Source organism: Hyaena hyaena, unplaced genomic scaffold (genome assembly GCF_003009895.1).
Source record: "Hyaena hyaena isolate Hyena2069 unplaced genomic scaffold, ASM300989v1 scaffold_1468, whole genome shotgun sequence".
Taxonomy (NCBI): Eukaryota; Metazoa; Chordata; class Mammalia; order Carnivora; family Hyaenidae; genus Hyaena; species Hyaena hyaena.
The window spans coordinates 21,165-165,343 of record NW_024082099.1 but is presented as its reverse complement, the minus strand read 5'-3'; positions in this window follow the sequence as shown (position 1 = coordinate 165,343).

Genomic DNA, 144,179 nt, shown 5'->3' with positions numbered 1-144,179 from the left:
TCCGACTTTGGCTCAGGTCATAATCTCACAGTTCATGGGTTAGAGCCCCGCATCGGGCTCTGTGCTGAGAGCTCAGAGCCTGGAGCCTGCTTTGGATTCTGTGTCTCCCTCTCTCTCTGCCCCTCCCCCACTCATGCCCTGTTTCTCTCTGTCTCAATAATAAATAAAAACATTCAAAAAAAATCCAATTGTACACACTAACTGTGTGATCTAACATGAGTTACCGAACTGTGCCTCAGGGGCCTTGTCTGTAAAATGGGGTTGATAACAGCACCTAGTTCATTGCTTTGAAACGAGGGTTAAGTACAGTGATTCATGTGGAATGCTTAGATCACTGCCCGGTACATAGTTAACTGCAAACTTCAGTGAAGTCTGACGTGCACACACAATTGTGTGTGTGTGCGTGCGTGCGTGCGTGTGTGTTTCACTTTGAAGAAGTCACGGAAAGGGCTGAATCCCACATCTAGAATGATCTGTCATGGAATGGGGACAGCGCGCATAAGACAGTGAAGCAATCCCTGGCTTGCCTTAATTCAGTAGAAACAAGACACCAAAGCCACAGTTGACCAAGAAAGGTCCCATGAGTTTGTAGAAATAGCACGAGGATATTTTGGACTTTACACAATCAGGGGACATGTATTCTACTCCCTCCTTCAACAATCCTTGGCATTGATTGGTTTTAGTTTATAGACAAAGATGCAGCTACAAAGAGAGAAGTTAAATAATGTGCCCAAATTTATCTCGTTTATCATTAAAACTCCTCATTTTATACTTGAGGAAGATGAGAGCCAGAGAGATTAAGAGTAAAACAGCTAGTGTGTGGCAGTTGAGTTCGTAAGCTAGAAGTTAGTCTGACTTTTAATTCCAAACATCTGCCACTGTACCGTGCTTCATCCTCCTGAACAAAACACTTATGGTTACCGACCCCCACAAACCAAATATTCGAGGGGTCAATATTGAACACTATGAAAGGCATGAGGCTGGTGGTAGGCTGCTTAACACAGACAAGAGAGAAAGGGAAGGGAGGGAGGCAACCTTCATTTCTAGCCTACAGAACTTTCCCAAGAGCAGTCAGCTAAACAACCGAGAAATTGAAAAAGATGTAAAATATATATTTATTTCTTCATTTTGTGAGGAACAGAGATCTATAGAACCAAAGTGTCCAAAATAACCAGCCAGCCAGATGACATTGCACTTTTATTTTCATTTATTTATTTTTGGCTAGACAGGAGACACACACAGACACACACATGATTTTTCATTAAAACTCAAGAGAGGGCTATGTGTTGGATATAACAAAAATTGCCTGCTAGGTTTGCATATGAGAAATTATGCCTCATTAGCTCACCTCAGAGACTCCTTCATGAATTATGAGGACATGTTTCTTGGGGTATTAGAGCAATAAGGCCATTGGTTACAGAGGAATTATACAGTGTGCACTGGTCAATTTCCTGTTCCACAACATTCTTTAATGCAGATATTAGGTCCGAAAGACTGAGTTTCTTGACTGTAGATTGTAGGCCCTGAGTATATTTTTATTGCCTGACTGAATGAATGAGCCAATGAATCTTACACATCTTGCATACAGAATCTTGAAGGAAATACTGTCTATTATTTTAGATACATATATAAAATACTTAGAGGCCTTGATTCAGAAATATGACTCAAGAACTAACATGAATATGAACCCTGCAATAGCTTTAAGAACATTTGGCAGTTTTCCATCATAAGAACATCTTATCTTCAGTTTATGTCTTGAGAATGAAAAATATTTCCACGTACTTTATGGAATCCAACAGTCATAGGGACTGATATGCAATAATGCAATGAAGCTGGAACTCATTTTACCAAGTCATCACTTTGGGGTTATCTATCATTAAATCACTCCAGACTGAAGATGTGCAAAAGAAGAGCGAATTACTTAGATCAGGTCACCGAGTCAAAACTTAGCAGAAGATTGACCAGGATAGCCAACCAATTGAGATAAGTCTAGAGCCAAATGTGGCTTTTGCTCTGAATTTATGAAAGTAGGCTAGGTCAATACAGACTCCAAAGTCATCAATTCATTGAATAATAAATCAGGAAAATAGGATGCTTTGTTGAAATACTAAGATATGTCAAAATATGAGTTCCACAGAGACATAGGCCACCATTAGTGGCAAAAGGTCACTGTGATTGAAGGCAGGCGAATAGGAGGCAAGATCATGGTTCCACCTCCTACTGGCTACGTGACCTCAGGCTAAACCCTTTCTCCCTCATTTCTTCCATCGGAAAAACTGGGACTGCTTCCCAAACGCATCCCAGAGGTTCTTATCATGTTTCTATCATGCTCTGCTTTACCATTTGACAAAGTGAAGAAAACAGTCAGTAGTACATGAATTTGGAACCTTTCAGAAAAGGGTTTGTACCCCCAATTCAAGGTATGATGGAGTCTATCATTGCAAAGAATATGTACAGCGTGCAAATCTTATTTGAGAAAGGGGTCAGTGGATCACTATAGAAAATGAGCCTTCAACATGTATGAATATTTTTCATTTAAAAAATCCATTACGTTTTTCCTCTTCCACACCAAAGCAACAAAACAATTTTAACTCTATGCCCATATGACTTACATAGGAGGCATCCAGCATAGTGTCAACTGATCTCATTAACATCTAATGAAAGGCAGATATTAGCCAAGGTTTATTGTAGCCATATGAGGCAAACAGGATAAACACTAAAGAAACTGCTCAAATGTTTATTTAGAAATATAATTTACAGGGGCGCCTGGGTGGCTCAGTCAGTTAAGCATACAACTTGGGCCCAGGTCATGATATCATGGCCTGTGGGGATTTTTGTTTTGTTTTGTTTTACTTATTTCTGAGAGAGAGACACACACACACAGCTTGAGCAGGGGAGGGTCAGAGAGAGAGGGAGATACAGAATCGGAAGCAGGCTCCAGGCTCTGAGCTAGCTGTCAGCACAGAGCCCGACGCGGGGCCCGAACCCACGAACCACGAGATCATGACCTGAGCCGAAGTCAGACACTCAACCGACTGTCGCCCATCATGGTCTGTGGGTTTGATCCCCGTGTCAGGCTCTGTACTGACAGCTGAGAGCCTGGAGCCTACTTTGAATTCTGTGTCTCCTCTCTCTGCCCCTCCCCTGCTCTTGCTCTTTTTCGCTTTCAAAAATAAAAATAAACATTGAAAAATTAAAAAAAAAAACATAGTACCTCATTTTCTAACCTCTGCCTTGTTCATCTCCTTTTCAAGTTTTGTTTTGTTTTCCCAATTAAATACCCAAAACCAATTCCTATATGCTACAGTTGGAAATAAACATAAATCAGCCCCAGGAACTGTATAAAAATTAGATTTCTTACATATTCATTGCTCTCATTCAGTTTAGACATTTGGTGTCACTATGCAAAATGTGTTTAATGTTGGTAGTTTTGATGATTTTTCTATTTACATGTCAATTAATCAGATACCACAATATGAAACGATAGATAATTATGTAATTAGGTAGCATATAAGTTGTGGACCTTATATGTGGATGTATCTAATTTAAGGCCTCTGGTTTCTAACAAGGACACCAGATGCTCTGTCTCTTGGCCATCTGGCTCTCTGAGGAAATCCTCTTTTTCTCCACTTCTTCTCTCAGAGTGCAACTCTTATTATATTAAACTACAAAGACTGATACCTCATAGCTTTGCTAACTTATACAAGTTACCACTATGGCAGGATTATCAAGTAAAAATGCTAATGTAATATCTTTATATACACCAAGGAATAATGTGCAGAATATACCCAGATTCTTTCTTTTAGTGATGACTCTATTATAATTCACAATAAAATTTTGTCCATATGTAAGTATTCAATTACAATGGCAGCAGAGAAGGAGAGACCCAGGGAGATCTATTTCAACCCCTTCATTTTCTTAGTCAATAAACTATGGCCTGGAGGTACAACTGGTCTTCTATTTTTTAGTGCACCTTCCATTGCTTTTTGCCACGGCACATTAAAGAGGAAAATACTCAACAAACAATTGGCAAGAATAAGAGTTTTTCAAAGAAACGTTATTAATCTTCCAAATATGAGAAGAAAGGAGCACTCGCTAACACAAGAAGTTCTCTCCACTTTGACAAATCACTGTTTGAGGCCCTCCTTCTAATGCCCTGCCACAGCCCATCAAGAATGTTGGTTTGGAGAAGCAAGTAGGAAGAGCTGGAAGCGAATTAGTTCTTCCAGTGAAACTCATGAAACAGTGAGAGAGAGCTGTGCACTGCGAAAACATTTCATAGATGTGACATCCAGAAGTCAAATCCATGCTGTTCTGAAAAGAGGAGGCAACCAACCCCATACGGCTTTCTGTTCCAAGTCAGTTGGCCTGGGCTGCAGTCATGCCAACTCCACATCGGTGTCCCAAATCACCAGTTCTAGAACAAGAGAAAAGCTGTGGCTGGCTGTGGGTCACTATAAATAATCAAGAGAGAAATGAACATAGACGATTTTACAGATATGAAAAGTTAGAGGTGAGGGGAAATTCCGCGGAGGGAATATCCGGTCTAAAACTAATTGTTTAGCCCTAAGTTGTTGGCAGCGCTCTTGAGTTCTGTTAACTTCAGTAAATTTTATGTGCCTTTGGCACAATCACAGCTGCTACCCTGTTGATGATTACAGTTGCTGTGAGTGATGTTAGCCCATAGCCACCATGTTAAACTGCCTGAATATGGCTGTCATTTTTTGACAACAGAGATTTCATTACAAAGCAAGGAAGAGAACAAAGATTTTGCTCTATCTGGCTTAGTAGTTAGAAAGATCATCCCCCCGAATGCTGAGAACGGAATAGCCAGGACAAAGCAAGTGCTGTCTCTCTGCACAGAAATATTACATTCCATGTGAAGGAGGAGAATGACGGTCCAGCAAGCTTGAGACATGCTCATAATGAGTGAAGAAAATGTACGGCCATTTTGGGCCAGGAAGTATGATTGTTGATCTTACTTGGGAATTTGGAGTTCATGGATAGTAAGAAACTAACAGCATGTATCAAGGCAAGGCACTGTAGGGTTGGTTTTGTTTGTTTGTTTATTTAGGTTTTTTTGAAGTTCACTTATTTATTTTGAGCAAAAGAGAGAGTATGAGCAGGAGAGAAGAGAGGGAGGGAGAGAGAGAATCCCAAGCAAACAAACCCCTGCTTATTTGGTTTTTATTTTACCCTTTAGGACACTGTGATGTTGTAAAAAAAAAAAAAAAAAAAATTATTATTATAAATACTGAAAAGTAACAGAAGTTAAATTTCCAGGGACACCTGGGTGGCTCAGTCAGTTGATTATCTGACTCTTGATTTCGGCTCAGGTCATGATCCCACGGTTGGTGGGGTCGAGCACTGCTTCAGGGTCTGCACTTACAGCACAGAGTCTGCTTGGGATTCTTTCTTTCAGCCCCCCCCCCCCCCGCCCTTCAAGGCTTCATGCTGAGCTTGGAGCCTACTAGGGATTCTCTCTTTCTCTCTCTCTCTCTCTCTCTCTCCTTCCCTCCCCCCGCCACCCTCCCCCTCTGCCCCTCTAACCTACTCTCACGTGCTCACTCTCACTCTCTCAAAATAAACATTAAAAGGAAAAAAAAGGTTAAATGTCCAGTGAGCAAAACAAGAGGACGGTTTCTAAAGGTTTGGCCAGTGAGGGAAAATCTCCTGGAGGATGTGCTATTTCAAGCACAGGTGGGATGCCCACACGCCTAACAGAACAGTGAAGATTTCAAGGCAGGAGAAGTAACATCGGCAGAGGCAGCGAAGGTAAAAGCCTAGTGGGTCTGCAGTACAGCGAAAAGGCCTGTTTGCCAGGAGTGGAAAACTCACAGAGGGAAGCAGCGGAAGCCAAGTAGGAGCAGGCGCTTTGTGCTGGATTACGGAAGGCTGGGCCTGCCACGCTTCGTCTGGATTAAGGAATTGTCCAAATATGGATCTTAAATCTAGGCATTCTGTATGCCTAGGATGTGCTTAGGTCAATCTGGCTCGAAAAATAGATTAGAGTTGAAGATGAAATAGAATACCTGTGAATGTAGGTGTTATATTTGTTTTGTACAGAGAGGTTTTAATGACTTTGTAAATGTAATTTGCCTAAATGATGATCATGATACTTAGAATTATAAACATAGGTGTTTGCACTTATCTCTATGTAATATATGTGTACTATTATATTGGATAGGGCTCTGACATACGAATATATATTTACATAAATATATAAGTATAAAATGTAAATATAAACTATGTGTACTTGAAAATTAATGTGTTAGTTCTTTTTTCTTCAAATACTTTAATGACACATCTCTGAATTTCAGAAACTGAAACATAAACACTGAAGGGAAAGTTCATCTGCTTTTGTTAGTACTCCAATTTTCTTTGAAAGTTTATTTTTCAGAGAGAGAGAGAGAGAGACGGAGAAAGATAGAGTATGAGTGGGGAAGGCACAGAGAGAAGAGAGAGAGAGAGAGACAGAGAAAGATAGAGTATGAGTGGGGATGGCACAGAGAGAGAGAGAGAGACTTAGAATCTGAAGCAGGTTCCAGACTCTGAGCTGTCAGTACAGAGCCCGACACAGGGCCCGAACACACAAATTGCAAGATCATAACCTGAGCTGAAGTCAGATGCTTAACTTTGGTTAGTATTCTAAGTAAAATCACCCTAGAATTTCTTTAGGTGGGCCTACCTAGTAACAAAACAACCAGAAAGTGGAAAGTTGGCCATTTAAATAATGCTTAGGTGGGGTGCCTGGGTGGCTCAGTCAGTTAAGCATCGGACTTCGGCTCAGGTCATGATCTCATGGTTCATGGGTTCAGGCCCTGCGCCAGGCTCTGTGCTGACAGCCAGCTCAGAGCCTGGAGCCTGCTTCGGATTCTGTATCTCCCTCTCTCTGACCCTCCCCTGCTCACGCTGCCTCTCTCTCTTTCCGAAATAAATAAAAACATTAAAAAAATAATGCTTAGGAAACTATTTGGCAAAATGGAAATGTTTGAGATATTAATTTATATGCAAGTACAGCATAAAAGTGATACATATACACCTATGTTAAATACTGATAGATGAGCAAGTGCTAGCAAGAAATGTGCACATTTAGAAGAGAGGGTTATGAGATTATGAAAGGTCATGTGTTTAAAAGTATAGGTCATTACTTACAATTCTTGCTATAATTTCAAATGATAAATCAAGACAAATCTGTTGATAATTTCAATCATTATGTTGGAAAATGGACCAAGGACCTAGACTGGCTTACAAGTCGAGGCAGTGGATTTAGAAAACAGAGTTGACATGGAAGTTATCTAGCCTGCATACCACCACCCCTCCGCCTGTGTCCATGACAGACATCACTAATCAAACTGGGCCTTCTTTCCTGATCTCCACAGAATTCCCAGAAGCCACTATCAATAACTCAGAATCTTCTCACCTGATGAAACCTCTGTGCTGTCGACAGCCAATAAACAGCTTTCTCTAGCAGGTACTCAATGGAGAAAATCTTCCAGAAAAGCACTGAAACGAACAGACAACAGAATTCCATTGGTCTCTGAACCCACAGCTTCATATTCTTTAGGCCAAGATGTTTCGCAAACAGATTCATCAAATTCCTATCTGGGCATAATTAAGCTGAGCAAGATTTTGGCAAGCAGGGGTCTACTTTTGTTTTAAGCATTTTGGAGAAAATGTAAAGAAAATATGGAAAACAGGCAGGACATGATAAATTCTATACTTCATTTGCTTTGTCTACAAAGCTTCTACTACCTAGGTCAATAATTCATTTAAATAAAATATGCATTTGCAGCTACCATTGGCAGGATATTTAAGGAGCATTTCGAAATTGCTTCCAACGTGGAAATGTCTGCTAATGGACTTGACCTCAATGTTGAGCTTGAGGTCAACCTCTTTTGTTGTTGTTGTTTTTAACCTTAAAAACCGCCACAGTGCACAGAACATTTTCCTTCCATCTCCTGAGTTGGTCAGCTGTCCCTGGGCCGAAAACCTCATAGAGGATGCCAAGAGGGTTAAAGTCTGTGTCAAAGCCAGGACATACCTTCGAGAAAAACACCTGGATTCGCCCCTGATTAGACCACCTCTACTCCCACTCATTACCCCACTGCTCCGACAGTGTCCTCCCTGCCCACGTTCTAGCCACGTATCTAGAGATTCTAACCAGCAATAACAAGCACAAAAGCAAGGTCAAAAACCAAATATAGCCAGGGGCGCCTGGGTGACTCAGTCGGTTAAGTGTTCGACTTCAGCTCAGGGCATGATCTTGTGGCTCATGAGTTTGAGCTCCACGTTGGGCTCTGGGCAGACAGCTCAGAGCCTGGATCTTGCTTTGGATTCTGTTTCTCCCTCTCTCTCTCTGCCCTTCTCAGTTCACTCTCTGTCTCTCTGTCTCTGTCTCTGTCTCAAAAATAAATGAACATTTAAAAAAATTAAAACAAAAACAAAAATAAATATAGCCAAAACTGAACAACAGCAACTCTTTAAATCCTAATCCTGACTTCATACCTGTAGATATGTTCCTCACAAGGCCTGAGCAGATGGGCCACTCTGTGTGTTGGATCAACACCTTAACTATCGTTCATGACTCACCATACTTCCTGTCTCCTCTATATTACTTCACAAGATAACAGTTCATTTTTCTTCTCTCTTAAGCTCTCTACCTCTTGGTGTTCACCTCTGGTAAACACTTTCTCAATTCATTAATCACTAGTATTTAAATTCCTTGAAGGCAGGGAGTATGTTTCAGTAGTTGTTATACTCCCAGCAGAGTACACAATGCAGTACATATAGTAGACACTCACATTCTTGCATACTGATTAAGGAATTATAGGTCTGAGTGATATATGATAGTTGGAGGGGCCCTATGATGGGTTTTAGGACCCCAGATACATCATGCAGTGTTCTTCTAAATGTTTCTACTCAGGTGAAATCAGAACTATGGAAGACTATCAAAGGCAACTTGGGTAGTACATTACTTTTTTTTTTTTTTTTAAGAAGTGTCCAAGTAAACATTTGGCCAGCTAGGTGTGGGAAAGAGAAGGGAATGATATCTGTGACATGCTGAGATCATAGCACAATTACACGAAGTGAACTACCCCCTTTTTCACCATGTGCTACCTCTCTAATCACCTGGTTCCTATAAATTGTATGTGTGTGTGCATGTGCGTGTGTGCACATACAAGCGCTTGTAAGACTGAGGACAAAGAGAAAACTTAGGTATCAGCCTAAGGAATTCGAACATATTTTCACAGGCAATGAAGAGGCCGTAAAAAGTTTTGAGCTGGAGAAGAAGAAGTCCAGACTATACTTTAATACTTTCTTAATGAGGGATGATTTTGCCCCCCTCACTCCAGGGATGTTTGTCAATGTCTGGAGACATTATTTTTGTCACAGAGGCAAGGTCAAAAACCAAATACAGCCAGCACTGAATAACAGAGTGCTGGTGCTACTGGGCTCTAGGAGGTAGAGGCCAAAAGGCTGTTAAGCCTCCTACAATGAGCAGGACAGGCCTTTACCATAAAGAATTATCTGGCTCAAAAGGTCTTTAATGCCATGGTTGAGAAACCTGACTTTAGAGTCATGTTTCACAGAAAGTATTTCATAAACACTGCCTCCCTGAGATGTAACTTGATAAAATGTTTGTTAATTTTACATAAAAGTGGAAAATACTATTTCTAGCATACCTACCTTTTATTCTTTTATTCAAATCACATATATCGAGAACTTGCTATTTAATGGGCATCATATGACTATTCTGGAACTATACCAATGAAAACAGCAAACAAATCATTGCCCCCACAGGACTACATGTTATATTGAAGATTTGTTATGTAAATTAACATGCTAAAGGCTCTGAAAAGTGCTGTCATAAACATTTTACTTTAATCCAGCATTTTCTAATAACATTTGACAACTCTCTTTTCAAAAGCAACATACTTCTTATTAACATTCCTCAAAATTATCATTATTTGAAACAGTTTGAGAAACAGAGCTTTTAGCTGAGGAAGTAAATGCCAGTGGACAGGATTATCAGACAGCTTGAAGTCCGGATTCAGGGAGGCCAGCTAGATTATTGTAATAATCATCAAACAATAATGGCAATAGCCTGAAATACAGAATTACTGGTAGAAATGGGAAGAAGATGGATAGAAAAGAAATTTCAGAGGTGAAAGCAACAGAATCGAACAGGGTGGGTGGCAAAGTAGGAGAATGAATAAAAGATGACTCTGACACTCTTAGTCTAGAAAGATGAATTCTGTTTTCAACATCTTGAGATCAACAATATGCAGGCAGTGAAAAACACAGGCTTAGATATTGGGACTGGAGATTTGGAAATTATAACACAAACCTTGGCTTTACATTTGACTTTCAAGGGTGATCAGGGAGAGGGTTAGAGGCCAGCAAAGCATGGTCAGGACTCTGAGAGGCCACGCCATTGAGGAAGTGGGGGACTAAAAAGAGAAACTGTTAAGGAGGTGAAGAAATCCAGACAAAGGAAGAGACCCAGGGAATGCTAAGATATTGGAGTCAACAATCCTTCCAATGGATTCTTGACCTTAGTTCAACAAAGATGACACAAATGGAGTAGGGCTCACATCTTTGATACTGTCAATGCTACAAAGAGGACCCTTTCTAGGGCCTGTCCTCATATAGTATATGACCCAGTCCTCCACGGTTCTTCACCAAGGTGTCTGTCTAGGTCTTGGTCTTTGGGCCTCCGCATGCATTGCCGCAAGTCTGTCATAGGCCCAGAATAAATAAATGCACATCCAGGCAATTAGAGCAGCCTTCCCCACGGTAGTACCCTGTTCTTGGCCATTCCTGTTTCACTCTGGTGGTCTTCACTGTCTACCTTTTGAACCTTCCGTTTTTCCCTAGTCAGTTCCCCTCAAAAGGGACTCTGTCTGGTTTATCTTCTCAGCCTAAGCCTAGGGGGAAAAAATTAAGCACAACTGTTAGCTTTGGCAGCCCTCAAAAAGGTTATAATTATCTAGGGCTTGCTGGAACTCTCAAAGCTTCTAATTTGATTTTTTTTTTTAAGTCTTGGTAATTCTCTTCACCACTTAGGTCCTGAGTCACACCCACTCTTCTCTTAAATTACGTTGTTGTTGCTACTGCTTTTTTAAAATATCAAATCTAAATTTATCTTTGACAATGTAGGGACTCCAATGATCTCATCTATAAAATGGAGATTGGGTTTGATGCTAGTACCTACTGCTGAGGGCTGTGGAAAGGATCAAATGAAATAATGTATGAGAGACTGCTTTGCAAACATTATTATCATTCTCTTCTTATCTTTAGTGGGATCAATTTCACACTATTTAGAGCCACATAATTTTGCAATGGGAAGGACTTCAGAAAGTTCACGATTCACTTAGTACAACAGACCCATGATCCAGCAACCTTGATTCCTGGGTTCAGTCCCACTTTACCAAATTTGTTCCAATTACGTTTATATTTACAAACAGAGATCACTGCTGTAGGTACTGACTTGCTCCTCAATAGGCAGGAACTTCTAGGTGTCTACAAACTAGTCCTGCATTTGTTGGAAACTTAGAAAGGATATTTTCCTTCCTCTTGATCTATGAATTTGTGATCTTCTCAAGTGCAAAGGTAGCTTGCTTGCTCATTTGTACCATGAGCATGGTGACAATACCTATCTCACTGGGTCACTGGGAAGATCAGAAAGATTCTTTGGCAAACACATAGCACAATTTCTTTCCAGTACAGACATTCTATATTTTGTAATATCAATGATTATCATTATATTAAAAAAATATATTCAACCATAGGCCCTCCTCTCCAGCTATCTGCTCAAACATATTACAAAAATGTAATTTTATTTTTTTATCAGACATATTACCTTTTCCCTTATTCCTACAAAGCTGCAATTCCTCCCAAACTCAGTCCCTGTCATTACACACTAGACTTGACTTTATACACAGATATACATACAATTAACTCACGCCTGGCCCAAAGCATGTCTCCCCATCTTGCTCTAAGTGTGGCACAGGTCTTGGGTAATGGGGTCTGAACATTTTGGTCATTAATATGTAACTTTTCCAAATAGCTTGTTTCTGGTTAAAATGTATTTCTCTTCTCTGTACTTTCAGCAATGTACTGGGGCCCATCATGGAAAGGGCAATGTTTTAGAAAATGACATATGCCAAAGGCAACTTCAATATTGAAATGGGGACCTATATTTGCCCACTAATTTTTTCAGTATCAGCACATAAGACGTTTAGTAACAGTTTTATTTAGGAATTGTCTCTGTAAGAACTAGAAACACATTTTATACTTTCAGAAAGATTAGCCATTGAAAAATGCAGGGGGTGTATTCAAGAGAAGAATTTCCATGTGTTGTAAATGCTCTCTCGAGGTTTGAGAAAGATTCCTCTTGGATTTAGTTTTTATACAAAGGTATATATAGCCAAAGACCTTGAATGTACCTTACAGAAAAGTCAAATGTTAAATTTAAAAGAAAAGGAAGTAACAATGGATAAAATACTGAAATATGTCATTGCAAGACTGTCAACCACGCAATTCTGATGTGGTTTTTCAAAATAAGAAAAAGGATTTAAGATTATAAAATATCATTTCTGTATTCTCCAGTTATCCTCTGAATTATGAGTGGTAAGCTCAGTACTAAAATCAAGTTTATTTCTCTATTTAATGAGTAAGTCACCTGTTATATATTGATGTCATTTTATAACTCAGGGATAATGGTTTTTATGATTTGCATATTTGAATGGTTAGACAAACCATGATATAATACAATGGATGACTGCCTATTTTAAAGGATATGAAGGTGGAAAGTAGACTGCAATAAAATAGTATCCAGTTGTGGAAGCAAAATATAATACACAAGTACTAAATACATGGTCCAAAATATATTCACATTACTAACTAGAAGATGATACAGGAAATGTTTTGCATTTGACTTTTGTAATTCTTTTTATAGATCACTGCTTAACTGCACAATTTATAAGTGAAAAACAATTTGTAATCATTGCATAAAATTGAAAAATCACAGGTTTTAAAGGAAGCTTCAGGGTCAGCCAATCAAATATTCCCTTATCTACCTCAAGTCATTGTCCATCAACTTTAATACCTTAAATGATACAGGTGATAATTGCACATAAGCACTGAGACACACACACACACACAGACACACACACAACATGGAAAAAATAACTCAGACCCCGTAACTAGAGAAAGAAACTTGATATGCTGCTCTCAGGAAGAAATAGATACAGGTCCCTTTGAGGAAAAATACAGAGAAAAGAATCTCTAAAATCATGGACACTGAATAGCTGTAGGAATTTATTTAAGAGAAAAGATCAAAGAAAAGATAGGTAATAGGCACATTTGCCTAAATAATGACTAAGGAGTTGCTGTCTACAGGTATTTAAAGATCTTAATAAAAGATGGAAATTATAGAGATGACTTGAAGGGTATAATTAAAAATAATGGGATTAAATTGAGAAAGGAGAAATGTACCTGGAATAGAAAAGGCACCCAATTTTCAATGGATGAAATCTATTAGACTGGGGAGCACCTTTCTAATGGAGGCACCAAAATCTTTCAATGCTCAGCACATGGTGGTATCATACAGGTCAAAGCCCTGAAAACAGTAGCACTGCCCAGGTCCAAGGGTGGACAAAATGGTATGCAACACATTTTTGCTCTCCTTTTTCTCTGATTCTTTCTTGGGTAATTTCATTTGCCCACAATGATGATGGCTATCTTTTTTTCTTTTTTTTTTTTCTTCTAACTATAATTTATTGTCAAGTTAGCTGACATACTGGTATATACAGTGTGCTCTTGGTTTTGGGAGTAGATTCCCATGATTCATCGCTTACATACAACACCCAGTGCTCATCCCAACAAGTACCCTCCTCAATGCCCATCAGCCATTTCCCCTCCTTCCCAGCCCCCCCCCAATATCAACCCTCAGTTTGTTCTCTGCATTTAAGAGTCTCTTGGGGTGCCTGGGTGGCTCAGTAGGTTAAGCGTCTGACCTCAGCTCAAGTCATGATCTCATGGTTCGTGGTTTGAGCCCCACATAAGGCTCTGTGCTGACAGCTTGGAGCCTGGAGCCTGCTTCAGATTCTGTGTCTCCTTCTCTCTCTGCCTCTCCCCTGCTCATGCTCTGGCTCTCAAAAATAAATAAATGTTTAAAAATTTAAGACTCTTGGGGCGCCTGGGTGGCTTAGTCGGTTAAGCGTCCGACTTTCGCTTAGGTCATGATCTCATGGTTCGTGGGTTCGAGCCCCGCGTCGGGCTCTGTGCTGACTGCCAGCTCAGAGCCTGGAGCCTGTTTCAGTCTGTGACTCCCTCTCTCTCTGACCCTCCCCTGCTCACGCTGTCTCTCCCTCTCTCTCTCCTAGAAATAAATAAAACATTTAAAAAAAAAATTTAAGACTCTATTATGGTTTGCTTCCTTCTGTGGTTGAAACTACTTTCCGTCTTTTCTTCCCCCATGGTCTTCTGTAAAGTTTCTCAAATTTCACATATGAGTGAAAATATATGATATCTGTCTTTCTCTAACTGACTTATTTAACTTAGCATAATACCTTTCAGTTCCATCCACATTGTTGCAAATGGCCAGATTTCATTCTTTCTCATTGCCAAGTAGTATTCCATTGTATATATAAACTTCTTTATACATCTGTATTGTATATACATCTTCTTTATCCATTCGCCAGTTGATGGACATTTGGCTTCTGTAATTTGGCTACTGTTGAAAGTGCTGCTATAAACATTGGGGTACATGTGCCCCTATGAATCAGCACTCCTGTGTCCTTTAAATAAATTCCTAGTAGTGCTATTGCTGGGTTGCAGGGTAATTTTGTTTTTAAGGTTTTGAGGAACCTCCACACTGTTATCCAGAGTGGCTGCACCAGTTCACATTCCTACCAAAAGTGATAATGGCTATCTTTTTATCTTGGCTTTCATTTCTCAATCTGGCAAGGGCTAACACCCTTATATGAACAAACAAGAGAAAACAGGAGTAAGAAATTGTAGAAATCAAAAGGTAATTTAACTAAAGCTTTTGGTTTTCAGTAAATCTGATTGGTATTTACTGTGCTTTGGGGCCATGCCATCTAAAAAAAGGATAGATCTTTGCCATATAAGCTATATTTACATATTGCTATTATTAAATTATTAATAGAAGCACATAGAAATAATCCAACAAGTCCAGAAAGGTACAAAATTAAAGGTATGTTTCTTCCAAACCCTCCCTTTCCTCAGAGGCAAACACATTTGTTGTACCATTTATAGTTTTAGACTGTCTGTGGTTGACTCAATAAATCTAAATAATTTGCTTATAGGGATGCCTGGATGGTTCAGTCAGTTAAGCATCTGACACTGGATTTCGGCTCAGATAATGATCTCACAGCTTGTGAGTTCAAGCCTCACATCGGGCTCTGCGCTGACAGAGTGGGGCCTGCTTGGGATTCTCTCTCTCCCTGTCTCTTTGCCTCTCCTCTGCTCATGAGCACATGCATACTCTCTCTCTCAAATAAACTTAAAACAAATTTGCTTGTATCTATATTTTTTTATAAAAATTAAACAGAAGGGCAATGGCTACTAAGTATCCTCCATATCCATTCTCTTCTACAGTAAAAGCATTTTTTAGCTGGGTACACATCTGTCCCATTAAAGACAGATGTTCCAGTTTTTCTTACAGATAGGTGTGGTGGTCAAGTGACTAGCTCTGTGATTAACAGGATGTGAGAAGAAAGGAGTAAATATTTCCATGGCATACCCTTAAAATGAAGACATCAGTTTTCCCCCTCTGGTTTTCCTTAATTCAAGGCCTGGAATGAAGTTCTGAAGATTGAGCTAAAGCACCCACATGGATAGCAAGATGAAGGCCGTGTGTTGAGGATAGCATAACAACGTAGTAAGGAGAAACTAGATCCCAAATCCTGTCAAACCAACATACCAGCCAGGACCAACCACTTAAACTATTACATGAGAGATGAGAAAACATTATGTTGGCATTTCTTTTCTCTGCGTAGTTTATATACTGGACAATAAAAAGTACCTTTTTTGTATCAGCTATGAAAGGGGGGAGATTTCACTCACTCCAACTACTACCTGACACTCTTCCTCTTCTAATTTTCGTAAATTATATATTATGAGTTGTTCTCCTTCCTGACATTATAACAAATAACATATTTAATAAATGTTTCTTGATCCTTCAACTCTAAATAGTGTCCCTTGATTCCCCACTGTATATCTTAACATCTTTATACTTCCACTACTCACTCTCTTACTGTTAAATCATATTATATTTACAGTCTTTTTCAATTATAATTCAGTCTTCTGTGCTTTGTTTATAGATTTATTCTAAAAACTGAAAAGCAAGAAAACTATAAACCAATAGCTTTTATGAACATAGATGCAAATATCCTCAAAACAATATTAGCAAATTGAATCCAATGGAGTATAAACAAGATTATACAACACAATTGAGATTTATCCAAAATATTAAAGGTTCGTACAATATTCAAATATCAAATCATGTAATCCATCATATCAACAGGCTAAAGTCACGTGATTATATCAATAAATGATAACAAAGCATTAGACACATTCCAACACACATTTATGATTAAAAAAAATAAAAAATCTTCTCAATAACTAGGAATAGAGGGGCAACTTCCTCAACTTGATAAAGCCAACACTCCTTTTCAACATCCTAATAAGTCCTAGATAATACAAAAAGGAAAAAAGGTACTCAGATTGGAAAAGAAGAAATAAAACTATCATTGTTGAGAGATGACATGATTGTCTAATGCAGAAAATTCTCAAGAATCAACAAAAAGACTCCTGGAACTAAGAAGCAATTACAGCAAAGTTGCAGGATACAAGGTTAAACACTTGACAAAAGTCAATCACTTTCCTATACACCAGCAATGAAAAAGTGGGATTTGAAGTTAAAAACACTGTGTACATTAACACCACCCAAAATGAAATATGTGGGTATAAATCTCACATTATGTACAAGATCTATATGATGGAAACCACAAAACTGATGAATAAAATTAAAGAACTAAATAAATGGAGAGATATTACATGTTTATGGATAGGAAGACTCAATACTGTCAAGATGTCGGTTCTTCCCAAGTTGATTGATAGGCTCAATACAATCCTATTCAAAAATCCCAGGAAGTTATTTTGTGGATATCTACAAATTGATTCTGACATTTATATGAAGATGCCAAAGATTCAGAATAGCCAATGAAATACTGAAGAACAACGAAGTTGGAAGACTGACACTATCTGATTTCAAGACTTACTATAAATCTACAATCCTAAAGACAGTGTGGTATTAGCAAAAAGATAAATACGTAAATGTAACACGATAGAGAGCCCAGAAATAGACCCACATAAATATACTTAAGTGATCTTTGATGAAGGAGCAAAGGCAATACAATGGAATATGGTCCTTCCAACAAATAGTGCTGGAAAAGTGAACATCCACATTAAAAAAGAAATCTATAGATTTTATTATATATATAATAAATATATATAAAATATATAGACTTTACACCCTTCATGAAAATTAACTCAAAATGGATCAGAGACCTAAATGTAAAATGTAAAACTACAAAACTCTTAGAAGATAAAGGAGAACAAGGTACATGAGCTTGGGTATGGTGATGACTTTTCAGATACAACACCAAAGGTACAATCCATGAAAGAAATAATTGATAAAACTGGACTTCATTAAAACAACTTATGCTTTGTTTATTCTCTTGACACTATCAAGTCAAGTTCTCTCTCTCTCCCTCTCTCTGGCCCTCCCCCAACTCTCTCCCTTTCCCTTTCTCTCAAAATAAATAAATAAACTTAAAAAAAATAATTAACTTTAAATAATGGAATTTAGGTGACTGTCATGGGTCAATGTAGGTTCATCAATGGTAACATACATACCACATTGGGAGAAGATGTTGATAATGAGGAGGCTATACATGTGTGAGGGCAGGGGTTATGTGGGAAAAATCTGTACCTTCCCCTCAATTTTGCTGTGAACTGAAACTGCTCTAAAAAATTAAGTCTTAAAAAACCCCTGAAAATCAATATATAATAAGATCATGTAAATATTATTAGCTGTACAACCAGGCTCAGACCCACAGAAAGATAGATGGGATCCTCCATCACTAAAATACCTAAAGTTCTGGCACATTTTCAAGTTATTTCATTATGTTTTGTTTGTTGGCCATGACTCTCGTGTATATAATTTTATTCTTCCTGAAATTCCTAGAGGTCTTCCTCTATCTTATTTGTAAAATGAATATACACCTTCTTCACCATGAAATATCATTGAGTATCACAGTCATACTATTTGTTGAATGTAATAAAATGCTTCAGGTCATGTCAGAGATTGCCAGCTGCATATTCCAAAATTCATCCTCTCCCTGGTCGTAACTGAAAACAATCTCCCTTGCAGCTCAGTTTGTCCAATGGCATTTCAGTAAAAGTTGTTGAGTGGGGCTTCCAAGAACTGACTTAATTGTGAGGTACTTTTTCCCCCCTTGTCCCCTGCTTCCCTGCGTTAGCCTAGAATTCCCAATGTGATGGCTAGAAGCTCAACAGCCACTTGGGAACTGTGAATTTGCATTGTCCATACAATGCCAGCAACGAATTACCTCAGCGTTACCATAATATGAGAAAACACACATTTCTATGTTTCAGTCATTCCGCTCAGGACTGTCACCAACAGCCAGGCACAATTTCCAACCACTATAGTGGGACTACTACCGTCCTCATCCTGGGAGTTACTTCTATTGTATTCCTTAGTTTCATATATCTTTGATCCTGTTTCTTCTCTTTTCATTTTATTGGTACATAACCACAAGGACTTTCTAATCTTTTTTAAGGAAAATAATTCAGGACTAAAACTTTGCAGTTTTTTTTAAACGTTGTTCTCACTCTTGTTAATATGGCTGTCTAGTGACTTCTAAATCCAAAATCATCAGCCCTGTGAACTTTAAGGCACTGTCCACTGTCTTCCAGAATCTTATGTCAGTACCCAGAAGTCTATGCCTATCTTTTTATCATTCCTTTATAGATAATCTACTGTGTTGACTTTGTCTCTTTTCAAGTTACCTTTAAATCTTCTCTTAATAACAACATCTTGTGAGAATTTGTGTAGGTATTTATTTCATTTCATCCATCATGTTCAGCACTCCATGGGACCTTTCTATCTGTAGAGCTTCAACTTTCTCCATCTTTCTCTAGGAAATTTCCTCTTATTTCTTTGCTACTTTCCCCCACCTTCTTTGTTCTTTCTGGAACTTGTAATTAGATGGTTGGTTGTTTTTGGAGATTGGTCCTTAATGTTTTCTAACTTTCCTATCATACATTTTACTTCATCTGTTTTTCCTCTGTGTTCTGAAAGCATTTGTCAAACCTTTTTTTTCAACCCTTATATTGAATTTCTTATCTTGATAATATTAATTTTCCCAAATTCTTCCTTGTCTCTGATTGTTCTTTTAACCTAGAAGACTGTTCTTATTTTACAGATGCATGTCTTATCATAGCTCTCTGAAAGATTAGATTAGCTTTAACTTCTTAAGTTCTCGTCCCTAGAAAACACATGCTTCTTCTGGAATCAGATGTTTGGTCACCTTGGTCCCTCTCTTCTGTTAGTTTTCCTAAAATTTGGGGGGATTCTTGCTTTTCTGTTCATAATTTACTACCTGACTAAATTAGATAGCTGATAATTCCTCCACTGTTATGCATAATTGTCCCTATTATGAATGAATAGACCAAATTACAAGTCTTTCTACAAGTAGTTCTTTAATCAAAATCCTTGATTTATATTCCTTTTGTCATTTATACTCTCTACCTGCTGATTATGGAGAACTGCACTGGGAAGGTGAGTCTTCTCCTTTACTGGACACTTCTTTTGTGAGTGCTCTGCATTTTGGTTCACTCTGCTCAGGATCATCTGTTAGTATGATTCTCTGACCTTTCCATTCTCCCAAATTTCAAGGCAGTCTTTGTCCACTAATTCTTCATAGCCATCCAAATATCTACCATCTTTCCATTGCTTTTTTTTCTTTTCCATTCTTTTGCTTTTAAAATGTCATTTCAGGGGTGCCTGGGTGACTCAGTGGGTTAAGTGTCCAACTTTGGCTCAGGTCATGATCTCGCAGTCCGTGAATTCGAGCCCCACGTCGGGCTCTGTGCTGACAGCTCGGAGCCTAGAGCCTGGTTCACATTCCGTCTCTCTCTCTCTCTTTCTCTCTCTGTCTCTGTCTCTCTCTCTCTGCCCCTTCCCTGCTCACACTCTGTCTCTCAAAAATGAATAAATGTTAAAATAAAATAAAATGTCATTTCAATAGGTTTGAGAGAGAAAGAGGGGATAAAAGTCTTCCATCTCAAATCAGAAACCAGAGATCTTGGCTTTTAGGAAGTCTTCTTACTATATTATATTGCCATACCCAGTTACATAATTTATTATCTTCAAATACATGAGAAAGCATTTTTGAAGGATAAACTTGTTTTAAGAAAAATCAATTGTCATCAGAAGCTCTTTCATTAATAGATGAGAATATTAAACATTGATATCTTTGTATCACACGATATATTTTTTGTTTTATATTCTATTGTTTAAATATTTCATTCTCACATCAATCTTTTGAAATAACTTTCCGAGAGAAAACAACAAATTCTCTACATAGCAGCCCACACAAAATCTCCAAAACAGTAGCACAAGCTAAAAGTCAGACCAAAAAGTAAAACTGACAGAGGCATTTTCCCTAACATTTACCTCATTAACTCTCAGCTTCATTGAGGAATAAATCAATCTGGAAACCTCAGTGAAGAGCTATTAAAGCTGCTTCCCTAGACACATTAATTGGTAAGGTTAGACCTCTGAACTGAAATGTCAAGTAGAAAAAAGGAATTTTTAAAATGTAACTACCATATATTTGGTGAAGGAGGGGACAGGCAATTTGTTTTCTGCATTTCCTGGACTTCAGTAAGACAAGGGAGTAAAACTCGCCCATTCTTCTACACTTGAAATACAGAATTCCCTCAAATGACAGGTGATTTTTTTAAAACCCTGGTTAAACTCAGTGAAATGCCCATGTGTGCTTTTATGATGCTGTATATACCACCTTTACCTTGAGTGATGATTCTAATACCTTGTATAGGTTAAGATTAGTTCCTGGCCTAAAAGCCAATTATCTGGAGAATGATGCTTTAATAATGTGCATATTAAGAAGGAAGCAAGACATCAAATCCCATAAATCATCCAAAATTACCAAAATATGACTTCTACTTTAAAGTGCTTAGTGGAGGACGGAAGATGGATCTTTGAAAATGTCACAGTTCAGGTGAATATAGTTAAATTCTAAGAATAGTAAGAGTGATACTGAAGCACTTGGAAAGTACAGGGAAAAAGCTGAAATATGAACATCTCAAAGAGTAATTTTAAGAACATCTTGGGTGTGCTACAAGCATTCCATTCTTCTCTAACAAATGGGGAGGGAGCCTAAAAATTAGCCACATTAACCTTTGCTGCAAGCAACCTTAATTGCTTTGATTTGTATCTCATTGTGATATTTCCTGGCTCTGGGTGATGGTTTTAAAATCTTAACACATTGGTATACCTATAGGAAGAGGATATTGTTTTGAGTCATCTTCTTTCTCATAAATGTGTAGCAATTACCAGTAAAGTGAATCAATTCATCACGCTCTTACATTTAATTAATTAGACACTATAGGAAGACTACAGATTCATTTCCATTATTGAAAGAAAATCTAATTTTATCTGATATATTCCAATCATATTCTCTTTGGAGGTCTCCTAAGTAATGCCTAGTGAGACAGCAATTATCCTTAATGTTAACAGCCAAAACACTTCCAATAGCCACTCAAGGTAGTAATGCATCAACATACATGGTATGTAGAAATTTTCTTGCTAAAGATTATTATAGCTTCATTAATCACCCACTATGTAAATAAGGTTGATGAGAAAAAGCAAAGGGGGACTTATTTAGCCTAGGCAAACAGCTCTGTGAGAAGGCAACAAGTATTAAATATCAGCTCTCAGGTAGAAGAAAGGATCCCACTTGCAGAATCACATTCTCCTTTCACTGCACATGAAACAAAATGCAGTGTTTTGAAACCTAAGAAATTTAGGTGAGATGTAATTCAATTCCACTGGTATTTAGTAAGATCTACGTAGGATAGAGAAGATAACCCTATCATCGAGGTGCTTTGTAGTTTAAGTGTGGAAGAAAAGAGCAAAACACCATCGACACAGTTAACAGAGTTAAGTAACAAATGAAGGGTGTGTGTGTGTGTGTGTGTGCGCGCGCGCGCACGTATCTGTGTCTATTTACTAAGGGGTTGTCAGAAAAAGATAACAGTCAGCTGGGCATACTGAATGAATAGAATTTATACTAGCAAAGAGGAAGAAAATAAACAATCCAGAAAGAATGATCATAACTAAGAGAAAAGGTAGAGAGGTACCATTGATACCAACCGAAGTGGGTTGTTCTTGGGGTGTGATGGAAAACTTGAGACTTGTAATAAATCTCCCTATAATTACTAAGGATCTTTATCATATATGGAAAAATGAGATCACGTACGTGAATATCTTATTACTAGAATTATTGTGCCTACTTGGTAGATGAGGAAAAGGCATTTCAGAGAAGATAAACTGCTTGGCTAAGGCCTCATGGTTAGAAGTGGCAAAACTAAGACTCAAACTCACTCTCCTCTAATAGGATATGACCTTCTAATGGAAGCTTTGGAAGCTGGGGAGAGGAATTTGACTCTACAATCATGGATGTCTTGCCACAAATAGATGAATAGGTAGGAAAATGAAAATCTTACTGATAACAGTAATTGCATCTCCTCTCCTTGCCTGAAAATATTTAAGCATTAGCCAACTGTCCTAACTGACTTAACTTTTGGAAGTCAGATTACTGAAAACTACTCCTTTAGGGAATTGAACTTGTCATCTTTTCACTAAAATGTTACTTTATTTCATTCAATCCAATGAAATCCATAATACAGCTATCTTGCTGGTCATTCAGATACCCAGGATCACTCTTATATTCCCTTTTCTTTGCCCAACTCTCATTGTCCACCACATCATAGTTCACACGTATCTTTCTATCTTCAGACCTCTAGCTTGTACAGTAGTAGAGGCTCTTACAAATGTGTGTCAGGAATATTCTACTGGTTCCTAGTTCTTTTTCACTTCGTGTATCTTCTCCTCTGCTGTTACATAGATAATGGGAAGAAAAGCTTCCTTACAAAATCATTAAATCCTCTAATTGCTGCTGGGTTATATTAAATAATAGTAATGATGATAATAATAGAATCGTAGAACTCAGCACTACTTTTAAGTTTCCAATGGAGAAACAGTTTCTGATGGTGGTTAATGGCATGGTTCTAGAGTTAAAATACCTGTGATGAAACCTTGGCACTATCATTTACTAGGTATATAATCTTGGGAAAGTTACTTGAGCCTTCTGAAACACATCTCCATCATTAGTGAAATTAAAGTATTAATATTTTACATGCTGGGCTGCTGAGTGGATTAACTGAGATCATAAAGATAGAGCACCTACCCTAAAGTTATTGTATTAAACTTTCAAAGGACACCCAGAATTGAATCTGATCCTCCCAAAGCTATGAAATAGGCTGCTTATCATTGCCATATCAGCTTGACAGATGAAGAACACAAAAGGAGGAGGTGCTTAGAGTCTGGCCAAAAGTCATTTGGAAAGCCTTTGGTAATGAGACAGTACTAAAAAGTCATCTTTTGTGTAAGAACTCTGAGATGTCTGAACGGGGCACAAGAGGTAAACTGTAAAGAGCTGCACACAAAGAAGGATTTATCAGTGTTTTGAGGGTGGCTATCCTCACTGGACACTGAGTGTACGCCACGTAGTGTCTCAAGTGATTGATAAGCATATATCAGTCAATCCTCTCAACAACTCTAGCTTTGGGACTTACTCTCCCCATTCAATGGACGAGAAACTGAGGTTTGGAAATGCTGAGTAATTTTGGCCAATGGCACACAGCTTACTTGGCAGAGGGGAGACTTGAACCCAGGACTGTCTTGGCTATTAACCACTAACACATAGGAAAGAAGGAAGTTTTTTTTTTTTTTTAATGTTTTATTTATTTCTAGGAGAGAGAGAGAGACAGCATGAGCAGGGGGAGGGTCAGAGAGAGAGGGAGTCACAGACTCTGAAACAGGCTCCAGGCTCTGAGCAGGCAGTCAGCACAGAGCCCGATGCGGGGCTCGAACCCACGAACCGCGAGATCATGACCCAAGCGAAAGTCGGACGCTTAACCGACTAAGCCACCCAGGCACCCCGAAGGAAGTATTTTTTACACTCTGTGTTGCCGTATGCTTGGAACATACAGAATTGTTTTTTCAAAGGTGCTTCTACTTGGTGACACAAATAATCCAAGTTAAGAATATACTAATAAACTGTAGCTATAAACATTTATGAAGATGCCCTTGGAAGTTGTTTATATCCAAAGTACTCTCCTATAAGAAGGCAGAACCCCACAAATCAAAATTTCTTCATCCCTCATTTGTTCCTGAACACATGGACAAAAGACAAACTAATAAGACGTTGTCCACATACCAGCGTAACATATTTATACAATTTCAGATGGATAATTATTTGTTCAAACGATGTTGTTTCACCCCAAGGGAAAAGCATTAAGGACTCATTTGCTCTTCTCCAAAATTCCCTTAACATGTGAACAAAGATTTCTCCAAATACAGCGTTCCCCCCACCCCATGCTACTGTTATAATCTTAGAAACCCACATAAAGAGGTACACTCTTCATAGTCCTGAAGTACTCTTATTAGGACAAAGAACCTTAATTAAAATGGTACCCAATTTAACTGTCCCTTCACACTGGGAAAGGGAACATGGCATAAGTAGTTTATTCCTTAAATATCTGTGCTTGTATGACTTTTTAATAGTTGTTTCTTTACTAAAAGTTCCTACATTCTTGTATAAAACCCTGCAAAATAAGGTACTACTTGCTACCAGAAGTCCCAAGTGACTTGGATAAATAACCCCAGTTCAGTTGGCGTCTGTTTCCCCACAATGTCACTATGAAGAATTACGAACATGAGGCAGGGAGGCAATTTATCGCCAAACTGTATCCATACACATACTAGGACTTGGTTTCCTCAGTGAGGACTTATGTGCCCTCAGACTCTTTGTGTAACTTGGCAAAACCACCAAAAACAAGCCCCAGATTGCCCTCACATTAGCTCAATCCTTGGAAAACCACTTATGTGGCCATAGTCTCCCACGAACAACATCAAGTAAGGCCACATTTTCCCCAAGAACATTCTTGTTCAGATGGAAAGACACCGCGAATACGGATATAAGTATCCAATATCAGTAAACCCTCGGCCAACTAATCCCAAACAAGGGCTTCTCTGTTCACAATCAGTCTCCACCTACACAGAGAAGTATTTAAAACTGAAGAAATGCTTGTCCTCAAAACAGGACAAGAAGTATGGCCAGGGAACTATGTATGAGAAATTATTTTATTTCTTAAATTTGCCTGCAAATACAGGCAAAGAAGCTTAGGAGTTATTGGCTTCTAGCTTGTCAGTGAATGCTGGATCAGCAAAGCCCCAATTTGGATTTACTCATTCTTAAATTGTCCCTGAACACACGGAAAAATATTAACTAGTAAGAGTTTTCTTGAAAGGAGGAGGTGTGCGAACTATCCTTGTATTCTCAGGTAATGAGTCCTCAGTAAAAAGCCATCTGTCCCCCTAAAATCCCTGTATTTAGTCAACTGCCAAAGAGTTCATTTTTCACAAAAGATGACAATAAGGTCCAGAGTAAAACTCACATAGATACATGTGTCCAAAGTAACCTTGTGTCGATCGACAAACATCTACACATTTATTTTCCCTTTGGGCCCAAATGCCACTTTTGTCCCCCACAGTTGCAAGGCACCTACAGAGCCTGTTTCAATCATTTGAAGTCAGATGTTTGCTCCTAAAGCCAGTGTACAGGATTAAGATCATCCTCCAAAACGTTTAAGATAAAATCTGCCTTCGGGCACCTGGGTGGCTCAGTGGGTTAAGCAATGGACTCTTGGTTTCAGCTCAGGTCATGATCTCACAGTTTGTGAGACTGAGCCCCATGTCTGCTGGGATTCCCTCTCTCCCTCTCTCTACCCCATCCAGCTCATGTGAGTGCCCATGTGTGCGCACCCCCACCCACTATCAAAAGAAACAAATATTTTTAAAAATCTGCCTTCAGGAGATTACCATTAGTAAAACCTCCTCATTTGACTGATATAATTTGAGTCTCTTGAGAAACTAGAGCCTACCCTACTAGCTCCTCCAAAATAACTTTCTACAGTGTACTCACAGAATATGCAATGATGAAGAAGGCCATCTCCTTAAACCCAAATCAGAAGTCATCCAGATTAATAGAAGGCCTGACATCAACGAATTTAAAGTGCCTCCCTCCAACAGTCCCACTCCAATGGGCAAACCAATTACCGAACAACAAAAGATATGAATCATTGCTGCAAAACTCTGTCTAGGTGCAACTAGGCTGCTTTACGTCCAAAGCAAACACCTGCCCGGGAATAAGTGGAATAAAATGGTAGCAAAGGCCCGCCAACACCTCCAAATTATGATTGGCGAATACTGGAGCCGCACATAAGATGAGGCACAGCTGGTGCACGGTAAACCTTCAACCTAGAAGCATCTCCGAATGTGTGTCTGGACTGGTGTTGAGAGGAGCCAGCCACGAAACTCACATCTTGGAATCCATGCGAGGGCGTCATAATGAAGCCAGGGGCGCTATCACGGTTGGCTTTTATTATTTAAAAAAATTTTTTTTTACAAATAGTTTATTGTCAAGTTGGTTTCCATCTAACACCCAGTGCTCATCCCCACAAATGCCCTCCTCCATGCCCATCTCCCCCCTCCCCCCCACATCCATCAGTCTTCAGTTTGTTCTCAGCATTCAAGAGTCTCTCATGATTTGCCTTCCTCCCTCTCTCCCACCATTTCCCCCCTTCTTCTCCCCCATGGTCGTCCGTTAAGTTCCTCCTAATCCTCCTATTCGTGCAAACATATGGTAGCTGTCCTTCTCTGCCTGACTTATTTCGCTCAGCATAACACTCTCAAGGTCCATCCATGTTGCTACACATGGCCAGATTTCATTCTTTCTCATTGCCAGGTAGTATTCCATTGCATAGATAAACCACATCTTCTTGATCCATTCATCTGCTGATGGACACTTAGGCTCTTTCCATGTTTTAGCTATTGTGGAGAGCGCTGCTAGGAACATTGGGGTCCATGTGCCCCTATGCATCAGCACTTCTGTATCCCTTGGGTAAATTCCTAGCAGTGCTATTGCTGGGTCCTAGGGGAGTTCTAGTGTTAATTTTTTGAAGAACCTCCACACTGTTTTCCAGAGGGGCTGCACCAGTTGACATTCCCACCAACAGTGTCAGAGGGTGCCCGTTTCTCCACATCCTCTCCAGCACCTAGAGTCCTCTGATTTGCTCATTTTAGCCACTCTGACTGGTGTGAGGTGGTATCTCAGTGTGGTTTTGATTTGTATTTCCCTGATGAGGAGGGATGCTGAGCATCGTTTCATATGTTTGTTGGACATCTGAATGTCCTCTTTGGAGAAGTGTCTGTTCATATCTTCTGCCCATTTCTTCAATGGGTTGTTTGTTTTTCAGGTGTGGAGTATGGCGAGTTCCTTATAGATTTTGGATATTAACCCTTTACCTGATATGTCATTTGCAACTATCTTTTCCCATTCCATCGGTTGTCTATTAGTTTTATGGACTGTCTCCTTTGCCTTGCAGAAGCTTTTAATCTTGATAAGGTCCCAATAGTTTATTTTTGCTCTTGATTCTTTTGCTTTTTGGGATGTGTCAAGTGAGAAATGGCTGCCGTGGAGGTCAAGGAGGTTGCTTCCTGCTTTCTCCTCTAGGGTGTTTGATAGTTTCCTGTCTCACGTTCAGGTCCTTTATCCATTTTGAGTTTACTTTTGTGCATGGTGTGAGAAAATGATCTAGTTTCATTCTTCTACATGTTGGTGTCCAGTTCTCCCAGCACCATCTGTTAAAGAGGCTGTCTTTGTTCCATTGGATACTCTTTCCTGCTTTGTCAAAGATCAGTTGGCTGTATATTTGTAGGTCTAATTCTGAGTTCTCAATTCTATTTCATTGGTCTATGTGTCTGTTTTTGTGCCAATACCATACTGTCTTGATGATGACAGCTTTGTAGTAGATGCTAAAGTCTGGGATGGTGAGACCTCCCATTTTGGTTTTATTCTTCAATATTACTTAGGCTATCTGGGTCTTTTGTGGTTCCACACAAATTTTAGAATAGTTTGTTCTAGTTTTGAGAAGTATACTGGTGCAATTTTGATTGGGATTGCATCGAATGTGTAGATTGCTTTGGGTAGTAATGACATCTTAACTATATTTATTCTTCCAATCCATGAGCATGGAATGTTTTTCCATTTCTTTGTGTCTTCTTCTATTTCCTTCATAAGTTTTCTATAGTTTTCATCATACAGATCTCTTTATCCTTGGTTAGGTTTATTGCTAGGTACTTTATGGTTTTTTGTGCAATTGTGAATGGGATCCGTTTTTTGATTTCTCTTTCTGTTGCTTCATTGTTGGTGTGTAAGAATGCAACCGATTTCTGTACATTGATTTTGTACCCTGCAACTTGGCTAAATTCCTGGATCAGTTCTAGTAGGCTTCTGGTGGAGTCTGTCGGGTTTTCGATGTAGAGTATCATGTCGTCTGCGAAAAGTGAAAGTTTGACTTCTTCTTTGCTAATTCTAATGCCTTTGATTTCCTTTTGTTGTCTGATGGCTGATGCTAGGACTTCCAGCACTATGTGACACAACAGTGGTGAGAGTGGACATCCCTGTCGTGTTCCTGATCTCAGGGGGAAAGCTCTCAGTTTTTCCCTGTTGAGGATGGTGTTAGCTGAGGGCTTCTCATAGGTGGCTTTGATGATGTTTAATTAAGTAGGTTCCTTATATCCCGACTTTCTCGAGAGTCTTTATTAATAAGGGATGCTGTATTTTGTCAAATGCTTTTTCTGCATCTATCGACAGGATATGGTTTTTATCTTTTCTTTTGTTGATGTGATGTATCGCATTGATTGATTTGCGAATGTTGAACCAGCCCTGTAACCCAGGAATGAATCCCACTTGATCTTGGTGGATAATTCTTTTTATGTGCTGTTGGATTCGATTTGCAAGGATCTTGTTGAGGACTTCTGCATCCATATTCATCAAGGATATTGGCTTGTAGTTCTCTTTTTTTGCTGGATCTCTGTCTGTCTTGGGAATCAGAGTGATGCTGGCTTCATAAAATGAGTCTGGGAGTTCTCCTTCGATTTCTATTTTTGGAATAGCTTGAGAAGAATGGGTATTAATTCTGTTTTAAACGTCTGGTAGAATTCCCTAGGGAAGCCATCAGGTCCAGGGTTCTTATTTGTTGGGACATTTTTGATCACTGATTTGATTTCTTTACTAGTTATGGTCTGTTCAGATTTTCTATCTCTTCCCGTGTGAATTTTGGTAGTGAGTGTGTGTTTAGGAATTTGTCCATTTCTTCTAACTTGTCCAATTTGTTGGCATATAATTTTTCATAGTATTCCCTGATAATTGCTTGTATTTCTGAGGGGTTGGTTGTAGTAAGTCCATTTTCACTCATGATTGTGTCTATTTGAGTGCTCTCTCTTCTCTTTTTGAGAAGCCTGGCTAGAGGTTTGTCCATTTTGTTTATTTTTTCAAAAAACCAACTCTTGGTTTCATGGATCTGTTCAATTGTTTCTTTGGTCTCTATGTTGTTTATTTCTGCTCTGATTTTTACTATTTCTCTTCTTCTACTGGGTTTGGGGTGCTCTTGTTGCTCTGCCTCTAGTTCCTTTAGACGAGCTGTTAGATTTTGCACTTGGCGCTTTTTCTTATTCCTGAAATAGGCCTGGAGTGCAATGTACTTTCCTCTCAGGACTGCCTTTGCCGCATCCCATAGAGTTTGGATTGTTGTATTTTCATTTTCATTTGTTTCCATATATTTTTAAATTTCTTTTCTAATTGCCTGATTGGCCCATTCATTCTTCAGTAGGTTGTTCTTCAACCTCCATGTTTTTGGAGGTTTTCCATACTTCTTCCTGTGATTGATTTCAAGTTTCAAAGCATTATGATTTGACAGTGTGCATGGTATGATCTCAATTCTTTTATATTTATTGAAGGCTGCTTTATGTCCCAGTATGTGATCTATCTTGGAGAATGTGCCATGCACACTTGAGAAGAAAGTGAATTCCCTGGCCTCAGGATGTAGAGTTCTAAATATATCTGTCAGATCCATCTGGTCCAATGTGTCATTCAAGTACATTGTTTCTTTAGTGACTTTTTGTCTGGTTGATCTATCCATTGCTGTACGTGGAGTATTAAAGTCCCCTGCTATTAGCACATTCTTATCCATAGGATTGTTTCTGTTTGTGATTGTTTTAAGTATTTAGGTGCTCCCATATTCAGTGCGTAGACATTTATAACTGTTAGTTCTTCCTGATGGATAGACCCTGTAATATTATATAATGCCCTTCTTCATCACTTGTTATTGTCTTTAATTTAAAGTCCAGTTTGTCTGATATAAGTATAGCTACTCCAGCTTTCTTTTAACTTCGCGTAGCATGATAGATATTTCTCCATCCCTTTACTTTTAATCTGAAGGTATCTTCCAGTCTAAAATGCGTTTCTTGTAGACAGCAAATAGATGGATTTTGTTTTTTTTTTATCCATTCTGCTACCCTATGTCTTTTGATTGGAGCATTCAGCCCATTTACATTCAGTGTTATTATTGAAATATGTGGGTTTAGAGTCATTGTGTCCTTTGTGGGATTCATGCTTGTGGTGGTGTCTCTGGTATCTTGCATTCCTTGCAACACTGCCCTCAGAGAGTCCCCCTCAGGATTTCTTGTAGGGCTGGTTTAGTGGTGAAAATTCTTTCAATTTTTGTTTATTTGGAAAGACTTTTATCTCTCCTGTTCTGAATGACAGCCTTGCTGGATAGAGGATTCTTGGCTGCCTGTTTTTTCCGTTGATCACACTGAAGATCTCCTGCCATTCCTTTCTGGCCTGCCAAGTTTCAGCAGATAGGTCTGTCACCACTCTGATAGGTTTCCCATTTTTTTTAGGGCCCTTTTCTCCCTAGTGCTTTCAAAATTCTCTCTTTGTCTTTATATTTTGCCAGTTTCACTATGATATGTCGTGCAGAAGATCGATTCAAGTTACATCTGAGGGGAGTTCTCTGTGCCCCTTGTATTTCAACTTCTACTTCCCTCTCCAGGTTGGGGAAGTTTTCTGCTATAATTTGTTGCAGGACTCCTTCAGCACCTTTCCCTCTCTCTTCCTCTTCTGGAATTCCTATGATATGGATATTGTTCCGTTTGATTGTATCGCTGAGCTCTCGCACTCTTCTTTCATGTTCCTGGATCAGTTTATCTCTCTTTTTCTCAGTTTCTTCTTTTTCTATAATAGTGTATTCTAAGTCACTTATTCTCCTTTCTGCCTCTTCAATCCGTGCATTGGACGCCTCCAGTTTATTATGTATCTCATTTATCCCATTTTTTAATTCACCATAACTATTTTTAAGCTCCATATTGTTTGTAGTCATAGTTTCTCTGATGTCCTCCATGCTTTTTTCAAGCCCGGCGATTAATTTTATGATTATTGTTCTAAATTCTTGTTCAGTTATGTTGCTTATATTTGTTTTGAGTAGTTCTCTAGCTGTCATTTCTTCCTGGAGTTTCTTTGGAGGAGAGTTCTTCCATTTTGTCATTTTGGTTCGCTTTCTATCTCTTGTTAATTTTAAAAGCTTGTTGTACACACGGCCCCTGTGAGTTCTGCTGTATTAGAGAGGTCTCTTTTGACTGTTCAGGGCTTGTCTGTTCCGGAAGTGTTCTTTGGATGGTATCTCTTGGTTTCTCTTGGTGACCGTTTGGTTATTTTGTTTCCCTACTGGTAGTGGTATTTGGGACTCTCCACCATGTGTAGTTTGGCTTGTTTCTTGAGGCAGCCCTGGAAAAAGAAAACAGACAACCACAGAGGGAACACAGGTACACAAACACACAGACAAAACCAATAAACACACAAACCCAGGCTCAGGTAAAAACAGGTAAAACAACTACAAAACAGCTACCTGGAGAGGATGGGTGTCGTTTGGTGTAGGCGGGTCTTGCTTCCACTGTGTCTGCTGGCCTCCCAGAGACCCCTGCTTGGTGGCTGTGGGGAGAAGAAGGCGTCGCCCCAGTTCCTTCTCAACCAAGCGTTGCAAATCACTTCTTTGGTCAGATCTCCCTGTGCTGAGGATGTAGCCAAGGCAGGCTGAGTTCTATGCCCCACACCACGCCTGTTTGCAGGTCCCAGTCCGCGGACTTTGTTATACTGCCCTGAACAGCCCTGCAGGTCTCTACTTCCCTATTGCCTGGGGGTTGAGTGGGGGTGGGGGGAAGTGTCGCAGCCTCAGATCTGTAGGGGTCAAGCAGGGATACAACTCCAGTGCGTTCAGGGAACGTAGCAACTTCAGGTCTGTAGAGTCCGCGTCTCTGTAGCGCGCTGCTGCCGCTTCACCGGGCGCTGGCACTGCTTCACCAGGTCGCCACTGCCACCGCTTCACCGGGCCGCTGTCTCGTGTGCCGCTGCCACTTCACCCGGCGCCAGGACCACCTCCGCTGGCGTTGCTGCCACTTCACCGGGCCGCCGCCGCCATGGATGGTGCCGGGCGCACGGCAGTTCAGTTTTTCCTGGCGCCTTCTGGGACCGGGGCACCTAGTTTAAAGTCAGCACCCCAGCCTGAGCTACAAAACGCTGTCTTTCCAAGCTGAAGTTTTTTCTCTTCTCCAGGGATGGTTCTATGAACAATCTCAGCTTCTCCAGGGATGGTTCTATGAACAATCTCAGCTTTTCTTTGCTTTCCCCTGGACTCGCGGCAGCTCGGCCCCACTCGCCGGTTAATCACTCACCGCAGCTGCACGCGAGCCGCGTTCCCTCCCTCCCTCCGTGTCCCTGGGTCCCTTCCCGCTTTTACCTTCCCCTTTCGCACTCACGCAGTTATGAGGCTTCCTTCCCAGTGTGCTCTGCCTCTTTCTCTTCCCAAACTCCTGTGGCTCAGTGTCCCACGACCTCAGGCCTTCTTTGCTTGAGAGATGGGTGCAGGAGAAATGTACGGAGCTCCTTACTTCTCCGCCATCTTGCCTCCAACCACCACGGTTGGCTTTTAAATACGACAATGTTGCGAGGACAGAAGGGAGTGAAAAAAACTGAAAGGAAATTAAACGAAAAGGAGACTCTGCCATCACCTCTCTTTTCCACACCCATATCCCATTTTCGTTCCCACTGAAGGGTAGAGAAGGAGGCGCGCTACAGTGAGGGGTCGGGATTGTGGAGTTCACTCGTTTGAAATGTCTCTGTAACAAATGACCACAAACTGAGGGGTGTACAAGAACACGGATTTATCACCTCGCAGTTTCCATGGGTCTTGAGTCCACAATTCAACAGCTGGATTCTCCGCACAGGGTTCCAGAAGTTTGAAATCGAGTGTTTGCCACGCATGTCCTCCTCCGGAGGCTTGACTGGGGAGAGATCTGCTCCCAGCCTGCCTCAGTTGTTGACAGAATTCATTTCCAGGATGCCTGTAAGATGGAGGTCCTGGCATCTTCGCTGGCTGTAAGGTGGGACTGCCCTCAGCAACTAGGACACGCTCAGGTCCTCCCCTCATGGCGCCCTCCATTGGCCCTCTCACACTTCAAATCTCCCTCACCAGGAAGAGCCCAGACCCCTTTCAGGAGTCTTGTGATGGGAACAGACTCACCTGGACCATCGTTTTATTTTAACTTGTGCCTTAGGACTTAAATTATATCCACAAATCCCCTTCTAGCAGCACCTGTTTGATTCAATAAGTGGGAGAGGGTGTGTTTTCCACAGGAGTGAGGCAGTTGGAGGCTTATGACCGTACCGAAGAGAAGACCGTGTTGAGTGGCTCAAACTAAGGCATCTCTCCTTTCTTTCTTCTTTTTGCTTGCTTAAAAAGAATCCAACAACGCTAGAGAAAAGCTTTAAATATAGATTCCTTAAAAAAGGTAATGCATGTTCAATGCAGAAATCTTAGAATACATGATAAAAACCACCTAATAATCCCACCACCTAGAATTACTCATTCTTAATATTTTGTACTATCACCTTCTCATCTGTTACATGTCTATATGTATGTAATAAAGATGGGATCACCCTGTGTACAGGGAAGGCACCTCTCCTTTCATTAGTGGTTGGGCACTCTTCTTTTCATCTGAACTATGCATTCTCAGTAGAGGCCATCTTGTCCCCAAAGGGGCGAAAACTGATTTGGATACTGCGGAGAATTCTTAGATATTACAATGGTTTGGGGACCTCTAAAGCTCTACCTGACAAAATTTTATTCATTAGAATTTAATTTCTCTCATTAGGGAAAAATTAAATTAAAATTAATTCATTCATTGGATTAATTAATGAACTAAATTGATTGATTTATATTGCATTTAAATTTAATTTATTTTTTTTCCTTAGGGGGCCAATCATAAAAGAAAGGTTGAGTAACTCTGCTTTTACGGATCCTCCTGGGCCCACATCTTAGCTCTCCATTATGATTTCTGAAATTATCACAGTTGCCTCTATAGCTTTTCATCTTTCACAGTAGGAGAAAATTCACTTGCTGCTAACAGTATAAAGACTAGGTGTCATTCTATCTTAAATTCACTTAAATGTTGGTCAGTTAGCTTTCTCATTACCTAAAATTTTCAATTACATGCTCAGGAGAAGAGTCCAAGAATGCATATTGACAACTCTAGAAGCCAAAGGAATCTAATCCTTCAACAGTCCATAAAGCAAGAAGAAATTTCACCTTAGCTTTTAAATAATAAATATGTTTGGTCAGAGATCCTAAAATTTAGGGGTCCTCTACATACATGTCAAGAGATTTAAAATTGGTCATATTTGTGACCCAGAAATTTAAGTTGTAGGAATCTATTCTAAGGAAAATTTGTAGATACGGACAAATACTGATATAGGAGTATCTTTACTTCAATATTGTTTACAATAGTAAAATATACATCGATAGTGAAGTGGTTCGATAAATTACAGTATATCATAGAATAATATATTGATCGAACATTCAAAATTATTTTTACAAAGATATACAACGATGGGGGGAAAGGCTTAGGATATAATGCTAAGAGCACAATGAGGCTGTAAATAATTTAAGTACCAATTTATTGTTTTCTATGGATATACATAGAAATAAAGACAGGGGCACCTGGGTGGCTCAGTCAGTTGAGCATCTGACTTCGGCTTAGGTTGTGATCTCACGGTTTGTGGGTTCAAGCCCCGCATCAGGCTCACTGCTATCACCACAGAGTGCACTTCAGATCCTCTGTCCCTCTCTCTCTGCTCCCTCCCACTTGCACTCCCTCAAAAATAAATTTTAAAAATTTAAAACAAGATAAAGACAAAAATGTCAACAGCAATGGATTATAGGTAATTTTATGTCTTATGTATATTTGTAGTTCTCAAATTTTCTATAATGAAAATGTACCACTTTTATAGTTATAAAAAGAAAACCCTAAAAAGCTAGGGTCCTAAGCTGACAAACAATATTTCAGCATGCTCACTGGATACAGAGACTCATGTTATCCAGTTAAATACCTTCTTCTATTCCTCACTGTGGTCATCCACCAACTCCTACTTGTTCATGGAAACGGTGTAGCCCCTGGATCACTGTCTTCCTCCTCACCCCAACACTCGTCAGCACTTCAGTGACATTCAATATCCAAGACGACGACCCACATGCGACCTTGGACTCCGGTCTTTTACCTCCTTAGTTCCAGCTCCCTTTACTTCCAACCAACCACAGACTCCCAGTCCAAGGATCACATTCTGGGTCTTGTTCTCTCTGGTAACTGTACCACGTTTGAACTGCAGGGTCTGTCATTCCCCCTTTCTAATCTCCTAGTAGGGGCACACTCATTCTAGTAGCCCAACCTGACAACACTTTTACCTCACTGAAACCTCCCCATTACTGACCCCCACGCACTTTTACTCATACCCTATTAATGGATAAAGCTAAAACTGACTTACAAATGGCTAACAAGTGCATGGAGAGGTGTTCAACATCACTACTCCCTGGGGAAATGTTAATGAAAACCACAATGGGGTATCACCTCACAACTATTAGGAAGGCTACTGTCAAAAGAGAGAGAGAGAGAGACAGAAAGAGAGAGAGAGACAAGTGTTGGCAAGGATGTGTGGAAAGAAGGGGATCCTTATAAACTGTTCGTGGGAATGTAAATTGCTAAAGCCCCTTTGAAAAATAATATGGAGGTGTCTCAAAAAATTAAAAATAGAACCAACATATGATCCAGTGATCATATATAGTATATACTATATACTCCACTTCTGAGTATATAGTTAAAGGAAATGCAATCAGTATCTCTAAGAGATATCTACACTCCCATGTTCATTGCAACAATAGCCAAGATAAGGAATTAAGCTAAGTGTCCAATGACAGGTGAGTGAATAAAGACAATATTACATTTTCAATTCCATATATTCTAAGATATTACATGTATACACAGTGGAATATATAATATTTTGAAATATATGGACACACACATATACAATGGAATAGCATTCAGCCTTATGAAAAGAGAGAGAGAGAGGGGTGCTTGGGTGGCTCAGTCAGTTAAGCGTCTAACTCTTGATTTCGGCTCAGGTCATGACCTCACCATTTGTGAGTTTGAGCCCTGCATCAGGCTCCATGCTGACAGTGGAGACTGCTTGGGAGTCTCTGTCTCCTTCTCTCTCTGCCCCTCCCCTACTCATTCTCTCTCTCTCTCCCACCTCACTCCCTCCATCTCAAAAATAAATAAACTTTGAAAAAAAAAAAGAGTGAGAAATCTTGCCATTTTGGACAACATGGATGGACGTAGAGGGCATTATGCGAAGTATAATAAGCTAAGAACAGAAAGACAAATACTGCATCATCTCACTTATATGTAGAATGTAAAAAAACATGAATTCACAGAAGCAGAGAATAAAATGATGGTTTCCAGTGGCTGGAAGGTGAGGAAAGTAGAGAGATGTTGGCCAAAGTTTCAGTTATGCAAGACAACTCCTAGAGACCTGAGGTACCGCATGGAAACTATAGTCAATAGTACTATGTTGGATACTTGAAATTTGCTAAGAGAGTAGATCTGAAATGATCTTGCAACCATCAAAAAAACAACTATGCAAGGTAATGAATATGTTGTTTGGCTTGACTGTGATAGTCATTTTATAATATATATGCATATCAAAACATTGCATACACTAACTATATAAAATCGCTGTTTGTCAATTATATCGTAATAATGCTGGACCCAAAACAAAACAAAAGGTCAGTGGGGTCTGATAATTTTTAAGAGTGTAAAGCAGTCTAGAGACCAAAGAGTTTGAGAACTATTGATGTAGATTAATAAACACATGAGCACTTGACAAAAATAAATCAAAGCTGAAGCCCTGTTGGTAGGAGGAAGGGGGAAGAATGGCTGTTGAATAAGCAAGCGATAGTGTCTGTATCTCCTAGGCCTTTCTCGGGCCCCCAATAACCATTCTCCCCATGTCCACTCTTTAGTCTCTATTCCCATCCCCATGCTATGTGGGCACATAGCAACTGGAAATGCACCTTTAAAACATAGCTTAGATTGTGTTCCTAGGAACTGTTCAATGGGTATCCATTACATTTGCAATCCAGTTCAGATCCTTTAGAGCAGCCCACAAAACCCTGTATCATCTGACCATTGTCTATGAAGCCATACTGTGTTCTGGGTTAGAGCACATGCTCCAAAGTCAACTACATAGATTCGATTCCCATTGACACTCTTCACCAGCTGTGTAACCTTTTGCAAGTTAAACTCTTTTCATGTATTCTTTTCCTCATCAGTAAAATGGAGCTAATGATAATAATAATGATGATACCTAATAATACCAAATTCATAGGCTTGCTATGAATGTTGATGGAGATAATCCATAAAAAGTTCTTAGAAGAGTTCCTGGCCCAAGTATTCTCTCAGACAATGTTAACTTCTGCCTACTTCTCCAGCCTCATCTCATGACACTGTCCCTTTACTTGCTGGTCTCTAACCTCACTTAAGCATTCCAAGCTCTTTCCCTTCTCAGAAACTCTTCTTTTCTCCCTGACTATAATATCTTTCCCACCCTTCTACACGTAGGTGACTTCTGCTTTGGAGTGAGGCTTACATGTCAGTCCTTATGGAGGCTTTCATTGACCATGATTTCTAAATAAGATTTTTTTTTCTCATCCCCACCCCACGTCTGATTGCTACTCTATATCACAACAACCTGTTTCTCCCGGGCACTCATCACGATTTTAAATATTTATTGTTCGCTTATTTTCTGTCTCCACCATTGAGCTGTAAGCTCCATGATAGAAAGGAATGTGCCTGCTTTCAGCCTGTGTCCTTATGCTTTGATGAAAGTACTCAATAAACATTTCCTGGATGAATCATGAGTGACTGACTAGATGGCCATGAGATGCTGTTCACAGCCATGATCAGCTGAACTTGCTGGTTTCAAGGGTCCAATAAATTGAGGGGAAATCTAATCAACATGAACCAACAAAAATTACATATAAAGTCTAAATGCCAGTTAATACCCACGATATGAAATAATGACAAAAAAGCATAAACTATGTCTGTTTTATCTTTTCCAGTGAAATCATATGTCATCTTTATATGAGTACCTAACAATTGCAGAAAATGTCTCATCATCATCCCTGGGTAAATGCAAAGTAAGTTTCCCTTGAATACTGTTCATTAAAAACCATTATCAAGGAGACACATTTATTTGAATAAATAAGCATTTTGGAATAGATGCTAAAATGGAAACACAATTCATCGAAGTTGAGTTTTCATATACATTCCTAAAATACCATAATCCCAGGTTGACAGAAAGGTAAGGATTAGCCTGGTGGTATGAAATTTGAGCACTGGTTAGAAGTAAAGTTTCATGGAGTTAATGGGTTTTAAGTTGTGAGTTCTTTTCAAAGGCAAATAATTTGGCAATAACTTAAGTCTAACATCTTTTAGAAATAAAATACAACATTAGCTTTGTATTGGAATTTGTGCATCCAATCGATAGATATTTTATGGATAAATAAAGTCTTCGGGATAACTGCATGAATCTTAGAAGAAGGGAAAAGAAGTTGTGCCTTCTTTCTCAATATGTCAGCATCTCAATACTTAAAGGCTGCACCAGCATTGATTGTCAAAAACTAGAGACTGTTAACATCCTGTGAATCTGTGAGCTAATCTGTTAGTGAAACATGCTTCTCTGTATCTATGTAAATAGACTTCATATATTTTAGTCTGGTGCCAGTTCTTGGTTCTGTGATGTGTCTATAGGTCTTCACTCCTTTATCTTTGAGACTTATCATACTTTTATAATTATAATGAAGAAAGCATATGAATAAAAATTATATTAAAAACACTGGGCCTTACAAGTTCAAGAACTATAGCATTACTAGAATTGTGAATGCTAATGCTTTCAAGTCTTGTCTATTTTATTATTCTTTGATTCTAGTCTATTTTATGCCATATTTTTGTCCTTTGTGGAAAAGCCCAGGATTGTTAAATCACAATTCCATACCATGGGCAACCCTTGACTTTTAAAGGTTTTTTCATCTGAAACATGAGCTAATAATGATATAGCTTGCACTCAAGAGGGCTTTTACAAAGGACTGAAGAGAGGATACACATAAAATATCCAATGTCTGGCATGTAGAAAGTATCCAATAAATGTTAACTGTTACCACTGCTGGTAGTGGTAGTTGTAGTAGTGGTGGTGGTGGTGATGGTGGTAGTATGGACCACTGTCAGCTGTCTAGTCACTGTGCACCTCTTCTTCTGGTGTGTGGGCTGAGCACAGCTCTGTGCATTCAGGCACAGAAAGGCAGGCAAGGACAACATGGTTGTGCTCTGTTCATCGCAGGGGTAGGTAGAAGGCAGACAATAATGAGACTTTGACTGTTCCTAGAGAGTATGGAAGCCAAATCTTCTTTTTCTTTATAATGAGTCAATAGAACCAAAATTCATCAAAAAGTTAATGTGATAAAAGGGTACCAGCTTCTCCTACTAACTCATTTTCACTTCATCTTTCATCTGGAAGGTTGACGCTAAATTTATTTTGTGGGTTTAATATCTGGGCAAAGGTAATGTTGAGTGAGCACAATGTCTGGTCCTCTGCCAGATTTCCAGGGTAGGTATCAAATGAGGAGAAAAGCACCTCCCTTCTGTGACCATTGAAAAATTATTTTTAAAAGGATGAAGGTGAGAAATTCTCAAAGCTACTGCTGTGTCTCAGGTTGTTGATGCTGAGAGACTTGAATTAATACAGTAAGACACCGGATATGGACAGCTTTATCAAGAACATCCTATTGAGCTCAATGTCTACATAGTACTAAATCAAACCTGAAGTCTTTTTTCAAGTAATAAAGTATAAGATGTATGCAGAATCTAGTGAAGACCCCAGGTGCAAGCCCCAGGTGCCAGGGAAGAAACAGAAAGTTGGCTTATGGACTGTGTTGAGGACATACGAGGAAAAGGTTCCAATTGGACAGCCAGGGTGTGAGTGAGGGACCGGGAAAGGGGAGGCAGAAGAGAAGCCTAAGAGAACTATCTTTCCCCATTCCAGGATAGAAAAATACTGGGGGGATATTTCACTCAACAGCACTTCCTACAAAAATACAACATTTTCTCCAATCTATTAGTTTACCCACTCCAATAAGAGGCAAGTTGGGGGAGGGGAAGGGTGGTGTTAACTAGGCAAATATGGGCACTGCTGAGGAGGTTCTGGTGGGCCAGCAATTTTGCTTTTCTACTAGTATCCATTCTGGAAAAGGTCATCTGACAGCCTGGGCTCTGCTGTGGACGTGGAGGGAGTTGAGTAAGAGAGGGGTGCATGTGTCTCACGAGGACCATTGGAAGGCTTTTTTGTTTGTTTTGTTTTGTTTTTTAATAGTTTATTGTTGTGTTGGTTTCCATACAACACCCAGTGCTCATCCCCACAAGTGCCCTCCTCCATGCCCATCACCCCCTTTCCCTCCCCCCAACCCTCATCAGTCCTCAGTTTGTTCTCAGCATTCAAGAGTCTCTCATGGTTTGCCTTCCTCCCTTTCCCCCACTATTTTCCCCCTTCTTCTCCCCCACAGTCCTCCGTTAAGATCCTCCTAATCTTCCTATACATGCAAACATATGGTATCTGTCAGAAGGCTTTTGTTTTTTAAAGAAAATCAGTCCAATCTGCATCTTGGACCCTGTATTAGACTCCAAAAACCTATCTGCTTCCCCGAATTACTCTACTGAAAATTAAGTCAACTAGTTTTTAGGAAGTTAATGTTATTCTGAGAGAGGTCTATATCGATTCCATTATAAATATTGTAAATATGTAGACTAACGAGGGGGGAAAAAGAGAGCATCTTCTTGGGTGTTATATTTCTTTCAGTGACTTTCCATGTGATTCATTAAAGATATTTTTAACTTTTTTCCCTCCGTTGAAAAATTACATATATAAATCCTGCCTCTGGAATTGCACAAACATGCACAGCTGCTGGTTTACGCTTATAAAAACACCAAACAAAACAAAACACGACTTGGCACAGAGCCATCATTAAGCCTTTTGTAACTGAATTTGAGGGGACTGCAGGTAGAAATCTGTTTGATACAGAGGAAATGATTTAATTCTAGTTATATAGAAAGGACTCTATAATAATCTAAATTATTTTCCATGTCATTCTGGGAGAGCACAGTATTCTCAATCTCTTACAACAAGAAAGAAGCTTGATACATTTTTGAGAGCACTTGGACTTGATGTACGTATTTACTACTCATAAGAAATTATAGTCATCACATTGTTTAGTGATCATTTGGGAGGTCCTCTGCTTTGTATTGTGGGACAGCTCCACTTTCATTTCTATTAATTGACTGTTAGTTTCTGTAATAACCGGGAAATAGCCAGTCCTCTCCTAAAAGGCCTAGAGGCGCGGCTGAACTTTGGAAAGAGAAAGAAAAAAGTCTGCCTAAGGCTCTAGGAGGAGAGAAGTGGGAACATCAGGTTTCTGAATTATAGCTCGGTAATAGGCTACAGCATTTCATATTCATTCATCATGAGTGAGGCATCAACCTTTGGTTTTCAGTTAGATTTGCTCAAGCAATCCAGCTCCTTGTACCCATCTATCAAGTTGCAGGGTCTATAACCCACATTGTCCTAAACATATTTGAATAAAGAGGACCAGGATTTGCTTTTGTATAGACTGGGGGTGGACAGAGGAAGTATCAGGGAGAGAAAACAGACAGGAAAAAGTCACCTGGTCATGGACAAATTCTCCTGCATGAATTCTAGACCGCTTCATAATAAGGCAGCCACCTTTTTCAGAAGTCTAGCAGGTTGCTGTCCAGTCACATAAAGAAAAGATACATTAAAAGATGTGAAGGCTAAAGTCTCCAAGCTACTTCTAAACCCTTACCCAAAGAAAGGGGGAGAGAGGTTGGGGGTTGGCAATTTCCCCCAAATAAATTTGCATCCGAAATAACAAAGGCAACACATGTGGCAAACGTGAAGCTTGTTAAAGCTACCAATAATTATTAGATTCAGCTATGTAATCTCATGTCCCTTACTGATAGCAGTCTCACATCACCGATCTAAAAAGACCAAAGGCGCCTGGGTGGTTCAGTCAGTTAAACATCATGACTCTTAATTTCATCTCAGCCATGATCTCATGGTTTGTGAGTTTGAGCCCCGTATGGGGCTGTGCGCTGACAGCACGGAGCCTGCTTGGGATTCTTCTCCTCTCTCTGCCCACTCCCCAACTGTGCTCACTCTCTCTCTCAAAATAAAGAAACTTAAAAAAAAAACAAAAAACACCAAATACCAGTGAGTCCTCCCACTCACTTTGACAACTACATTTCCCCACATGTTTCTTTCTTTTTTTTTTAAGTTTATTTATTTACTTTTGAGATACAGAGAGACAGAGAGAATCCCAAGCAGGCCACACACTGTCAGCGCAGGGCCCAACGTGGGGCTCGAATTCATAAACTGTGATATCATGACCTGAGCCAAAGTTGCATGCTTAAGTGACTGAGCCACCCGGGCGTCCCTCTAGTCTAGGTCTTATATCTGTGTAAAATTCGACCTTATTCCTCTATCATCCATTAAACACCCTGAAGCTGGTTCACAGTCAGCCACCAGCACCCCATCATCCGTGCACTGTTCTGTCTATCACTGGTCTGGACCCTGGTCTGTGCCGCTGTATGGGGGTTTTCTGTGCAAGTGAGTGTTGTTACTACTCTCTGAAATGTACTTGCCTACCACTTTCCACCTTCAAAAATCCCTCCTCGTCCTCAGCTTCCTTGTTTGGGAAGCTTCCCTTGACTCTAACCCCGTGACGAGGGCCCCTGTGTGCTTTCTCATGACACTGTGTGTGCATCTCCATCTTGGCACCAATCACAGCATGGCACGTTTGCCTGGCTCAGTAACTCTGCCCCCCCACTCCATACGGAACTCCTCAAAGACAGCTTTTATTTTCATTTGCAGCTTTGAAAATACACCAAGGATCCTTTTTGCCCAGATTAACAGGCTGATTCTGATGCCTAAATGCAAGACAAAATGGCTTCATCCCCCTATGAAAGTTTTGGTGGAGAGGCAGAGGGTTGTAAGCTGTTGAATAAAAGTAATGTGTTGAGCTCATCTAACATGAACCAAATATTACTACTTTTACACACCGTTGCAACACACACACAAACACATACACACAACAACCAAACCAAAAAAAAAAATGCAAAATTCATCTTATTATCTCCTTATTAGAAGTGTGAGGAGAGAGAGAGAGCAAGAGGGAGCAAGATTTTAATGTACTGGCCCACACAATTGCAGAGGCTGACAAGTCCAAAATCGGCGGGGCACACTAGCAAGCTAGAGAACCACTGAAGATGTGATGTTGCAACTCAAGTGCAAAAGTGGTCTGCAGACAGGGGGACCTTGGTCTTTTTGTCTTAAGGCCTTCAACTGATTAGATGAGGCTCACCCCACATTATGGGGATAATGTGCTTTAATGATTTAAATGGTTTTTTAAAATTATTCTCAAGTTAGCTAATATACAGTGTACTCTTGGCTTCAGGAGTAGATTCCCATGATGCATCACTTACATACAACACCCAGTGCTCATTCCAACAAGCGCTCTCCTCAATGCCCATCATGCATTTTCCCCACCCCCTCCCCTCCAGCTACCCTCAGTTTGTTCTCTGTATTTAAGAGTCTCTTATGGTTTGCCTCCCTCTCTGTTTTTATAACCATTTAGATGTTAACCACATCAAAAACATGCCTATACAACAACATCTAGACTGGTATTTGACCAAGTATGTGGGTAATGTGGCCTAGCAAGTGGACACATAAAATTAACTACCACACTGGGTAGCATCCTCAGTTTTTAAAGGACCTCTTCTAGACACCACTTTTACTTTTTGACCTTGAAAAAAAAAAGGTTCTGTGAAATGAGCCTGCAAATTGTGAACCTTTACACGGGCTGAGATAGGGAGTGTCTCAGTATCAGGCAAGGGAGAGGGAGAGAGACATGGGCTAGGCCCTCCGTGGGCTGGAGCAGGACACAGAATGGGAGGAACTCTCCCCACACCCCCATGAATTCCTAGAAATTCCTCCTTTCTGAACCTCCTCCTCTTCCATTTCCTCTTCTTGCCCAAGGCTCATCTGAAATTCAGTGGCCCATTAGGATAGGTTTAAATGCACCCAACACTCTGTGTGATTTACCTAAAAGCCACATAATCTCTCCTAGTTCTGCCCAAACCTTTAAAACTGTGGAAACTTTTTCTTCTCCCCATCAGAATCCTTGTTCTTCCAGATATGAACAGACACTTCTCCAAAGAGGACATCCAGTTGGCCAACAGACACATGAAATGATGCTCAGCATCCCTCCTCATCAGGGAAATACAAATCAAAACCACACTGAGATACCACCTCACGCCGGTCAGAGTGGCTAAAATGAGCAAATCAGAGAACTCTAGATGCTGGCGAGGATGTGGAGAAACGGGCACCCTCCTACACTGTTGGTGGGAATGTAAACTGGTACAGCCCCTCTGGAAAACAGTGTGGAGGTTCCTCAGGAAACTAACACTAGAACTCCCCTATGACCCACCAATAGCACTGCTAGGAATTACCCAAGGGATACAGAAATGCTGAGGCATAGGAGCACATGGACCCCAATGTTCATAGCAGCACTCTCCACAATAGCTAAAACATGGAAAGAGCCTAAGTGTCCATCCACAGATGAATGGATCAAGAAGGTGTGGTTTATCTATACCATGGAATACTACATGGCAATGAGAAACAATGAAATCTGGCCATGTGTAGCAACATGGATGGACCTTGAGGGTGTTATGCTGAGCGAGATAAGTCAGGCAGAGAAGGACAAATATCATATGTTTGCACGTATAGGACGATTAGGAGGAACCTGACGGAGGAACAAGGGGGAGAAGAAGGGAGGAAATGGTGGGGGACAGGGAGAGAGGCAAACCATGAGAGACTCTTGAATGCTGACAAAAACTGAGGACTGATGGATGTTGGGGGGAGGGGGGATGGGCATGGAGGAGGTCACTTTTGGGGATGAGCACTGAGTGTTATGTGGAAACTAATTTGACAATAAACTATTTGTAAAAAAAAATAAATAAATAAATAAAAAGAAAAGAAAAAGAATCCTTGTTCTTCCTCTGCTCCTTCTGTAATATATGCTAAGAGAAAGCAAGAAGCTTCCCAAGGAACATAAAGAAATCCCTACTTGCCCTTTATCCCTACAGTATAAACAACGAGTATGATAATATGAACCATGGTTTCCAATTTGTGTAGCTCCTTCACCTTCATCATCGTATGTAACCCTCAAAAATTAGATAAACAGGATAACGGTTACTGTCATTTCAGACCTCATATATAAAGCTCTAAATAGCAAGCAAGTGGAATATATTATATATTATGAAGGAGAAAACAATCTAATTTTCTTTTGCGGCATAGAATTATTCATGAATATTGTTACTGTCTGCATCACAGGCCTAGAGTAGACACAAACTTGGATGACTTCCCAGGTCAGAGAAACTTCCCCAGGGGTCTATATACTACTGCTGCACCCATGCTCTTCTGTCCTTTGCCCTCACTCATAGTGACCCAAAGGGGAACTACTTGACCATATCTTCAGAACCCCAGGGCTAATTAATACATGGGCATCTTACCACCCCCCCCCCCCCAGCCCAGCAATTAGTCCAAGGGAGGGACATAAGCCTCAACGTTTAGTAACGGAGAATTTTCAAACTGAAGGTTAGAGAAAGAAGCGTGGTTTCACCTCTGGCACACGTAGGTAAGACTTTAAACTCAGGAGCTAATACGGACAAGATTTCAACCATAAAATGATAGACAGCCTGAATGAACAAACCTATTCCTAGAGACCAGCAATGGCATGGGGTGGCCAGAGAGGCTGAGAAAATCACAAAAGTGAAAGAACCACTATTCTAGCTCCATTTCCACCTCCTCCTGCTTAGCTTATTGAGCCTTGGTTACTTGGTTACTTTGCATCTAAACCAGAAAGCAAAGGAGAGAGTTCTTTGAGGAAAAAAAAAAAAGTTTCTCAACGATTATCTACATACTCTTCTAAGCAACTGAAGATAAATCCCTAAAAGGTTTGTTAAGTGATTAAAATAACACATACACAGCCAGAGGGTTTGCCTCCTGAAATACTTTTAGTGAAGCTGTATTATTTTACTCCTTCCCATCCAATATGTGGAAGTGTCCCTAACGATGTCAATATCTTTGTAGGAAAACGTTTTAACTACACGGGCAATTTCTTAATCAAAACTAAGTTGATTTTATAAAGCACCAAAGTATTTAGTTAATGTAATATTACTTTTTAAAATAGTGAATTCTGAAGGGAAGCATCTAAATGGTAGTGTGACATAGGAGACTTAACAAATAATGTTTATTTTTTTCTTTGAATAAATTTCTTTTGCATTATTAATGTAATACTTGTGTGTAATAACAGAAAGCCAAAGTTGTTGAACTGGTGACTGGATGGAATGACTAATGGTGTGACATCAGAAATAACTATTGATGGGGCCCCTGGGTGGCTCAGTCAGTAAAGAAGCCAACTTCAGCTCAGGTTGTGATCCTATGGTTCATGAGTTCGAGCCCCCACGTCCGGCTCTGTGCAGACAGCTCAGAGCCTGGAGCCTGCTTCAGATACTATGTCTCCCTTTCTCTCTGCCCCTCCCCCGCTTGTACTCTGTCTCTTTCAAAATTAAAAAATACATTAAAAAGTTAAAAAGAAAGAAATAACTATTGATGACTGATTTAAAAAATTGAGATTTTTCAGGCAGGTTTCTAACTGGGCATTTGTTTTTATTCTAACAAAATGTCATTAAAAAGCAGCAACACCTTCTGCCCCCACCACTACCATGTTATTACTGAGCTGAGAGGAGAGGCAGACAGAAAATACAAACAGGAATAGAGAAAGAAGGCCTGTGGGATGTTTCATAGAAACTGCACTGCGTAAGAGGCCATCTCTTGTGTGATAGAATTTAATATGTTAGAAGTGGTAGCTAAAGCTACTAAAATACAGCTGAACAACTGAATAAAGAGATGAAGAATCTTCCACAGAATCAGCCCTCATACATGGATGTCCGGAACAATGCCAACCAGCATGGGGCGCCCAGAAGAGCCTACAACCCAGAAGAGCGTCAGCAGGCAACACAAACGTTAAGTCAACTCTATACGCTATATATCTAATTCACATTCCAAAGTCATCCTCTTGGAACACCTTTGTGGTTGGTGTAAAGTTCCAACTTAAAGAAGTCCTCCAGATAATATTAAAGACAGGGGCATGGATTAGGTACATACCCACTACAACTAAGAGTTAGGACTTTAATGTCTAGGGAGGGCAGAGCAGGTACAGGCTACGCGGTGCTGATTCCTGGTGCCTATGTTCACCATAGCTCTATCTGTGGGTTCTGCCTGCCACCATACATAATGTACTAGAAACAGGGCTTTAGTTTAAGGTTGAAATTAAATCTTTACCTAACAAATTTATTGTTTTCACCTATTTTCCAAGCAGTTCCAAGTTACCAGCTATTTGTAAGGCCTTCCTCCATAGCAGAGGGCCTAAAGAAAATGTACTTTTTATCGTTTTGTTAGGCTGATGGGAAGTAAAGAAAATATCAAAATAGGCAGGAAAAGTAAATAACAACCACAAGAAAATGTGAGCTGAAGCCTAATCAGAGAGCAATGAGCAAACACAAAAGATGTGGGGTGATCAGCAGGGAAGGGGAGAAGGATAAATGAACCCGAGGCTCCCTGATAAAACTGGGGAACTTAGCAGGGTCCTAGAGTGGTGCCAGGTTTGTAGCTGCCCCAGGTGATGGCAGAAAGAATGCAAATTGTGTCTGGAGGAAAGCTTCCTCAACCATGATGAAAGAAAACCAAGATCTGAGGCACCTGGGTGGCTTAGTTGGCTAAACATCCGACTTCAGGTGAGGGCATGATCTTGAGGTTCATGAGTTCAAGCCCAGCGTCGGGGTCTGTGCTGACACCTCAGAGCCTGCAGCCTGCTTTGGATTCTGTGTCTCCCTCTGTCTCTGCCCCTCCCCTGCTCACACTCTTTCTGTCTCTCAAAAATAAACAAACATTAAAAAAAAAAAAAAAGAAAGAAAAGAAAACGAAGATCTAAGTAACTGGAAAGACATACCACATTCATAGTACTAAAGTACTCACAGTATTCATAGTAATACTCGATACTGAAGACCCAAAATTGTGAAGACATTGACTGTCCTAAAATTGATACACAGGTTTAATTATATTCCTTTAGATATCCCAGCAAGATATGTAGAATTTAGACAAGTTTATTTTATAATTTCTACAGAAAATCAAAGGAACTGGAGTAGTACAGTTTTGAGAAAGAAAAATAAAGTACAAAGGGTATAGAGCCAGTCTATTCAATTTCAAGACAATGCATAGCTACAATCATCAAGAGTGGGCAGTAATGGCAGAGGAAGAGATACACAGAACCATGAACATATTTGACAACTCAGAAAAACACCCATACAAATATGCCTGACTGAATTTTGACAATGAAATTCACAAGATCAATTTTTAATAAGCAGTGCTACAGCAATTATATGTAATAAGCAAAAACAAAACAAAAAAACCCTACCATGGCTTAGGTATCACACTTATACAAATATTAATTCATAATAAAATGCAGAAAGTAAGGCTGTAATACTTTAGGAAAAAATAAGAAAAATTTCAAGACCTAGGACTAGGCAAAACATTCTTAGGTTGGAAACCTAAAGCACAGTTCATAAAAGAAAAGGAGAAAAATGAGACTTCCTCAATCTTAAAAGAAAACAACTTTCCTCTGCAAAAGATCATGTTAACAGATTACAAGGACAAGCTAGGGACGTTCAGGTCCAGCTTGGACATGTAAAGACCTTGGAAGTCAACACTCCCATGAAAAATGTTGAACAAATTGAAAAATCAACAACTCTTCTTAGGTCCATCAAAGAATTAAGGTCACAGAGTAAACTGTTACCCCCAAATCAGAAGAGAGAGATGAAGACAGAGAACTACAGCTTACCAGGGTACAGAAGCTTCTGTAGGCAGTAACAGAGTAGGAACACCTGGTGCCTATCTTGAGAGTTAAAAACTCCTGGGGACCCAGTCTTAGAGGTGCCCCACATTTTCATAATCTTTACCTAGGAGCCCCACCACATTCTCATGGTGAAGACTGGAGCAGAATTCCCACATGACCCCAGCTGGGGAAAGGAAAAGTAACTGTTTGGAAATCTGACCAAGGCGTTCTGTTCTCAGTCACAAAGGCTCACTCTCAAGGGAAGCTATTTTACCAGAGATTGACCTGATGTGGGATAAGGTCAAATAGACAAGTAGAGCTTCCTCTAGCTTTCCGATCTTACATGAAGGGAGGGGGGAAAAAAAGCTCAGAAACTCTTTTCAAGATCACAGTTCAGAAACCCAGTGCTACTAAAAAATCTCTGAGATTTAACCTTATGATTCATAGAGTAAGTCCCTTCTATAATACTTCACCTCCACACCAGCAGGGCTCCATATAATAACAGTGAATTAAGACCAAGAGAGCTACAAGGCACAGACTTTAAGAAGTAGTTTCTAGGGAAACCCAAGAAAATAAGAGAAAAAAAGATGCTAGAGGAAACTGAAGACTTTGACACCAAAGCTACAGCAACCATTAAGCACAGCCTAGCATTTACCTAAATAAATATAAAGCCTCACCCTAAAGACTTATTTATTTCAGTTCCCATTACTCCATACACTGTTATGGGATTTCAACAACAAAAAAAATTACAAGACATCTTAAAATGCAAGAAAAACTACAATCTGAAGACATAAAGGATCAGAAACAGAGGTAGATATAGCAGAGATTTTTAATGTTCAGACTAGAAATTTTTAAAAAGCAATTAATATGCTAAGGACTGTAATGGAAAAAGTAGACTAATGCAAGAAAAGATAAGTAATATAAGCAGAGAGAAATTCTACAAAAGACACTAAAAGAAATGCAGAAATCAAAAACACTGAAAGAGAAACAAACAATGCCTTTGGTGCACTCATCAGTAAAACAGACTCAGCTGAGGAAAGCACAGTGAGATTGAAGATACATTAATAAAAAACTTCACAAGCTGAAAAGCAAAGAGAAAATGAATGTAAAAAAATAGAATATTCAAGCACTGTGAGGCAATTTAAAAATATGCAACATATGTACAATTAGAATATCAAAAGGAGGAGAGAGAGGTGCCTGCTGGTTTTGTTGGTTAAGTGTCTGACTCTTGATCTCAGCTCAGGTCCTGAGCTCAGGTCTTGATCTCAGGGTCATGAGTTCAAGCCTATTTGCTGGGCATGGAACCTACTTTAACAAACAAACAAACAAACAAAAAGGAGGAGAGATAGGAACAAAAGAAATATTTGAAGTGATAATGGTTGATTTTTTTTTTTTTTTTAAGTTAATGACTGACACAATACCACAAATCTAGGAATTTCACAGCCAGGAACACCAAGCAGGGTAAATACTAAACAAACTAAACTTAACCATATAATATTCAACCTGGAGAATATAAAAAAACAAAGAGAAAATGTGGACAGAAGCTGGGGTGTTGGGGAGTGTTTGTAAGGGGAGCAGGGGCAGATACCACACCTATAGAGAAATAAGGATAAGAATTCTAGAGAACTTTTTTTTTCATTTTTTTCTTTCATAGTTTATTGTCAAGTTGGTTTCCATATAACACCCAGTGCTCATCCCCACAAGTGCCCTCCTCCATGCCCATCACCCCCCTCCCCCCCACCCCCATCAGTCCTCAGTTTGTTCTCAGCATTCACGAGTATCTCATGGTTTGACTCTCTCCCTCTCCCCCACTATTTTTCCCCTTCTTCTCCACTATGGTCCGCCGTTAAGTTCCTCCTAATCCTCCTATACGTGCAAACATATGGTAGATGTCCTTCTCTGCCTGACTTATTTCGCTCAGCATAACACCCTCAAGGTCCATCCATGTTGCTACACATGGCCAGATTTCATTCCTTCTCATTGCCATGTAGTATTCCATCGTATAGATAAACCACATCTTCTTGATCCATTCGTCCGTTGATGGACACTTAGGCTCTTTCCATGTTTTAGCTATTGTTGAGAGCGCTGCTAGGAACATTGGGGTACATGTGCCCCTATGCATCAGCACTCCTGGATCCCTTGGGTAAATTCCTAGCAGTGCTATTGCTGGGTCCTAGGGGAGTTCTATTGTTAATTTTTTGAGGAACCTCCACACTGTTTTCCAGAGGGGCTGTACCAGTTTACATTTCCACCAACAGTGTAGGAGGGTGCCCATTTAGAGAACTTCTGTTCAAAACCATGCAATCAAACAGAGTGGCATTAAACATTTAATGTGTTGAAGGAAAAAACTAACAACCTAACATTCTGTGTCCAATGAAATTGGATCCAGATGAAATCCATCAGAGGTAAAGAAGAAATAAAAACTTCTCATACAAACAAAAACTGAAGGAATCTGTCATCAGTAGACTTGACTTACGGGAGCTAAAAGAAGTTCTTTAGCGGCGCCTGGGTGGCTCAGTCAGTTAAGCGTCCAACTTTGGCTCAGGTCATGATCTTATGATTTGTAAGTTAGAGCCTCGCGTTGGGCTTGCTGCTGTCAGCATGGAAAAGGACATGAGGGAAGCATTGGGAACATTCTGGCATAAAACAGACATATTTCTCATGAAGAGATACAGTGCTATCTGAATGTGGACTTAGATTGGTTGCACATGTATACTGCAAACTCTAAAAATAATTTTTAAGTACAACTGATAGACTAATAGAGAAGAGAAAGCAGAATCATATGAAATGCTCAATTAAAACCAGAGAAGGCAGGGAGCTCCTGGGTGGCTCAGTCAATTGAGCATCTGACTTCAGCTCAGGCCACGATCTCATGGTTCATGGGTTAGAGCCCCACGTCAGGCTCTGTGCTGCTCAGAACCTGGAGGCTGCTTCAGATTCTGTGTCTCCCTCTCTCTCTGCCCCTTCCACCTCACGCTCTGTCTCTCACTCTCTCTAAAATAAATAAATGTAAAAAAATATATATTTTAAATCTAGAGAAGGCAGAAAAATAAGAGGGAGGGGGAGGAAACAAAGGACAAGTACAAAACAAACAGAAAACTGTTACAAATACAATAAATAATAATCCAAAATTATCAATAACCACTTTCAATGTAGGCTAAATATGCAATTTTTTAAAAGAGACACTAATAGTAAATTAAAAATAAGACCTATAAATAAGAACTATATGCTGTCTACAAGCAACCTATTTTAACTTAATGACAGATCAATTAAAAATAAAGAGATAGGGAAAGCTATACTATGTTAACATTAATCAAAAGAAAGCTGGAGTATCTATATTAATTCCAGACAAACCATACTTCAGTACCAGGAATATTATAGGGGATAAAGAGGAATATTACATAATAATATTGTCAATTCCAAAAAGACTGGACAATTTTTAATGTGTACATATGTAACAACAGAGTATTAAAATATGTAGGGCAAAAACCACTAGAAGTGCAAGGAGAAATAGATAAACCCAGTATTTTAATTGGAGGCTTTAACACCCCTCTATCAGTAAGTCACAGATCCAGCAAGCATAAAATCAGTAAAGATACAGTGAAGCGGAACAGTGCTATCAATCAGAAGTGTCTAATTGACATTTATAGACTACTTCATACAAAAACAGCAGAACACACATTTTTCTCAAACCCACATGGGACATTCACCCAGATATACCACGTTGTAGGCCATAAAACACATCTTGACAAATTTAAAAGAATCGAAGAGTATATGCTGTCAGACCATTATGTAATTAAACTAAAAACAAATAACAAGAAAGACAGATAAAAAATAAAGAATACATGGAGGTTAAATAATACACTTCTAAATAATACATAGGTCAAAAAACGTCTCAAGAGAAATTTAAAAATACACAATACTAAATGAAAAGACTATTTAAAGCTGTGGAATGCAGAAAAGCAGTGCTTAGAGGAAAATTTAGACAGCAGTAGATGGCAGTGAATTCATATATTAGGAAATAAGATCTAAGATCATTAGCCTAAACTTCCACCATAGGGAACTAGGGAAATAAGAACAATGTAAACCAACTACAGATGAAAGAAAAGAAATAACCACCAGAGGCGGAAAAAAAATCAATGAAATTGAAAACAGGAAAACAGTAGAGAAAACACACCAAAACAAAAGATGATTCTTTGAAAAGATAATGACATCGATAAATCTCCAGCCAGGGTTACAAAATAAAAAAGAGAGAAGACACAAACAAACTCCTAATATCAGAATGGAAAGACGCATTACCACCACTGATCCCATGGACACTAAAAAGAATAATGAAAAAAAATCATAAATAACTCTCTGCCCACAAATTTGATAAAGTAGATGAAATAGAACAACTCCTTGAAAGACATAATCTAACAAAACTCACAAAAGGAGGGATAATCTGAATAAGCCTATATCTATTAAATAAATGAAATCAATGACTAATTGTCTTCCAAAAAAGGACTGGTGAATTCCACCAAACATTTAAGCAAGAAATGATGTCAAATCTCTACAATCTCTTCCAGAAAATAGAGGCAAAAGGAACTTGTTCTAATTTATTCTTTTCTTTTTAACATTTTATTATTTTTGAGAGAGAGAGAGCGTGCAAGTGAGCGCAGGGGAGGGGTAGAGAAAAAGGGAGACAGAATCCAAAGCAGGCTCCAGGCTCGAGCTGTCAGCACAGAGCTCAACAGAGAGCTTGAACTTGTGAACCCAGAGATCAGTACCTGATGTGAAGTCGGATGTTTAACTGACTGAACCACCCAGGCACCCCTGTTCTTACTTATTCTATGAAGCCTGCATTACAGTTATAACTTCTGGTACAATAAACATTATAAGAAAGAGAACTACAGACCAATGTCTTTCAAAAACACAAATGCAAAAATCCTCAAAAAATATTAGCAAATCAAATCCAACAATGTATAAAAAGAATTATTCAACATGACCAATTGGGTTTTTTCCCTAGGTATGCAAACCTAGGTTAAAATTCAAAAATCAATTAGCAAAATTCCTCACACTAACAGGTGAAAGAAGAAACTTCTTAGGATCATATCAATAGTTTCAGAAAACAAACTTGACAAAATTCAACATCCATTCTTGATTAAAATCTCTGAATAAACTAGGAATGAGGGGAACATCATCAACTTGAGAAAGAACATCTACAAAAATCCTACAGCTAACAGCAAACTTCATGGTGAGAAACCACACTCTTTCACTTAAATTTCAGAAACAAGGCAAAATCTGTTATCCTTCATGACTCCTATTCAATACTGTACTGCAAGTCTTAGCTAATGAATAAGACAAGAAAAGGAAATTAAATGTACACAGATTGGGAAGGAAGAAATAAAACTCTTTTTGTTTGCAGATGACATGATTGTTTATATGACAATCATAATGTCAGAAAATTAAAAAACCTCCTGGAACAAATAAACAATTATAGCAAGGCTGCAGACTACAAACACATTTAAAAAAAATAAATTGCTTTCTTATATATCAGAAGTGAAAAATTGGAATTTTCCATTACAAACTCAATCCCATTTATATTGGCATCAAAAATAAAAGAAATACTGGCCATCTGGGTGGCTCAGTCAGTTAAGCACCCAACGTTGGCTCAGGTCATGATCTCATGTTTCATGAGTCCAAGCCCGGCAATGGACTCTCTGCTATTAGGGCAAAGCCCGCTTTGGATCCTCTGTGTCCCTTTTTCTGTACCTCCCCTGCTTGCGCTCTATCTCTCCCTCTCTCTCAAATAAATAAACATGAAAAAAAATAAAATACTTAGATATAAAATATGCATAATTTCTATATGAAAAAAATCTATTAAGTACACAAAAATCAAAGATCTTTAGAGAGACATAGTCCATGTTAACGGATAGGAAGACAATATTGTTAAGATGTCAGCTTTTCCCAACCCGATCTATAGATTCAGTACAGTCTCATTCAAAATCCCAGCAACTAATTTTGTGAATATTAATGGACTAACTCTAAAGTTTATACCAAAGACAAACACTCAGAATACCCAATTCAATACTGTGGAAGAATAACATTAGTAGCTGACACTACCCAACTTCAAGGCTTGCTACAAAGCCTAGTAATGAAGACAATATGGTACTAGCAAAAGAATACACACATAGATAAATGTGTGTATCATATAAAAAAGGGAGCCCCAAAATAGACCCACACAAATATAGTCCTCAGATCTTTGACAAAGAAGCAAAGGTAATTCAATGGAGAAAGGATAAACTTTTCAGTAAATGGTACTAGAACTGGGCATCCATGTCCAAAATAGTTAGTGAATCTACAGATTTTATACCTTTCACCAGAAAACAACTCAAAATGGATCACAGACCTAAATATAAATACCTAACTATAAAATTTCTAAAAAATAACAGGAAAAATCCAGGTGACCTTGTGTTTGGTGATGACTTTTAGAGGCAACACCAAAGGCATCATCCATAGACTAAACAATTGATAACTCAGAGAACATTAAAATTTTAAAGTTCTGCTCTACAAAAGTCACTGTTAAGAGAATGAAAATACAAGTTGCTGACTGGGAGAAAATATTTGCAAAACACATATCTGATAAAGGACACGTATCCAAAAATACACAAAGCACACTTAAAACTCCAAAATAAATGAAAGAACAAACCAATTTTAGAAGTTTAATTAAACTGTGTATAATTGTCAAGTTCAAAATACAAGGAGACTGGATGAACAGCAGATTAGATGCAGCCCACGACTGAACTACTGTTCTGGAAATAGAGCTGAAGAAATTACGGAGAATGAAGCATAGAAAGAGAAGTAGATGAAAACAACAATGAAAAAGAGGTAACAGATAAAACCATTACAAAGGCTAAAATAGGTCCATACATCCTTACTGGGAAAACAATGGATGCAAATGGAGACACATGAAAAGAAACCCACAGATTTTGAAACATGGTAGGAAAATTTTCAAAACGAAAAAAAGGCAAGAAGAGGGGTTTAAAAGCTGCTGAGAGTAAAAAGAGGGAGGCTGTGGGACTGAACATGGAAGGAGCTCACAGGTAGTTGCAACAATACTGCTAATGATCCAGTTGTGAGTTAGACAGTGATTTCATGGTTGCGCTTCATAATTTTTATATATTATCAGTACTCTGTACTATCAAAAATTACATAGTAGGGGCGCCTGGGTGGCTTAGTCGGTTAAGCGTCTGACTTTCGCTTGGGTCATGATCTCGCGGTTCGTGGGTTCGAGCCCCGCGTCGGGCTCTGTGCTGACTGCCAGCTCAGAGCCTGGAGCCTGTTTCAGAGTCTGTAACTCCCTCTCTCTCTGACCCTCCCCTGCTCATGCTGTCTCTCTCTCTCTCTCCTAGGAATAAATAAAAAACATTAAAAAAAATTACATAGTAAAAATCATTTTAAACTCTTTCCCACACATCATTTGTTTATTATACCCCTCTGAGGCAACTTTTCCCCACTTTACGGTAGAGAAATTGAGACACGTTGACTTTTCCGAATGTCATAGATCAGGAAAATAGGGACGTGAACCCACAGACAAGTATCCAGAATTCTTGTGCAGTGCTTTTCCAATTAAACTGCATTTCCTCCCAGAGAGATATCGTATGAGAGATAATTCTTGGCCTTCTACATCCATATTCAAATCTCCAATAAACACACATTGAGAAAACTGACTGAAAGGAAAAACAGTCATTCTGGCTACAACCTGACACTCAAATCCTCCATCCAGAAGCCCTCTAACAGCCAAGTGAAAACCCTATTAAAGTAAATTATGTTCGATGTGCTGACACAGCCCTAACTGTATCAACTATATCTCTGCTCTGAACGTTATTCCACTTTGACTAAGAATTAATGGATTGTGGAGAATCAATTACAATCTAATACATGTACCGTCGGAAAATCTGAAGAAAAAAACGTAGAATCATTATTATAAACAACAAAGCAAAAGAACTCAACTTACAAAGAACTTAATATCCCTTTTTATACAATTTCTTTTCATTATTAATTCCCTGAAGTGTTTACCTACACATCTTCCGTTTGTAATCAAGCATCTAGTGAATGACAGAGTTAGACTCAAGGTAACACTATGGAATCTTGGCAGTGTGACTCCTACTTAGGTAACTTACTTTTGAGCTTCTCTAAGAAGCAACATATTTTTTGTTTTGCTAGTGGTGGTATTTAGTAGTGATTTTTCATTATAATTAGCTTTGAAAACAACACTCCTACTCCCCTCCCTGGTAAAAGCAAAGGCATTTTGAGCAGCTTTGTCCTTCGCACATTTGTGAAAATTCTTAATTCTCCTCCAAAACCCTGGTTTTAAAAGGAGCTGCGGTTACATCTATCAACATAAAAAAAGTCTGACTTTAAAAATAAAGCAACTCAAGTTATAATGCTAAAAACAATTCACTGAACTGCATCAATCAATTGATAGCCATTTGCTCAAGGAGCCCATATTTTACTTAAAACTAATTAGTGAGTATAGACACAGATAAGTAAATTTGACATTATTAATTATCCCTTGTACTTTATCTCAGAAGAGAAAATGTAGTGAACACTGAGGTGCTCAACAGGCTGAATGGTTCCAAGCCCCACACACACACACACACACACACACACACACACACACACACATTCTGAAAGAAGAGACTGTATCTTTTTTAAACAGCCTAATGTGATAAGGAAAAATATGCTTCAATTTTCAAAAGATTAAAATCACAATTAAGTTCATGTTGAGGCTTCAACATTTCTAACTTATCATTTAAAAGATCATCATTTGGTGCTCGCTTCGGCAGCACATATACTAAAAGATCATCATTTGATTCAAATTAGAAAAACGTTTAGTCCTTCAGGTAGTTGTGTTCTATTCTCAGGCTTTAAAAACAAACCAAGGTAGAAAGAGTTTATAAATTAAAGAATGACCCTGAAACAACACTAATCCAGAAACTGTGCTACCTCATAATTTCACCTTATAGAAATTGCTAAATAAAAAGCAAAAGATCTACCCATAAGTTAATTTTGTATTCCACGGAGTTACATATTTGCAATTCAAGATATACAGATTAAACTGATTTTTTTGAGCTGTGCCTTATTTAAGGTGTTGTGTTAGATTTTTAGAATTGGCTTTTGGAGGTATTGTTAATATGGCTTTATGGTATCACTTTATTAACACAGTATCAACCACAGACAGCTGACATTTACCACTAATATTTCTTAACCAATATATCGATTGCACTTTGCAGTGATTTAATAAAGGTGCATAAAGTAGAGACATGGAAAGAGCAACTTAGGGGGCTTATATTCAGGTTCTGAATGTGTTTCTTACTTGCTTTCCATGTCCTGTGAAAGTCATATATCTGTATCTCAATTTCCCTGTCAGTGAAATTGGACTAATCAATAGCTACCCTCACAGTCACCAAAGGTTACATACAAAGTCATGAATGTGAAAATACTTCGATAAAAGAAAAATTATATTCAAACATATCACAATTATCAGTGATGGTATCTGATTGTCCTACCTTTACTTTGGGGAGAAAGTATTTATGGAATTTGGAAAAACATGAACAACCTCAAATGCCTACAACCATGTCCCTTCAACGTGACTTTCCAGCTCTTCTAATCAAGGGATGAAGTCTGATTTCTCCATTTCTTGAAGCTAGGCTGGCCTTGTAACTTGCTTTAGCTAATAAACAGTGGTGTGCTGATAAATGGTCAATAATCCACTCTCCTAGGGAAAAGAAGTCTTAAATTGTACCATTTGCTGGTTTCTGAAGTATAAACATTTCCCCTATGACCAATTTCAAGATATCCACATATCCTTAATGCTTCTGTAGCAATTGATATGATTATATGATTTTTTTCTTCAGCTTGTTCATATAGTAGATTACATAGCCACTCTCAGAATTTGGTAGAAACTGGCTCCAGTATGCCACTGCAAATGGAACATGGTGGAAATGACAGTGTTCCACTCTGACCCTAAGCCTAAAGAGATCTTATTGCCTATTACTGCTCAAGTTGTTTGGCTCTTGCCCCAGTGTCGTGGTAATAAGTAGGGAAAACCTTCTACAAGCAGACAGCCGACCCAGTTACTTTTATTGCCCCAGCCCATAGCTCACCTGTCTCCAAAGCAGAGGCACCTCGCTGATTTACAGCTGACTACAGATTTATGAAGAAACTCAGATAGGAATAGAAGAACCACTGAGCTAAGACATTCCCCAAATACCATGAACCCACAGACAACTATTCCAAAGAAATATGTGTTGTCTTAAGCCACTAAATTTTGGTGTGGCTTGTTACACATGAATAGACTCAGGGCACTACTGAATATTATTCTACAGCAATGAGGATCAGCTTCCTGCACTCTTCAATTATGGGGATAACCTAAAATATGGATGTATTTAACTTGAGCTGATAGCATTCAACAGTGATCTATACACTTAAACCAGAAGCCCATCTTTCAGCTAGCACACATAGATACTAGAGTATATTCCATTGCTTATTTCTGTTAACTGTTTTGCAATAAAATATAAATGATTATAAAACACTAAAGATCAAATAAAATATGGTAGCCAAGGGCATCACTTAGAGAGTAGCTCTCCTAATTTTCTGTACCCTCTTTCCAACTCTAAGAGTTGACAACTAGCTGTGAGAACCACTCACTCTGCTCAAAGATATAAATGATCACATGGAATTTATTAAAAGAATGAATAAATGAAAATGAACTCTATAATCAAACAAAGCATATGTTTCCATCAAGTTTTCCAATAGCAAATGCTTATAAAAGAAAATATTCACTTTCTCTCAGTAACGTATATGGTAAAAAATGAATAAAAGTCTACTTTTGCTTTTTTATTCCTGGGCATACATAATACACAAAACTTATTAGAAAGATTTTTAAATTGGGTTGGCAAGTCAGCTTCAGAAATTCAGAGTTTGGTGGACCTTTGTTCCGAAGGATGAAAAAACTATCTAGTATGCAACTTTCATATCTATTGATATGTTTTTTTATCTGTAAGATAGAGACCTTTTGAATGAGGACTTTCTTTGAAAATTACCAGGATACCTTCCTTCCCATATACTAGAAATGTTAAAAGATATTGTCATTTAAAACAACTGGTTCAATATGATCAAAGTGGACATTTTTGCCTTGCTGCCAGTCTTAGAGGAAAAGTCACAAGTAAGTATAACAGTAGCTGGCTGTGTTTTTTGTAGATGGTTTTTTAACAAGTCCAGGAAGTTCCCTCTATTCCTATTTTTATGAGAGTTTTTATCGTGAATGAGTAAACTTTGTCAAATGCTTCCGATTGGTTGATACGATCATGGGATTTTTTTTCTTTCCCTTGTTAATATGGTGGATTACATTGAATGACTTTGGAGTGTTGAACCAGCCTTGGCTCTCCAGAGGAAACTTCAGTTGGTCATAGTGTGTAATTCTTTTAAAGTATCACTCAATCCTATTTGCCAATATTTTGTTAAGAATGTTCATGTCCAGGGGCTCCTGGATAGCTCAGTCAGTTAAGCAGCCAACTTTTGATTTCAGCTCACGTCTTGATCTCATGGTCATTGAGATCGAGCCCTGCATCAGGCTCCATGCTGGGTGTGGAGCCTGCCCAAGATGCTCTCTCTCCCTTTCCCTCTGTCCCTCCTCCACTCAGTTCTATTTCTCTCTCTCTCTCAAAAAATAAAACGAAAATAAAAAATAATGCCTATGTCTAATTCATGAGAGCTATTCACCCTAGTTAATTAGTTTGCTTGTTTTGGTACTGCCTTTGTCTGGCTTTGGTGACGCTGTAATATAAGCTTCATAAAATAAATTGGGAAATGTTTTCTTTTTTCTAGAAGAGATTGTGTAGAATTGGTGTTAATTCCTCAAATATTTGGTAGAATTCTCCAGGGAAACCATCTGGGTCTGGAGATTTCTCTATTTTTAATTAAAAATTCAGTTTCTTTTATATTTATAAGGATATTCAAACCATGTATTTCATATGGGGTGAGTTGTGGTAGCATGTACTTTTGGGGGGCACTGATTCATCACCAAAGAAGATAGATAGATGGCAAATAAGCACATGAAAAGATGTTCAACATCATCAGCCATTAGTGAAATGCAAATTAAAACCACGATGAGGTAATCACTTCACACCTATTGGAATGACTAACATTTAAAAAAGCAATGACAAAACCAAATGCTGGTAAGGATGCAGAGAAACTGGACCACTCATGCCTTCCTGTAGGAATATAAAGTGGTACTGCCACTCTGAAAAACAATTTCTCAGATTCTTAAAAACCTAAACATGTAACTTCCCTGCCTTAATATGGCAATTGTATTCCTGGGCATTTATCTCAGAGGTATGGGCACACAAAAACCTGAACACAAATATCTACAGCAGCTTTATTTATAACAGTCCCAAACTGGAAACAACCCAGAGATATTTCCATTAGTGACTAGTTAAACAAACTGGTACATTCATATCACAGAATATTTCCCATCAATATAAAGGGAATAACTACTGATACATGCAACAGCTTGGATGAATCTCTAGAGAATTATGATGAGTGAAAAAAGCCAATCCCAAAAGGTTAGACACTGTATGATTCCATTTATATAACATTCCTAAAACGACAAAATTGTAGAACACATTTAGGGCTTATCAGAGCTTAAGGAAGGGGTGGGGAATTTGGTGTAGATATAAAAAGGCAACATGAGGGATCACTGTAATGATAAAAATGTTTCGTGTCTTGATTGTATCAATGTCAAAATCCTAATTATGATATTATACTAAAATTTTGCAAGATTATCACTGGGTAAGGGTACAAAGTATCCCTCTGTATTATTTCTTACAACTGTATGTAAATCTATAACCACATTAAAATAAGAAACATTTTTAAAACAATAAAAGGTTCAAACAAAATACATTTTTAATGTTTCTTTTTTATTTATTTTGAGAGAGACAGCGAAAGAGAGAGAACATGTGTAGACTGGGGAGGGGCAGAGAGAGAGGGGGAGAGAGAGAATTCCAAGCAGGCTCCACATGGTCAGTGCAGAGACCAGTGCAGGGCTCAATCTCACGAACTGTGAGATTGTGACCTGAGCCAAAGTCAGGAGTCAGATGCTTAATGGACTGAGCCACCCAAGCATTCCCAAAATACATTTTTTCACACATGTAACAAATTGTTGGCTACTCTGATAGAGACATGTGAAATGAATAGTATAACAGAGTCAAGACCCTGGCACCGAATAAACTATTTAGGGATAAACTGTTTATCACTTAATCATTCATTCATAAAACCTCACATTAACTGAGTGACAACTGAGTAGCTACTGTAAGCAAGTCATTGCAATAAAATACGTAATGTTATTATGACTTGGATTAGTGACATTAGATACTGTTTATCATTTGTAATACTGGGTAAGTTCATCTGACATTAAAGGAACTTACGATATGCAAGTACTACTTTACTAATCTGTTCACGGATAAATGAAATAGTCCCTCTAACACAGTTCAATATGGTTTCCCACGTGTTAGGGAAGTTCAAATACTAGGTACCAAGGGCTCACAGAGGACCGTTTTAATGGGTTATAGTGAAGATAAATGGGATAATCAATCAGAGGTGTCTAGAAGCAAGGAGACTCATTTTCAAATGTGTTCTGAGTTAAGTAACACTTCTGAGTACCTACTATGTGTCAGGAATTGTACAAAGTGTCTTCACACATTCAATTTCATGGCAGTGTGTTCTGTTACCGGTGAGAGAACTGGGGTTCAAAGAGTCACGTGTTCTTTAGCTTAACAAAATGCTTACAGATCCCAGAATGTGGCCTGATTTCCCTCAGCCTATTTTCCCCCAATTTAGCGACCTCTGGGGGATCCTAATGCAAATAAACAGACACATATATTAGTAATTTTCAGCCTAGAAAACAATACATGCTTAGCAAATAATATAGAAAAATCTTTCTTCTACAGAAACCTATGACTCTCAATTATTTATATATCTAAAATGCATATACTCCCCTATTCCATTCTGTCACCATTAGGAAGCCACTGAAGCAGAGGAAAAAATGGGACTGATGTTGATAGGTGCTTGCAGAACAGGTTTTTCTCGAAAATTATAATGTCTTTTTCTTTTTGAAGAAAGCATCTGGGAATTATGAGAGATTGATGGCCTTGATGGCTAAAATTTTTAGTATATTCACCAAAAATGCAAAAGGGGTTATATATTTCTTGGAACTCTCCTTAAAAGCAGTTGATTTTGTTCTTCTGTCACCGTGTTTCATTAAGAGATTGACTGGTGATTCAATAAGCATGGCATTAATGCCACCAATTGTTCCTGAGGCGAGATCTCTGTGTTCAAAACAACCAGAAAAATATGACGAAGGCAAGCGAAAGGCTCCTCCCATCTGTGGGATAAGCGGGCATCCCCACTGGGCTAATATGACAATAGATATCGACACTGATTGGGGAAAGAGCTGCAAAGGTTTCACAGATCTGCCTGGGGGGCTACGTGTAGGCTACGTTCCTGATACCAAATTCTAAATAAAAGTCAAAAACTCTGAAAAGTATTCAGATGCTTTGTCTGCACAGCATAAGCATTTCAAAATTCAGAAAACTTTGTATTGCTTATATTATCAGTCAACTTAATTCAGTGATCCATATTAGTACAACGGAAACTCAGCATCCCAACTGGGTTGTTTGGAGCCACTGAAACATTTAACCTTATCGCTGATACACATTAGGATTTCTTTAGGAGAATTGGCAGTTAGAAACGACCTGTAAGGAAAGGCAGGTATTTATTTGTCTCTAATTTTTTTTAATATTTACTTCTGAGAGAGAGAGAGACAGAGAGAGCATGAGCAGGGGAGGGTCAGAGAGAGAGGGAGACACAAAATTCGAAGCAGGCTCCAGGTTCCCAGCTGTCGGCACAAAGCCCTACATGAGGCTCAAATTCGTGAACTGCGAGATCATGACCTGAGCAGAAGTCAGACACCCACCTTACTGAGCCACCCAGATGTCCCTTTATTTATCTCAACATAGGTGCCAACACGTGATGAATGAGCAGAAGAGTCTGTATTTCTCCCAGATAGAAAGAAAGGCTGCTTGTATAGTAAATATAAGATTGTTTCAGCTAGGAGCCTTACTTCTGAGCTCCATGCCTTTACCACAGAGGCTCTGCTCTCAGATGCCACTGGAAATAAATTGACATGGACAACAGAATTTGAAAATGCTGTCAGAAATAGAAGGCAGCAAGGCAGACCATTCCTCTGTTTTTGTTTTTGTTTTTGTGTTTTTCAGGAAGTCATCTGACACACTTAGGCATAGCTTCACTGATTCTGAATGGATCTCACTGTATTACAGCTGACTTGATCTGACAGAAAAATAGCTGGGTCTACTTCATTTAGGTGTAGTCAGGAACCTAGAAATGTCTACTTGAACCATTCAGGTGACTCCCTTCTTAAGAGTAGAATGATTGAGGGGCGCCTGGGTGGCTCGGTCCGTTAAGCATCCGACTTCGGCCCAGGTCATGATCTCACGGCTTGTGGGCTTGAGCCCTGCGTCGGGCTCACTCTGTATCTCCCTCTCTCTCTGACCCTCCCCTGCTCATGCTGTCTCTCTCTCTCAGAAATAAATAAAAAACATTAAAAAAAAAAAGAGTAGAATGATTGACTCATAATATATATATTATGTGAGAGAGGGAGAGAGCACATGCAAGCAGGGAAGAGGGGCATAAGGAGAGAGACTCTTAAGGAGGCTCCATGCTCAGTGTGGAGCCCAATGCAGGGCTCAATTCCACAATCCTGGGACCATGACCTGAGCCAAAATCAAGAGTCGGAAACTCAACTGACTGAGCCACCCAGGCGCCCCAACACCAAATATTTTAATGGTAAACTATTCTCACAAATATCTGACTTGCCATTGCTCTTACAATAAAATCCAAACCCTTTACTATGACTTATGGTCCCTATATTGTCTAGCTTTTGCCTGCCTCCTCAGCTTCATTTTCTGTCATTCCTCCTGCTGTTTCATCCACTCACATCCACAGAGAAGCCCTTCTTAGAGTCCCCAGAATCCTGACTCATAAACTCATCTATATGATTTTTTTTAAGTTTATTTATTTATTTAGAGAGAGTCATGCACAAGCAGGGAGGGGCAGAGAGAGAGAATCCCAAGCAGGTTCTGTACTACCAGTGTGGAACCTGACATGGGGCTCAATCCCATGTGTCATAGATTCTGGGTCTGGAGGTCTCTCTCATCCAGCAAGAAAGCGGGTCACAGGATTAAAAATGCGAGAGAGGCTAATGTCCCGAGTAAGGGTCCTTGTTTCATTTTTATTAGGATCAGAAGGCTTACAAATATGGTGATGGATATGCACAAAGAGACAATGAAATCGTGAGCATTAACTCATGGGCATGAGGGAAAGGGGGTTTTAAAGATATGCGGGGGTTAGGGGTTTGGGTCAATACAAAACAAAACCCTGGCCCTGGGCAGAAGGTTCTTTACAGCAAACTTACAGCAAATGTGAGGCACCACCTCTGTTTACCTTAACTGGTCTAGGGAACAAGAAAGACCCAGCATGCTACCTCAGGTCTAAAAGGGCTCTTTCTTTTGCTACGTAGCTCCACTCTGGGCAACTTTGCCCTGCAGGGGTCTATACCTCTATTTACCTGTTTACCTAATTTGGTCCTTCCTTCCTATGAAAGCAGCTTTCTGTTATTGTCCCATACCTTTGTCCCATACTGGGGGCCTTTGCCCCACTTACCTAATCTTATCTATCTAATCTTGTTTCCCCAAACTTGGGTGTGAACATCCTATGGCTTTGTAATTCTTTATGTCTTGTTAACCCATCAGTGCAAGCTCAGGGAATTCCTAAGCTTATTCCCCACACTCGTGAACTGTGATATCATGATCTGAGCCAAAATTTAGAGTCGTGCCCCTAAACAACCAAGCCACCCAGGCGCCCCTCACCTATATGATTTTAATCTTCTCCTTTGGTAATGTAGCCACATTTGTTTAATGTCCACCTCCTCCGCTAGTTTGTAACTTCCTTAAGGCCAGAAATGATATCTTAATTATCGCTGTCTCTTTAGCAGCCAGCACAGACACTGGCACATAGGAGCCCTTTGGTTCTGCTTTATTTTAAGAGCAAACAAGAATACAGAGTGACAAACCAACCTGGTTTGCCTGAAATTGAGGGGGATCCTAGAACATGCATCTTTCAGTTTTAATATGGGAACAGTTCCAGGTAATCCGGATGAGTTGGTTACCCCAGACATGATCCTTGACTTGTGAGGATAGAAATGTTGAACAGACACTCAGATTGTTGTATCTACATTCTTCACAGATGTTCCCGATTATTTACCCACACAAAACCTAAGTGAACCAACTAGACAACCAAAAATAAAAACAAAAAACAAAACAAAACAAACAAAAAAAAATCTGTTTTTTCCTTGATAGCAGTTATGTTGAGGTGAGGTCTTAGTTTTCTAAATCATTACAAATTAAGCAATCAGTCGGGGCACCTGGGTGGCTCAGTCGGTTAAGCATCCGACTTCGGCTCAGGTCATGATCTCATGGTTTGTGGGTTTGAGCCCCGCATTGGGCTCTGTGCTGGTGGCTCAGAGCCTGGAGCCTGCTTCGGATTCTACGTCTCCCCTTCTCTCTGACCCTCTGCCAATCATGCTCTGTCTCTCTCTGTTTCTCAATAATAAATAAATGTTAAAAAAATTTTTTTAAAAAAAAGCTTCATGCTCTGATTCTATGGAAATGGGGGTTGGAGACCCATTCTTGTCTCCACACTGACCTAGCTTCTATGATATGGGAAATCACAAAAGTCATCTTCGGTCAAATGTTTTAAAAAGGGACTGGCTTTTTGGTCTCGGAAAAAATAAGCTATATGGATTAATACAAAATCACTTCTTTAAACCATCTTTCTTACAAAAAGAAGGCAAAATGAATGGTAATTTTGATTTCAAGGATTCTAACTCTACAAGTTCTCAGAGAACAACGATATTTATCCTAAGATAATATTTTCTGAAATTAGCTAAGATATTCTTGACCCATAATTTTAATAAATTTTAAAACATCCTAATTTTACCAGGAAAATTATTATTTGCTGTTATTCCATAGATCTTAAATTTCGTCCAGTAAATCACGTATGATAGGTTTCAGTAGTCACCTTGGTTTGGGCTGAAGAATCAGATAAGTGACATTACTTAAAGTAATTCTGGAACATTTTTAAAATTTCACAGGTAGAGAAGCAAGAGGAACATTTATATAGTGAAGAGACATAAAAGACTCATTCTTAGCCATCAATTAAGCCATCAAGGAGAAATTACAATATGCTTCATTTTATATAGTAATTCTAAAAAAATCATAACTTATAATTGAAAAAATCAATGGAAATATGATCTAATAAACTTCTAAGGAGAGTTATATTATACCCCCCTTATTCACTACTTAAAACTCCAAACTTCATGAGGCAAATATCTTTTAGTTGTCTTTTTCTGGGCCATAATTCCAACAGATTCAAAGCTGCAAGGGTAAGATTAAAGAGTATATCAGTAGACTTTAGAAAACTGAAAATATGAAAACATGCAAGTAATAAAGCATGTTCTTCAAATAAAAGATAGAAAGCAAATCATTATTTTTTATAGTACATCTTAGAAAGAAATGCAAACAGCTGCTAATTATCCAGCAGTTGATCCCAATATTTGTTACAAAGCAGAAGTATATGGAGAACATGTTGAAAATACATATGCCTGGTTTCACCCTAGCCTGGGCCTCTGTGGGGAAGGAAAAAAACAAAACAAACAAACAGAAAACCACCAAAAAGACAAAAGAAAACAAATAAAAAAAGCAGGTTAGTAATGCATTTAAACAACCAAGTTACTAGACCATTCTTCTCCGCTCAGTGGTCTTTGTGGATGATCGTAAGCAAAGGAGTCTAAGATGATGAGAAGTGAGAAACCTTTGTTAGATATATAATTAAGAAGCCTTTTGTGACCTTGAAGGAAGCAGCTTTTGGAATTGATGAGGGTTGACTTCCAATTGCAGAGGATAAGGGATTTAACGGGAAGGGAAGAGATAGGAAGCAGGGAGAATAAACCTCTAAGAAAGACAGAAAACAAAGAAACAGGCTCAGAAAGGTTTCAGGGCTGAGAGAGTTGCTTTCATAGAATCATGGCAACCAAACTCAAATATATTTGTCGGAATAAGGAAGGGAAAGAAAGGCAGGTGGGCGGGGAGGCAGGCAGGCAGGCAGGAAAAGGATTTTCAAAGTTTGAAATGCACTCGAGTCAGGCCCTGTCACTCGTAGCATGAGCTATATGACTTTCAATAAATTCCTCTCTGGGCCTCAGTTTCTTTACTTATAAAATAGGATTTAAGGCAGCATATATCACATAATGTTGATATGAAAAAGAAATAAGCTCATTAATGTAGAATTCTTAGTTGAGCACCTGGCACATAGATACCACTCCATAAATGTTCGCTACTCTTCTAATTATTATTGATGTTGCTTTTGTTCCAGTTTCCATAATGATTAGCACAGACCCTCAACTATCTTTGAAGAGACAGGAATGACGTAAGTAAATGTGAACAACCAGCCCCATCAAAGTGACTTCTTCCCCTTTGGAAACAAAAGAATAAGAGCCCCTTAACTCAAAGAAATGTGGTAAGAATGGATTAAGATGATTTTTGTAAAGCCCTGAGCACAGTTCAGAGATGTAAGTGTTCACTAAATATTATATACTATTACTACTATAAACCCAATCTTTTCCATGTTACTCTGATAAAGATGGTTTACAGAGCTGCTCAGAAACATATTAGTAGCTATATTTGGTCTGCTCTTTTCCTCGGTAATACTAATACATTCAATGCTACTAATTTACTCATAAGATTATTAGAATATGTAAGTATTCACACACGTACACTCACACACAGAACTCTACATAGAAGGAAATCAATATACACAATAATAATATAATAAATATACATAAATTTTACAAGGTCGATGGTTCTCAAAGTTAAACACACAAAGGAGTGATCGAAAGAATTTATTAAAGTATAGAAAGTCTGAGACATTTTGCGAAACAATGCTTTAAAATTCCAAAGAATACTGGGAAATGCAAAATGTAGTTGGCTGAATCTTAACTTAAAATACTTATCCCCTCAGGGCATCTGGGTGGTTCAATCCGTTGAGCCTCCGATTTCAGCTCAGATCATGATCTCATGGTTCAGTTCTTGAGTTCGAGCCCCACATCAGGCTCGCTCCTGTCAGTTCAGAGCCCGCTTTGGATTCTCTGTCCCCCTTTGTCTCTGCTCCCCCCACCCCACTCTCTCTCTCTCTCAAAAAAAAAAAATTAAAAAAATAACTTATCCTCTCAGTTTTCTCCAATTCCTTTTTTCTGTTTTGTTTTCTAAAGGAAAGTTATGTTTGCCATGCTGTTTGTCCAGGATATTACTATTATTACGTGAGTTGATTCCAAGGATTGCAAATAACCTAGAAAATGTTTGAAAACATTGCCAGGCTACTCCCTGCTGAATATGTTACCAGAGGCTCTAAAAACAAAACTGGGCCATCCAGACATTTAAGACTCCGTATGGCCCTTGGTTTGTTTACCGAGGTGCTCTTCTATGACAGTTAATTCATAATTTGAATGTTAATGAATTTTGGCATAAATTCCTGAACTTGGAGAATAGATGTCATGTTTCCTTATTTCTATATTCACATGAAAATGCATTCTTGCTTCTTCTGCTCAAACCGTGATGAGAAATGTGCCTTGAAGCACTCCAAACTATATCAGGACTGAACTCAATTGACAGCTGAATCATAAAAAGAACAAGGATTTCAATGGGTCACAAAATGGTCTCATTGGTGGCTACTGTTTACCCCCATAAAATGTATTCCGGTGCATCCGTTTAGCGACCTTGATTACTGGTTACCCCCAAAGACTTCTTAAAATACCTTCTCACTTAGACCAATTTCCCTTTTTGCAATGGACCCCCTCAAAAACGAATGAAATATAAAACTGGTTTTGAAATTTAAGTGTTAAAATCTTGTATCCTTCAATATTTCCTGTTACCCTCTGATGCGTCCCCTCCACTTCCATGACCCATAAATTTGGGCAACTGGAACTGAGAAGAGCGTTTCCTTCAGGACAGAAGGAACAAAGAAGTCAGTTTGCAAGTCCGCAAGACAATGACCTAGTCACAATTTGGGAAGACATGCTTCAGTATGTCCACCCACCTGCCAACCTAGGGAGTGAGTCAAGTGGTAAAGTTCAAAGAAATTTAGATGAGAAACCAGAAGGTGAATAGAAAAGTCGCAAGCTCTAGGGAAGCAGCAAGACTCAAGTGGTTATGAAGTCAAGATAAAGGATGATAGAAGACGGGGTGCCTGGGGGGCTCGGTCAGTGAAGCGTCCGATTCTTGATTTCAGCTCAGGTCAAGATCTCACAGCTTGTGAGTTTGAGCCCCACGTTGGGCTCTGTGTTGATAGCACGGAGCTTGCTTGGGATCCTCTCTCTCCCCCTTTCTCTGTCCCACCCCTGCTTGCTTGTACTCTCTCTCTCTTTCTCCCTCTCTCAGTGTAAACATTAAAAAAAACAAAAAACGAGGACAGAAGCAGGGATGAGCACGTGTCAGTACCAGCCAGTGTTTAGAGAGCAGCAATGAGGAGCAAATGCACACCTCACCCTCGCTCTCTTGGCACAATATAAACTCTCCACAACTTAATGAAGGAAATGGGGAAAACCCTAAAGCAAGCACATTTTTCTGAGTTGGCAGAATAGGGGCTCACAGTAGAGAGTTAAAGAAAATTAAAGAAAGCTCCCCTTATTTTGTGGAATTGAGACGATCATCTCTTAAAATCAAATGAGGGAAGTCTTTTCTAAAGCCTTAGAAGAAACAAGCACAGAGGGATGGTGCCCACGAGTTTCCAAGTCCTCTCTGGGAGAGGATTTTAAGAACGATTTTAGGCAAGTATATGTTTTAAGTTGTAAATTTTAAAAAGAAGATGTAAAAAAGCCCAGTCTCCACGATATTTCATGGCCCTTTTTAACTTGAATTAATAGCACAGCCATTTGTAAATAATCTGGCAGTCTGGTGTTGTAAAGACCAAATGTTTATAATAGCTGTAAAGTAGTGTGAGTCCACCACAGAATTGCTAACTCCAGTTCTAAAATCTGTTCTGCAGACTTGTGTGAGCAACAGAAGCTTAGACTTCTGGAGGATACGATGCTTCTGATTCCACAATCCTTTATCCCCAGTCTTTCTGCTTTCCCAGTAATACCCATTACCTGCACTGTTTTTTTTTTTTTTTTTATTACGTGCCAGGGGATGGTTTGGGACTAACAAATTACTCCACAGTAAATATCACATTGAAATGATAGTTAACATAAACACATCTTAAAAAAAATAGTGCTCTAAATTGCACTTTTAAAAAGGAGAACGGTATTTTCAGGGGCATACCATAACTCAAATTAGGAAAACAAAGTGTTGCTCTGTACAAGTCCCTAAGTGAATATGTAAAGCTTTATGTACTATATTCTTTAGGCAGATGACTTTATGTAAAAAGCCACCTGGAGGGTGGCCAAGGATACTGGAAACAATCTAGTCACTTCAGTTTCAGCACTACCCGTCTTCCATAATTTCTAGGCTACTCTTTTCTTCTTAAACTCAATACAAACATTTCCAAAAGGATTGCTGTGATTTTATAACCCAAGTGGGCAGTTTTCTGCTTTTGTATCTAGAGAATGACTTGTATTTAGAACTGGGCTGCATTACTGGGGAGCCTGGGTAGCTGAGTTGGTTAAGCATCTGACTTTTGATTTCAGCTCAGGTCACGATCTCACGGTTCTTGGGTTTGAGCCCCGCAGTGGCCTCTGTGCTAACAGTGCGAGGCCTGCTTGGGATTCTCTCTCTCTCTCTGCCTCTCCCCATGCTGGCTCTCTCTCACTCCTTTCTTTCTCTCAAGATTAATAAATAAACATTAAAACAAAGAACTAGGCTGCATTATTAACTGTACTTAATGCAGCTTAAGCGGTTATTCTTTCAACTGCTCTCAGTTAATAACTAACCCTAAGGTTAGGTTCTATTTAAAACTCACTGGGGCACCTGGGTGGTTTAGTCGGTTAAGCATCCGACTTTCGCTTAGGTCATGATCTCGCGGTTCGTGGGTTCGAGCCCCGCTTCGGTTCTGTGCTGACTGCCAGCTCAGAGCCTGGAGCCTGTTTCAGAGTCTGTATCTCCCTCTCTCTCTGACCCTCCCCTGCTCACGCTGTCTCTCTCTCTCTCTCTCTCTCCTAGAAATAAAAAAAAAATAAAAGAAATAAAACTCACTGATATTTCCATGGGTACAAACAACAAAAACGACTGGTTCACAGCTTACCATATGTTGGCTTGACAAAGGTACCCACAGGTTCTCCTTCAGGCAGAAGGGAACAGAAATTTCCCAAGAGGCCAGCTGCTCTAATGAGAAAGTAGCACAAGTATGATCAACTAGAATTACTTGATGAATAAAACCAGTAACTAGTAGTAGCCACTAGCTGGGGGGGGGGAGGGGGGGAGAGAAAGGACGCTGTTGTTTAATACATATGAAGAGTCACTTATGCTGAAGGAATAAATTCTGGAGATCTACTGTACAACACAGTGCGTACAGTGAGCGATATGGAATTATGCACTGCAAAATTTAAAGGGATGTAGCTCATGGGTTTTTTTGCCTGCAATTTATTTTTTCCAGATTTACTGAGATATAATTGACATATAACACTGCATGAGTTAAGGTGTACAACATGATGTGATATACATATACATTGTGAAATTATTATACCAACTAGGTAAGTTAACATATCCATCTCCTCACATACTTGCCATTTTTTTCTCCTCCCTCCCTCCTTTCCTTCCTTCCTTCCTTCCTTCCTTCCTTCCTTCCTTCCTTCCTTCCTTCCTTCCTTCCTTCCTTCCTTTTGTGTGTGGTGAGAACATTTAAGATCTGCTGTCTTAACAACTTTCAAGTAGAAAATACAGTACTGTTAACTTCGGTCACCCAGAACTTATTCACCTTGTAACTGGAAGTCTGTATCCTTTGACCAGCGTTGCTCCGTATCCCCCACCCTCCACCCCTGGCAACCAACAATTTACTGTTGGTCTCTATGAGTTCATTTTTTTTTTTTAACTTCACAGGTATCATCATACAGTATTTGCCTTTTCTCTGTATGACGTATTTCACTTAGCTTAATGCCCTCAAGATTCATCCATGTTGTTATAAATGGTAGAATTTCTTCTCTTCCTTCCTTCCTTCCTTCCATTTTATTTTTTATTTATTTTGAGAGACAAAGCCAGTGTGAGTCGGGGAAGGGCAGAGAGAGGGAGAAAGAGAATCCCAAGCAGACTCTGCACTCCCAGTGTAGAGCCCAATGTGAGGACTGAACTCATAAAACCGTGACATCATAACCTGAGCAGAAACCAAGAGTCGGACACTTAACCAACTGAGCTACCCAGATCCCCCAGGATTTCCTTCTTTTTAAAGGCTGAATAATATTCCATTGTGTATATGTACATATTTTCTTTATCCATTCATCTGTCAACTGACACAGGTTGTTTCTGTGTCTTGGCTATTGTGAATAATGCTACAAGGAACGGGAGAGACAGATAGCTAGCTACTTGAGTGGGATTGCAAAGTCATACAGTAACTCTATTTTCACTATAATGAGGAACTTCCATACTCTTTCCCATAGTGGCTATACCAACGTACATTCCCACCAGCAGTATACAAGGGTTCCCTTTTCTTCATGTCCTTGCCCACATTTGTTATATCTTTGTCTTTTCAATGACAGCAATTCTATCACGTGATAGAGGTGATATCTCATTGTGGTTTTGATTTGCATTTTCCTGATGATTAGTGATGTTGAGCACCTTTACATATGCCCATTGGCCATTTGTCTGTCTTCTTTGGAAAAATGTCTATTCAGCTACTTTGCCCATTTTTTAATCAGATTGTGGTGGTTGTTTTGCAATTGAGTTGTATGAGTTATATATTTCGAGAATATTTCCTACGCTTCAATTTCTTGGAAGAGTTTGAGAAGGACTGATGCTAATTCTTTCAGTATTTCACAGCATTCAGTGAAACTGTCTGGTCCTAGGTTTTTCTTTGTTGGGAGGTTTTTAGGTACTGATTCTATCTCCTTACCCTTTATTAGTCTGTTCACGTTTTCTATTTCAGATGATCCAGTCTTAGTAAGTGGCACATTTCTAATGGTACATTTCTTCAGAGTTACCTAATTTGTTAGCATACAGTTATTCACAGTAGTATCTTGTGGCCCGTTTTTTTCTGTGGTATCAGTTGCATCGTCTCCTCTTTCGTTCATAATTTTCTTTGAGTTCTGTCATTTTTGCTTGGTTAGTCTAAAGTTTTGTCATTTTTATCTTAAAAAAAATAAAATCCAACTATTCATCTTGTTGATCCTTTCTATTTATTTTTTCTATTCCCTCTTTCATTTATGTCTGCTATAACCTTTATTTCCTCCCTTCTGCTAATATCAGGTTTCGCTGGTTCTCCTCCCTAATTCTTTCAGGGGTAAATTTAGATTGTTTATTTGACATCTTTCTCTTTTGCTGCATGTAGGTTTTTACAGCATGTAGGTGTTTAGAGCCTTACACTTTCCTCTTCTAACTGCCTTTGCTGCATCCTGCAAGTTTTGGTATCCTGTATTTCCATTTGTATTTGTCTCAAGACAGTTTTTTCTCTTTTCTTTCTTCTTTGACCCACTGGTTGTTTGGGAATGCATTGTTTAATTCTATATGGATGGGAATTTTCCAGTTTGGCCCCTGTTATTGATTTCCAGTTACATACCATTGTGCTTGGGAATTACAGATGATATATCATGTCGATCTTTTTTAGTGAATTAAGTCTTGGTTTGTGGCTTAACATATAATGTGTTATAAAGAATGTTGCATGTGCACTTGAGAATGTGCATTCTGCTGCTGCTGGATGGAATATTCTTCATGTGTCTATAAGGTCCATTTGGTCTGTAGTGTTGTTCAAATATGCTATTGTTCAAATTGCATGTTAAGTTTTATTGCTACAATAAAGCCAAAACAAGAACAAGGAGACATAAGAAAATTTTAGGAGGTGTTGCACCTGTCTCTTACCTTGATTGTGGGGATGGTATTGGGGTGTTTGCATGTGTCCAAATGTATCAAATTATGCACATTAAGTATGTGCTGTTCTTCACCTATCAATTACACCTATATCAAGCTGTTAAAAATAGTAACTATTCCTGATCCCTAGCAGACTTCCAACACAAAGAAGGGTATCATCCACTCTGATTAAACACTGAGGAAATGTCACCTCCGTACACCTCATGGCATAATACAAGCTGAGCTCCAATATTATGATGGCCACAATTTCCTTACCTTTTCTGTTTCTCACCCTGTCCTTCCTAACACTACCAGTTCCTAATATTCTTCTCAGAAAAGAACACTTGATTCATGGCTACCCATTGCCCCTCCCTCCTCCGCCCCAGCAACATGTGCCTTTTTATTGTTGCTTTTATTTAAACCAATCTGCCTGCCTCTGTTAAAGTTCACAAGCAATTTATAACTTGATTTGTAGTCACAGCCACACGGCTCTGCTCAGGGACTTTGCCCTTTTTCCTCTCCTGAAATTTCAAAGTATCATTTGACTATATAGAACAAAACATATCCCTTTTGAAACAGACAAAAAGAACAGTGGTCTCTCAAGTCCTCAAATTGGGACAAATCCAAACCAACAGAGGGCAGACTAGGAGGGTGTAGCGTCTGCATGGGCAAACAAGGGCATTGCACGGGCCCAGCGCCAGCCAGTGAAGCCGACCGGCCGGCCGGCAGTTCTGGGTGGATTTATCCCTCAAGAGGGAAAATCAGTTCAAAAGGACCTGCAAGAAGAGCCGTGGCCTCTCCAGAGAGCCTGAAAGGCAGAGGGAGCTCACCTCCTCACTGATGCAGAACAGGCGCAGTGGCCATTTGCAGGACCCGAATGCAAGTGTTCCATAGTTGTCTCCCATTTGTTTCCCCAAGTGCAAACCCTTCCAACCGCTGCCACACCATTCCTCTGGATACAAGGCAATGTCATAGCTGAACGGTGACCACCGCAAAGTGTCATCTTTTGCTAGCAAGTGCAATTTCACACGTACCACCTAGTCCAACTTCTTTGTGGTTCACCAATTCCTTAGTGACTACAGAAAATCCGCTCTTCTGATATTACAAGAAACTAGTTTCATATTAAGTCTGGGTTCATCAGTGAGTGCCAGTATTTCAATTCTGGAGCCTCAGTTATTCTAAACCATGTGGTTTTCTAGATAGCTGAAGGCTTGTTACTTGAAGCTCAAATACTTCGTTTTGATCATTTACTATATAAATATTCTGAAACACAGTGTACTCTTCCCTGTCTTTGTAAAATGAGAAATCTGAACGGAGGTTAACCATTTCTCACCGCCTTAGGGTACTGACTATGAATACTAGTTATTACACTTGAAAGCAATATAATTTGAGCTCTTGTAGGCTACCAATACATATACAGGGTTATTTGCCCTAGATAGCTTTGAGGTATGTTTTAATAGTTTTCCCACATTCTATTCACTAACAATTATCACTACTTACTTCAGTCAACGTCCCAGCCTTAAGAAACTTTTCTCATTTCTCATTTTGTGCCTCTAATGTAGGGTACACTTAGAAATGAGAAAACACGGGTCACCTGGGTGGCTCAGTCGGTTAAGCGTCCGACTTCAGCTCAGGTCATGATCTTGCAGTTCATGGGTTCAAGCCCCACGTCGGGCTCTGTGCTGACAGCTAGCTCAGAGCCTGGAGCCTGCTTTAGATTCTGTGTCTCCCTCTCTTTCTGACCCTCCCCCTGTTCACGCTGTCTCTCTCTCTTTCTCTCAGAAATAAATAAAACATTTAAAAAAATTATAAAAAGATTTTTTAAAAACCTAGAAGGTTCAGCTTTAAAAATATTTTAAAATTTTGAAAAATGGGAAAACCCACATTTGTTACAATAGTAGTTGAAATAAGATAAAGAGGTACTAAATACAGACAAGAGAAATTGTACTATCAGTGAAATTCATCAACTTTATTGGACATCACAACCTCTCTTTTGGCCACTTCTATGTCCTTTTGATTAGTGATGGGTTACTACTGACTACATTCTCCATAAGTGAGATTTCTAGTTTGGCGAAGTGTTACTACATTTTCGTTTATCTTGGCATATTTCAAAGATTAGATCTTTTGTTTTGTTTCTTTTGTGCTTTTGTCATTCCAGGTAACTCCTCTGATCTATTAATGAAAAAATATCATGAAATTTGATTTGTGTCTGTACTTGCATAATTATGTATATTTTAAAACAAAATAATTCTTGTGAGATATTAATGTTTAGAAAATGACTTGTGCAGGGTCACCTGGGTAGCTCAGTCGGTTAAGCATCCAACTTTGGCTCAGGTCATGATCTCATGACCCGTTCGAGCCCCCCGTCAGGCTCTGTGCTGACAGCTCAGAGCCTGGAGCTGCTTCAGATTCCGTGTCTTCCTCTTGCTCTCTGCCCCTCCCTCGCTCACTCTCTGTCCCTGTCTCTCAAAAATAAATAAACAAAAAAATTTTTTTTTTAAAAATTTAAAAACAAAGGAAAATGACTTATGCAAAGACCCTTTTTTCCTTCCATCACATTTGATCTAATCAAGAGTCACAGATCTGAATTAAGAAATTCATGCTAAGTGAAATAAATCATACGGAGAACAATACCATATGATTTCACTCAGATGTGGAATCTAAAAGACAAATGAATACACAAACACAAAGCAGACTCAGACCTATAAATACAGAAAACAAACTGAAGGATGCCAGAGGGAAGGAGGCTGGGGGGGCTGGGCAAAATCGGTGAAGGAGAGTGAGAGATCTAGGCTTCTAGCTATGGAATGAATGTCATGGGAATAAAATACACAGCATAAGGGAGCAGAGTCAATGACACTGTAATGGCGGTGTGTGGTGACAGACCGCGGGACTTGTGGTGAGCACAGCACAAAGTAGACAGACATGCTGAATCACTAAGTTGTACACCTCAAAGTAATGTAACATTGTGTGTCAATTGTATTAAAAAATTTTTTTTTTTAAAGAAAAGAAAGTGCATTTTGCTGGTGATAGCTTTTGCTATTCTGAGCTAGTTTAAAAAACAATATATATGTTTTTCCTTCACTCACCTTATTCTCAATGGAAAATACTGTACAAACCTCGTATGTTAATTTCCCTTTTTTATCCATAATATTACCTTTTGAAAAAAATTTTTTTAATGTTTTATTTATTTCTGAGAGAGAGAGAGAGATAGTGTGAACACGGAAGGGTCAGAGAAAGAGGGAGAACCAGATTCTGAAGTAGGCTCCAGGCTCTGAGCTGGCTGTCAGCACAGAGCCCAACGCAGGGCTTGAACCCATGAACCGTGAGATCATGACCTGAGCCGAAGTCAGATGCTTAACCGACCGAGCCACCCAGGCACCCCCATAATATTATCTCATAGAACTTGTTTTATCAATTTTTTACATGATCTCTCTCAAACCACAAGACTGTCTCTAAATGATGCAAAACAGAATTAACATTTTATATCATTTTTTTCTTTCTTAGGGACATAAAGATAACTTTTAAATGGAAAGATACTAAAATAAAGATTTAACAGGGGCGCCTGAGTGGCTCAGTCGGTTAAGTGTCCAACTTTAGCTCAGGTCATGATCTCATGGTTCATGAGTTCGAGCCCCACTCTGGACTCTGTGCTGACAGCTCAGAGCCTGCAGCTTGCTTTGAATTCTGTGTTTCCCTCTCTCTCTGCTCCTCTCCTGCTTGTGCTGTCTCTCGAAAATGAATAAACGTTAAAAAATAGTTAAAAAATAAGATGAAAATGTAACGGATTTTTCTATACTTAATTGCCCAACAACTAGAACAATGATGATATTGGTTTTTATTTCATGATATCAGATTATAAATGTTCCTTTTTTTCCCTAATGGCCACATTCTTCCATCCATATGTGTGTGCAGGTATGTATGTGTTGCATGGGAGGTATGTGTGAGCTTAGAGTTGGATAGGATTTTTGCTAATATCAACTACTATATAGCTGTATTTAGAGGTAGAATATTATGTGAGAAAGAGTAGGTTTTGGAGACACATAAACCTGGATTCATATACCCACTATCCATATATTAACCATGACCTTGGACAGGTTACATGATCTCTCTAAGCCTCACTTTTGCATCATCTGTGAAATGTGGATAATAATACATACCTTGAAGGATTTGGGAGATTAGAACTGATATGTCACACAGAAAACACTAGATATATAGTAATTACTATGGTCCTTGCCATCATAGTATCTAACTGGGAAACCAGATAAAACTCAACTCAAACCTCAGCTGTTCTACCTACTAGCTGTGTGATCTAGGTCATGTTAAACTGAACATTTATGAGCCTAAGTTTATCAACTGGAAAAAGATTATACTTAGTTCTTATTCTTCTCATTACGAAGATCAAATGAGATAATATATGTAAAGAGCCTCTTATGGTGCTTGGTTCTGGTTCAGCTCTCTCTAAGAATTACTTTCTTCTCTACTCTCTTTTGAGGGTCAGATGAAAGAGGGATTAAGACTGGATCTAACTAAGGCTTTATTATCATTGCCTGTCCTGCAGTGACCATTGGTGAAGTCTTTTTGTTTTCTGTCTTTTTGGGAAAAAGAAGATGCATGGAGTGATAGGATGACGATGGAAAAACACAGACTTAGGGGCTTATTTATTGGCTCCAATGCCTGGAAACATTTGATGACATGTACCACGTGCAGAAATCTTTGCGTGTTTTCGAGCTGCAACACTTCATTCAAAAATTGTATTCAACTTACGATGGGTTTTAGGAATGCGTACAGATTAGGTTTCTGCCCTTATATCCTTAGCCCAGGTACCTCTTTATTTGATCCACAAAAGAATCTGGTCATCAACCAAAAGACGGTGCCCAGCGTGGGTTTACATTTTTCAGTTCAAACAGTCCTATCTTTCAGCCAGGGAGACTTTTATTTCATCAAGTTTAATTTTAGGTTATTAAGTGGTGGAGTATGAATAGGACATCCATTAAGTGATTATAAATTCAATGGGTAGAAAAATATGTACCGTAAAATTCTCCCCCTCGGCCCGCCACTCCCCAGCAAACGACATTACAGTTTCCTATGTAGCCCTGGAGGGAACTTTAAGAAGCTGGTCTTCACTCCTCCTGTTTCTTTTTTCTATTATTTTCTAAAAAGTATGCAATGAACAGTTAGAAAAACGTGTGCATCTTGCCCAAGGTAAAGAGCCAGAGATGGTGGATGCTATCACATCAATGTATTTACCATCATTACATTCACATCAAATGACAAAATCCACTAAGAACTCTTTCAGTGCTACAGTCCTTGACTGCATCAGAGATTTCCCAGCGAGAGGCCTCAAGAAATTAAAATGAACTCTGTACCTATGTTATATGGCGTTCTAGGACAGCTCAGAATAAACAAGTCATGGTAGCAAATACACCCCAGTAAACAGACATTCTCCCAGAGAAGACATTCATCTTGACCTCCCACACACTCTTGTGTTCATTAGTTTAAGGAGAGTTCAGTTTTCTCTCCATCAATTCATTTGAAGATAGCTGCTTAAATGGTGTTCGCCCTAAAAATCTGGTATTGCTCATACTTTTAAAATGTTAGACATGATCCTAGCGAATTGTAGGGAATAAATGGGTCTCCTGCAACCGACTTTCCTTTCTGAAGCTATTTCATTGCCGTCAGCTATGTACCGTAGTTAAGGTTTCAGTGGCTGATGGAGGTGAAGATGACATGCTTTGGAGCCAGATCGCCCTGAATTCGGATTTGGGCTCCTTCATTTGTCTGTCGAACTCCAGTAAGTCTCAGTTTTCTGTGTGTAAAGTCAAGACAAATAATACCTACGTGCGGAGCTGTGGTGAGGATTTGAAGGAACCACAGGACACTAGAGGGCACTTCAAAAAATAACAGCCACGAGCACTCAGATGAGAATACTATTGTGGTGGCAGTGGTAGCACTGTCATTAATATATGATGCAAATGAGCATGTGCTTTGCACACCTTTCAGGACTCCGAAGTGAGGACCTGCTGTATTGATGACAATGCTCTCTGATGATTCTAAACTCGGAACCAAGTGACTGGTGAAAGTCAGCCGCAAATTGAGCCACCTAAGAACTGAAGAGGAGTTTTGATGCGGAATGAGTAGCAGGGTGATATTCACAACGTGGATCATGTGCTGAAAGGGCCTGGACAAAGGGAATACTGAATAAGGGGGAACGAACACTAGACTGTGAGAGAAACTTTTTTTTTTCCCGGTGCCTGGCTGTTACCACTGTATGTGTGATTTCAGCAGTTATGCCTCCATTTAGATTCCCCACACAATCAGGATAAGCTCCAAGAACCCCTCTCTTCCTGCTCTTCGAGAAGTCTCCGGCAGTTGCGCTTTCAAGAAATTGCTAGGATGGAGCTCAAAGAGAGGACTTCTTGCAAAACACTGCTGGCTGTCTCCATGCAACGGGGCAGCACCACAGCACCTACAGTGCGAGTGGGTGTAAACCACGGAGATCAGGGAGAGGCGGGTCTCCTATAAGCTCAACCTACTGTCCGCAGGCTACACTTGCCCTCGGGCGCCCAGAGGTTTGCAGCGCACCTAATATGAAAAGGACATACATGTAAGCTTCAAAACGTGTATTCTCTTCATTAACAAAACGTGTCAAGCAGATTAAAAGTCCACAGCAAGCGTTTTTGTTGTACGTGACATGAGAAGTCACTTTTTATAAAACCCTGCTTGGCAGACTCTAGTTTTGCATTGTCTCAGGTGAAGAAGGGCCACTGACCTTTTCCCATTCAGAAACAGCAACATCCGCCTTGTAACCATAATAACAGTATGGTAATTAGTCTGTGAAGCAGCTTTTCCACAGATTGCGCTTTAAAAAGTATCCTTTTTGTTTCACTCCTTTGAAAGATTTTGAACTGTGAACTGAATTGTACAATGTAATAGATCACTACTGCCTTTAAATGTAAGAGCTGTAGTTAAATTGTAATACTTCATACTGACTGTAGAAGTTATCTTTGCTGATCATATACTGTGTGATGGTTTGGTTTCCTGAAAAACTGAGTGGCTTAAATGTATACATGCAGTGGTGTGCTAAAGGCAGCACTTACTGTTTCATGAGACTTGGCTGTTATTATTTTTCCCAGATCTACATTCAGTGTCATATCGGTAGCTTGAAACTGGTTATATCGGGAATATTTATACCATGAAAATCAGCAAATGCTACAAATCAGGATTCACCCACCCAACCCCCAAGCCAGGTGCTACACATTTACCAGCACATCATCCATAATTTTCTTTACAAATCTGTGATAAAACGGCATACTGAAACTCACTAGACATTGATTATTTACCAATTTAGATTGAGCTTCGCAACATATCTCCTAGGGACCTCTGATGCCTGGATCCAAGAGGTAGGTGGCTGTGTAGAGAAGGAAGTTAATCTCCAGTCTTCTGCAGCAAACTGCTATTTTTGTCTCCAACATAATACACTCTGATATCAGTATGGTGAAAAAATTTGGCTGATGTAAATGTGATCTGGGTGGTAATATTCTTTATTTCGGATTGCCCCGAGCAGAGTATATCACAATAATAAGTAATGTGCATGTTACCACATTATTTATGTTCAAATTCCCCACATGGGTTTAGCAAAGCTGCAGCAAACAAGCTTCCCAAATATCGGTAACAATTCAGAGAAAGATTAAGGAAGAACGGACTCTCTGAGCAGGGGAAAGGTGCAGAAAGAACACAGACGACTTGTTGGGCATCAGCCAGTAATTCCTCAGCTGCTAATTAGTTGCCTGAGATCGGGAGGCAGGGTAGGAACTCAGGCAGGGATAGAAAACACAGCAAACAAGAACACTTTAGCCTTTAGAAAAACCTGAACTCGCGAGGCACTGAAATATTAAAGGAATTTACCAATCAAAGAAGGTAGTGATGATTTAAATGGTTTCAATGTGGAATAGTTTCCAAAATTCCTAGTCAATTATTATTTGGCACAGACGATTAAAGCCCATGAAGTGATTTTCAGCAGAGCAAAGATTAAAAGGTTGATCAAATCTGAGGATAAAAACACAGGAAAGGAAAAAAAAAGCAATAAAGAAAATCTGTACCCAGCAGAAGAGTTCTTAAGTCCTGTGAATGCTAAGAATTGCATCTAAAGTCATTTTCTCCCAGAAAACCAAAACCAGAAAATACTAGTTGTATCTGTATTTTGGGAGTCTGTTAAAGACTGTTAGGGAGGTAAATCGGCAGTAATTCAACATGAGGACACTATTCCTCTACTTAAGCCCATAGAAAATTCACTTAAGACAATAAAACATTATATTAAAAGTTAGACAAAGTGAAAAATTCAACAAATTACATGTTCAGATTGAAGAGAATGGTCAGATTTTAAAAACTGAGCTCAAAACTGAAATGATGGTAAATTAATTTGTGACTGTGTGTGTGCAAAGTCAGTGACTTGCATTTATCATTTGGGGCCAACAGAGGCATTTATTAAGCTCTATGCCACGTACTGTGTACTTAGCATACATTTCTTATGTCATGTGATCCTCATAATAAACACAGTACAGGAGGCATTATTTTCATTTTACAGAAAGGGAACTTGAAGCCCAGAGACATTAAGGAACTTATTCAAGATCACACAGCTGGCAAAGATGTAAGAGCTTAGTTTTGTCTGACTGCTAATCACAGCTTTTTCAAGTTTACCAACTACTGAGCCCTTTTTTTAAATGCATCCTTCTTTTTGTTAAAGCATTCATAGAAATAGAAAAAGATCACAAATTAAGATAGCTCTTTTTAGAGCTCAAAAAAACTACACAGTAAAATCAAAATATGACTTGTTTCTGTGAGAAAAGAATCATCCTTATAGAGAAGACTAACTGGGATTGATTAGTACTATCAGCCTGTGTGTAGTGGATATTAGATCTCTTTTTCTCTATCTACCCCCTTCCTTTCCGGGGTAAATCCCGCAACAGATGTAGTCCCTACGTGATTCTGTGTTTTTCCTGCCCTGGCAGTGGCTGTGGGTACATGGTAAGGGATGACTAATAGGACATTTCGATCTCAAACTCTGAATCTGGTGGGTTGAGTGTCCAACTCTTGACTTCGACTCAGGTCATGATCTCATGGTTCGTGGGTTCAAGCCCCGCGTCAAGTTCTGCGCTGAAAGAGCAGAGCTTGCTTGGAATTGTCTCTCTCTGCCTCTCTCTCTACCTGTCTCTCAAAAATAAAATAGACTTTTTAAAAAAACATTAAAAAAAACCACTCTGAATCTGGAGTGACACAAAAATGAAAGTTCAGTTCAGATCCCTTCCTGATGAATGACTGGTGTCCCACTGGGTGTAACAACAATGACCAAGAGTAGGAGAATTTGACATAACGTGAGGGGGAGACAGTAGACGTCCTTTCTGCTCCCCGGCTCTTCCATAAATGGCTTCCTGCCTACCATTTCCCAAGTCCGGTTCTCCTACATTTTTTAAAATTAATTCCATGAACCCCTGAGATCCTCCCAATGACTCTCTCTCTCTCTCTCTCTCTCTCTCTCCCTCCGTCTTTAATTTAGCAGGAGTCAGCTTCCATTGCTTGCCATCAAGAAACCTGACAGACACATTACCCTGAAGTAGAAAAGCAGGTCTTAGGGGGCGCCTGGGTGGCTTAGTCGGTTAAGCGTCCGACTTTCGCTTAGGTCATGATCTCGCGGTTCGTGGGTTCGAGCCCCGCGTCGGGCTCTGTGCTGACTGCCAGCTCAGAGCCTGGAGCCTGTTTCAGAGTCTGCGTTTCCCTCCCTCTCTCTGACCCTCCCCTGCTCACGCTGTCTCTCTCTCTCTCTCTCTCTCTCTCCTAGAAATAGATAAAAATATTAAAAAAAAAAGAAAAAAGAAAAGCAGGTCTTAGATGATTATGATATTCACCAAAGAAAGTCAATTTTCTTCCTCCTGGTTTCTAATCTGTGCTTACACAGAAACAGCATGTGACTAGGATAATTTAAGAGATAGTCCATAAATGAGGCTCCCAAGTTTGCAAAGTACAAATGGCTCTTTTTCAAAGACTGTAGGCCAAATGCCATCAGTGCTGACAAAATGCACAAATTAATGCTATGTGAGTTGAAAAAGAGAAACCTTTGTGGAGGAAATAGTTTGATACTCACTTTACCATATAACCCAACAGTCCTATTCCTAGGTATATATCCAAAGGAATTGAAATCAGTATCTCAAAGAGATCTCTGCATCCCCGAGTTCACTGCAGCTTTATTCACAGTAGCCAAGACACGAAAACAACCCCAAGGGTCCTTTGCCAGGTGAATGGATAAAGAAAATGAGAGCGCGCGCGCTCTCTCTCTCTCTCCCCCTCTCCCTCCCTCTCCCTCCCTCTCTCTCTCCCTCTCCCTCCCTCTCTCCCTCTCCCTCCCTCCATCTGATCATATATTATTCAGCCATAAGAAGAAGGAAATCCTGCCATTTGTGACAACACAGATGAAACCTGAGGGCATGATGCTAAGTGAAAAAAGCCAGACAGAAAGAGACGAATGCTGTACAGTATCACTTATATATGGAACCTAAAAAAAAAAAAAGGCAATGTCATAGAAATAGAGTATAGAATAGTGGTTGCCAGGGGCTGGGAAGATGGGGAAATGGGGTGAGATTGAGTCTTAAGCATTCTCACCACACACAAAAATAGTTAACTATGTAAGGCGATGGATTTGTTATCTTGGTCTCGGTAATCATTCCACAATATATATGTACATCAAATCATCCCACTGTACACTTTAAATATACACAATCATATTTGTCAGTAATTCCTCAACGAAGTTTTAGAAAGTCATAGACCTTTAAAATATAGAATTTGTGATTAATAGTACGATAACTTGGAGTATTTGGGAATTGCAGGCTTTAAATTTTTTTAATACCAAATATCTATTAAGTAGTAGGGAAAAAGAAAGAAAAAAGAAAAAGGAACACACCTAAGGAAAATAAAGTACTCTCAACATATTCTATATTTGAGCTACTAAATTATCTGACTTCATCATCAGGAAACTTTGAATCTTAGTACAATAACAAGGAAGTTCCATTCAAGTGTTCAATGTCATTCATATAGTAAGTACAAGTAAAAATAGTGCCTAGTTTATGAAATGACAGTACTTACGGAAGGCAAAAACCCGTGGCTGACAGCCAGCAGATGGTCTGTCACAGTGAAACTGATGGAAATGTCCCCAACTACATTACTTGAAAACAACTTTGCCTGAGAAATCAGCTTCTTAATAGCAGAAGGCACATATACTAATTAGCCTAACTCTGGATCGGATTCCACAATCTCTGTTTAAAAAAAGAAATTAATTCATAATTTTCCCGATTCTTTTTGGTTTAGGGAGGGTCACTCAACTCAAAGGTTAACATTTATCAGATGCACAGAAAACAGGTACATGGCAGGCAACTTCTAAGATTAAGACAAATGTGTCAGGCCAAGCCGGAGAAAGTTCAAGTTTCTCCCCTCCCAAATAGGGAAATGACGTGTGCGTCTTCTGGTCCTCTTTCTGGATCTCACCACCAGACTGAGGGAGGTAGCCTGGGAAAGCAAAGCCTGGGAAAGCAAGAACCCTTTTCTCCAAGGCCTGCGGTACTGTTGCTGTGTGCCACCAGTCAAGGGCTCCGAGCTCTGGGCCCCTCCTCCTGGTCAGGAGGGCCCAGCAACAAATTCCACACATAAAGACACAAATAGCTAATCAAACAGTGCCAAGCAATATGGACAAAATACAAGATTCTGATAAAAGAGAAAAAACAACTAAAGCTAAGCTACTACAGAATGCAAGGATTATGAGCGCAAGCTCACGAACCAATAGGTGTAGATTTCCGTCATTTTTCCATCTGTCAAATGGAGATAATAGCATTTACCGCATAGAGTTGTTATTAAGATTAAACAACAACAGACAAAACTCACTTCCAACGGTGTTTGGCACATAGTAAGAACTCAATGAGTATATTCTCTCTGAGCTTCAATTTCCCTACCTCTTAGGGCTGTTATGAAGTATTAACTGACATAATGCAGGTAAAGCACTGAGCACTCTCCCTGGCAAACAGTAAATGTTCAGGAGTTATCTATTGTCGTTAGTGTTGTTTATAATCCCTTTTCTTCTCGCACTAGATGTCCTACTGCCAAGCACACTTCCTGCCCTTCCCAAACCTCATTTACAGCTCCTCTCCCCCTCACTGGCCCACTACTGGTAACGGTTGAGGCCAAGAAAATCTTGAGGTTTCCTTGGGAGGTTAGGTGCATAGCCAACTCTGGCTAACATGTTCCCCCCAACTTTTATGTCCTGTTTAATTCTCCATTGGCATCAGAAGAAGTGGGGGGACAGGGGGAACGAAATTTGGAACAGGCCAGGAAGGCTAGAAATAAGGGATTATGCTTGCTACTAATACCAATATGCACCCATACCCTCAAAAGCTTCCACTGAAGAGTCTCACAACTGAGACTCCCCCATGATGTAACAAATAAACCCCTTAAATCTGAAGGTCATTTGCATGCCAAGATAGCAGAGTCGACAGCACTGCATAAAGTAGAAAATGTTTCATAGACTAACGGATAAAAAAGGAACGATACAGTGGTGACCGAAACATGTCACACTTTTTTTTAAAAAAAATTTTTAATGTTTTATTTATTTCTGAGAGACAGAGAGAGAGAGAGAGAGCAGGGGAGGGTCAGAGAGAGGGGGACACACAGAATCCGAAGCAGGCTCCAGGCTCTGAGCTAGCTGTCAGCACAGAGCCCGACATGAGATCATGACCTGAGCCGAAGTCGGACACTTAACCGACTGAGCCACCCAGGCGCCCCGCATGTCACACTTCTGATGTCTGGCACACAAAGATGGGTTCTAAGTCTGTATCTGTAAAATATATATTATTAACGTTTGATCCTAGAGGTAAAATTAATCAGTTCCATTGACATTTAAGAGCGGCTTCATCCTCTTCTTCTAAAATTTCCCTTCCAAGTGGAGGAAGAGTAAGGGGCCAGGAAACACAGGGCATATACATAAAAAGGAAATTAATCCTACTTGGCTGGAGTAAACAGTACAGTGTAGGACTGAGCAAAAAGTTAAGGAAGTGAAGGCTGGAGTTGGATTGTGAGGGCCTTGAGCACCATGCTGTAGAGGTTGGGTTTTCAAATATTTTGAGCTGGCACATGAAGCAAAGCATATGTTACATGTATGTTTTGATTATGTTTAGAGTTATACAGCTCTGCAAACGTGTCTGAAGAAAAAGAGACACAGTACACTGTCCAGCATCATTGTGCAGATTAATGGGCATTATAAAGTGCTGTAAATAGAGCTCTATTTTTTTCCCAGTAAGTCAATCATTTCATTACACTTTATATCTTAAAACTGGCAGATATTTGGTCCAAGAAAGGTGTCACACATGTACGTTCCTTACTGATTCACCCATTTTATCCAGAAGCTTCTAACATTTTCCATTAGGCATGATGCTAATTCTGCCTCTTAGACTTCTCTATTCTAGATCTGGTTTTGCGCATTGTTTTAAGGTATTATTTCAAAGCCAAATGCATTGCCAGAGTACTCCTTAGAATTCCCTTGGAAGCATTTTGAAAATCTAAAGCTGCATATTTAGAATGAACACTTGAAATGCGTACATTTAAAAAAATCACTTAATACGTGGACTTTCACTAAACTTAATCAGGTCTTAATGTTTAGAATTCTTAATGATAAAACAACAGAAGCACCCATAGCTAATAGCCCGGGAGACTAATTAGTTTAGAAAACAAACGTTCTCAAGTCCCTCTCTCCATCCCCACCCCAATCCAGGGTCATTTTTATTTACTAGGTTTTAAACTGAAGAGAATATATAAGGCTAAATTGGAAAAGCTTTAAACTAGCCTTTAAAAATATGGACAAACTCTTAATTATGGCAATAGTATAAACAGAAAAGTGCCCTTAGACTATGCATTACTTTTACAAATGCTTATAATGAACTCCTTTATAGAACCATGCCAGTGTAGAGCTAATTTAACTCAGTTTTCAATTAAAACTGAAGAGAACTGTAATCTATTGCCTACAATCCTTTTCTCAAATACAATGCAACCAACTTTCATTTTAATTATCCGGGAGTTTGTTCAGAAGAATAGCGCTAACTTTAGGAAAGAATTAAATAATCTGCAACTGCTTGTTCTGAGCAATCTCATGTAAGATTCAGGTCATTACAGCCATTAAAAGCCAGTAATAGTTCACTGCCGTTAAAAACAGTGTGCTGTGTGCGTATGTGTGTATTGTATGAGAATATATACCCTGTGAGATCATGGTTATGAAGCAAAAGTTGACAAACTATGGTTCTTTGGCCAGATCCAGATCCCCGCATGTATTTATAAGTAAAGTTTTATTGAAACACAACCATACCCATTCACTGATGTACTCTCTGGCTGCTTTTGGAATACAACAGCGAAGTTGAGTGGTTGTGACAGATAACACACCGCCCAGAAACCCTAAAATATTTACTGTTTGCCCCTTAACAAAAGAAGCTTGCACACATCTTGCTTAAAGGGACAGACTTAGATACCACTTACTACAAAACTCTACTCTGTATCAAAAATATACATGTGCAAGCAAAATGAAGGCATTAGGCAAGTAATCTCTCCGCCAATGGATTACAGTTATCATAATCCCCAACACTTACTAAAGACTTGCAGGCACATCAGTGAGAGACAACATACACAGAATCAAGGCAGCATCATTTGTGTCTCTTTTAGATATATAGACTCGGGAGAATTCATGAATCACCTTTGTCATTTTGCATAGTGTTCTCTGGATCTACACACTCATGGACTGCATCTGCACAATGTGCAAATATGTTTCAGAGAAAAATTCAGTCAATTGGTTACTTTTCATATCAACTAGATGAACCTAACTTTTATTGGACTTATAGGATAGTGTGGCATGTTCTGACAGGCTACAGTGTGTCCTTGAACAAAAGGTCAGTAGTCAGTCGATTCAAGCTTTATAGACAGTTTGAATGACTCAGTCAGCTTTATGTAGTAGATAAAACACACAGATTTACTCAGAGACCAAACCTCAACTCCTGATTATACTTCTTAGCAGTTGTGTAACCTTGAGCAAGTGGTTTGTCTCCTTTAAGCACGTTTTGTTTATCTGCTGATACCTACCTTAGAAGGTACATACTACAACACCTGGCACTCAGCCAACAGTCCTTAAACCGTAACATCCCTGCCTTTTTCAGTCGTTCTTCAGATACCTAAAGAATAACACTGGAGGGGTCCAGTGGGTGGCTCAGCAGGTTAAGCGTCCAATTCTTGATTTCAGCTCAGGTCATGATCTCACAGTTCATGGGTTCAAGCCCTGGATTGGGCTCCACACTGAGAGCGTGGAGCCTGCTTGGGATTCTCCTAACCTCGCACTCTGCCTCTCCCTGGCTTCCGTGTGCGCATGCTGTCTCACTCAAAATAAACTTAAAAAAAAAAAAAAAAAAGAATCACACCGGAAATAAAATTTTAAAAACTGCATTAGTGTCAAATCACTATGTTGTACATCTTAAACCAATGTAACGTTGTGTATCATCTATACTTTAATAAAGAACAAAAATTACATTGATAGGTTAAAAAAAAGAACTAGGGAATCCTAAGTGAGTGCATTTTGACAATTATGATGGCTCAAAGATAGGCAAGATTGGTGGAGTCAAGCTGAAATAAATCTAAGTACACGGAAGGGAGGGCAGGGGACAAACACTGCTACTGGAAAAGGGTGTTCAAATAGAATTTTCACAGTACCAACTGCTTACTTTACCAGTGATACATAATAGTTTGCTCCTTCTTCATTTATTTTTTTTGCTTGAAATAGACTACATGTCCAGGGATGTCACTGAAACTACCATCTTGCACAAGGATAGAGGTATCACACTCCCACATTTCAAGCTATACTACAAAGCTTCGAGTAATCAAAACAGTATGCACAAAAACAGACACACAGACCAATGGAACAGAATAGAGAGTTCTGAAATAAACCCACACTTTTATGGTTAATTAATTTATGACAAAGGAGGAAGACTATGAAATGATAAAAAGTCTCTTGAACAAATGGTGTTGGGAAAACTGGACAGCTACATGCAAAAGAATGAAACTGGACCACTTTCTTACACCATACACACAAATAAACTCAAAATGGATGAAAGACCTAAATGTGAGACCTGAAACCATAAAACTCCTAGAAGAAAACATAGGCAGTAATTTCTTTGACAGCAACCATGGAAACATTTTTCTAGATCACTCTTGTCTGGCAAGGGAAACAAAAGCAAAATGAAACTCTTGGGACTACCCCCAATGTAAACGGTTTTTGCACAGTGAAGGAAACCAACAAAACATAAAGGCAACCTAATGAATAGAACATGTTTGCAAGTGATGTCTCTGATAAGGGGTTAATATTCAAAATATATAAAGGACTTATATAACTCAACACCAAATAAACAAATAATCTAATTAAAAGTGGGCAGAGGACCTGAACAGACATTTTTCCAAAGAAGACATCCAGATGGCCAACAGACACATGAAAAGATGTTCAACGTCACTCATCATCAGGGAAATGCAAATCAAAACTGCAATGAGTACACCTGTCAGCATAGCTAAAATCAAAAACACAAGAAATAACAAGTGTCGGAGAGGAAAAGGAACCTCATGCACTGTTACTGGAAATACAGCTACTATGGAGAACAGTATGGAGATTCCTCAGAAAATTAAAAACTGAATTACCATATGATCCAGTAATGCCACTTTTGGGTATTTACCAAAAAAAAAAAATGAACACTGATTCCAAAATATATATGCAGCCTATATTTATTGCAGAATTATATATAATAGTCAAAATATGGAGGCAACCCAAGTGTCCATCAACAAATAGAGAAAGAAGATGTGGTATCTATGGGTAAATACACACACACACACACACACACACACACACACACACACAAGGATATTAGTCAGGAAAAAAAGAATGGAATCTTGCCATTTGCAACAACATGGATGGAGCTAGAGGGCATAATGCCAAGTGAAATAAGTCAGTCAGAGAAAGACAAATACCGTATGATTGCACTCATCTGTGGAGTTTAAGAAACGAAACAAAACAAAGAAACAAAAAAATAAAAAATAAAATGAAGAAAAAGAGACGAACAAAAAACAGTCTCTTAAATACAGAGATCAAACTGGTGGTTGCCAGAGGGAAATGGGTAGAGGGACGGGACGGGTGAAATAGATAAAGGGGATCAAGAGTATGCTTACCCTGATAAGCACTTAGAAATGTATAGATTTGTTGACTCATTATATTAATTTACTGAAAACTAATATAGCACTGCATGTTAATTATATTCTAAGGGAAAAAAAGAAAAAACCTACCATCTTGTGCTGTGATGGGCAAAAACCCAACTGAAACTACTTTTTTAGATGGAGTCTGGTTGAAAGAGCAAGAAGAGCTATCAGCATAATGGAGGTAATTCCAGAAATAATTTGGCTAATGGTGGTTTTTAAAAATTTGACATATACTTTAATAACATACAATAGCAGAAGTGCAAAATTTTCAAAATAGTGCACGGAGTCAGAAAGGGCACAACAATATTCATGTCATGATTTTGAACTTTAAAAATACCACTATAGGACTAAAATTATTTTGAATGAATAGAAATACCAAAAGAAAAAGGAGAAAAGAATTCCCAATAGTATATACTTATGTCAACATCTCTTGAAATAATTCTTTCCATTTCCACTACCAGACAGACATTAATGTATTCTTTGATTGGAGAATTCGAAATGCAAGAGAAGAGGAGTTTTCATTCATTTTATTCAATTATTTGAGGGTAACAAAAATAACATCTTTGGGGACTGAATAATTTGATGATTACAAAGGCAATTTCAATTGCCTGTTCACAATCCATATTCATTTCATATCCATTAAGGACAAATTATACCACCTATTTAGCAGAAAAAAGAATGAGGATGCTTTCAGAAAAATTACAGCTCTTATGTGTGGCCCCTTTTATTCAAGTACAATCAAGTGCGTCTGTGTATGGAAGAAACAGCAAATTCATGAATTAATTTTTAAAAAGACATAAACAATGAAGGTTAAGATACAAAACACAAACTCTTTACAGTTGGACATGGGGATCTAAAGCTCCATTGTCAAAAGAAGATTTCACCTGGGGCATTATTTTTGAGATCTGGTTTAGAAAAGAAGCTGAAATGTTTCTGCGCAATTGATGTTTTCACAAATCAGATACTTGGAGCCATGATTCTATTGTTTTATCAGTATGCGAAAGATAAAACATCGGTCCCAAATTAAAATCAGACCTGCGATGCTATCGTTGCACATCTGGAGTACTTCCTGTCCCTTCCTTGTTGAAAACATCCCTATGCACAATGTTCTAATGAAACCGTTTACTTGCTCTTCTGGCTTCCACTGCATAAAGAGGCAGGTGGAGCACAAGAGGATCAGCGCACAGACTCTACGGTCGGATGAGCCTTTGGATGAATCCTCCTTTGCTCTCTTTTTGGTGGTGTGGCTTTGCTCACGTCTTAAGGGGTAAAAGAAACCTTAAACCTTTAAGAAGAAGAACCATGGTCTCTTCCTCTGTAAAATAGGGGCAGTAACAGCATCTGTGGCATGGATGGCTATAAAGGTTTACATGTTTATTACATTATTGTAACACACGCTACATTAGTTACAAATATAAAAACTATATGTAGACTTAACTACAATTTGATGTTTATGTCTATACAAACAGCAAATGCACACTGTATACAGGAGACCTATCTCATGTGTGGGCTTGGCAGTACATACACGGTGTTTGGATAGGATTTAGGAAATCCTAGATTTTACAGGTAAAAAGTATATGATGCCCAGATATATTGAATTTCAGGTAAACAACAAACTATTGGTCATCCTGTATTTTATCTGACAACTGTAACTAGGTTGCTTTGTTAAGGCTACAGTGTTTTTAAATGTCTCCACAGGTAATAGTTGTCAAAAAATTTACGTTCATTTTCTAAGTTAAATTAGGGTAACAGCCAGTTTATTAAATGGCCTTGAATACTCCCATGCCAATTCTGATCGATCTGCTTCTCTATCTTTTTTCACAGCTTTGTTCTATTTAATTAATTAATTTAGAGAAAGAGAGAAAGAGCACACACACGAATGGGGGTGGAGCAGAGAGCGAGAGCGAGAGCGAATCCCAAGCAGCTTCTGCATCACCAGCATAGAGCCCAATGTGGGGCTAGAACTCATGATCTGTGGGATCATGACCTGAGTCAAAACCAAGAGCTGGACACTCAACGAACTGAGCCACCCAGGTGCCCAGCTACTCCATGTTTTGATAACATGTCTTACAGATTCCCTAGTTCTCTGGTCACTTGTAAAAACTATCTGATTTTCAGACACTGGGTTCTATTTAAGATGACTCATATCTAACAACCTCTAAAACACCACCTGACCAAAGTAAAACTCCCACAGTAGTGCCATGCCAAGATGTTGGACATGTTGGCTGCTGCCACCGCTAGTATGGGATGCTACATGTTGAAACCGTTACCTGACTGTATTTACGCACAAAATCGCAAAATCCAGGGAGTGCTGGTCATGCTGTCACCATTTGACAGCTGGGTAGCACACTGTAAGGTGCTCACACGAGGGGGCCAGTGAGCTGACTTCCTATAGGCACATTTAACCTCAGGGACCGTTTTACCTGGTTTGGGGACAGGAGGAAAAATGTCAAAGCCTCAACAATTTCTACAAATGCCCTTCAAACAACTGTTTTAAATTTCTTGTCTTCTTTGGGGCTCCTGGGTGGCTTAGTCAGTTAAGCGTCTGACTCTTGATCTTGGCTCAGGTCATGATCTCACCATTCGTGAGTTCGAGCCATGCATCGGGCTCCATGCCGACTCTCTCTCCTCTCGCTCTCCCTCTCTTTCTCTCTCTCCTCCCCCCCCCTTTCTCTTTGCCTCTATCCTGCTCATACACACAGTCTCTGTCTTTCAAAATAAATGAACTTCAAAAAAAATTAAATTTCTTGTCTTCTCTGAAACAAACTAGAGGCAGATGGTGATGGTTGAACTTATTCTTGCCTTCAGCAAATCTTACATGGATGCGTCTAGCACCTTTCCTTAGAATAAATGGATACCATTCTACATTGTTATCAGCTTTGGGACTTTAGCCAAAATCTGAGACAATAGAAAAAATTTCATTTAACATCCAGATACATTATTTAATTCACGTTGACTAACAGAACTAATTAATTACAAAATGCCAACATTTTTAAACTTCATTAATAAACATCACACATGTTTATTGACAATTTAAAAACTCTATTCAAGATAAATGTAGACTGTAATCATTTGATCTCAGTGAAACCGTCATTTAGAAATGATCAACTGTTTTGATATTACGTGATCTATGATATTCTGATTTGGAACTCTGCGGGACAACTTTTAATCACTTTGGGTTTCATACATTATTTCCTTTCTTGATATTTAACTTAATTAATCTCTAGATTCCTTCTCTGGAAAGTCCTTAATTTAGAGTTAACACAGACCTATCTTGACTAGTTTCATGTTTCTTTCCATATTTACTGCTTAGCAGTCCTGTCACTTTCATACCTTTCTTCATGGATTTTTTTTTATTCTTATAGTTAACAGTTCTGCTGAAAAGCCTTAAAATGTTCCAATCATTCTAAGTACCCATGTGAAGAAAATACTCTTAAATCTAGAATATATGCACAAAGATAGCCACTGTGACACTATTCAAAATAGAAAAAAACCCTTTACCATGTCTATCCACAGAGCACTAGGAAAGCAAAGCATGACCTATACACTGAATATTTGGTATGGCTATTTTGACATTTACAAAGAATTTGAGAACATAGGAAAATACACTTTATTTTGCATGAAGTGAAAAATTAAATGTAAATCTATATGCTCTATAAGCATTACATTTAAAACACTTTAGTAGTAATAATAATAATAATAATAATAATAATAATAATTTTAAAAGGCCAGTAAGAAATATATCATGGAAGCCAAGGTTGACTTTGGGTGGTAGACTACAGGTGATATTTTTTCCCTCTCAACATCCTAATTTTCCATTTCCCCAATTTTTCTGTAATGGGTATATATTTCTATAGGATAGGAAAAAACAATTATTTTTAAAATAATAAATAAGCCTTTCAATAAGCCTTTGGAAAACTGTCTTCTTTCTCTTCTACAAATCAAATCGATGAAACCACTTCCTCCTCTTCTTCCTCTTCCTCTACCTTCCATTCTTCCTTTACTTCTTTGGTTTGACATTAAATTCAACTTGACTTCAATTAAAACCACAAATGACTGAACAAGTGTGTTCTATTCTGTTATAATTTTTTAAGGGAAGATATTTTTTAATGTTTATTTTTGAGAGAGAGAGACAGAGAGAGAAAAACAGAGCATGAGTGAGGGAGGGGCAGAGAGAGGGAGACACAGAATCCAAAGCAGGCTCCAGGCTCTGAGCTGTCAGCACAGAGCCCATCGTGGGGCCCAAACTCACGAACTGTGAGATCATGACCTGCGCCGAAGTCAGACAATCAATCAAACCAGCCGCCCAGGCGTCCCTTTTGTATATCATTTTTAAATTGTCTTTTTTTCGTTTATAAAAGATAATTAACTGTAGCCAATATATTATAACCATCTATTATTACTGTGCTAACCAGCATCATCTACTATGTATGGTTTCTCAACTAGACTACTGAAATTGCCTTCTAAGTGGCCTCCCTGCTTCTACCCTGGCCACATAACAGTCCATTCTCAGTGAGTATCCAAAGTGTGCTTCTGTGATATGTTTTACAACAGGTCAGAACATGTCATTCTTCTTTTTCAAAACCCCTCAGTGACTTCCTATCTTAGAGTAAAAGCTAAACTTTTCACAAGGAACTACACAGCCCTTCATGGTCAGATCCATCATCTTCTCTGGCCCCACCTCCTACCTTCTTCCCTCTGCCAAGTTCAGTTGGCTTTAGCTACCTTTAGCACCCCTGAACTTCCTGAAAATTTTGAACATGCTCTTTCCTCTGCCTGGTATGCTCTACCCAGTACACATGGCTTGCTCCTTCATTTCTTTAAGGTCTCTTTGAATTGGTCTCTATATGAAATAGGATCCCTCTCTTCAGACTCTATACTTTTGATCCATATCTCCTCCTTGATTTATCGGTCTCACAGAATGCACCATCTTCTCACGCGTTACATATTTTACTTGTCTGTTTAGTGTTATCTTTCCCACTAAAATGTAAGCTTCATGAGACTAGAGATTTGGTTTTTGTTCACTACTATATCCCTAGTAACTAGAATAATATCTGGTATATAGAAGGTGCTTGGCAAATTCTTGGTAAAGGAAGGGTAGCAGAAGGGAAGGGAAGGAAGAAAAACTTTACATACTCATTTGAATCTCCCAGCACTGGGGCGCCAGGGTGCTTCAGTTAGTTAAGTGTCCAACTCTTGGTTTTCAGCTCAGGTCATGATCTCATGGCTTTGTGTGTTCGAGCCCCACATCACGCTCTGTGCTAGCAGCATGGAGCCTGCTTGGGATTCTCTCTCTGCCCCTCCCCACTTGTGTCGTGTCTGTCTCTCCAAAAATAAAAATAAATAAAGACTTAAAATTTCCCAACATCTCTGTAAGGTGCTACATTATTATTCTACAGCTCATGAAAAAACTCAAGTGTAGAGACTGAACTTACTCAAGATCACACAAACTGTAAATGACAGAGCTGAGGCTAAAACAAAGTTTGTCCTTCAGGATGCTCCATTCCCTTAACCTCTATGCTTTACAGATGACATGAACAAATACAAAGCGGATGCCAGTGTTTCAGATCAGCCTCAGCCAGGGTTGTGCTGTTGAACTGAAACAGCCTTCAAAATAGTCTTGGGAAAACTTCCGTGAGGTCAGATCCAGGGGGGAAAAAAAAAAAAAAAAAAAAACATTCTCTGGGTGTCTGGGAAAACATGTCTGAGCCTCATCATCCTCCTCTGAAAAATGTGGTGTATGGAAATCAGTCTCTCCCTCCAGCATTCTGAGGAAGCGGTTCAGCTCTATGCTGAAGTGCTTATCTTCTCCACTCAAAACACACCAGAAGGGAATTTCTTCTACTAGTCTGCGAACTATAGGATATTGGAACCCTAGCACCAACTCCAATTTAAACTCACAGAATAAACCAACAAATGGTAATTGTGTACAATCTAAACAGGACCCTCCAACATCAAGATGGAAGGTGTTTCACTCTTCTCTGAGAATTGCAAAAGGAAACTATCAAACTATGTAAGTATACACAGGATACGAAATCAGCGTTTACATCTGAATCTTTCTTTCCTTTAGTGAGCAGTACTGAGCACTCACTGTGCAGGGGTCTGGGAGAGTCAGTCAAAGAAGACATGATCCTTGCCTTTGAGTCACTCACAACCTGGTAAGGCAGGAGCACCTCCTGTGTGCGGCCTGCTTCTGTGGCAATACTGTGTAGCTGTGGGTAATATGTGTGCACACTATACACACATACATAGTATATACATATGTGCATATATGCATGTATACATATGGTACGCATATGTGTACAGTGCATGTACAGTTGACCCTTGAACAGCATGGTGTTTGCACTGTGCAGGTCCACTTCCACATGGATTTCTTTTCGATAAATACACTATAGTACTGTACTGTATTTTCCTTATGGCTTTCTTAATGTTGTTCCTCTCTAGCTTACTTTATTGTAAGAATACAATATATAATACATATAACATCAAAATATGTGTTGCTTCTTTATGTTATTATAGGTAAGGCTTCTGGTCAACAGTAGGCAACTCCTCTATTAAATTTCAGGGGAGTCAAAAGTTATACACAGATTTTTGGGGGCATCTGGGTGGCTCAGTTGGTTAAACGTCTGACTCTGGATTTCAACTCAGGTAATGATCTCACGGCTCATGAGTTCCAGCCCCACGTCTGGCTCCGTGCTCATGGTGCGGAGCCTGCTTTGGATTCTCTCTCTCTCCCTCTCTCTCTGCCCCTCCCCTGCTTGCTCTCTCTCTCTCTCTCTCTCTCAAAATAAATATAGTTAATAAAAGTTATATGCAGATTTTCAAATGCATAGGTGTGGGTGCCCCTAACCCCCATGAGGTGTGTGTGTGTGTGCATGTGCGTGTGTGCAATGTGTGTGGTGTGTATATTTGCTGCACATTATTTATCTTTCTAAAACTAAGGGGAAATGATGACACCTAGCTAAGGAATTTAAATTAAATACTTGTATACTAAAATGTCTCTCCCAAATATGTTGTAGGGAAGAATATTCTCTTGTAGTCTTAATTTCACACTATTCAGTGTAAAATGGTCTCAAGTATACGATTCATCCCATAGAATTCCTTTGTCTTTGGTTTTTGAAGAAAATCACCCCTACTATTGGCTGTTAGAGATGCTCAGTATATAGACCTTCCGTGCAGCGTCAAGTAGCAACAGAATTCTCCTTTACTCTCTCTTCCTTCAAGTTCAATCTGAATGGAAGCCCAACCCTTACCAAGCTGCTGCAGTTTCCCCTTACTCCCTCATCTCTCCTTTAAAGTCTACATAAAGATGCCTGGGACTGCCTGTTGCTGTTACCATGGCAACACCCCCTCAAGTTCACCTGTGGGAAGATTCCAGGTTTCAGTTAAGCCTACGACGGTGTTACGTGGGTCAGTGGGCTCTGTGGAATCCACAATTAGATAACCTCATTAGTAGTAAACCATTAGCTTTGAACCATCAGCTGCTTAATTATTTCCCAAAATAAATCACATCACTCATTGTTCAGACCGAGTAAATAGACGCCAATGTTGACAAAGTTCATTTAACTTTTTGAAATTGCAAAATAAAAAGTCGTGAGTATGCATTAATTATAAATTGGTTTAAAACTGTGCTTGGTGAATAGACAGTTACATTTCGTAGTATTCTGAAATTGTCAGGAAGTATTCAGAGCCTAGACACACTGGTTCTTTCCAAACAGGATGGCTGAGAGTTGAGAAAAACATTTAGATGACTGAATTTTCTTACTCTTCTTCCTGATATGCAACAGTTTGTAAACTGATCATTTTGATAGATGCTCACCAATTATGGAACTCAGGACCCATCAAGTTCTAGCAAGAGTGCTTTTTATTTCTCCTTTTAAAAATATTGACTTTGCTGTCCTGATAATCCGTTAACTAGAGTCCACTAAAACACTGCTAACTCAAACTTCATTACAATTTTCAAATGCTAATCAAATACCCTTTTTTGAGATATTCACTGTTGACATGTTTGTACTCAAACACTTCCAATGTTATAACAACTGGGAAACTGCAACAGTTGGTTGAAACATAATAATGGAAAAGCCATTTTGTTTGTGTTTTCACAATAGGAAAACAGAGCAAATGGTCATGTTAAAGCTGTGTCTTCACAAGCAAACAGGTTAGTCATTTGGCTGTGACCAGTTAAGTCACCGAGTATGTTCTCTCTCAGTAACCACCATCTAAATCTTCAGTAATGGCTGCAGTCCTCAGAAAATGGGATTTTCCCCTAGCATGTGATTGCTGTAGTCCGATACTATGTTTAAGTCAAGACATTAGGATCTGTCCTCAGAATGGTTGCATATCAAGAAAGTTCTCACGTACATTTCATATTATTCACACCAGGCCAGTGCCTGTAGCACCATATTGAAGCCGGAGGGAAAAGGAAAAGCCAGTAATACTGAGCCTGTCTTTATTTGAAATGCTGATGTTCGTAGTAGATTCTTTGCATTAATTTTTATTTGTTTTAAACCGCTACATTAAAATATTACTTAAGTTGATTACGGAGGTTTTTGGCACTCTCTACAATTCTGTGCCAGAAGTAATTGCCTCTTTCACCTAACCCTAGGCCTGGCCATGCACCAGTCAATAAAACTCAGAATCCCTAACCTCAGGCTGTCTGGACTCTCGAATACCTCTGGGGTATATGAACGCAGTTTGATTTGCAACCACTAGATGGAGACCTTTTCATTAGGTAACACGGACCCCCTCCCTCAGTCTCTACAGAGGATGGCAGCTGTCAAAGAACATCCCGATTAAACAGAACTCAATACTTAGTGAATTTTTAAAACGTGTTAGGGGGAAAAATTGGCAAATAATAAAGAAAGATGGTATGATCACTGCCAGAATTTGAGTTGAAGAGGCCTGAGTTTGACTCCCACATCTGCTGCTTTAATACCAGCTATGTTGCCTCTCTGAGCCTCAGTTTCCTTATCTGTAAAATGCAGATAGGGTCCCACCCTGGTAAGGTTGCTTTACATGCTTACATACATATGAAATCTCCTAACAAAATGACTGGTCATCAATAAATATGTTTCCTTTCTCCTTTGCTTCTATCACAGAAGAATTGAAATAGAACAGTCTACTAGTACCAAAGGAACTGCAGTCAACATTATGCCCCTTTAAAGCTGCTGTTTTAAAATAGGTTTAGAGGGGGGCGCCTGGGTGGCTCAGTCGGTTAAGCCTCCGACTTCGGCTCGGGTTGTGATCTCACGGTTCGTGGGTTCAAGCCCCGAGTTGGACTGCGTCGGGCTCTGTGCTGACAGCCAGCTCGGAACCTGGAGCCTGCTCCACATTCTGTGTCTCCCTCTCACTCTGACTCTTCCCTGCTCATGCTATCTTTCTCTCTCAGAAATAAATTAAAAAAACATTAAAAAAAAAAAAAGATTATCTAAAGTAGGTTTAGAGGGACAAAGCTTCGGAAATCCCATGAAAGCTTACACTCTGTGTAACTTCAGTCTCCAGACCACCTCAACCTGCTTGCTATGAAAACTGACAAACTCGTTTCCATCCAACAAATGCTTACTGAGTACCAACTATATGCCCAGGATTCTGCTAGGCGTTGAGGCTATGAAAATAAGACAAAGCACTGTTACTAGGAGCTCACAGTATCTAAATTTGGTGTGAGGTTAGATAACGTAAACATGACAAATTATTCAATTTTACAAATAAATGTTGGAATCGTACAATCCGCAAGCACTGTAATGGGACTGACGACATGCATGCTCATTCCTAGCGAGTCAGAAAAACACAGCCCTGGGAGAGGCAGAGAGACGGGCACTGGAGCCGACCTCTCCCTGGCTATGGGAGTATTTGCAAATCCTCAACGTTTCTGAGCTTCATTTACTTTTATCTGTAAGTTGGAGCCCATAAGAGTAATTCTGTCCTGTGACTGCTGTACGGATAACATGATATATACCGCATACTGCCTGGGACAAGATGTGGCACATGGTGACATCTCCAAAAGGGTCACTCGTTATTATTAGTGCTAATAGAAATGTTGGGATACACCGATAAGCTGTGTGCCCTGGGGCTTCCTGTGCAGAGGAATTGCTTTTATCTCACTTCCTCTTCTCCTGGCACATTTTCCTGCCGGTTGGTAGGATGAGATGACACTGCTTTTTCTGATCAGCTTGTAGGAGATCCTCTAACGAGGAAGTTTCCTGGGACTTTTGTCTTCACAACTAGTATGCAGAAAGGAGTAGCATATGAGTAAATAGGTTGAGGGGCGGTGGTGGTGGTGATGGTGGTGCTAGTTTTGTAGCCTTTGTGGATTTCTTGGCTGGATGTAAATACGACTCCCATAGCAGATCCCAACCTACCAAAGACTTAATAACCAGTTTGCAAAATGTTTGCAAATTCGATAATCAGTTTTCCTGCTCAACCTTGAGCGTGTTCCAGCACACCACTCACAGAATGCTCTAGACACCAAATGACCTTGTTTAAGGCATTGAGGATTTCTTTTTTTTTTTTTTAGCAGTTTATTGTCAAGTTGGTTTTCATATAACACCCAGTGCTCATCCCCACAAGTGCCCTCCTCCAGGCCCATCACCCCCTTTCCCCTCTTCCCTCCCCACCATCAACCCTCAGTCTGTTCTCAGTATTTAAGAGTCTCTTATGGTTTGCCTCCCTCCCTCTCCTTAACTATTTTTCCCCCTCCCCTCCCCCATGGTCCTCTGTTAAGTTTCTCCTGTTCCACTTATGAGTGCGAACATATGGTATTTGTCCTTCTCTGCCTGACTTATTTCGCTCAGCATAACACCCTCCAGTTCCATCCACATTGTTACAAATGGCCAGATTTCCTTCTTTCTCATAAGCATTGAGGACTTCTTCAGCACCACAGCGTAAGCCCTCTTTTCAGATGTATTTTTAACTTTTTTATTAAAGATTTTATTTTTAAGTAATCTTTACACCCAATGTGGGGCTCGAACCCTGAGATCAAGAGTCACACACTCGACTGACCGAGCCAGCCAGGTGCCCCTATTTTTAATTTTTAAGTGAGGATTCTGAATCTTCATTACAGGACTTCCCAATACAAGGGCCTCTGTCCTTTGTATTTATTATTAGCATTATTATTATTATTATTATTATTATTTATTTGAGGGGGCAGAGAGAGAGAATCCCAAGCAGGCTCTGTGCTATCAGCACAGAGCCCAACACGGGGCTTGAGTTCACTTTGTTGGGAACTGTGAGATCATGACCTGAGTGGAAATCAAGAATTAGACGCTTAACTGACTGAGCCACCCAGGCACCCCTGTCCTTTGTATTTTAATACTGATAGTAACACTACATACATAGTTTTCTCAGGTAACTGGTTGTACTTTGAATAAAGGATCCTGAACCCTTCACTTGCAATAGTGTTTACCTCCTCTATATCTAGCCTGTTTATGCAGTGAAAATGGTGTATGTTCTTACTGACCCACCATCAATAAGAGACAGCAGGGATTGGTACCACACATTTTTCAGGTTCCCTTAGTCTCTCCATTTCAGAGGCAAACACAAATCTAGATGGTCCTTGAACTTATAGCCTGGGGGTTGGGAGGAGCTACATTTTCAGAGGCAGGCAAGTGTTGCCTCTGAATTTCTAATGCTGCCCCCTAGTGCAAAGGGGACCTGGAATCAAGTTTCTTACAGTATCATTGAACAATTCTCCACAACTAAAGTATAAACACGTGGGAAATTAATTTGATGACGGTTTGTTAGATTAACATCATTCTGGCTTAGGTCAATAAATAGTTAAAGGTAGAAAACAGTCCCTTATGGGACTAATGAATGCTACCACTTAGTCAAAGCCATATAGTGACTATTATTTATCAGGTGAGATACACACACACACACACACACACAAACATACATACCTATACATATGTATATATTCATTTCATTTAACCCTGACACAACTCTGCATGCTTTATAGGAATTCATATCACCGTTTTACACATAGGGAAATGGAGCTCAGAGAAACAAAATTACTCACATAGGAAAGAGAAATCAGGATGCAAATCAGTCTGTGTTCTCTGAAGTCTGGACGCTTTGCAAGGCTTTGAGTATATAAAGATAAAAAAGAAACGATCCTGGCCTTAAGCAGCTTACAGTCCAGTAGACCTTACAAACACCCATCACACACCCAGGACAACGAGGCATCTGTCAGCCAGACCAGTGGCGACAGTCTGGGAAGATGGCCCTCAAATATGTACCTTTTAGCAACTGATGACAAATAAGGTGAGGAGTCCATACTGGCCATGGCGCAAGGACTCTTCACCTAAAGGTCTAGAAACAGCAGGGCATCAGGCTGAAATACCTCAAGTAGGGCTGTCAGATTAACTACACGACACCCAGTAAAATCTGACATTACAATACATAATGAATATTTTGGCATGAATATATTGCAAATATTGCGCAAGATATACATCTGTTGAATATACTTGCATATATTTAGTACTTATACTGAAAACTCACCCATTTATCTGAAATTTCAACTTAACTGGGCATCCTGGACTTTAATTAGCTAAATCTGGCAGCCCTAGACCCAAGAAAAAATGGGTTGATAATTATAAAATTCCATATTGCTCTCATCCTTATCTTTGTTCTTTGAGCAGCCTGACCTACTGTATACGGAGCCACAGAGACACACATATAAGCTAGCCACTGGCATCCCCTAGGCAAAAAAAATTAAAAAACTAAAAAAAAAAAAAATTACCATTTTCCCAGGATACCCTTTCATGTACCATTAACTTTACTCCTATCCCTTTCAACCAAACCACTTTAAGAGCTGGTATGCCCCAGCCACGCCCACTTTTTAAAGCTGCATCTTTGCCTCTAAGTGTAGGAGCTGTGTTCACTTGCAGGTGACCTCATGCTAAGTAGTCATTTAATTAAACATTTTTTTCCTAATTTGGAACCAATAGTTTTTCCAAGTCTCAACTGTTTCTATAGTCACGTGCAAAATGCTGAAGTCCTCCGTCTCATGCACTGTGTGCCAAATGGATAGAATGGAGTCTTCTTCATCTCCCTCCATCCACAAGGGAAGACAAGGCACAGGCAATTCAGAAATGCTTGATTTTCTCCCTGTAAGTGCTCCTGGAAAGACAGTAGTAGGCTTTACACATTTTTTTTTTTCCAACTGAATCCTTGCCAAAGGCACTGGCCAAGGAAGCATGACCCTTAACTAGGAGTCAAGTGATGGAGTTCCCCCTTTGTCCTGGCTTAGTCATTTATGAAACCAATGACCCAGCGCCCTCCCTGAGCCTCATGCATAGAAAAAAGAGAATAAATCTCACCCTATCTTCCTCACACGATTCTTATAAGGATCAAAAAAGATCAGATTGGAGAAAGTTTGAGTTTGTGAAACTCTACAGGGCTTAAAGAGAGTTAGTAACCACGACTTCCTGGGTGATGTGGGCAAAGGGTTCTTTTGTAATAAAAAATATTCAAAAAATAAACACCCCCTTTTGCTGAACTATAAGTCAATTTTTACACCAGGTTTCCTTAAAGCAAGATCTCTCTGTTTTCAACTATAGTAACAAAAAAACAAAAACAAAAAAAAAATAGAGAGAGCTCCTCTCTTAATCAGAAAACATGTCAATGTCACTATGTGAGTATCTCAGTCTATTAGTAGGCCATTTTGGTAGATTAGACTCATTTTGAAAGTTGTTTGTGAAATGTATTTAATTGGTTTGTCTGTTTTGATTTTGAGTGTGAGCCTCTGTAGCTGTCCATGTAATTATGGCAGTTTTGCAACACAGCACAGAAAAAAACCAGTTGTTTGGTCTGAAGGCAAGACAGAGATCCTGTGTGTACATTGTATAGAAAGCCTGTTGGCTGTGAGTATTAAACTCTGGTATAATGAAGACCTTGTATTTCTTGCATATGAGGCCACAACTCTTCTTACACTGAGAGGGGATCGGGAGGAGCTGCTGCCAAAGATGACCTTGTACTTTACAGTATGATCGTGGAGAGGGTCCATGGGAAAGACCTGGATTTAGAAATAAAATATTTGCAGTCCACCTGAGTTAACCGAGTAGCTCCTAAAAGCTGGATGTGTGTGTGTGCACCCGTGCGCCCACACGCATGCTCATCGTGATACTGTGTAGATTCCAAATCCAACTGAAACACAGTAGTCGCACAATTTATACTGATCAATTCCATGAGAATTGGGACGAGTAAAAGCTTCGAAGGCCTTGCTGTCTGAAAATCGTGGCTACTGTTTGTTAAGGATACTGTTTTATTTCAGATCCACAGCATTTAGCTGTTCACTTTCTGCTCTTGTGTCTTTAGGTTTTCAGGTTACACTACTTAGAAAACATTCATGGCTTTAAGTTTTCCTCTTTGCTGAATATAATTTTTCTTTGATTCTTTTTCTCCCTAAAGATTCACTTGCCATCTTGATTTGGCCAAACGAGACATCAAAAAAGGGATATTAAGGCTTCCAGTTATAGAATGAGTAAGTCATAGGGATGAAAGGCACAGCACGAGGAACAGAGTCAATGGTATTGTAATAGTGGCACATAGGGACAGATGGTAGCTACACTTGGGGTGAGCACAGCATAATGTATGGGGTTGTCAAATCACTACTGTTGTCCACCTGAAACTAAGGTAACACCATGTGTCAGCTATACGCAACACATGGCATACTAGCCTTCTGAGTGTTTGCCATGTTATAAGTCATTACACCCTAAGTGCCTTCTATGTACACTAGTTAAATCCATCCAGGGGCCTGTGAAGTAAAGACAACCAGTAATCTCAATTTACAGGGGACAAACTGACACTCAGGTGACAAAACAGGTGATTAGACATTCTCCATTAATCATAGTAATTCCTTTTAATTTTGGCCTTTTTAGAAAAATTACTCTTTTCCTCTCTCCTTACACCAGATGATGTTATCCTTAAAAGCCATTATATTTTTGGAGGCATTATTTTTTTAATTTTTTTAATGTTTTATTTTTTTTCTGAGAGAGAGAGAGAGACAGCATGAGCAGGGGAGGGTCAGAGAGAGAGGGAGACAGAATTTGAAACAGGCTCCAGGCTTTGAGCTGTCAGCACAGAGCCCAACGCGGGGCTCGAACCCACGAACCATGAGATCATGACCTGAGCCAAAGTCGGACACTCAACCGACTGAGCCACCCAGGAACCCCTTTGGAGGCATTATTAAAAGAAACTTTGAAAAAAAAAATCTTCTCTTGCAGTCTCCCAAATCAGCATAGAGCCTCCTTATTTAAGACAGATTTAAGTATGGCCCCACCGAAGCCCAGAGAATGGATAAGATGTCCTCCTTGGCAGATGTACAGTCCCTTCTCCAGACCGCCGGGAGCTCACCTGGGCTTGCTCACTCCCTCACTCAGCATGAAGTATTTACTGAGCTTGTTGTCTGTGGAGTCCCTCTGGAGACAGAGGGAGAGAATGTAAAGAAAGAGCAGGGACAGACTTGCTTTCCCCATCTGTAAACGAGGCTACAGATGCCCACTCGCAGGGTACTCGTAATGTCTAAATTACAAAACAGACCTGAAATTCATTTCGTCTCCTAAGTGTTGGGGAAAAAAAAAAAACAAAACCAAGAAAGAAAAGTCACTCGTTTCAACCAGGTAGCCACTGATTTAAATTGACCTATCTAGAGGGAGGGAGGAAAACCATGAGACTCTTGAATGCCGAGAACAAACTGAGGGCTGATGGGGGTGGGAGGGGAGGGGAAGGGGGGGTGATGGGCATGGAGGAGGGCACTTGTGGGGATGAACACTGGGTGTTATATGGAAACCAACTTGACAAGAAACTATTTTAAAAAAATAAAACAAAAATAAAATGACCTATCTAAAGGCCTCATTGTGACGCTTTTGTTAAAAAAAAATGTCTGTGTTTTTTTAAACAAATCTAAGAGCTGGCTGACTTCTTTTTTTTTAAGTTTATTTATTTATTTAGTGTGTGTGTGTGTGTGTGTGTGTTAGAGAGAGAGAGAAAGAACGAGGACACATAAGCAGAGGGGAGGAGAGGGGCAGAGAGAGATTGAGAATCCCAAGCAGGCTCCACACTGTCAGTGCAGAGCCTGACGCGAGGCTCAAGCCCACGAACCGTGAGATCACTACCTGAGCCAAAACCAGGAATCGGACACTTAACCTACTGAACCACCCAGAAGCCCCTTGGCTGACTTATGATAAATGTTGAAAATAATATCTTCATAATGAAGTAAAAGCAGATTTTATTCAGTTAAGCAGTTACATGAAAAATTAAGATACAATCTTTATATATATAACATATATTAATATTTAAAATAAAATATTAACACACACATATATGTTTTCAACATTCACTTTGGAAAGTGATATAGTATTGGGTCTATTAAATGTAATAATCTCTGATTTATTTGATAAATCTGATCTTGTTAACAAAAACTTACAGTATAAATTATCCTCTGTTGCCCCTATATCTTGTAGGATAATAGTCCTACAAAACCTATCATAATTATTTATATTAATAGAGTATTTATAATGTGCCAGGTACCATTCTGGTACCTGCTTCTCAGAACAGAAGTCTCTGTTCATTACTTTATTTAATCTTCAAAACAACTTGCTAGGCATTGGTTATTATCCTCATTTTCCAGATGAAAAAGGAAGTTTAGAGTAAGGTACATTAGTCAAACGTCATCCTACCAATAAGTAGCAGAGACCTAAATTCTATTCTAAAAGATTCTAGAACCCATCAATTAACGGACTAGATTACACTATCTCAGACTCGCTGGCAACTGATGAGTGGGCTTACCCATAATTTACAGCCCTTAAGTATCAAATCCCTCACCTCTCAGGCAGGTCTTTGTTTTTGTCTATAAATTGAAGTAGAGAAGTTTACTAAAGATCAAATAAAATGACTTCTTCCCAGACATTTGGAGGAAATAAACTGAAGAGGCATGAATCCTTAATTAAGACGGCATGGGGGACACACAACCCATTGGAGAGATACAGCTAAGGGAGATACAGGGCCCACGGAAATATGTGATCCAAAAGACAATATGTGGCCCAAGGGGGTTATGTGGCCAAGGGGAACGTGTGGCCCAAGTGCCAACAGCCAATCCATTTCCATGTCCTTGGTCACCATTCTACTGTGATCCTCAGATTTTTCCCACTGAATCTGGACTAAACCTCAAAATACTCCTAAACCTAGTACCCCAAGTCAGAGCTCCTGTTCACTCGTTTACATATCAGGCACAGGACTACCAAGTCTAGAGCTCTCTTCTCAGAGTCAGCATGTGACATGGAACTCTTTGCCTGTCCCTTACAAAAAAATGAAAGTTGACATAAGCAGGGTACCCGTTTCTAAGTTTCAGCGTTTTATTCCAAAGTTCTAAGGAAACTTGTACTTCATTTATGGAAACAGAACTGAAACATCTTCTAAAGGAGCTAGTGAATTTGATAATTTCTTTTACGGAATACTTTTAAGAAAAATTTTTTTAGGGGCGCCTGGGTGGCTTAGTCAGTTAAGCGTCCAACTTTCGCTTAGGTCATGATCTCGCAGTTCGTGGGTTCGAGCCCCGCGTCGGGCTCTGTGCTGACTGCCAGCTCAGAGCCTGGAGCCTGTTTCAGTCTGTGACTCCCTCTCTCTCTGACCCTCCCCTGCTCATGCTGTCTCTCTCTCTCTCCTAGAAATAAATAAATAAATAAAATTTTAAAAAAAAATTTTTTTTAATGTTTTATTTCTTTCTGAGACAGAGAGAGACAGCGTGAGCAGGGGAGGGTCAGAGAGAGAGGGAGACACAGAATCTGAAGCAGGCTCCAGAAGAGCTAGCTGTCAGCACAGATCCTGACGCAGGGCTTGAACCCATGAACCCATGAACTATGAGCCGACTGAGCCACCAAGGCACCCCAGTAATACTTTTTTTAAGTTCGTATTATCTTGCACAAAGCATATGAATACATTTTGTTTGGTCAGTTTGGTCTCTCTCTAGATTGTGTCCCTTTTGGACACTGGAAAACCACTTATCATCAGTATGTACACGTCCCTACTTCTGTACAGGAATTTGTGAGGTTGAAGAGGTAACTTCCTGGATGAAAGCTAAGCCCATATCAGTTCTACAGATGATAGTAGAGATATAGTCCATAAATGTTCCAAGAGGATGTTCAAATTTCTAAGAAGAGGACCTATAGCCTCACAAAGAGCCATTTAAGGTTTCTGGCTCCATCCCACATGAAGCCCAACAGTATTTACTGAGTAGGTACTGACTAATGGGCACCACAGCTGAATCTAGGTACAAAGATGTCCACAAAACAATCGCCAAGTCCGAAGGAGTTCACAGATGTCCAACTCTCTGCACTGCAGAATCCGATGCCCTGCTAGCCGTCAGTTGTTTCATCCCCGAGGTAAGAGTTGCCTGGAATCCTGTGGAGTCCCCGAGCCCAGCAGCCGAGCCAGGCCCGCAGAGACATTCTGCAGAGTCCCTCTGCTGCGTCTCTCTTTGGAATACACAGCCCTAGCTGCTTCTCCTGGGCGATAGAGAAATGCCTTTCATCAATCCCTGATGAATTGTGGAAGAGGAAACCAAAGCACTGGGTGATTTCTCAGTAGATCACTCTGCTACGTGACATTTTCAACAAATCATGCTGTTACATTTATAAAGATCGCAGTTTGAAACAAGGAGCGATCTGAAGCACAGAGACCAGTTAGGAGGCTATTGTAGTAATCCAGGGAAGAGATTATGAGGGCCTGAAATAGGGGAGTGGTACCAGGGACAGAGAGAAATAGAGGGATTCTGAGAGCTATTTTCGAAGGTAGACCTGAGAAAGGTAGCTCTGAGAAATGAGGCTCAAGATGCAGGCCTGAAAGAGTTCATAAAGGACTTTGGACACCACATTAAGGGACTCAGACATGATCCCAGAGGATGGAAGTTGCAAAATGGTGATCCACAATCCCCCTAGCCTGCAGACCTACTTTGTTTCCCCTGCCCTCAAAGGATTAAGAAAAGGAATTAGTTTGCCAACGTTTAAAAATCAAGAGATTTAACATAAAAATCTGGATTTCTCATTTCTCTTGAGGAGAAAACCAGGGGAGCCTGAAAAAGCGGCTCACAGTTCTGCAGGACACGACCAGGCTGGGGCTGATAGGCCAGCAGGCTGTGGATTCCCGGAGCCAGACTCGCTCATTTTTATTGCAGCTCTAACCCCTCTAGACAACAGATACAGCCTTTTGCTGTAGGTTATGAAAATTCTTTGAAATGTTTAAACTGGGAAGTTTCATGAGCAGTTTTAAAAGATAGAGCACACACACATCACTGAGTGTGAAATAGAAAAGAGACAAGATCAAAGACGGTGACGGAGTTCTGGACAGCGCCCCTCTGCCCCCAGGATGTGCCACTCTGGCATCTGGACTATTTTGAGCTGAAGGCACTTGAGACCCTATGGGCCAGAGAGAAACTTTTGTCCCTCCCTGAACCACACAGAAGAATCTCAATTAGGGGTCTTTCCCAGAATAAGGGGTATTGGCAGAGATACATTTTATCTGAGTGACCCATCTGTACGGCAGGGCACACAGCTAATTACCAAACACCTGCTCTTCTCATGGCCCTGTGAAGTGCATTCCTTGCCTCTGAAGTCCAGACCCCCACCCCCTTCTCCTTAGCTCAGGATGACGTGGGCACTGCATTTTGCCTATCTTTGGAATTTCCAAGTCTAGGTGGATTCCCCATACGTATGCCTATTAAATTTGATTTTTTTCTCCTGTTCATCTATCTCATGTCAATTTGATTCTTCGTCCAGCTAGAAGGATCTTTGAGGGGGCAGGAATTCTTGCTCCCTAACAACAGGAAGACCAGTTTAGAGACTGTGACAGTAAAACACGTAAGAGAGGAGGAGGCCTGAGCTAAGAGGACTACCACTGGGGAGTCCCAGTGGAAAGGAGAGGGCAGCCTCCACAGCTATTTAAGGAGCTGAACCAACGGGGCTTAGTGATTGACTGGGAGTGGGAGGAGCCTGCAGAGGAGGGGGTAAAGCAGAGTCAAGGATGACTGACTCTCAGGGTTTCTGGCTATGAGTATCTGGGTTTAGGCTAAAAATACAGAAGAGAAAGCTAGTCAAAAAATACAAATTCTTACTAAGTTTCAATACATTTGTTATTTTCTGAGCGAAAATGGGGAGCTGCTCAATGAGTCATGGACTATATAGAAAACTAACCCAAGATGCTATCTGTCACCCTGGAAAATAAATGTCAGAAGACAAAAACTGACTTCAGGTACAAGTGGATGCATAACCAATCCCTTCACCTGATACGGCCATAAAATCTGCCCCACTGTGGCCAACACGAACATATGGACCTCACAAGCAAAGTGAAGGAGAATGAGATAAACGAGCATAAAGTGAGAACACAAATCCATCCCATTACTCCCATTATTAATAGTTCACTAAGGAAGTAGTTCTATACCATCTATACGATGCCTGTGGATGTTTATTAAAAGATTATTACAAAGACTTGACACATAAACTTAATTCCATTCTCTTCTATGTTAGCTAAGTCTGCCAGTGATAATAAATGTTGTCCTGAGGGGAAGATGAGAGATTAAGGCAAATGAAATTACCATTAAGCCATTTCTCCTTTTCACACACACAATAAATATAGTTCACTGAAGAAGAGTGTTCACAGTGATTACAGAAGTGTAAATATTTACCAATATTGCCATTTAAATAGTCTCAAATTAGATGTAAATAAAGAGCCTTCAATTCATTATCAAAAGAAGACGAATCCTGATTTGCATTTTCATCGTTATTTACTATCAATTGTAAAGCTACCATCAAGGGAAAAAGCGGCTATCTGGAACTGGGGGATTTTGCAAAGCTGCCTTAAAGTAAAATAAAATACCTTCTTTATCATGACCTATTTTTCCCTTTTATTCACCATTCAGAGGAGGAGATGAATGGAGGTAGACTTGAAAGAAATTAAACAGATGAAGACAACTTGTAGGCAAGTTGCAGACGTCAACCCTTGATCATTTATATTAAAAACTAACACTTATCAAATTCTGTTTCCAAGTCAACTAAGCAACCAGAAGGAGGCATTACTAATTTGTCAAGGACACTTCAGACTGAATTATGGTACGTAGCATGAACTGAGAATCTTATTATGGTAAATTTGCAACTCCTGTCTCCAAATCAAATTTGCCTCTTTTCTACTAGAAATGATGTATTTTTTATCTAATAGCTCTTTTTCCATATTATCAATGTCTAGATGCTGTTCTTCCATTTATATATTGTGTTGCATGTCAACAGTTTACATTCCCAGAAATCTAGCCCTTAATATCACCACCATGATCAACATGATTATACTAATTATATTGCTGTTAGACTTCATGGCATCAGACTGAGGTGATGTAATTATGGCTTTCGAGCAAAGACTTTTATAGTTTCCTTCTTCCTATATACCGTATTTCAAAACAGTATGCTCAAGTAAAATGAGACCTGACTACTGACACTACTTTCACATAGGGGTACTTGACTGCAACAAGTTAATCTCCTCGCCAACGTGTCATGACTCATTATATTATTTTCCAAAGTTAACTGACTTTGACCCACTTGTAAGCGCTTGGTCCCACTTGAACTGCAGTAGCACCTTGGAAGGGCCACAAACAAACCTCCTAATATTCTCAGAATAGTGACTGTCGTGCACCGACGCCCTTAGAGGTCTCCCGAATTTCAGATCAAGCCCCAACCACAAACAGGATGGAATCAGTGTACACAAATACACACGAAAATTTTGTCAGGCTTTTTTTTTTTTTTTTCTCTTGTTGTATTCTAGACCACTCGTCAAACCATCACCAAAGTCTAGGTGGATGTGACTTGAGACATTTGGGGGAAATATTCTCTTGATGGTTTTCATTTTATCTGAAACACATATATTTATCTTCTCCTAGGATGAGAGGAATCTGCTGCGTGTCATTTCAAAGTTCAGCAACTTGGATTTCTCTCTGACCAACACTTGTCCCTTGTTTCTAATTTATGAAGAACATTCCAAGGAGCTTTTCTCCATAAAGAGAACAGTTATATATAGATAGACTCAATGAATGCTTTTTTTTTCCTTAGCGTTCCATTTACTGAGGACAACAGATGGACATTCTAAACCGTTAATAAATGCAGACGAAAGATGATATGCTGGCTGGCTGGCTGGCTAGTACGTTAGCAGAGTTTTCCCAAGAAGAAACAATGACTTAAGCTAAGATGAATGCTCCCCAGTTGTTTAAATAGATGGTTCAACACTTGTTTTACTAGGTGGTAAACACATGCAGTGTGAACTGGCAATTTACAAGCATTTAATAATCATATAAATGTATCATACATTGATTTGAACATTGGACAGTTTATTGTATTCCTCAATAAGGGGCCTTGGAGGCAGAACACATAATTATTTTGTAATTCCATTTAAAAGGGTAGAGAGCTAATCAACCATGTTGCTAATAAGAAACAATCAGATGAAGAGACCACACAGCTGCTAATTTCCATAATCTATACTGCATATTCCTGCTGGAATCCTAGGCCACAACTCTATTCCGAAAGCCTATATATCACAGTGGCTTCACACAATCTTCCATTTTGGTCACCACTTTCCCAAAATATTGTTAAGGTAAAAATGGAATATACATCCAGACATAGCTTTGGACCAATGTGGATCATATAAAAAGAATGACTGTCTAATCAAAGTCTATACAAGGTTAACAAATTTAGGCATGCCTGCAGTAACTGGGTACTTGAATGCCAAATTAATGTAGCCATTTTCAAATAAACTTGAGAATTAGAATCTGAAGTGTTTGACAGAGCCTAATGAGCCATCATCATAAGCAATAGAGTGTTAAAATGGAAAGAGGAAAATACTGTTTGAGATGCAGTTTTCCTGATTATTTTTAGATTTTCCACAGTAATATTTCTCTAATGCAAATGACATGGGAATGACTACGTCTTCCTAATTTAGATCTAAAACTGATGCACTCTGACCAAATAACCAGACACCGCTTTTTATCCAAATTCCTTGATTCCCAAATACACATAAGAATTTTAACACTTGTCTAGATTTAGTGAGGCTGATGGTCTGGTGTGCAGAAAGGCCACCACAGGGAGCCCTGCGGCCCTCTTCCTTCACGCGTGTAGGTAAATGCTGAGAGTTATGTGAGAGAAGTCTTCCCATGGAACCTGATGGCGGATACGAAGCATTTCACTGACTTCTCGTCTGACCTGAGGTATTCAAAATACTCCAGGAGCGTCTTTCCAGTCAGGAGTAGAATCTGGGGAGGGGGCTCAGTCTGGGCAGGGCTGCTGCACCGGGGAATTAGAACTTGCAGCCGATGTCGAGGGCCCCACCCCAGAGCCACAGTGACTGACTGGCATCCCTGCTGGGGGCGCCCCTTCAGAGGCCCCCACAGAAACCAGAAGTGGAGACTGTACCAGGGACAGCCAGGCCTGGTAGAGGCGGCAGTCCACGGTGAGGCAGGGCCGTCACCTCCTCCTGGCTAAGTGTTTCCCGCAGTAAACTGCACCCTGGCCCCCTCACCCTGTGCTCCTTGTTCCTAGAGACAGCCACTTCTCTGTCAGACTGGCTTTCATGATACCTTTTTGTTTTCTTTTGGTTTGTTTTAAGCCATTTTCTTAGTCCTTGAAGCCCATCAGCGTAAAAGACTATCTGAAAGAGATGCCCCAACATTAACGAAACAAGGGATAATGCCATCAGGTCTCAGACCTCTGACTTCTGCTGTTCCACTGTGGGACCATCAAACTTTTGCTCTCCGTCCCCGCCCAGGACTGGCAGGGTTTAACCGTCACTAGAATTCATTTTGTAATGCATGTTTTTTTGCCTTTTCTCTTTTCCTGTATGAGACACTACTCTCCCCACAGTTTTGAAAATGTCCACCCTGATACTTCATGTTCCCTTCCCCTAGAACCCCAACAACATCCTCTTTGGCCCAAAGTCACAATGGACTGGTTAGTAGGGTAGTCTAAACCAAACAGGCTTTGGTTAGGTGAATTCCCCATAGATAAACAATATGTATTTTCCATGGTAATCCTTTGTGAATCCAACAAGAGAGTATTTGGCAGAAGCATGTCAATCAATTAAAAAGGCAAATATCAGAGAACTACAGAATGTCAGAGCTGGAAAGGGCACTTGGAGGTCATCCAAAACAACTCCCTCATTTTTTCATATGAGTAAACTGAGGCCCAGTGAGGGTGAGTTGCCACAAGTTTCACTGAGGTAAGAACAGAGCTGGGAGCACCTGGGTGGCTCAGTCAGTGGAGCGTCTGACTTCTTCAGCTCAGGTCATGATCTTGCTGTTCATGAGTTCGAGCCCTGCGTCTGACAGCTAAGAGCCTGGAGCCTGCTTCATATTCTGTCTCCCTCTCTCTCTGTCCCCTCCCACCCCCCCAGTGCCCTGCTTGTGCTCTTTCTTTCTCTCTCAAACATAAACATTACAACATTTAAAAAAAAAAAAAAGCTGTGTGTGAAGTATGTAGCAGAAAATGTAATGATTGTCTGTAACTTAGTATGAAATGCACCCCAAAATGAGATGGACTGAGAAACAGAGGGACAGATATAAGTCAAGTGCAGTACAATATTGATAGGATCTAGGTGGCAGGTTCATGACTGTTTGCTGTAAATACATTGAATACTCGTGTGCATGCTTGAAAACTTTCATCATAAGACACTGGGCGTTTGAGCACTGCAAAAGCCTCATGCAGCCAGTAAATCACCGGGATTGAGGACAGCTGCTTTGTGCAAGGCTTGATGTATGCATGACAGAATGCCAGCATCCACGGTCATGGTAGACAACCTAATATAGAGTCTTACTTAGAGAACACACTACTTTAAGATGTTGACATTTACTTAGAGAATATACTTCTTTAAGATGCATTAGGGGGATTCAAAGAGTTAAAATATTTTGATTTAGCCAGGACTCTTGCCATTTCAAGGTGAAGGAAAATCACCTCAGACCGGCAATAAAGGGACTGCACTGGTTTCCACACATGGAAAGTCTCTGGGGAAACCTGCCTCGCTTGAGTCTCCACGTCCTGGCTCTGCTTTCTTCCGCATCAGCTCCATTCTCTTTCAGGCCTTCCTTTCCTGGTCACAAGCCTCGGGATACTCGCTGTTGATTTCCACAGAGGCCCAAACACAGAAAAAATGAGAGCTTGCCTCATTCAAGAGTAGAAGCAAAAGTCTAAAGGGCGCATTTCATTTGCTCTGCCTGAATTATGTGCCCACCTCTAAACCAAAAACTATTTGCCAGGACACTGCAATGCTCTGACTGAACACGTCTAAACTGGCAAGTGCATACGGCCTGTCAGAGGGGAGGCTGATGGCCCAAAGGAAGCTCCAATTTGTGTTCCCAAAAGTCTAGGGATGGATAACAAACCACTAAAATGAAATGTCGTACCACAGGTTTGCTGTCAGAGATATGTCTTAGATTGCTGAGGAGGTCACCTTAAGGTCTGTGCTGGCAGGCAAGGAGTGAAGGAAGGTCCTAGATGTGATCCATCCTCTAGCAGATTCCATAGTGTGTTTCTGATCTGAGGAATCTCTCCCCAGAGGATCACAAATGCAAAGGGTGAAATTGGCCCGTTTCAAGAATGCACACAGTTGGATTTGGGACCATAAGAGTTCCCTGGAGAATAATCTAGGAGTTGGTGAAAAAGTTGCTCAAGCTCTTGGAACACATGGATTCCAGGCACAGGGGAGAAATGATAAACTCTGGGTATCAAATAGGACCCTTGAAAGTCAGAGATACCCTTGGAACCACATCCTTGGGAATCTTAGCATTTTTTGCAAGTCAAATTGGGAGGAAATCCAGCGACAGCTCTTATCTCTAATTTAAGTTAATTTCCAAATAAACTTAAAGAGTAGGTGTGAAATCTCTCATTAAATTAGGTTACATTAACTGGGCTAGTTATTCTGATTTGGTGATTATATCATCAAATATACTGTTCAATCAAGACCAGTTTTATCTTCGTAATCATGAATTAAATTAAGCAGAATTATAAATGCTCTAAAGTTACTAGAGCTGTGTCTCCATTCCCCTTCCTGGGGTGGAAGTGCCGGACCCAGTAGTGCTGGTCAAAAGGGCCAGGCTGCCACGAACTGGGCAGAGTGCTGCCTACAGGTGTCGTGCATGGAGCCAGAGGGCAGCGACCAGCCTCTAGGAGAGCCTTTCCAGATTACTGCCGGAGGAACATGTGCTCTAATGGGTCATGAGAACTAGCAGGGCTGGAAGCCAGAGTCAGAACCATAGCATGGAGCCAAAGGTTTTAGATAACCCAGGAAGATTAAAGCAAGAGACTATGAGTCATGACTGGCAGAGGAAGATGCCCTGGACAAATCCTAGAGATAAGACTGCTGGCAACAGACTGAGTAACCCAGTTCAGGTATCCAGGGTGGGGAAATCTACTGACCAGTTTCTAATAATGGCTGGCAGCATGCTCACAAATCTAATTTGATCCATGTAAAAATAGCCCTCCAGTTCCAGCCCGGCCCAAGCAGTTCTTTCTAACTGTAGAGTGCTACCTAGAAAATGTCTGAAGAAATAGTTAATGTGCAAAATTGGGGTTTTAAAGGTGTCTTGATCCAATACTTGCAGCTGCATCATGTCTTTGTAGAAATGGTTAAATTTGCTTTTCCTACATTGTTCTCTGCCATTAGGATGGCAGGGCCCACCTTTCATTCCAACATGACCACCAAGTTGACAGACATGGTAAATGCATAAGTTGTAATATATATATATATAAATATTTTCATTCATTCAAGAATTTTTTTTTACAGAGTACCTACTACATGCTAAGTCCCACGCTAGGCAGTGGGAATGCAATGGTAAGTGCAAACAGACACGGTGACATGTCTGGAGGACATGCTCACAGGCTAGCAGGTGCCAGACCATCTAGAGCTTCATGGGTTACATTAAACAGTTTGGCCTTTATTCTAAGAGCAATGGAAAGCCTTTGGAAGATCTGGAACTGGGAAGGGAGCTGTTGTGGGGCCACCAGAGATCATACTGGCTGCTGTGCACACGGTACCTGGAGGGGACAAGTGGGGACACAGGAAGATCAGCTGGAAAAGAGGTCACTACGGTAGTTCAGGGAAGATAAGATGACAGTTTAACCCAAGCTGGTGATTGTGGAAAATGAAGTAAGATGTTAGAGGCAGAATTTGCAAGATTTGCTGATTAATTAGACATCGGGGGTGTTGATGAGGAAGAAAAAGGTGATAAGGATAGCATCCATTGAGTAATCTAGAACTTAACAGCAAATTCACTCCCTCCGTAGGGGTTCTTGTATGAGACAAACAGAACAGCCCAATATCAGTTTCCACCATATCTTAACAGACTAGTGATACAGATGTGTTCACATCTCTTTACAGACCATTCAGCTTTAAGAAAAGGTGTCTTCACCTTGCAAAGATCAGAAAGAACATTCTGTGCTGACCCAAGAGAAAGAACAGGTATGATACTGAAGAAGGTGTAGTGCTTTCTTGATATCGTGTTCTAAGGTTCTAATTAAAATGCAAGAAGCCCTAAGTTCTCCTTTATTAACCATTATGGATTAATTATCCATGGCTGAATCTCGATTTCTGGTAAACCTATTTCAGAAGCCACAAAGCAGGGAATGAGAAATGTGGGATACTGGAACCGCAACTTCCAAGAGAATATTTCATTTTAGTTATCTAGGCATGGGGAAGACAGCACGCTACAGAGGAACCACAATGTTGGGGTCACACAAAGCTAAGCTAAAATCTTGGTTCCACCACCTAGTGACCATGAAATGCATCATTTCAGCAAGTATTTTCTTTAAAACTCATTTAGAAATCTTTGACTCACAGACTGGTCTGAGGATGAATTAGATAACTAAACAGTTTTCTCAAACATGCATAATGAATATAACAGTATCTACCTTTCAGGATCATTGCTGGGTTGAAAGATAAAGTAACAGATGTAAAATGTACAGCACACAGAAGACCCTCAAGAAACCAGAGCTGTTAGGAGGTAGGGAAACCCTGGGTCTGTTCTATATAACAAAATAGGAAAAATATCACTGAGAAAAATTATTTATCTCATTATCATATCTCATTATTTAGGTAAAGCTGATATGAAACCACTTACTGCCCCTTTGATGAAATTCGACTTTTCTTCAAACCAACAGGGAGTGCAGTTTTAAAAATGATTTACTTTACTTTAAAATTTTTAATGTTTTATTTATTTCTGAGAGAGAGAGACAGCGTGAGCAGGGGAGGGTCAGAGAGAGAGGGAGGTACAGAATCTGAAACAGGCTCCAGACTCTGAGCTGGCAGTCAGCACAGAGCCCGACGCCGGGCTCGAACCCACGAACCGTGAGATCTTGACCTGAGCTGAAGTCGGACGTTCAATCAACTGAGCCACCCCGGTGCCCCAAAAATGATTTTTAAAATGCATGGTTTTTTTTTTAAATACATGATTTATTTTTAAAATACATTTAAATTAGAAACAAAAAATACATTTTAATTTATAATGTAGTTATTTAAAAAATAAACATTACTCTGGACTACCTTAATGCCATGATATAAAATTCTCAAATTTACCTTATTTCAAATGGCACCTTATCAGAGAGATCTCAGGTTAAAACTAGTACCCTTTCCTCCATCCAACTCACAGTCATAACTCCATTGCCGTGGTTCGTCTCAAACCTCACTCCCATCCTTTCCTTTTTGCTCCCTATAGCACTTTCGGCCACCTCTGACATACAGGGTCATTACAGACGGTCCCTGACTTATATGGTCTGACTTAGGATTTTTTGACTTTACGATGGCACGGAAGGCATTCAGGAGAAACCGTACTTGGAATTTTGGATTTTGCTCTTTTCTTGGGCTGGTGATATGCGGTCTGATCCTCTCTTGTGATGCTGGGCGGGGCCAGTGAGCCACAGTTCCCAGTGGTCACACGAGGCTCAACAACCAATACGCTGACAATCATTCTGTCCCCACAGGGCCATTCCATTTTTCACTTTCAGCGCGGTATTCTATTACATGAGAGAGTCACTGCTTTATTATAAAGCAGGCTTTGTGTTTGCTGATTTGGCCCAAGTGTAGGCTCATGTAAGTGTCCTGGGCACCTTTAAGGTAGGTTAGGTGTATTAAGTGCATTTTCGATTTACAGTAGTTTCAACTTAGAGTAGGTTTATTGGAACATAACTCCATCATAAGGCAAGGAGGATCTGCGCTTTGTGACTTGCTTGTGTTCTATTTTTCTCCACTAGAATGCAAGTTCAAGGAGAGTAGGGCTGTTTTGTTGTTGTTGTTTGAGAGAGAGAGAGGGAGGGCGCAAGTGATCCAGAGGTAGGGAGAGGGAGAGGGAGGAGGAGAGGCAGAGAGACAGAGAGAGAGAAAAGCAGGGCTTGTGTTTACCCGAAGCAGGGCTCCAACTCACAAACCGTGAGATCATGACCTGAGCCGAAGTCAGATGCTTAACAGACTGACTTCGTCACCTAGACGCTCCATTGTGTTCTGTTCACTGACCTGTCCTTGGTACCTAGAACTACACCTGGCACCAATAAATGTGTGTTTTTAAAGGAATAAAAATATTTGGGTATACTTATCCAGTGTGTACATTTACTAATATGAAATACGATAAATAACAAAGCTTTTATTTAATCTGCATGTACTTTAAACCTTTTTTTTTTCCAGCTCACGTTTCCTGTAAGTTGGTTAGAGAAGGCTTTCACTCTGCTTTGCTGCCTGGCTCCACATTGTTAATGCATGATTCCGTCCCTGAAGCCCGATTCTAGAAAAGTCAACTACAGTTGCAGCGCCACAAATGCAGAAGTCGCTTTTGAATATGCAAAATAACAGGGTTCAGTTTGTACCTGTCATTTAATGAATTGCTTACTTTCTAGTTGAATTTCAAGTTTCTTGTATTAATGAAAGTATGCAAATAGTGACTTTTCCCTCACCCCGCATTACAAAGGTTAAGGGCAAAGAATGAACACCTGCTGTGTGATATTGCTGTTGTATGGATAAAGCAAAGATTTGGAGATTGATTTATAAATGGTTGCATAATAACAATGCATGATCAATGAAAAGAGTCTGGATTCCTTCTGACAAGGAGAAACAGCAGCATACTACGTTTAATAGAGATCTGTATTTTCCCCTTCACCACAGCAAATATGCTCTGCTAATACAAAGATTGGAGATGATTTCTGGCCTGTGGTGTCTTATTACGCCCTGCCCTAGAAAAAATGGGGACTAGGCAGACCTTGGCTTTTGTGTGTCCTCTGTCCCTCCATGCCACCACCACCAATGGGATCGCTCCCAGGCAACAACAAGCTTCTTAAAATAGTCCCTTTCATCTCCTCACGAGCTCATCCTCTGCCAAATGTCCAGTGTAGACCCAGCCCTCCACTCAGAAAAGAAAAAGAAGTTGAAAAGCTAGTTTACGTTACATTGTTAAGCTCTTAATAACACCAGAAAAATTTTGGATTCAGATCTTAGTGAGAAATCAGGCTTCACCAGTTGCTATCTGTCTAGCCGTGGACAAATTATGTAATTTCTCTTTGCTTCATTTTTCTCATCTATAAAATGGAGATAATAATAGTACGTACTTCACAGGGCTGAGTGAAGATTAAGAGTGCGTGCATGCGTGTGTGTATCAAAGTGCCTGGAACTTAGTGTTATTTAAGTATTTACTTAGAGAAAGAGGTCATACAATGTAGTAAAAGAAGTGCCAGATCCAAATTTGGATCTGACCGATTTGCTTTGATTTGATTTGACCTGGGCAAGTTACCTAATTTCTCTGAATCTGAGACTCTTTCGTAAAATGGGAACACTCCCTACCTTACAAAGTCTGATTAAGGATTGCTAATATCCTATATAAAAATCATCTAGAATGTTATCTGATGCAGAGAAGATACCATGTATAGTATTAAAATTATTCTTTGCAACTTAAAACGAGATTGTGGGATGCATTCATGTTATTCTAATCAATGGGATAGTCATCTCAAGGGGGTGGTTTCACGGAAGAATGAGGCCTTTTAGGTATCTTTCAAATCAGATCAGCATTAATGATAGAAAATTTTAGTTTTAATGCCACATGTAGCAGATTAGTATCTCCAATGCCACATGCTTTTCTTCCTATGCAACTCTGACCTGTCTAGAATGTAGAGGTGGGTATATGTCTCCTCCCCTTGAACTTGGGCCTTTGTGATTGCCTGCACCACTAGGGATGCTATATAGCTTCCAAAGCTAGGCCTTGAAAATGCCATGCATTTATAACTTGTAGGGGACACTCCTTCGAGGGGACATTCCTTTGAGGGGACACCAGCCATCATGTAACAATGGTGCCATGCCATGAGGAAGCCCAATCATGGAGGCCCTAAGACTACATGATAAACCCTAAGCCAGAATGGCCCAGCTAAGCCTTCCCAAATTCTGGAAGCTCAGAAACAGATGGAAAGAATAAAATGGTTGTTATTTTAAGCCACTAAGTTTTGGAGTGGTTTGTTATACAGTTTTAGATAAGAGATTCACTGTGCCATGGCTTTTTTGTGATTTATTGTGTGCAAAGGTCTTTCATTATATTTTATTGTATCTTATTTGACACAACTGTCTCATGAAAATAGATACTGTCATCTGTTTTACGGCTAAGGAAATGGAAGATCTGAGAAGTTAAGTGATCTTCCAGAGGTCACACAGCCAAGAGCATTGGCAGAGGTGTGCAAACCCGGATCCTCCAATTTCCAAGCGAAAAAGTTGGTCTATCCCTAGCACCTATCTAAGAGTAAAAGACTTTGAGAAGAATGATATACTAAAAACTGATGATGATGCAGCTTTTTCCTGGGTTCCTTAAACCCTTCGTAAACAGAGATCGCATGGGCAGATGTAATTTACTTCAAATCTCACCTGGTATTTGGCTGATGGATTTCCAGAGTTTGTACCAGAATTATGAGTTAGTGGTGTTTTTAACTACTTGAAATGAAAAACTGAAGCATGTTCAATATTTACATTTCATGTTAGTAGATCTCAGTCATTTTATTGTGATTCAATTTCACATTGTAGTTTTATGATTTCTCACTTGCATGAATATTAATCGGAATGGGAAATGTACTTGGTGATTTAAACGCATGTTTTTTAAAGTATTTGGGAGAAAACCTAATTAGGGCAATATGTCCTGAAAAAAATGATCTTTCTACAAAAGTGAAAATTACTGCCATGTCATTGTGTTCTCTGAAAACACACAGTGAACAAAGATAGCCAATTAAGAAGCATGATAACCACTCTCTTGAAATTCCTACAGGTAATTAAAAATGTCATGCTTTTATTTCATCGTGTATATTTTCAACATACAAATGCTTCTTGTTGGCCCCTGATAATTCTGACTGTTGTTTGTTTCTGATCGGTCATGGTGACTGAAGGCTGTCTAAAGAGCACTGTGAAGTAAACATCGAGGATCATCTCTTTTCATACATTACCCTGTGTCACAGGCATTCTCTATGGTGCCAGCCTTGAAGCCTCAGGTGCTTCAAGGTGAACGCAGTATGGAACCAGGGACTTCATTTGATTTCTCCTCCTAAAGGATCCCCAATTCGGAATTCTATTACTTGGGTATCCTGGGTTTCTTTCCTTCAACGACTGTTGGAAAGAAACATTTTTGAGCAGATTAGTATCTCTCAGTATCAGTAGAGATTTTGGTTTTACAGCTATTTTTCGAAATCTTTGACAAGTCACTTCTTGTGACTGAAATTCAGATTGACATTGCCAGCTTGCCTAGGATTATAGGATATCGGAGCCAATGGAGCCCCGTGAGTTCATTTGGTCCACACTCCTTGACAAATAGGCCAACTGAGGATCCAAGATAGGAAGGTCCTTGTCCACAGTCACACAGTAACTGGTGGCTGCCTTCCCTCATATCCAGAGCCCTCTTCTGCTGGACTTCCTTTGCTCAGGGAGTCCCCTCTATCAGTGTTTGCCACTGGGAAAGTTTTGCCCCTGCCATCGTACCTGACTTTATCATAGATCAACATGACAAAGACCAAATCTATGATCCCTGTTTCTTTCCCATGTAGCCCAGGGTCCTTCAAACCCTTCAAAAGCCACATTGCCGTAAGCATTATGGGCCAGCCAGCCAGAAGACTTTCTGCAATTTCCACATTGAACACCAGGATGATTGAACTCAAAGATGCGCCGGTCCTTCCTTATGCAAACACCTACTTACTCGCTGAAAACTCCTCCACCACACTGTGACAAGGTTGTGCGCACTTTAATACACTCTTTTGTTCTAAGACTGAAGGCTTTAGAATGTCTCCAGACTCTGCCCACCCCAAACAGCCACACACACTGAAGCAGAATCCTTTCCTATTTGCCCCTCAGGCTGTTCTCAGTGGAAGACCAGGAAGGAAACAACCATTTTCCTCCTCCTGGGTTAATACTTCCTTTGATTTTCCTCTTTGATTTTTGATTCCTGACGGGCCTCTTTTGTTTCCAGAATGTCTAACGCGAGAATTTCCTTGGCTCAACATACACTGTTGTGAGTCTGGCCAGACCCACACAGGAATGAGTGAGGGCCCCAGGATCCCACTTGCTAGGGAAGGAAATGTGAACATTTCTAAACAAAAGGAAAAAAAAAAAGTCAGTGCTTTTATTAAACCCATTAGCTCGAGTTTTAAAATATTTTAACATTAAAAATATAAACAAGTCATTTTTGTACAAGTTAGTTTAGCTTTTGGTCTGATCTATGTGGGACAAATGAAAATTCCGAAGAATAAAAATTAGCTAGGTAATTCAGGAAATACAGCTTGGATCTGGGAAGAAATAAGGTTTTGTGGAGGCCTGGATCAGCCACATTTCCCGTCTGTCTAAACCAAATTTAGTAATTAGTGCCTCATTTCTTCACTGCGCTTCAGAGTCATTATCCCAGGCCAAATGGAGTTTGCGCCATTCGGCAACGGCGTTAATGTGGCTCCAAGTGAGGTGTCACATTTCCCACCACGAACTCTAACATGGAGATAAACTGTCACAGCTGCACGGTAGGCGATGGTCCCCGGCCAGTCCTCAGTGTAGACATGGCCACAAAGTGGGTATAAAGTGCCCTTGTAAAATGGAAAACACTTAATTAAGCAAACAGCCAACCCCAGAGCTTTTCTCACATTATAGAGAAGCCATCCGATACAAAAACGACCCTCCTGTAAGTTTCTCCCTGTGCCCACCACATAATAGACGCCATGTATATACACTGTGTTGAAAGCAAGGAAAAGAGAGGAAATAATTATCTCAAATTTGGCAGTTAGTATGGATCAGTTTTAATGAATATTGTATACTTAAATGTTTTGTTTTCTTTAATTTATTTCTAGGAGAGAGAGAGAGAGAAAGACAGTGTGAGCAGGGGAGGGTCAGAGAGAGAGGGAGTCACAGACTCTGAAACAGGCTCCAGGCTCTGAGCTGGCAGTCAGCACAGAGCCCGACGCGGGGCCCGAACCCACGAACCGCGAGATCATGACCTAAGAGAAAGTCGGACGCTTAACCGACTAAGCCACCCAGGCGCCCCTGAATGTTGTATATTTAAGACGGACACTCAGTTTTATAAATCAGTGTTCTCAAACTTAAAGGTACACGGGAATCACCTGGGAAGCCTGTAAAAATGCAGATTCAGATTCCGTGGGCCAGAGATGGTGCAGGAGAAAAGCTCCCAGGGTGCCTGGGGGGCTCAGTCGCTTGAGCTCGCCTCAGGTCATGATTTCTTGGTTTGTGAGCTGGAGCCCCAAGTCAGGCTCTGTGCTGACAGCACGGAGCCTGCTTGGGATTCTGTGTCTCCCTTTCCCTCTGCCCTTCCCTGCTCACGCTCTGTCTCTCTCTCTCTCTCTCTCTCTCTCTCAAAAATAAGCATTTAAAAAATTTCAAAAGAAAACAAGTCCCCAGTTGACAGCTAGGCTTGTGGACCCAAACTTCCCAAGCAGCGTGATGCTGTACCGCACTGACGACTGACCTCCACCTTCCTTGGGGTGGCTGGGAAGGAGCTGAAGGCAGAGCCTCTGGGAGTGAAGTTTATGCTACGGTGGGGTACAAATATTATCATTCCCTGTGTGCGCCATGATGAAGGAAAGGTTTGGAGGCACATCTCTTAAGTAATAATGGAGGTTCACCATAATTCCCATTGGCAAGAAGTTATTCTTAAGAATAATCATAACAGTAATGATAACTGTCATTTACTGCGCATTTACTATGTGCCACGACCTGTGCCAAGTGCTCTCCAGGGCTTATTTGTATCATTCTTGGGACAATCCTAAAAGATACATGCTCTTACTAGCCCCTAGATGACTTCAACTGTCCCCATGGCCTTGAACTTCAAGTATTATCTATACACTGATGATCCTCAAATCTCCATCTACAGCTCTGACTTGCCCCCTGCAGCTGTGCTATCCACCTGCTTCCCCACCTTCTCCACTTTGCTCCACTTTTGCTCCAAGCTGCTTCTATCCAATTGCTCCAGCTAAAAAGTGAAGGGTCACTTTTTGGACTTCTCTTTCCCTCACCCCACATACACGTGTACTCCATTAGGAAATACTGTCCGCTCAACCTGCAAATGAAAATCTGAGTCAGTCTACTTCGGTCTATGTCCTCGGGCACCATCAGCCCTGGCTTGGCTCACTGCAGCAGCGCCCAGCCCTGGCTGGCTGTCTGCTCTTCTGCGGGGAGCACCTCCAGTTGCCTAGAGGGACGTGGCATGTTTGCAAGTGGCGGCTGGTGAGGCTGGACTAGTGGGTTCAGCAAACACATCTACTGCACACACTGTATTGTAGACAACTTTCTAAGTCCCTTGCACAGAACAACACATTAAATATTCCCAATAAGCCCATGAGTCATGCTCTAGGATTATCCTCACTTTATAGATGAGGACACTGATGGATAGAGAAGCCAAGTAACTTGCCCAAGGTCACCCAGATAGTGACCAATGGAACCAGGATTCGAACCAGGGCAGTAAGTGATTTGAATCCCTCTGTTCTATTTTCTTTGTGAAAGGTTTTGTGTGTCACACTGAGGCGGACGCATTGTGACCTGAAGGCCAGGAAAAGGAGTATTTCGCAAATCCACTGAGTCGACTGTGTGCTCTATTTGCCTACAGACAAGTAAACAAACAAGGTTAGGCAAATGGTCACATTTTAACTGAATTGATAATCCAAACGAACTGAATTAAAATAGTCAGTTTGCTCAAGCAAACAGGCAGTTTCCTTGGAAGTTGTGGATATTGCTAATATTACTGGTCTACCATTTCCATGTGGAAGTGTCCTTAAGGAACCCCAATTGCTTTAGTTAAAGAACATTTGTCTGATGCTTCCATATATTTAGACCAGTATATATTTTTACACTTTCTCAATGTATAATTCTTGTTTTGAATAAGAAATAGAAGAGTATGAATATCAATCTCTTTCACGACTATAATACCTTGCCTATTCTAAAAAATATCTCTCAAGAGACTTGTCTTATACTTAACTCACCTCTTAGAAAATAAAACCCGAAATGTCATTCAGTACATCTCTGGCAGCAATCAGTCAATGCACTATGCTAATAAAAAAGATCTATTCATGTCTATCACTTGCCTTAAGGGTTTGAGAGCAAAGCCACATAGTAGAGCAGGCGCGGATTCCCAAGGATCCCTGCGCACATGACTCTTTATACACTGACCACATCATATCACCGTGATCTTCTTCCTCAGCCACCTCTGGCAACTGGACTCTAAGCTCCTCCAGGGCAAGGACCAAATTTTGTTCAGCTTTGGATCCTAGGCACCTAGCACCGTGCACAGAAAAGAGTGAGCCCTGAGTCCATGATTATGGGATCAACTAAAGGGACATTTCACAAGGCTGATCACTCCTTCCTTCTTAAATACCTTTCTAACTTTGTACCTGGATGCTACCCTCTCCTGGATTCTCTTCTACGCTTACTGGCTATTCATTTTCAGTTCTCCAAGGTTCTATACTCACTCCTTTGTTGCATTTCCTGCCTCATGACTTTAAATGCCATCTATCCGTTGATGATTCAAAAATCTTTACCTTTACCCAGAGCACTCACCTAAACTCTAAATTTACATAGCCAACTGCCTACTTCACGTTTCCACCAAGATGTCTGAACACAAGCCTAATACACCCAAACGTCTAACCCTCAATTTCTATTTCTTAACCATCTACTCTCACAGTCTTTCCCATGTTAGTAAGCGGCAACTCCATTTTTCCGATAGCTCAAGGCAAGAAATGAGAGTTTTACAGCCATGTCCAATCTGTCAAGCAAGGCCTGTTGTCTATTTCAGATTCCATCCCTAAGATGTTTTTCACCAGCTCCAATGCAGCCATCCTAGTTCAAGCCTGCAATACTGTGATTTATAAGAAATATATATTTGGCCATTCAGATGACCAAAATCTCTCTCTCATATATATTTGGTCTTTGGCCACAGTTTCTGGCTTACAGTTCCCAAAAGCCATGGAATTTCCTGAGCAATGACAGCTTTTGGTATATCTGGTCTCTTGTCCCTGTTTCCAAAAAAAAAAAAAAAAAAAAAAGTTTCAGAGCCATTGAGGTGAAATGGGTATAACCCAATTGTGTTTATGTTAATGAGGTAACTTTTAGAAGGCACCTGAGGATGGAGCTGGTTGCCAGGGTCACCAACCTTGATTAGAGGGTTGGAATTTTCAATGCCACCCCCTGATTACCGGGGAAGGGCTGGAGGCTGATTCAATCACCAGCAGCCAATGATGCAATCAATCGTGCCTATGTAATGAAGCCTTCCTAAAAGAGGGGATTTTGAGAGCTTCCAGGGTAGGGAACCAGAACACTTCCCTGTGCCGCAGGGGCCAGCCTCTGAACTCCACAAAGACAGAAGCTCCTTTGTTCAAGACCTTACCCTATGTATCTTCATTCAGCTGTTGATTCATGTCCTCACTCACTGGCAATCTAGTGAATAAATGGGATTCCTAAGTTCTGTGAACCAGTCTAAAAAATTAATCGAACCCAAGGAAGGGGTTGTGGGAATTCTAAATGATAGCCAGTCATTCAGAAGCACAGCTCATGACCTGGGCTTGCTCCTGGCATCTGAAGTGCGGGCAGGGGGGAGGGCGTCCTGTGGGACTAAGCACTTGATCTGTGGAATGTGATGCTGTGTCTAGGTAGTGTCAGAATTGAGTTCAATTGTAGGACACCCAGGTGGTGTCTGGGGCACTGGTCTTTGACAGAGGACGAAACCCCCACTCTACAAGTTGGAGTTGGGTCCCAAACCCAAACAAGCCACCATCAGTCTCTTGCCTCAATTACTGCAAAAACTTCCCAACTGGTTTCCCAGTTTCAACCCTTGCCCTGCTACGATCATTCTCACCAGAATATCCAGGGCAATCGTTTTAAAACCTAAAGCAGATCATATCATTTCTCTGCTCAAAACCATCCAGTGGCTTCCAAGCATACTTCCAGAATAAAATCCAGTTTCTGTACAATCTCTTACAGGCCCTTCCCGGCCTGTTTCCACCCTTCTGACTTCCTGTCCACGTCTTATTGTCCCGCCTCTAGGCTGTAAGCACCATGATGGGAGGGACTCCTTGTATTTCCAGTACTTAGAATAGAAAAATCCAATGACTTTTTTCTTGGGAAAAAAAAAAAAAGGATAAATAAAAGGACAGATTCTAGAGAGCGAAAAATAAGTTGTGATTATACTGTAGCTGGTAAAACCAATTCCAAATCCCCAGAATCTGTGAGTTCAAATTACGATTCTCATCTCACTTTGTGACCAGCTACACTACGGACTCGGTTTCCCCCATCCTGGTATTTCTGATGCCTTAGCATAGACCATGGGACATAGAAGGTACTCAATAAAAGCTGAATGGATGAAAGTATTTTACCATTAGAAAGAAAACCTAGCTATTTCAGCTTGTGCCCCCTAGGTTGATTTGGGACAGCCTTGGTACAGATGACTGTAAAACACCTTACAATTGTCAGACATCAGGAACGTGCATGGTAGCAGTTGGAATTTTATGTGAATGGAAATGCCACTAGCTCTGTGGTTAACTCAGCGACCTTATTTGCCCACAAGGGCTCCTTCCTGTGGCTCTAAGAGACCTTCCCTTACGAGGGAATTCATCTGCCTACCTCTGCAGACCAGGAAGACAGGGGCATTACAGATGAAATCACAGCACTGCCTAAGAGTTAAGTCTTCTAAGCTTTATATTTACACCAAACTAGAATCATCTGGGAATGACCTGGAATCATGAAGGCTATTCTAAGAAAAAATGAAATTATGGCTGAGTATCAGGGAAATTCAGTTAACATACAAAAATACTTATTTTTTAAAATTATTCATTCACACTGAAAAGTTGGCGCTTTTAAAGAGCACATAATATTTATTAGATTTGTTTATTACAATTTGTCTTTAATTCCTTGAACATCATTTTCTTAAACGTCAATATTTCCTTTATATAACAGTGACTATAAAATGTGTTATTCAAACCCGAACACTTTGGGTGAATGGGGGCCCTATTAATAGTTTTCACTTACCACAGGATCAAAATGAGACTGCCTCAGGCCGTCTGCAACATGGGGTCTCTCTGTCCAAATGTAAGTGAATGCGCTCTTCTGTAGTTAAATTGCATTTCACAAAATCCAGATATCTGGGTGTCTGACCTATGTTCAGGTTGTAAAAAAATAAAGTACAGAGCCAATACAATTAACCCAATAACCCATGTCATATATTTGTGTTTTTCTTCACATCATCAGTGACTCAGAAACACTGACTTATCATTTTTTTAAGTTTGTTTATTTAGAGAGAGAAAGAGAGCACAAGCAGGAAAGGGGCAGAGAGAAAGAGGGAGAGATAATCCCAAGCAGGCTCTGCACTGTCAACTGAGAACCCTATGCAGGGCACAAACTCATGAACTGTGAGATCATGACATGAGCCTAGAAGCCAAGAGTCGGACACTTAACCAACTGAACCACCCAGGGGCCCCTTGCTTATCATTTTTGACAGAGGAGGAAACCGAGATTATGCAACCAGCTCAAGATCCCTCCTGCTCGGTCAAGAGAACTAGGATTCAAATCCAAGGGTCTAGACTCCCAGAATTAAGATAAGAACACAGATATGACTTCGAAGCCCATGCTCTTTTTACCCTGCCCACAGCAACTTTTACTAATCCTTTCTAAGTAGGTGGGGGTACAGATAAATTAATGCTGTTCATGAGTTTATGAATATTGAAGCTGGACAATGGATAAGTGGAGGTTCATTATACCACTCTCTGTAAGTTTTGTTTTTGTCATTTTCCATAATAAAAATATGCTTTAAATCCCTTTTCTTGGGGCATCTGGTGGCTTAGTCAGTTAAGCATCCAACTTCAGCTCATGTCATCATCTCGCTGTTGGGGAGTTGGACCCGGGCATGGAGCTCTGTGCTGACAACTCAGAGCCCGGAGCCTGCTTTGGATTCTGTGTCTCCCCATCTTTCTCTGTCCCTTCCCCACTCAGACTGACTCTGACTCTCTTTCTCTCTTCCTCTCTCTCTCTCAAAAAAATAAACATTTAAAAAAAATGTAAATCCCTTTTATGGGGTGCCTGGGTGTCTCAAGCAGTCAAGTGTCCAAATTTGGCTCAGGTCATACTCTCATGGTTCATGGGTTAGAGTCCTGCATTGGGCTCTGTGCTGACAGCTCAGAGCCTGGAGCCTGCTTCTGATTCTGCGTCTCTCTCTCTCTCTCTCTCTCTGCCCCTCCCCTGCTCACACTCGGCCACTGTCTCTCAAAAATAAATAAATGTACAAAAAAATTTTTTAAATCATTTTTCTTCCTTGTACAACACAAACTTCAACTTTTCTTGAATGCTAGTTTTAAGAATCAGAGTGCATACACTGCCGTTTCTTTCTTTAACTTTTATGATGACAAAATTAATACATGTTCATTTAAAAGATTCATAAAGTACAAAAGTATAATGTACAAAATAAACGTCTTTAGAATCCACTCAACTCTTAACTGAATATGTTAACATACTGATGGCTCACTGTCTACTCCGTCAGTGAGAATTAGACAAGCCGAGTGGCCACGAAGTACCCAGACTCCTGCCTGGCATATAGTGAGTACTCAGTAAACTTAACTACTGTTTATATCCACAGAGGTACGCCTGTCTCTGAGCACCTGATATTGGAATATCAAGTCGGTTTAGTCAGCACTGAAAGGAACATGATATCTGACTGAACTGACTGGATGTTTTCACATCAGACAGTCAGTCATGCTCTCACTTTGTCGGCTATGTAAATACTTTAAATGTCCTAAATTACTCTAGTGAATTTAAGACATCTGGTTTAAAATGGAAAACGCTTCAGATAATCATCCAGTCTGCTTTCCCCAAGTCCCCTACCCATTCTTAGGAGCCTAAGACTTGAAGGCCCTTATTTGAATTTACCTAATGTATAAGCTTGCAGAGTTCGGAACCTCAGTCCCAGGGTCCCTCCATCACCCCCTAACCACCCTGCCTTGAGAAAGATGGAGAATTTTCATCTAGTTTCACAAACTAATAGTAAAGTCTCAAACTGTTCTGAAAATATCGAAAACAAAGCTTTAGAATTACTCCTGGCAGTGCCTTCGTGTTGGTGGTGTAGTGCACACCACCAACCGGACCTAAAACACAATAATCATATTCAAAAGTGGTAACACACAGGCATTCATACTCTGGTGATGGTAATGTAAAGTTGTGGCACAGTCTTTTTTTTTTTTAATGTTTATTTTTTAGAGAAACAGAGATAGAGGGCAAGAAGGGGAGCGACAGAGAGAGATGGAAACACAGAATCTGAAGCAGGCTCCAGGCTCTGAGCTGTCAGCACAGAGCCTGACGCAGGGCTCTAACCCATGAACCTTGAGAGTATGACCTGAGCCGAAGTCCTACGCTCAACAAACTGAGCCACCCAGGCACCCTGGCACGATCTTTTAAGACACTAATCTACAGTCTTTGTAAGCATCACAAAAGGCTGTTCTAAATGAATTTTACTGACCAGTCCCTTTTTATTCTACCTCATACTGTGCATGCACACCCTCTGAATCCCAAAACTATTCAGGATTGGCTTATATAGAATAGGAAATGGGCATCTTGCTCACCGATAGAAAAAGTTAAATACTTAAGGGAAAATCGTATAAAACAATGAAAATGGTATCTATGGCAACTTTAACAGCATGTGAAAATGACTATGGTACAATGTAAGGTGGTGAAATACTATGCAAACTATCTAAGCAGTGTTTTTTTTTTTTTAATGTTTATTTAGTTTTGAGAGAGTACAAGCAGAGGAGGGGCAGAGAGAGAGGGACAGAGGATCTGAAGTGGGCTTTGCACTGTCAGCTCAGAGCCTGATGTGGGGCTCAAACTCACATACCGTGAGATCATGACCTGAGCTGAAGTTGGATGCTCAACTGACTGAGCCCCCCAGGTGCCCCTCTCAGCAGTGTTTTAACTATGTTAAAAAGCACACATATCTTCAACAACTGGTGGTGGGCACAGAAAGTGGACACAACTGATCTAAGTGATGGTAATATAGATCTATTGATTCTCATTGATTCTCATTGATAATGGCTGTGACAAGGAAGTAGAATATATCATGCAAGTATATGTAGCATGCAAGCATATCACACAAGAGAGTTCTATTTGTCAGCTTTTTCTTCTAATCATATTTGGGTCTCCTACTTTTTTCTGAGAGAGAGAAAGACAGAGGGCAAGTTCATGAGTGGGGGAAAGGGGCAGAGGGGGAGAGAGAGAGACATACACACACAGAGACAGAGAATCTTAAGCTGGCTCCATGCTCAGCACGGAACCTACTGTGGGGCTTGATCTCACGACCCTGGGATGACGACCAGAGCCCAAGAGTCACACGCTTAATCGACTGAGCCACCCAGCGCCCCTGTACCTCCTACTGCTAACCTACTATGCTACCATAGGGGTTCAGGGACACTGAGGAAAATTAAAACTGTGAATTCCAAACATGTGACTCCTTTGTGCCTCCACCAGCTGAGGTCCCCCCACATTAAGGCTGCACACCGATGCCCAGCTTCAATTCCCCTCTCAGACCCACTGGGTTGTGACTACACAGCTTCTGTAACTTAGCATAGGAGGACTTCATCCATACTAAAGAATACCAGGACATTCCAGAACACTCTCTCCTAGCCTATCAGCTTCACTACACACATCTCAACTCTACCGTCACCTTGTGACAGATGCAGGGATGCACTCACCATGCTAGGGCATCCATTTCTCTCAGCTTTTCTTTCTCCCAAAGCTGTTCTTCAAAAGCCTTTGCTCTCTCTACCTTCCGTTCATACTCCCTTTGCTATTCCAAATTCCCAGATCACTTTCTTCTGACTCCCTCTATACGACATGGCAAGCCGCATACCCCTGGAATGAACGCTAAGGGAAGCGTCTGTCAGTGGTGTGACATAACTCGCACGGCACCAGCAGCTTATGTGCCCTGGTTGTCCTGAAAAGCTTGAGACACTGCCGGCCCCTGTGCCAGGTGCTCTGCAAGTCTGATAATTGCACAATCACAAGTTTTCGGGTCATGACTATTCTGAGAAGGGCAATGTTATCGTTTACCTTGCTACTGGAAAAACAATACACTTTACAAAAATGCTATTAGATGTTTTTCCAATTAATGCAATTTCCTTAAAGCTACTTCAGAAAAGTAACAAAAGTGCTCAAACAAGAGGAAAGCTAGGACCGTCACATCTCAGAATTAAGATACGTATCAAGATGACAGGGCAATGCTATTTTCCCCCTGTAAAGAAGAAAGCCGTTATTTTCATTTTTTAACTTTTTTTTTTACTGTTTATTTTTGAGGGAGAAAAAGAGAGAGAGAGCACAAACAGGGGAGGGGCAGAGAGAGAGGGGCAGAGGATCCGAAGTAGGCTCTGTGCTAACAGCAAAGAACCTGATGAGAGCCTCAAATCACGAACCATGGTATCATGACCTGAGCAGAAGTCAGACACTTAACTGACTGAGCCAGTCACGTGCCCCAGAAAGTCTTTGGGTTTTTTTTTTTTTTTTTAAGTTTATTTATTTTGAGAGAAAGAGAGAGCATGAGAGCCTGAGCGGGGGACAGAGAGGGAGAGAGAGAATCCCAAGCATGCTCTGCACTATCAGTGCAATATGATATGAATGGCTCAATCTCATGAACCGAGATCATGACCTGAGCCGAAATCATGGGTCGGATGCTTAATTGACTGAGCCACCCAGATGCCCCAACAAAGAGAAAGTCTTTGGCCATTATATAAGTTCAAAACCAAATTACTGTCTTTATTCCTTCTATAGTCTAGTGGTAAAAAGTGAAAGCTCTGGATTCATCCAGGCTTGTTTCAGCTTCACCAGGACAACTTTGTCAACTTCCATTTTCTCATCCGTAATATGGGAAGAGTACTAATTGCAGGACTCAGGGTTTTTGTGAAGATTAAATGAGATAATATGAGGGGCTTAGCATAATTCTTAGACTGTAGGAACTGTCCAATAAAGGCTGGTATTATTAATCTTATTCCACATGTTTGCTGAAATACATTGAAGAAACTATGCAATCATGAGGACTGATACCACTACTTAGTTGTAAATGGATAGAACGTAGCTTCCCAGATTCAACAGGCTGAAAATATGACAATTAAAGACTAAAACTTTTTTTAAAGAGAGAATACAATCTTAGAATAAAGAATTGATGATAGAACATGCCTGAAAGAAGATAGCTACAAGTGGATGCTGATGTTAGCTCTAGCTTTTCTTGGCGAGGAAAGTATAAATGTCGTCACCTTGGTTTTCATAGTCTCTGTTGTCTGACTAAACAACACAGGCACTCTTACCTTTAGAAGTTAAATTTCACAAAACTCACCTCAGTGAAGAATGCATGTTATAAATGTTTACAGAATGTCTTCACTGTGACATCTGCAATGGAAATGATGCCATCCAAGCAGACACGTTTTGTGGCCAGGTCATCTGGAGTTCAGAGCCACTAAGTGCAGTAACGGCATTTTACGCACAGCTCTTCCTGGTGATCTTACGTTCAAGAAATCCTTTTTTATTTTTTTAAACAATATTTTTATGTGTTTTTAATTTTTGAAATGTTTTTATGTTTTATATATTTCTGAGAGAGAGAGAGAGACAGCGTGAGCAGGGGAGGGTCAGAGAGAGAAGGAGGTACAGAATCAGCCCAGGCTCTGGGCTGGCTGTCAGCACAGAGCCAGAAACGGGGCTCGAACCCACGAACCGTGAGATCATGACATGAGCTGAAGTCAGACGCTCAGCCGACTGAGCCACCCAGGCGCCCTAACGTTCAAGAAATCCTTAAGGAGAACATCCTGACTTTCCGTATAGTTACAATTCAGATCAGCAATTTTGAAAGTCATAATAAGTATAAAGGGAAATAATTTTTCTCAGAATGTAGGATTTTCATTTCCAGGGCAGCTATTTAAAAAACAAAAAGAAAGGATCTACAATAGTCACCAGAAAAAGACTCTAGAGAGATAAACGTGTTATTCCCCGATCGCAGGAGCTCCAATCTCAAATCCATTTTTCTCGAAGTGAATATTTGACCAAATCTATTCCTCTAGAAGCTGAAAGAATGAGTTAAAAGGAAAAAAGAAGCACAGCAGACTGTATTCCTCAAAGACAGCCAAACCAATAATTTCACACGCACTACTTACCAGTGTGAATGACGCCCCTCCCACTGAGGCAGGGTCTCTACTCCGTGCCCTTGGACCTGAGGGGGAGCTTGCGACTGCCTGAAACGGAGGAGGTCGGAAGCGATGCGTCACTCCTGACACTAGGTTTAATACGCATGAGGCTCCGGCCTGGCTCTCCCTCTGGGGACAAGTACACTTGGCGTGCAGCCATGCAGTTACGAGTAATCCTGGGCTATGGGGAACAAAGCACACTAAGTGTTCCGGCCACGACCCCTGCAGAAGTCTGAGCCTACATGCGGCACCACCCACCAGCCACGGGAGCGAGCGAGCTCTCAGATAATTCCAGCCTCTGTTGGAACCTTCCAGCTGGGTGAGGCATCAGACACGAGCTGCACCCACGGTACCTGCACATGCCGTGAATATGACAAACGGCTGCTTTCTCACCACTGAGTTTTGGGATAGTTTGCTATACAGTCATAGTAACTGCGACAGGAAGCTAAAGTAGGTTGTAGTGAAAAACTCTCCACTTCTTTGATGAGCCTCCTTTAAGTATAACACCGCCTACTGAAAGGTGTTCTTTTTAACAGCATATAAGCTGGCTGGCTGAAGGTTGGCTGATAAAATCGGCAAGTGGTCTTGAGTCAGGAAGGCAGTTTTCCAGAAAGGCAAACTTGAAACTAACAGGTAAGGGAAGCCCAACGAATGTAAAGACAGGTTCAGATTCTCCTACAAACAACAATCTCAAAGTCCAGTACCACGACCGTTCCCAAAGCACTACTATACAGATTGTTTTGTTTGGGACAAAATAGTTGAAAATGGATTTGGGGAACATTGCTGTGTCATGTTCTAGAGGACTGCTCACCTTCTCAACATACTTACTTTCTCTTCATAACCCTCCATCCCACTCCTGGGCTTTTGATGGTTTGGTTTATTTCCCTAATTCCATGCGGGTAAATTCATCCACTCTGGTGTGTAAACCGGGCGGATAAGTAAAACTAGTGCCTCTCTGCTGTGGCTTCCCAGCCAGATCCCCCTTTCAGAACCAATACACTGATTTCCCCCATCGCCACAAGGCTGGCTGCTGACAGTTCAGAAGTGAGTCCATCCTTGTAAATTACTTTTCCAAGTCCAAGATCACAATTCTTGCCTGCAGGCAGCCCAAATACAGTGTTTCATGTGAGGATACGAAGTCTTTTCCTCGTTTCAGGGTACCTCCAAGGTATCGGCCTGACTCTAGAACTCCCTCTGGGTTCAACCACAACCTCAGAGACAACTGTGTCACAGTTCAACTTTTCCCTCCATCCAATCCTGCTTCCCTCCCTCCCTCACAGATGTTCCTGAGAACACTCCCCAGAAGACCTCTTGCACACAGATCTGTCTTAGAGTCCGTTTTCTGGAAACCAACCTGCAACACATCCCCAGTGGGATATTTAACAAAGTCAAAAACCAAAGCAAAGAGTGAAGCCTTAATCATGAGGTGTCGGGTGTTAGCTAGCAGTGAAGTGGCACTGAGGGTGAATACTGGGAGAGGCTATCCCAGCAGAATGAGGGTTCAAGGGTTCCTCATTCCCTCCCCTCCTTCCTTCCCTCCCTCCCTTGTTTCCTGATAGTGACTTTCTGGAATGCTATACTCAGAAGGATGTGAGGCAAAGTCAGTGCTCGGGGAGGGAGAGATCCTGTGATTAGCTGGTTATGGTGTACGTCGGACAAGAGATGGGGTGAGATAGCACACAGGCCAGACAATTGCCAAATTTAGTGGTAATTAGTCAATAAATATTTTGAAAGTGCATAATTTTGTTCCCTACCTTTTTTTATTAAGATAAAATTCACCTAACATAAAGTGAATTACTGACCCTTTAAAAGTATATAATTCAGTATAATGAAGTACAGAGTGTTCAACTATAACTTCTAACTGGTTCTAAGACATTTCACCACCCCAGAAGGAAACCTTAGAGGTGTTAAATAGCACCTCCCCATCCCGTCCCCCGCCAGCTCCTGGTAACCACTAATCTGCTTTCTGTTTTTGTGGATTTACTATGCCTTCTTGGATAACTGACCCTGTTAGCATTATGTAATACTCCTCTTTATCACTGATAATTACTTTTGTTCTGAAGTCTGCGTTGTCTGAAATTAAAATAGCTATTGTGGCTTTCTTTTTTAATGTTTGTTTATTTTTGAGAGAAAGCGCTAGCGAGCAGAGGAGGGGCAGAGACAGATGGAAACACAGAAGACAAAGCAGGCTCTGGGCTCTGAACTGTCTGCACAGAGCCCAATGCAGGGCTCGAACTCACAAGCTGTGAGATCATGATCTGAGCTGAAGTAGGACCCTTAGCCGACAGAGCCACCCAAGAGCCCCCATCTGGCTTTCTTTTAACTAGTGTTAGCGCGGTATATGTCTCCTCAGCCCTTTAGTTTTAATCTATACGTTTTTATATTTAAAATGGGTTTGGGGTGCCTGGGTGGCACAGTCAGTTAAGCAACCAACTTGGTATCAGCTCAGGTCGTGGTCTCTCAGTTGTGAGATCAAGCTCTGTGTCTACACTGAGCGTGGAGCCTGCTTGGGATTCTCTCTCCCCTCTCTCTGCCCCTCTCCCACTCATTTTCTCTCTCCCTCAAAACAAATAAATACACATTAAAAAAAAAAAGAAAAAATCAGAGTGGGCTTCTGGTCAACAACATATAACTGGGATATTTTTGATCCACTCTTTCTCTGTCTCTTGGTGTGTTTAGACAACTACGCTTTAAGTGGTTATTGACAAAGCTGGATTCATACCTACCACATTTGTTCCTGTTTTCTATTCACTGCACTTATTCTTTGTTTCTCTTTTTGGTCTCCCATTATATTTAAGCCTCTGTGGTTTTAACTGAGAATTTTATGTGATGCCATTCAGCTTCTTAGTGACACTTATTTAAAACTTTTTTTTTACCAGTTGCCTTAAGTTTTGCAATATCTATTCATAGCTAATCCAAGCCGATGTTCAAGTAACTCTGTACTGCTTCATGAGTAGAGCAATTACTTTAAAGTATTCCCAACTCATCCTACCTACTCCTTGCATCACTGCTGTCATTCATTTCACTTATCCATAAACTAGAGCCACTGAATTCATTGTTGCTATTTTTTAAAATTTAAATCCAAGTTAGTTCACATATACTTTAATAATGATTTCAGGAATAAAATTTAGTGATTCATCACTTACATAGAATACCCAGTGTCCATCCCAACAAGTGTCCTCCTTAATGCCCAGCACCCACTTAGCTCATCCCCCCACCCAACACCCCTCCAGCACAAACTGTTATCTATTAAATCAACTAAGAACACAAATAAAAGGGTTGGGGTTGGGGTTTTTTTTCCCTCCACTAACTCTTCTTTATAATGCTCTTCCTATTTTATGTAGGTTTGAGTTTCTGCGCTATGTAATTTTCCTTTGAAGTACTTCCTTCAACATTTCTCATAAGGTATATCCAGTAGCAGCAAATTCCCTCAATTTTTGTTTATCTAGGAAAGTACTTATTCTTCACTTTTGAAGGATAATTTCACTGGACACAGAAGTCTAGACTGGTGGGGTTTTTTTTTTTTTTTTTTTCCTATCAACACTAAATAGTTCACTTTACTCTCTTTTTATTTGCATGGTTTCTCAGGAAAACTCAAATGTAATTCTTATCTTTGCTCTTCTATAGGTAAGCTGGCTTTTTCCTCTGGCTTCTTTCAAGATTTTTTTTTAATCTTTGATTTTTGGCAGTTTTAACATCATATGCATAGGCGTATTCTTTTTTGGTTTCTTTGGCTTGCTTTGGTTTACCTTTTATCTTCATTGGTGTTCTCTGAGCTCTCTGGATCTGTCGTTTGGTGTGTCTGACGGAAGTTCAAGGAAATTACCAATCATTATTACTTCAAATATTTCTCGCCCCATAGTTCGCAGATATTCTGTTCATAGTTTTTGCCATCTTTTTTCTCTTTGTTTTTCACTTGTGGAAGTTTCTTTTGATATATCCCCAAACTCAATGATTCTTTCCTCAGCTATGTCCAGTCTGTTAATGAGCCCATCCAAGGCATTCTTCATTTCAGTGTTTTTGATTTCTAGCATTTCTTCTTTATTCTTTCTTAGGATTTCTATCTCCTTGATTACATTACCCATCTGTTCTTGCATGCTGTCTATGTTTCCACTAGAGCTCTTAGCATACTTAGTTATTTTAAATTCCTAGTCTGATAATTCCAGCATTGCTGCCATATATGCATCTGGTTTTGATGTTTGCTCTGCCTCTGCAAATTGTGTTCTTAAATTTCCCTTTAGTATGACTTGTAATTTTTTTGGCAAAAGCTAGACATGAGGAATGGGGATAAAAGGAGCTGTGGTAAAGAGGCCTTTAGTGATGTGCTGGAGTGGGGAGGGTTAGCGGTCTATAGTGCTAGGGTTAGGTCTCAGTCTTTGAATAAGCCAGTCTCCTTAGGCAGTGACCTCTACAAGTACTTCTCAGTCTCACACCCTTAAGAGAGTAAGTAGACTAGGGGCGCCTGGGTGGCTTAGTCGGTTAAGCGTCCGACTTTCGCTTAGGTCATGATCTCGCGGTTCGTGGGTTCAAGCCCCGCGTCGGGCTCTGTGCTGACTGCCAGCTCGGAGCCTGGAGCCTGTTTCAGTCTGTGACTCCCTCTCTCTCTGACCCTCCCCTGCTCACGCTGTCTATCTCCTAGAAATAAAATGAAGCATTAAAAATCTTTAAAAAAAAAAAAAAAAAAAAGAGAGTAAGTAGACTGAAGAGAAATGGAGATGGATAGTTCCTGTCCCCCAGGCCAGTTACACTTTCATAACCTCCCCCCTCTCCCCAGGTTAGACTCCAAGGCAGGCCTTGTTAACAAGAACAAAGCGCTCAGGGCATATTTCAAAATGGCTCCTCCTCCTCCCCACCCCCACCCCACAGCCCGAAGCCCAAAGCAGAAGATTTTCTTCCAATCTTCACTATGTGAACCCCTTGGAGGTAAAACTCCCAAAAGAGAGCCCCTTTCAGGACTGTGCATGGCTGGAGTCTTTTTTACTCTCCTACTTGTCCACACAGAGCCTCCAGCAATTCCTTAAATACAGTTTAGGTTTTCCTACCTTGGGGAAGGAATGCATATTTCTATGGCCATTTTTTCTTGCCCTTTGGTTTTGTGAGTGGGTAACTCCAGCCGGTATGAAATTCTTTATTATGTCAGGAAAGTTATCTCGTAAGAGATAGCTCCGCTTTTCAGCCATGAGTGCCTTGGGGGGAAAGGGTCTTTAAA